This window comes from Sturnus vulgaris, chromosome 2, assembly GCF_052056855.1.
Source record: "Sturnus vulgaris isolate bStuVul1 chromosome 2, bStuVul1.hap1, whole genome shotgun sequence".
In the NCBI taxonomy this organism is placed as follows: Eukaryota; Metazoa; Chordata; class Aves; order Passeriformes; family Sturnidae; genus Sturnus; species Sturnus vulgaris.
The window spans coordinates 51710757-51838518 of record NC_142244.1 but is presented as its reverse complement, the minus strand read 5'-3'; the positions used below and the strand labels follow the sequence as shown (position 1 = coordinate 51838518).

At 43.2% G+C, this 127762-nt stretch overlaps 3 protein-coding genes, 1 long non-coding RNA gene and 2 other non-coding genes across 8 annotated transcripts; 4 read left to right on the top strand and 2 right to left on the bottom strand.

Annotated features, from left to right (window-relative positions):
* Positions 1-19582: 19582 nt before the first annotated feature.
* On the bottom strand, positions 19583-27396 carry ALOX5AP (arachidonate 5-lipoxygenase activating protein). The gene is made up of 5 exons (XM_014892324.2): positions 27173-27396; positions 23547-23646; positions 22496-22566; positions 21079-21160; positions 19583-20446 (listed from the first exon to the last, which is right to left on the bottom strand). The coding sequence occupies exons 1-5, from the start codon at positions 27240-27242 to the stop codon at positions 20284-20286; spliced, it is 486 nt and encodes a 161-aa protein (XP_014747810.1). The 5' UTR covers positions 27243-27396; the 3' UTR covers positions 19583-20283.
* Positions 27397-33589: 6193 nt separating this feature from the next.
* Positions 33590-33663, top strand: TRNAN-GUU (transfer RNA asparagine (anticodon GUU)). Its single transcript has one exon. It is a non-coding gene; the product is annotated as a tRNA-Asn (tRNA).
* Positions 33664-33905: 242 nt separating this feature from the next.
* TRNAV-AAC (transfer RNA valine (anticodon AAC)) lies at positions 33906-33978 on the top strand. Its single transcript has one exon. It is a non-coding gene; the product is annotated as a tRNA-Val (tRNA).
* A 2788-nt stretch (positions 33979-36766) lies between these two features.
* On the bottom strand, positions 36767-53488 carry USPL1 (ubiquitin specific peptidase like 1). The gene is made up of 8 exons (XM_014892325.2): positions 49295-53488; positions 48611-48739; positions 46704-47361; positions 44475-44561; positions 43931-44060; positions 42597-42722; positions 41777-41937; positions 36767-40240 (listed from the first exon to the last, which is right to left on the bottom strand). The coding sequence occupies exons 1-8, from the start codon at positions 49391-49393 to the stop codon at positions 38340-38342; spliced, it is 3291 nt and encodes a 1096-aa protein (XP_014747811.2). The 5' UTR covers positions 49394-53488; the 3' UTR covers positions 36767-38339.
* Positions 53489-53874: 386 nt separating this feature from the next.
* Positions 53875-88625, top strand: LOC106863019 (uncharacterized). 3 transcript variants are annotated; one of them, XR_015801402.1, is made up of 9 exons: positions 53901-53925; positions 64485-64632; positions 65143-65317; positions 67079-67174; positions 72816-72958; positions 77018-77230; positions 79889-80333; positions 81756-81923; positions 85974-88625. It is a non-coding gene; the product is annotated as an uncharacterized LOC106863019 (long non-coding RNA). The 3 variants fall into 3 exon arrangements; XR_015801404.1 differs by lacking the exon at positions 64485-64632 and having other exon boundaries at positions 53875-53925; positions 77182-77230; positions 80227-80333; XR_015801403.1 differs by lacking the exon at positions 64485-64632 and having other exon boundaries at positions 53875-53925.
* A 7940-nt stretch (positions 88626-96565) lies between these two features.
* On the top strand, positions 96566-105185 carry HMGB1 (high mobility group box 1). Its single transcript, XM_014892329.2, has 5 exons — positions 96566-96770; positions 99596-99758; positions 100046-100191; positions 101048-101222; positions 103210-105185. The coding sequence occupies exons 2-5, from the start codon at positions 99609-99611 to the stop codon at positions 103384-103386; spliced, it is 648 nt and encodes a 215-aa protein (XP_014747815.1). The 5' UTR covers positions 96566-96770; positions 99596-99608; the 3' UTR covers positions 103387-105185.
* Positions 105186-127762: the final 22577 nt, after the last annotated feature.

The window sequence follows — 127762 nt, the reverse complement described above, 5'->3', positions numbered from 1 at the left end:
AAAATGAATGTAGCCACAGATAAAGTGGCTCAACAGGTACTGAGAAGTGGCCGTGTTCTGAGTGATGGTTTGCACCACACAGACCACTTTCAGCCAGGACTAGAGCCTAAAACCCTGATGATAATCAAACCAAATGCTCAGCATAGCTGTCAAAGGAAAAACACAAGGTACCATTAGGAGAAAGCAGTGAAACTGTTCATCAGTGTGGGGAAGAGCTTCTCCCCGTGGCTTATTTTCATACCATGATCAGACTTTTAAAAAACCAGTGGAATTAAACCGGCACTTGAAGCTGCCCTCTTGAGACTTTCTTTGAATGTAATATATTTCAATTATTGTGTATTTGAAGTTTCCATGCTAATACACAATCTGTAGAGACTTATAATGTGTGTTGGTTGAAATCTGAGCTAAATTAATATAATCTTTTCATTAAAAAAAAAATTAGAGAGATAATCTACTTGGCTGCAAGTGCCTCAAGGAATATTGAGCAGAAAAGAGACAGAATAACTGGGGAGTGATTTGAAAGCAGCCCTTACGGCCAATTGCTCAGAGCTAGTGCCAGGAAATAAGGGAAACCTTCTTTTATTAAACATGATTGCTGTGACCTTCTCTGGTTAACCTACAGTGGGGAAAATGAGCCATGCACTGTGCATGATTTGTTGTTCTTACAGCTGGGCTGCATTTCAGTGACCCTGTAGAAGCTGGAAAGTTTATTTTGATTTATTTTTGCTTCATTTTTGCTCAGAAGAGTGAAACATCTAGGGCTGCACGTTTGTCTTTTAGTACTGTGACTGTGTACTCATTTCTCTTTGAGTACCATGACTGTGACTGTGAGCCCTGCTGTCACCTTCCCTGTGAACATCATAGCCGTGCATATCCCTGGCTCCTTCCTTCCAGGTATGGACAGACAGGCTCTGTGATGGGCATTGAGCACTGCCCTCCTCTCAGTGCAGAGCTGGGAGTTGTACCTGGCCCTTGAGGCAGGGCTGGCAAGGTAAGCTTTCTCTTATCCTTCTTCTTCTGAGGCAAACACCACGAGTGCTCCCCCAGGGATTGCATAAATGAGATGGAGAGCAGCAGTCTGACGTACTCATGTGCAGCAGAGTCAGGAGGGCCCCACTGTGCCTGGGATACTCATGAGCAGAGCTCCAGAAAGGTCCCTCGGTGGGGCACCAGAGGAACAAAACACAGGCCAGCAGTAAGAGCAGAAGGACAAGGACAGTGCAGTCGTGGGTGTGCTTGTGCATTCTTGTCAGCCTCAGAGGTTTTTTGCAGAGGTAGGATAATGTATGCAGCAAAATCAAGAGTGTAAGAAAATTCCCACAGAATCCAGACTCGGTGAGCTAATTATGGATTAGGTCATTTTCTACGTGCCTTCCAAGATGACTGCACATACCTAATTAAGTTGCCTAGTGTATTTTGTTTAGCACAAATGGTGATGGGGGAGGAAGGTTATTGGTCTGGTGTCCGGGGTATTGGCAGGGTTGACTTTTATGTGGACTGGAATTCAGCAGGCTTTCAGTTTCCAAGGAATAAAGTTAAGATCAAGGCTCAGTCACACAATTACTTTAAGGAAAAGAAAAAAATCACAGAAAACACTTTCTGAAATCATAAGATTCCACTGATTCATCTTTCTGTGTCATTCCTTGGCTTCGGCTCTCACTTCAGGAAAAATATGCATTTGACTTAATTTTAAAACAAGGTTATTTAAAGAATACAACAATGTTGGAGGATAAAAGGCACCTGGAGATTATCTAGCTTGAGCCCTTGCCTTGCTCAGGCAAGGCCACCTAGAGATGGCTGCCCAGGACCACGCCCAGGTGGGTTTTGAATACCTCCACAAACTGTGACTACTTAACCTCTCAGAGCAACCTGTTCTAGTATTGGATCACCTGTAGAGCAAACAAATATATTTTCTGTATTTCCAGTTATTCCCATCACCTCCCAACCATTCATTTAGCACCAACAAGAAAAGTCTGGCTCTGTCTTCCAACCTTGGGTGTGCATTTATAAGGTCCCCCTGAGACTTCCCTTCTCTAGGCTGAACATTCCCAGGTCCCTCAGGATTTCCTCATACGTCAGGTACTCCAATCCCTTAATTGTCTTCATGTCCTTCAAGGGACTCTGTTCAGTATGTCCTTATATCGCTTGTACTGAGGATCCCAGACTGGGGCACAGCACCCCAGATGTCTCACCAGGGATAAGCAGATGGGAATGTTCACCTCCATAGACCTACAAGTGACACTCTTCCTAATGCAGCCCAGGAGGTGGCTGGCTGCATTTGCCACAAGGGTACACTGCTGGTTTATGGTCAGCCACTGTCCCCAGGACCCTCAAGTCCTTCTCTGCAAAGGTCCTTCCAGCTGGCTGCTTCCCAGTGTGGACTGATCCATGCCATTATTCCTCCCAAGGGGCAAAGCTTAGCACTCCTCTTTGCTGAACTTGGTGAGATCTCTGCCATCCCATTTCTTCACCTCTTGAGGTCTCCCTGAATGGCAGCATAACCAGATGGTGCATCAAACCCTCATCCCCATTTTGTATCCTCTGCAAACTTGCTGAGGGTGCACTCTGTCTCATCACCAAGCTCATTGATGAAATTGTTAAACAGTATTGGACCCAGTAGGGACCCTGGGGTACTGCACCCGGGCCTGGCCTCTGGCAGGACTTCATGTCACCAATAAGAGTCCTCTGCACTCAGCAGCTCAGCTGGTTTTCAGTCCAGCTTAGCACTCACATACCTAGCTTGAACTTCATCAGTTTGTCTATGGAGAAAGACTTGACTAAAATCAGGGTAAACAAAGGCCACTGCTCTCTTCTCATCCACCAGTCACCTCATCTTAAAATGCTCTTGGGCTGGCCAAACATGATTTCACTCTCATAACCCTTACAAATCATGCTGACTTCTTCCAGTCATGGTTTTCTTCATCATATATTTAGAAGTGGTTTCCAGGATTATTTACTACTTTATCTTCCCAGGTGTTAAGGTGAGGGTCACCAGTCTGTGGTTCCCTAGATTTTTCTTCCTCTTCTTGAAGGAAGGAGTCATATTTGCTTTCTCCCAATCCTTAGCTAATTCCTCTGGTCACCACAACCTTTTAAGCATATTTGAGAGTGGCCTTGTAGCTACATTAGCTAGCTCCCTCAGCACTCATGGGTTCCTTCCATCAGGTCCCATGACTTCTATATGTCTATTTGATTTAAATGTTCCCTAAACTGGGCCTCCTCCAGTGACAGTAACTCTTTTTTGCTCCAGACATTCCCATGAATCTCAGGAGCCTGGGATTGCTGAAGAAAATCTATATTGGAATGACCAAGACAAGGGTGGCATCGGGTACATCAGCATCTTGCCTGTTGTCACTAGGTCCCCTTCCCCCTTCAGCAGCAGGCCCACAGTTTCCCCTTTGCTGCCACTTCCCAGTGGCATTTTTCCTGTCCATCCCCATGCTTACCCTTTCACCATGAGATGTGCAGTGACCAGTGCCCAGGAGAGACATGTGACTATCACAATGCCATCGGGAAAAAGAGAGAGAATTCATCCAGGCACAGTCAGCCCTGCAGTAACCAACTTCTCAGATCCACTGGATCCCTTCTCCCGTGTAGTGTAGCAGGCCAAGGAAATATTTTGGTAAACTGTCTCTAGCCCTGGGGTTGTATGTTGCACATACAGCAAAATGTGTGCAACATGGGTGGAGACTGTCGGATGACCACAAAAAAAAAAAAAAAGGATGTTATATCACTGATGTGCATGGACAATCTAACTATACATGTAAAATAAAGAGGGGGTGTAAAAGGTAAGTGCTCTCAGAGAAAGAAAAACTTCCATGTGAGGAGATTGAGTTTCAAGTGGTTTTTCAGAGGGAAAAGCCTGTGGCAGTCTGTGAATGGCCAAATGCTTTTACATGACAAGTGGCAAGGAGCCAGTGGAAGTGAGAAGTGCCTGTGGTGTCTGACCAAAAGGACCACCCACACAAGCTTTGTGCCAAGTGCTGCTTTGCAAACACGGTGGAGACAGTGCCTAAATAAATACTACATGAACCGTGCAGAGTTCATGTATGAAAAAACAGTGATGCTGAATGTCAGCTGCTATGCAGCTTGTGGGGCTGAGGTGTTTAATGTCTCTGACAGAGCTCAGCTATGCTTTCTCAGGCATCTGTAGCCCCATTTAAGCCATCCTGTCCCTGAGAAAGCAGTGGAGACTGCAGCCAGTCAAGACTCTTTGTGTTTCATAGCCACTTGCCCCGTTACAGGGACATTTCTTACGCCCTTCTGACCACCAGGCTCATCAGTGAGATCTGGAGCATCCCAGGGAACCTGGCGACCATGTGCCTGGATGAGAACAAAAACTGCAGTAGTATTGCCATTATGAATAGGGCTGCTGCCATCTGTTGGTTGAAATCTCATGGGGAGCTGGAATAATCCTTGAATTGATGATGCAGTATCTAAGATGTGGATATACTGAGAAAGAATATTTTCGTTTTAATCATAAGTGTGATAAGCTCATGTTTTGGAAATCATAGGGAAGGGAGGGACAAGATTCTTGGTCTGCATCACTTTACCTATTTGCTGACCTGCATATCAGTTTGAGCCCTTTGCTGAAGCACTAGGCAAAGTTTTAACTTTTCAAGTTGTGTGTGTACAAACATTTCTCACTGCAGCACTGCCAGCTTCAGCAACTTGTGCTGCTAATTGCTCATGGAAGTTCCACACCTGAATATTTATTGACTGCCATCTCTGAGTCAGCAAACTGATATGAACCAGGAGTAATACTTCACCTCTTTTTTTCTTAAATTTATTAGTAAGCTGGATAAGTTTCCGGGACAGATGTCTACATCCTCCCACAAACAGCCCAGCTGAGGGAGGAGGCCACCCATTGAGGCTGCTGAAAGATGCCCTGCTGCTGTGAGAAATTCCTGCCTGTGTCATCCGGGCTCTCAGCAGAACAGAAGCCTGTTGATGCTGCCCAGATTTGTAAAAGTTTGGGACCAGCCTATGAAATGGCTGTCTCTCCAAAGGCTGCAACTATCCAGATTTCTGCCTCTCTTTCTCCCAAGCCCAGAGCAGCACAGTATTAACATTCACTTCACGAAGCTCTGCTCTATTCTCTGCCCAAAAGTCACAGCTACAAAATAACTGTTAAAAGGAAATCCTATAGATTGAGCAGCCCTGAGAGATGATAAATGTTCACTTCTCAGCTTTCTCCAAAAGTTTGTTAAACAAATCTACATGCAACAAACATTTCCAGAGTGAAGGGTTTCTGCAGTGAGTTAATTTGAACCTGCAGTCTCCTGTGTCCCCAGTGATGTGGGTATTAGAGGTTAATGCTCACATTAAACATCTCGAGCTGTACAGCAATTTCTCCTCTGCATTCTGCCAGGCTCCATTTGCAGCTCCATGCAACTTGCCTGGACAAACAACAAATTTCTTACAGTGTTCAGGGATAGCTACTGAGCATATTGAAAAGGCAGGATACTTACCCCAGGATGTTTCTTGGCCTTTCACTGGAAATACACATAGGTAGAAGCACCAACATTTCTAACAAACACGTTTCCTTTAGGCTTGACTAAGTTTTTGTTTGACTTAGAGTCGGGGATGGTTTGGCAGTTTCCAGATTTCTTTCCATGTAGGTTGAATGGAAAGTGGAGTTCCCAAACCACTCTGGTGGCTGCCACTAACTTGGGTGGATGAGGAATTCTTCCTCATATATGATCTAGCAATTGTTTCTTCTCACACTGCTCAGGTCACACTGCAGATAGAGGTCCAGTTTTTTTGCAGTCAGCTGTGCTGGTAGATTATTGTATTAGTGTTTCCCATTAACTTCCAATGGCTACAGCATGTTTTCGAAATTTTAGGAAGTTCATTTCAATTTTTTGTGTGATCTGGTGGAAACCAGACAGAGAAGAACCAATTTCCCTCAGTAATTTAGAACTCCAGCTGAACTCTTGTTCAAATTATAGGAAATACTGAAGAAAGGCTCAGTTTCTGGAAGTCTGCCTGTGCCTTTCAGCAGAGATTTAAAGAAGAATTAGCTGGCTAGGTTAAACACTGCCTTACTCACTCTTGTAAATCACAGCTTTTAATTCTCATTTTGCTTTTTTAGCAAGAATTACAGGCTGAGGATGTGTTCTTGTAATAAGGCAAATACGAGTACCTACAAAGCTTGTATAAAAATTATTGATGAATATACACTAGAGACACACACATGGTTATGATTAATAGAAGAGGAGATAATGGACCCTGACCTTCTTTGACCAAGGCACTGCTCAGTTTCTGGCTCATTCTTTTGTTCAGTTTTGCACGTGGTACATCTAGTTCTTTCCATAAGAAAGCTCAGACAGGGCTATGAGGAGGGCTCTCTACCTTAAATGCAAAGAAACACTTCTATCTATCTTAGACTAATCTACCACTAGTTTGATCATGCTTCCCCTAGTTCTAGGGATGAATAACCATTCTGCAGTCACCTCATCTGCTGCCTTCATGATTTTGCAAATGTCAGTCATAACCCCAAGTCTCCTTCTCTCCAGAGCCTTCCTTAGAAGTTGCTTCATTACCTTGATCATTTTACTTGTCCTCTCTGCCCTTTCTCTAACTTCACTGGAGCGGGCATGGCTTAGCATCAGTAGGAATGCCTTCCTTTCAGGTTATGAAGTGCAATTCCATAACTTCAGACACAGTAGCCCTCTATGAAATGTCTTCCAGCCTTTCTGGAGGACAGAATGTCCCACAGGCCACCTCATCAAGGAACAGTTTGGTTGTTCCCACCACGTTGTCCTGATCACATCTTACTGCACAGGTCTGCATGGGCAGCATGAACTCTAGATAGAAAGTCCTTTAAATTGTGTGAAAGTTTATGATAAACATAGGTGAGTTCATCCCCCTTTTTCCCCTTCTACATACAACGTGAAGTGACCCACAAAAACATCCAATGGTGCAAAGAATAGATTGACTTTCTTACCATGCCTCTGCCCTTCTGTGAGCGCAGGGCAGTGGCAGCAGTGTCTGTCTGGTGCTGTCTGAGGGATGCTCCTCTGAGAGCTGTGCAGCAGCAGAGCTGTTCTGCAGCTACAGGGCCGTGGGGACAGCTGCCTGCTTAGTGAGGCAGAACAGGTTTGGCTGCTAAAGGCAGAGGTTCTCTGGGGTGTTTCACAGAATCAGTTATTTTCACAAGGTAATATCAAAACCAAAACTCAACAGGTCAAAGAAATGGAAAAAAAACCAAACAAACAAGCAACCAAACAAACTCTCATAGGACCAGGAAAGCACTTGGTGGTTACTGAAGATTTTTCTAGTAAATTGAATGACTAATGTCTTTCCTGAAACTCCTGGCACCTTTCCAGCAGCCAGCCAACTACCATGACCACCTGACAACCCTGCCTTGGCTCTGGGGGAGCAGCTGCTCCCCAGTTCCCTTCCACAAAAGCCAGGGCATGTGAACCTCCTTCCAGCCAGCAATATGAAAAAGTTCAATTTTGCAGAGAACACAGAAGCCTGGTGTGTGGTTGGGGTGGTGGCGAGAGGAAGATGTGTGGCCAAGCCTGGCTTGCTGGCTCCACAGCCCTTCCACCTTCTGTGGAATTCCAGCAGAATCATATCCATTTGTATGCATGCATCCATCCGTGCATTTATAGAAGTGTCTCTATTACCCTTGCTGCAAGGCTTGGGCCCAATGGAGAAAAGAAAAATGTGGTTAGGAGGAAATAGTAATGAGTTCTTACAGACTGCTTTTGTCTGACTCAGTCCATTAGAGTCCGTTTTACAATTGTATGATGCAAAATATGCCCATCGTTAGATTAAACAGGAAAAGCAGTGCCTGACTGTGGGAACTTGCTGGTGTTCTGCTAAAGGTCTTCAGATGGATAAAAAGAAATTAGTGTCATTAGGGAATATATCTTGCACATCATCCGTCTCACCCTTGCCCAGGGTCAGAGCTGAGGCATGAGATGTTGGGCCAGAAGCCAGTGTCTTTATTTGATCTTTTGCCCCAACACAACCATGAAATCAAGTTTATTGACACAGAAGTGAGTTCAGTTTTCATGAGAGAGGTCAGGTGGACTCAGGTCCGTGCTGGCTATACCCAGTCTTCTCTGTAGGATTCAGTAACGATCACGTTTTCCCCATCCCTCTTGGTGCAGCTCCATTTCTTTTAGCTCACAGCAGCACCCAACTGGCATGAAATAGAAGGAGAATCGAGTGTGGAGAAAACACAGTCTTTGGGGTCTTTTGGATCTTCTTAGTTCATCTTTCTGTTTGAGTAAGAGTCATCCTGCTCCCAGACAACACTTGCCATGCTTGCTCCCCTCCACACATCTCCCGGGCAGAGGCTAATTACTGTGGGCTGCAAACAGCCCAAAGAGATTTTGGCTAACCTGGGAGAGGAGTGAAGACACGGAGAGAGGATAAAGCTGCACCAGGGATTGACAGTGGTGGAAATTAAAATGGGGGCGATATGGCTGCAGCACTGGTGAGGTGCTGTGCATGTGCCATGTGAGGCAGCAGAACAGGGTGGGGGAACAGCCACAGCCCTGGTGGCCTCCCACATCCTCCTCCCCATATATCTGCCTCAAGCTGATGCAAGGTGACGTGCTCATCTACTTCCAGTGCTGAGGGTGCCTGTCCTCTCATAAATCTAATCTGATATCCTTGTCCTGTCCTGAATGTAAGTAGCTGTGCAACTTCTGGGCATGCCAAGAATGAAAATGGGAGTGGTGCAAAACTCTGAGAAGTGAATATATTGCTCATGCTGCTCGTTGTGTTTCGTTATCCCTCACTTTCTTAGATGCTTAATACATGTCTTCTGACGCCAGGTCCTGTTAGAGTGCAGTGCTGCACTAGCTCTCTCTGTCTTCCTATAAGTACCTTCTAAACATTAACCAACAGTTCCTCTGCAAGGTTTTAGTTTGTTCTTGGGAATCACTGGTCTTCCTTTAAAATGCTCCTTCAGTGGGACAACACGGTCTGCCATAGCTCTGCCATATCTCAGCATTCACTAGGGGCAATCAGACGCAGTTTAGAACGACTCCATCATTTCATGATGAGTTTCTGCCTTGTGCTGACCCACTTCTCTGTTACTCTTTTCGTATGTGCGTTTGTGTCTTGTTTTTTTCTGATGTTCTTTTTCTTGTTTTCTGATGTGATGTTTAGGCTAAGTAGTTCTCACCCTATGTCAAGGACTTTTCAGTTTCTCATGCTCTGCCAGTGAGGAGCTGCACAAAAAGCTGTGAGGGAGCATGGCCAGGACAGCTGATCGAAACTGGCCAAAGGGATATTCCATACTGTAGAGCATCATGACCAGTATATAAACTGGAGGCTGTTGACCAGGGGACAGACTGATTGCTGTTCAAGGATGGGCTAGACATTGGTCAGCAGGTGGTGAGCAATTGCATTGTACATAATTCAAGATTTTTTTTCAATCGAGTTTTATTATTTTTCTTCATTGTTATTTTTATTTTTAACATTATAATTATATTTTATTTTGTTTCAATTATCAACTGTCCTTATCTCTACTCACAGGTTTTTTTTTCCCTTTCCTAATTTTCCTCCCCACCCCATGGGGGTAGAGAGGAGTGAGCAAGCAGCTGCATGGTGCTTGGTTTCTGGCTGGGGTTAAACCACAGCAGTTTGTGTATGTGAATCATCTCCAACATAGTGATATACATCTATACAGATGGAATACGTGTATTTCTGATGAAAGACAGGTCCGATAATTGCATAAATAAAGTACAGATAATGGAAATGAAATCAATGTACCCAGGCAGGAAATAAGCAAGTGTGATATGAAATGCACATTTCACCACCGACAGATATTTTAATATAGCTTGTGAATAAGGGATTTATTTATAAGGAAAATGCTAAGACAAAACCTCAGAGTCTAATTATTTATCCAGCTATGCAATTATTAGTTATAAATCTCTAGAATGGCTGAGAAAGTGTTTGGGGAAATGCCAAGTCTGGCTCAGTGTGAAATGCTATTGCTAGGAACTGTGTTATTCCTAGCAATATATTATGGCCAAAGACACCAGAGACTTTCTATTTTCTGGGAGCTCTGCCTTTTTGCAGCAAAAAATGTGCTTTCAGTGATGGCTTTAATATCATATTGCAGCCTTCATCCACACAGGGGAGGAGAAACGCAGGCAGTTCCATCTAATCCAGACCTTTCTGGATTAAATGTCTGTTATGTGGTTGCAGGGGACAACAGGGGACCGGGTTTAATGGCCCAGGTGGTCCCTTCCTATTTTGTACTCATATCCTCTGCTATTCAAATGGTTCCTTGGGGATCTCTGCCTGATCAAATATGAACGGCACTAAATCCTGAGACCTGTTGGAAAAGCACTGACCTGGATGATATAATATGTGCTGAGGCAGAAGAGGAGCATGCGAGTTAGCCCAGCTCAGTTTGTCTGTCTTACCCCAACCCCAAAACTGCAATACTTGTGGCACAGACAGTGACAGGTCCTCAGGAGCAGGGGACACAGCTCTGCTTCCCTCACAGCTACTGCACAGAGAGGTCCTTTGTTAGAAGCTGATACTGGCTGTGTTTCAGTGCTCTTTGCACCTTCCATCCAAGGCACACCTAATCCTGTACCTAAAATCTCAATGTCACTAGACTTTTGCCAATGGTAAAACAACAAACTCCATCATGTAATCAGTAGGGTTTCCTGGCATACTGAGCACAGTACTTTGCCTCCAGAACTTTGGATATATGTCATAATTTCATCTTTACCCACATATGTGATGAGTATAAAGAATGAGTTATGTACCCTCATATAGTTCTGTCAGAGCTATACCACGACTGTGCATTTATGGTAGGGATGGACACTGTAAGCAAGTCTCCCACACATTTCTGTTGTGTTTTATAAGGAAAGACCAAGAAACGGGACCAATAATTAATGCTAGATCTCTTGTTAGTGTAAACCTACCACACTGTTACATATATTACACTAGCCAAACGTGGGAAAAAGCCAATTGGAATTTGCCATCTGGGTTAGAAAACCCCACAAAGCAACAGTAAAAAACATTGACATGTTTGGAATTAAACTTTTAGGAAACATTTCCCAACTGACACTTGCCAAAACCCAGCACAGACTGGTTTGAACTAGGGTTATGAAGCCATCCATATACAAAGACTTCCTGGGATGTGCTGCCTTCTCAGCAGTTCCACTGTAACAAAGAGCTACAACACAGGCTGTGCTGAAGAAATGATTGCTGCATCACCCTCTGTGTTCTGTCAGCCCAGAAGGGTAGGGAGGAAGCATTAAGGATCCTGCCAAATGTTGTCCCAAGCAACACTTCCACAGCTGCTGGCCCTGGATTTGTTCAGGCTGTGTCTGACCTGGGTCTGCCCCAAGCCTGCCTGCATTTGGTGGCATTTTTGCTGAAGGAGGCTGAGCACAGGATGCAGGGGCTGTGACTCTGAAGGTTTGTGTGAGCTTCCCCAAGTGGACTGAGGGTGACAATGGGATGCTCTGTGACTGCTGCTCCCATCACCACAAGTTCCAGGATATGTCTCCTCACCCAAGCTCGAGGAGAGTGTTCACACCCACCTCGAGCTGTTGCTGCCCTTGGGGCTGTGGCTGTGTGGAGCTCCTGCACAAGAACTGTGCCATGCCCCAGGCCAGCAGAGAAGTGTCCTCCCCTGGGAAATGTTAGGAGATGGCTTCTTCTCCATTGCAAGCTCTGGAGCAGATTGGTACCATCCAGGCTTGGCCATCAGATGGTGGAAGGAGAGAACAAGCCCTAGCAAGCTATGGTCCTGGGGGCCTGTGGACTAACCTTTCTCTCATTTACAGTGCTGAATTTTTCATGCTACACTAATAAAAGCCATTTGTACCATCCTGTAGTCATTTACTGAATCATTTGACAAAGAAACAAAGTTGGCAGGGTGTCTCTTAATTGATTTGCAGCATGCATCACCACTCTTCCCCATGCCTTGCTGGACAGCTATGGTGTCCTTTGCAAAATTGGCCGGGAGCAGAAATTCGTCATAAGATCAGCTGCACAGAGTCAACCCAAAAAATGCTGTCAATATCATCCTACCTTTGATGGAGGCTGACAGCAAGATCACAGTGACTAAGTGTAAGCACAAGGCAAACAGAATGATACTCCCCAGGCTTCCTATTAATTCTGGTTGTATTTAAAAGCAGCATTTGAGCCTGCACAGGATAAGCCTGTGCTGATCCCAAGTTCAACATCAGCTATTCAGGCATCTTCAAGTACAATCTCAGCTACACTGCTACACTGAGCAGCACACACTGCACAGACAGAGATGAACACAACTTCCCACCTTGTAGAAGATCTAGCCTCTCAGGCTCTTTCTGCAGACAGGTGTCGCCCACAGAAACGAGATGTCTTCTGCCACTTGAAGGGATGGAGTGGTTCAGGGAAAGATTTGCAGATGCTGGTGCTGAAACAGAGGTGAGGATGAGATCCTGAGACCAGAACTGGGAAAACAAGGGTTGGGATAAGCACATAAAGTTGTGAACCATCTCCTTCCAGTGCCTGCAAGATACCAAATGTGCTCAGTGGTGTGTGAAGCCATAGTGTTTTCATGTGATGTGCAACTCATAACTCAACCTTACTTACCCTCCTAATTTGCAGGGTGGCAGCACATGGGAGACCCATCCAGATCCCCTCACACCCACTCAGCAGTGCAAAAGGTTTCCCTGGGGCAGCTCTGTGCATCGCACAGCTGTCGGTGGGTCTGGAATGCCCATGGCCGCAGAGGAGCATCTCTGCATCCCACAGGAAGCAAACACCCAGCTCGTTGTGCCCAGTGCCTGATGAGTGCTGGGAACGCAGCCCTGGTGGGATCCTGCTGTTTCAAATTATCACGTTGAGTGTGCTGTCATCTGAAAGCTCCTCAGACCACACAGGGCAGGGGAAAACCAGAATGTGTCACAGGGGATCTGGGAGAGAAGAGGGAAGAGAGGCAAGGAGTGATTTAGCATTGCCAAATCTGCCCACCACAGAGTGAGTGATGATGCAGGACACTCAACACCTTGGAAACCAGGTCAGCCTCTTCCAAACACATTTTACAGTGCAATACTGGAGGTAGCTATTACTGAGGTGCAAATGTGATGAGTCGTGAGCTCTGGGCTTGCAGCATCTGAGAAATGTCAGGCTTGGGGAAGCGCATGCAATCCCACAGAGAATGGTGGCTCCAGTGGGATGGGGACTTGTCACCTCATGGGAACAAACAGCCTGCTGGCTCAGGCACGTCGCTGGGATGGCTGGGCTGTGAACAGGTAGGAGTGTATCACTGTTTGTTCCCCTTCCTGATTTTCATTTCTGCTATACAAGACTGTTTCCAAGGCCGTGTGAATTGTGTGTGAACAGGAAAAGTTTGGCTGACTTTTGCCAAGGAAGTGGAGCTAATATGTTATAAGCAACCTCTAAATTTGAGCCAAGTCTGTGCTGCTGCCAGCCCTGTCAGAAGGGCTATATCCTTCTATTTCATCCAGAAAAGCCGTCAAAAACTTTCAAGCCAGAGACCCTGTTTGGGAAATGAAAGTGCACTTCTGAAATATAGCAGCCCAGGAACAAAGCCAGCCGTGGGTGGGATGAGCAATGGCCAGCAGGGTTTTTGGTACCCATAACAAGCTTGGGCAGAGTTTCCTGCTGCTGTTTCACATCTGTGAGCAGTGTCACTGGTATGTCATCAGTACGGTCTGTGCTGTCAGAGATCTGCAGCAGAGGTTGCAAGCTGGACCAGAACCCCAGGCCAGTCGTGTTTTCTGTGCTCTGTGGGATGCTGTGCCAATGCTATGGACAGTATGAGGGGAGAGAAGGGGGTCTGGCCTCTGGGTGACTCTCTGGTAGCTGGGTGGGAAGTAGGGGAAGGAGACCTAAGCCCCACAGGAGCATCTCAAGAGTGATCCATCAGCACAGCATGTACACCACTCAGAAGGGACACACTCTGAGCCTCACCAGGACCTCTGTTAAAGTCCCCACCTGCAGCAATGGGGATCAGGCAGTTGAGGTAGGTTAAAAACAAACCAGTAAACGGGGAAAAAAGGTTGTTTTCAGCCAGATCAGGTCCTTCTATGGCTTATCAGGTGGCTCTGCCAGTAGGTGCATTTATTAGGAGGGACATGGAGGGGAAAACAAACACAAAGAGGGATGAATGAGTGAAGCAGGCACTGAAAGGAATGCTTGGGAAGCAGCCTGAAGGGAGCAGGGAGAGTGGGCACATGGGATTTGGAGAATGAGGTCGGAGCTGAACCAAGCAGTGGGGTCATGCCATGAAAACTATTATTTTCTGCTCTTCAGCAATGCCTCTGCTGAAGGCAAGAGGAGAGAGATACACTCCAAGAAACCTCAGTATTGTTAAACACAGCTCAGGACTGAGCTGCAGCTTGAACTGTGATAAATTACTGCCTGCTTTGGCTTATGTCTGAAGCTGCTGGGCTGACAGAAGGAGGTAAATTTGTCCATCAGCAGAGGTGTGTGGTCCCCACAGTGGTGGTAGAGCACAGGGACAGATGACTGCAGCCTCACAGCTGCTGGCAGGGACTTCCACCACCCCTTCCCATCTGATGAGGGCAGTGGGAAGGCTGGCACTGCCTTTTGAAAAGAAATTCCTTTGCTGCAGCAAAGCGAAGAGCAAGAAGCAGCTGGCCAGGAGATACCATGCTGTTCTGTTTAATCCCAGAGGACCAAGGGGGCTCTTGCTGGATCAGACTGACACCCTCTGAAGTGCTGTGCCAAAAGCACAGAAAACATTGTTTGGGGATGGAGGCAGCAGTGGCACTCTCTTGGGGAAACACAGGAACAATAAATCAGTCGTATGCTTGTACGAGTGGTGGCAAATAGCAGCACAGCAGGCAGCAGCCTGCTGCTCCAAAGCCTCCCAAAGCATCCCTTGGCCCTGCAAGAGGACACGGCACACAGGCAAGTCCCTGCCAGTTCCCAAATGGTAGAAACAGCACTGCCATAACTGCGAGTTTAACTCCACTGCAACATCATCACACCTTTATTTCTTGAGGTGGAGAACACAACCCATTTCCTCTCTGCACCCATGTCACAGCTGCCCCTTTGGTGTCTGGTTCCCTTCCCCTGAGGATGAGCGGGAATCTCCCAGAGGACAGCATCTGAGCAGCTCAGTAGGCAGCCAGCACCAAGCCCCAGGACCTCCTCTGTCTGATGAAATCATCTCACAGTGTGAAGATCCTCACAGCAGAAATTGAAGTTATTTTTCCTCTAAAGGGAAAAACATCTCATTGTGGAGGCTGTTTGTCCTTTGGGGCAGGAATCTCACTTTTGCCAGCTTCTGTTTCTATGTGCTAGCTGGGAGCAGTGAGATGTTCTGGCAGGCAGGATGCTCTCCTGCCCACAGCCTCCCTCTGCCAGGGCAGGTACAATGAGGGGCAGAGTTCACCACTCTTCTCTCCATGGGACATGGGGATCACAATAGTGCTGCTAAGAGCAGCCTTTGCTCCACTGCAGCCAGTCAGCAATGCAACGGCTGATTCTCCACCCTCACCCCTTGAGGAGCTGAACTGCCTTGATAGGAACCACAGCTGAGGTGTCCTGCATGCTCCCTGGCAGCTCCAGGGATAGCAGTCTTCTTTACCCAAAGGAATTATGAAGCTTGTGCCTGTTTCCCACATGCTCCAAAGGTATATCAATTGCATACAACATTCTTCCTTCTCCCAGGAGTCAGCATGTTCTCTGCAAAGGTGCTGGTTGGCTCTGCTGGGCTCTGCAGAACCCCTCAAAAAGGGGCTTTTTCATGGGAATGCTCATCCTGCTCACTCCAGTGGGAACATGAGACCAACTTAAAATCACAAATGAATGGTTTTACCACTATTCTCAGTTTTTATTGCCCTTTCACTTACCATGGGTGGACTATTTCCAAGCATGACCTAGTCTTGCTCCCAGTGCCATCTGCAAGTGGCACACCACTACCTTGGGCCAGTGTTCAGTGCCTTGCAGTATCCCATCCCAACAGGGCATTGGAAAGGTTTCTGTGAATATTAAATATTAATGAATTAATGAATATTAAACCTGCTACTCTGCTAGAAGAAAGTAACCTCAGAGCAGGTGAAAGTTGAAGAAGGTGTCCAGGGCCAGTCTTTTCTCCATGCCAGCAGAATCGCTTTCCCAGTCCTCACAGACACATTTGGAAACCTGACCTGGCAGAGGTGTGACTTAGACCAAGCTGATACTGCACAGAAGGATTTTTCAAGCTCTGAGAAACTGGGAATCTAGGAAATACTGCAAGAAACCCTTGTGGTTGGTGCACACAAATTTCATATTTCACTCAGATTTTACCTGCTTGCTCAAATCCTGTGCTAAGCAGGACTGCTTGCTTTGGCACGGGTAGTCCTGCTTCAGGACTGGGCCTCCTATTTAAAAGAATAATAAAAAACAGGATTCAGTAATAACAATAGACCTGTTCAGAAATGTGGATGCTTTTGCATTGCTGTCAGGCTTCGAACCTTGAGGGAAAGATTCGTGCCACAGCCAGCAGCACCGGTGTGCCGATGGGGCCGAGTTTCCACTAGAGGGTTGTAGTGCTGTAAGGAAGCAGAGGCGGTTTCTGTGGCAGAAATATTGCATGTATTCCAGGCCTTTGTCAGCAGATCAAAAGCAACCTGCGCTATCCCGGCTTCCAGCAGTCTCTGCAGTCTCTGATGTGCACAGTCTGCAAGCTGTGAGAGGGCTGATGCCTGAGCAGCCTGCTTCCCTGCCTTCCCTGATCAGCCTCCAGCATTCACGTGGCTCAGCATCTACAGCATGGCTAGAGACAGATAGATAGACTGATAGACTGATAGACTGGTAGATAGATAGATAGATAGATAGATAGATAGATAGATAGATAGATAGATAAGAGAGAGATAGAGATGGTAAGTAAACTCACTGTGCCTATGTATCAGTGCCTGTGCACTGATGACAGAATGTTTGTTTGTGCAAACTGGGATTTTGATGCAGGAACAGCCATGAGGCGTGGCATTGGCACACCGTGGCAATGAGCCAGGGCACCTCAGGTGAAGCAAAGCCCACAGACTGGCAACACGGTGAGTGGGACAATTAGCAGCATCAGCACAATGATAAAATCACAGTGTCATTCAGGTTGGAGAAGACTTATGAGGACATTGAGTTCAACTGATATCCCAGGACTGTCAACTCCACCACTAAACCATGTCCCTCAGTGCCACATCTACACAGCTTTTAAATACCTCCAAGGGTGATGACTCCACCACTTCCCTGGGCAGCCTATTCCAAAGCCTGACCACCCTCTCAGTGAAGAAATTTTACCTAACATCCAATCGAAACTTCCTCTAGTGCAACTTGAGGCTAATTCCTCTTGTCCTATTGTTTGGGAGAAGAGACTTTTTATGTAGTTGTAGAGAGCAATAAGATCTCCAGTGCCTCATCATTGCTGAGTACAGGGGGATGATCACTTCCCTGGTCCTGCTGGCCACACTGTTGCTGATCAGCAGAACTGGGAAGTGTTAGCTCTTCATAGGACAGGAGCTGCCATGCTGGGCAGTGCACCACACATGTGTGCTGGCCCCTGGACTTTTCAAGCCAGCCTTAAGCAGGAGCCATCAGAGGAGACTGCCACTTCTTCCACTTGTGCCACCAACCACATCCCCAAGTCCAGCACAGCTCAGTAGGTCCTCATAGGTTCTTGTGTATGTGACCTCAGGATGCATTTCTACAGTGGTGTTTGTATTTTTGCATGTTTCTGCAGAATCTTAAAATCATGGACTGGTTTGGGGTGGAAAGGACCTTCAAAGGTCATCTAGTCCAACCCCCTTGCAAAGAGCCTGTGCATGCAGCTTTCTGAGTAGACGGTGTGCTAAGTGCTAACAACAGTACCAGCAAGATCAGGGGAGTTTTGCTGCTGAAAACAAAAACTTGAGTTGTGTAAGACTGTGGGGAAAGCCCAAATATCACTGATGTTGCCTTCTTTTCACAGAAGGAGTGGGAAGGCAAATGCAACCACAAGACCTGCCTGTAATATGGAAAATACAGCATGACATTCACCAGGAATTTACATAGCAATCAATTTATGTTGCACTTGTTTGTCTGATACTATCACTATTTCCATTGACAGATAGATGGAAAGTAGATTTTGCCTACATTTTAATCTCTTTCGTTATCACAAAGGTTTTGAGGAAGCAAGAAGGAGATATTCTTGCAAAAATAAAACACTACAGCAAAAGATGGGCTTTGGTTCCTCTGAAAGATGACCTGATCCTACCAAAGTGCAGCTATGTAAAAACCAACCATCCAGTTAAGAGCGAATCTCAGAATATCTGGAGTTGGAAGGGACCCACAAGGACCATCACGTCTAATGGAGAGGCCATAGAGTGCAATGATAGGCTATCTGACCCAAAAGAGACACTTGAATCTTCTTCCCTTTATAGCTGGCTGGTGGTAAGCTGCTTCTCATGCTAACAAGGGAAACTAGGAGTTCAAGTGAGCTGTTTCTTGATATAGAGGACAAAAAAGCCCCAGGGGAGACTCAGCCATCTGAGGAGACCTGCAAGGTGGACACACAGAGCTGGGAGAATCACCTCCCACAAGTGATGGTTTCCATTAACAAGTCCCAGACCTCAGGGAGACCAAGCAGGCTGGAGAGCAGGGTCTGGTGCAGGTGAAGCTTTCCCTGCTCTGAACTGGCTAAAGGTGGTGGCAGCATGAGCCTTTGCTGATCCCAACAATGCAGAAGAGCTTCAGACCACTGGGGTTACCCCTCTCCTCCTGGGGTGCTGCCATCCCTTGATGGGTTGACACCATGGGGCAGAAGGGTAGTGGGTCTCCATCAAGGATAGGCAGCTAGCATGAGCTGTGAAGAGAGCTATGGCAGAAAAGCATGGTGTGAGGAGTATTTGGAATGTGTTATGAGAAGGATGGGAGGGAAAGAACATGAGTGCCCTACCTGGGAAGGTGTCTCAGTAACTATAGGTTGGAAGGCTAGATTAATTTTTTTTAATTACCTATTGTAACCAGTGAGAACATTTATAATCATCATGCAATATGTGTGTCTATTACTAATCTTTCACGTCTAAGATTCCTGCAGAACACAGGCACAAAAAAAGAAAAATATGCATGTGAATTACCAGCTGCAGAGGACAGCAGCTATTCCCCAATGAGACAGCACCAAAACCCTCCAGCCTTGGTATAGTACAAAGGCAGATGGCTTTCTGCACCTGCTTTTGTAAACAGCTCTGCAAACCCTCTTCTCACACAGCGAGGAGTCTCATTCCCTCCCGGAGGAGTCATAAAATACAGCTTTATCCATCCTGCATGCAGCAATCAGACAGGCTTAAGAGCTTAAGCACTCATAGGGTAGCAATGTTTAAGAAGATTGCACCGACCTGTTTGCCTGCCTGTGTCTGCACCGCTAATCAAAGCTCTCCTCAGAGCGGGCTTGCAGGGCACATTGTCGGAGCTGGCAGCAGAGCACTGACCGTGCTCATAGAGGGGGAGTTGATAGCCAAGCTGGGTCCTTCGGGGCTGGGCACTGGGCAATCAGCAGCTGGCACCAAGAGCCCGGTGCTCCTGCCCTCGCTCGGCTCTCGGGCCAGCTGAGCTGGGATCACGCACGGGGCCAAGGAGATGGCAGCAGACACGTTGCATCGCTCTAGACTGTTTAATTAAACAAAGCCAATCAAAACAAACCCAACCCCACCGGCGATACACCAGCTCCTCATTTACACACCACTCCTCTTCCCAGCTCTGGGAGAACAAAGAGGCTGAAGTGTAAATGAGATCAGTGCGCTGAGTGCTGCGCACATGAGTATTTATCAAGGAAGACGAGAGAGGGGCCAATTTGCCACCCTCCTGCAATAGCAAGAGCTTGGCCATCAGCAAGTCGGAGGGAAAGGGCAGGTGGAGAGGCTGGTCCATGCCTCTGTGTGGGCGTGTGGGATGCTGGTGAAAGGCTCTTCTTGCATCTGAGGGTGACTGGGGGACCCATCAGTCAGGAATGACACTGGGAGGATCCTGGGTTTTGGGACAAAAGCTAAGTACAACACAGTTATGAAGCAACCATACAATGTCCCTTCCAGTCATGCAATCAGCTTGCAAGAGGCACTTTAGGGAAAAAATTCTAAAGAATTAACTGAAAGTTGTTACCATTCCCTGGGCGTGCCAAGTGCTCACGATAAATCTTTTTCATGAAGAAAAAAGCAAGGCTAAATCATACTACAGAGCCTGTCTAGCATGAGATTTACAGAAATCTCACTGGGTTATGGGTTCATTTCTTAAACAGTTGAATTATAGCAGCTTCTGGGCATGGATACACGAAGCATGCTGACCCCTCAGTGCTGCGGGGAGTTAGGGTATGAGCAGCAATGGAGAGATGGCGCTGGTTATCGTCTTGATGTGTATTTCAAAGTCGCTTCCGAAAAAGAAGACGAGATAGTAGTTGAGTATTCCGGCCACAGACATGAGGAACAGGAACAAAATGATGCGCTTCCCAAACAAGTAACCAGGAATGCTGAGGAGATAGAAATGGGGGAAAGCAATTTGTTAATGTGCATCATCTCACACAAGAACCCTTAGACTTCAGACTCTGCTGTTGAGACCAACTGGAAGACCTCAGGGCCTGTGAGAAATTTCTTTTCTGTCTTGCATTGCCGGGCAGTTGAGAGGACTTAAATTAATTTTCAGGATCCATTTGGGTCTGGATTTGGCCTTCTGTTCTCAGCGTAGCTTGCTGTTTACAAAAGTATCTTTTCAGAGGGACTTGAATGTGTTCTCACCCATTACAGGCTTGTGAGACAGCTCTGTTTCACACGCGTGGAATTTGCTTTATTAATATGAAAAAATATAAAGATTCATATAAAAGGACAATCTTGTGCACATAGTGGCACAAACATGCAAACCTGTGTTTGCACAGAGTCCTGTCAGCAGGAGCTGCAGAGCCCCTGACCCCAGTGCTGCTGCACATCTGAGATCTCCCACAGCTACCCCCATTCTTCCAGACGAGAGGGGCTTTCCCCCACTACCCAATGCCAGCAGCTCTTGCAGGCAGCACCACAAGCCAGTGGCTCTGCCTGTGGAAGTGCAGCATCCAGCTGTGCTGCTACCACATTCTGGATTTTGTTAAGAGGCACTGCAAGTCCTTACCTCTGAGTCCTCTCCCCGAGGTAGCCCACAAAGTACTTCTGCCTCACAAACAAGTACATCAGGCCAGCAAAGGCAGCAGGAGCTGGGAAAAGGACAAAATGAGGCATTAAAAATGCCAGCCCAGGTCTCACTGTAAGCACTGTCCCCATCTGCTGCCTGGGCTGGAATAGAGAACAGGAATCTGCAGTCTTGGGTTATGGGACAAACACTGGAACTGGGATGGAGACCTCTGCATGGGAAACAACACTTGCCTTGCCCTCACCCCAGTTTCTGAAGACTTTGTGGGTGTAATTCTGCACACAACTGTGCACACTGCAGAGCACACACTCACTATCATCCTTCCAGCACCTAAAGGGAGCCTCCAAGAAAGCTGGAGAGGGACTTTTTACAAGGATATAAACTCATAGGACAAGGGGAAATGGCTTTAACCTGAATGAGAGCAGGTTTAGATTATATATAAGGAAGAAGTTCTTCACTGTGAGAGGGATGCACTGTCACAGGTTTCACAGAGATGTTGTGGATGTCCCATCCCTGGAAGTGTTCAAGGCCAGGCTGGATGGGGCTTCATGCTACTTGGTCTGGTGGAAGGTGTCCTGGCCCTGGCAGGGGCGCTATAACAAGATGATCTTTGAGATCTTTTCCCACCCAAACCATTCTATGATTTTGTGCAACCCAGTGTGGGCCATACCGGGTTCAGGAAAGACATGTGCCAACTCAAGCCCTGTCCTCACCAGAAAGAGAAGGCAATTGGTAGATGTCCTTCACTAGGAGCAGGTGAAAGATACACTATGGTCCAACACTACCTTCTGAGCATAAAAAAAGGGGCTTTCCCCCATAATTCTAGCATTTCCCACAACTGCAGACAAAACCCCTTCTTCTCTTGGTCAGGAAATTCCTTTTTTTTTTCCAGAAAGAATAGGCACGTACCCCAGGTAAGCACTCATCTTAATGCTAGATAAATTCACGTTGCATTGAAGAAGACCACAATTAGAAATGCAGGTCAATAGTCCTGGGTGGCCCTCAGCACAGGAGAGAGCTGGCAGTTCTGGCAATTTCATAAATTGAGCCCATTTCCTCCCCCAAGACTGAATAATGTGGCAATAATCCAGCAACCAAGTACTAAACCCTTCACCCAAAACAAAGGGAACTCATCCATAATACCAGTGTGGGAAATGCCCCTGGCCTGGACTTCCTTGAATCAAGTCTGGGGTCACATCTGTTGACATAAGCCAAGCCATGCCATGGGTGTGCTGCTACCCAAGCAGCAGGCTTAGCTCCAGGACAGGAGGGTAAGAGAGGTTCCCCTGCTGCAGGAGGGTTGGTCCCTGAAAGTGTAACTTCCAAAGTGCTCGCCATCCTTTGCTGAGTGTGGTGCCAGGTTGAAGGGGGAACATAAAACCAAACAAAAGAGTGTTACCTTGGCTGCAGAGAAGGCCAGCACACCAAAGCACAGCGAGAAATGTAGGGTACGCGTGTCCACAGTTCTGGCTGGAATGGAATTTATAGGAGAGAAATCAGAGTACAGGCAAATAGAAAAAAATATCAGTATGTTTCACCAGCAGACAACGGTGGCAGGTGAATTTGGGCTGCACTAGTGCCCTTGATAGTAGACTTTTACCCCAGAGAGGTGGGAGGGCCCTGATCTGCCAAGGGCTGGGCTCCTCACTCAGGTCTGCTTCCCTGTTTTCTCACTCAGATAATGGATGCCTTTGTGCTGCCTGATGAGGAAAACAAACCATCCTGTGCCCATCTGGCACACGTGAATGCCACTTTCTCCCTCACCTGCTTGATCATGATAGATGCTGTGAGCTTCATGGGCTTAAAGTCCTTGTAATTGAGTCATATTAATAAAGCTATTGGATGAAACCAACAAACATAGAATTGCATCACAAATAAAAGTGTCTCACAGAGTTAACATGTGTCTTTGCAGGGGAATAGGAATGGTTTCCAGCTGTGAATGTTTTCAGAGGGGGAGAAGTGAAGAAGTTGAGAGTGATTGTATGTGGCAAATGAGTGGAGAAGTGGAGAGCTGTGTGCCAAGGGAGGTGCCAGAGACCAAGGGATTTGTACAAAGCTCTGCCACCTACCTGCTCCTCGGCAGGTTGAGGTCTCTGCTGGCTCTTTCCTTCTGAGCCCTTGGGACTCTGGCTGTGCCTGTGCCAGACTTCCAGCAGGGAAGAGTGAACTGGCTCCCAAATGAAGGGACACAGTACTTGTGATGGCTGCAAGACCTATATAGATGTAGCACATGGTGGCAAGAAGTGTTGCCACCCTGGATTCAGCCAGCAAATATATCTGAAAACCTCATGTCTGAACACTGAGCACAGCCAGGGATTATATACAAAGCCTTCATCTGAGGGAATTTGGAATCCACCCCTGGCCCCCAAAAGGGTTTGGATTTAATTTTAATGCAGAGCATGATGAACCCCACTCTGCCCTCACCGATTCCTCAGTTCTTGTCTACTCACTTGGCAGTGTAGACACGGTCGAAGTAGGAGGATCCCTGCCGCTGCAACCCCTTTCCATTGCAGTGTCTGCTTTCATGCTCCACTTTGTTAGCAAAAAAAGCTGTTAAAAAAACACAGAGTATTCAGTCTGAGATGCCATCTGAAGATATTGCAGAAGCTGGGCTTTGTGGGCTCAGCCCAGTTCCCATGAGCATCCATGCTGGACAGATGGCAGGAGAAGACACAGGTGTGTGAGGGTGCAGGATGTGGCCAGTGTGCTCACTGTCACCCAGGTTTAACCAAACCCTCCGTGCATCCCCACATGTCTGTATGTGACTGGTAACAGGCTCTCACCTCCGATCCCTGCTTCATCCCAACATTGCACTTTGGGCAGTCTCTGCATCTCTGCTGCAGAAGCACTGCCCTGACCCAGTCCTTTGAGCTCCCAGTGGGAAAAGATCTTTCCAGCCAGAGCTGCCAACCCCGAATCTTGCTCTCCAACAGAGCAGGGAGACAAGAGAATCTATTCCCTTTCAGTGAAACCCATTTGCCAAACCAAGGACATCCTGCAGGGCTGGTTCTTTTCCCAGAAAGGTCTAAAGGAAGCCTGGTCTTAATGGCTGATCTGTGTGTATCCTCCTTTTAAGCAACAAAGTTATGTCAGAGTGTTAGCTGCTGCAAAAATGCAGCACCTCAAGATAATGTATCATGCTCTTGACAAACACATTTATCTGATGATACTAAACCAGAAACCATCAATCATACGTCTAAATACACCAGAGAGAGCTCAGGCTCAGGCTACAAGCTGAGGTTTTCTGTTGTCATGCACCTCATCTCAAGTGCGTCCATATCACTCTATGGCTTGGAATCGTAACCTAATATATACACATAAAAGATAACCCATCAGGAAATAAATTATTATAACAATAAAATTTTAACTAGATAACTTGCAGGATTTCATCCCTGCAATCTGAAGAGTTGCCTCCTTTTTCCCCCCTTCACTGATGCTGTAAATAGGTCTTTTGTACTTCCATTGTCTTCAGTAAAAATGATGGAGTTTTTTGGTTCCCAGTATTGTGGGATCCCCTGGGTACATACAGCCCTTCTGCACGGTGCTTTAAGCCAGCTCCCCTGCTCTGAGCCAGGCTGCAGACCCTTCCACTGCCAGCAGCACAGTGCACTGGCCGGCTCCTGGGGCACCCAGACCAGACACCATCGGGTGGCACAGAGTTCTCAGCATCTCCATCTGCACACCAGCCTAGCCTTTGGCAAGAGGTCACCCTCCCTACAGGGACTAAGAGGACCTTAATGAAGAGGACAGAGTTGATCAGCACTTTTTTGTCCAGTGCTGAACTGCAGCAATGGGAAACCACATCCTGCAGGTCTGGGACCACATGGACTCAGTGGTAGCATACCTTTTCCTTTTCCTTTATCATGTATGTAAAATCTCTAGAAAATACCACAGCTTCTGAGAAAGTCAAATAAACTGTTCATCTCCCTCTCCACTGCTGCAGGTGCTGCCACTTCCCAAATATCAGTTTGCTGCTGCACAGAGGCTCCAGGATGCCAGGGGGCAAGAGAGTGCTTTCACAAGCCATCATGAGAGGAGTGAGCAGAGCAAGGCTGGAGTGGAGAGGTTTAATTTACCTCAGTTGTTCCAGGAGATAATGCCCTGAGGCTTCAAGGCAGCACAGACTGCCCAGAGCCTGAACAGTGGCAGTCCCACTCTGATCAAGGTAATGTGCAAGAGTTCAGTGTAAGCCTGGTTGTTTCACAAGTCCATGCCAACAGAAACTGGGAGCTGATGATCCTACATAGCCAGTGCTTGCATACGTGTCCCTTATTTCTCTCCACTTTGCTTCCTCTGTCCTGATCTGTTCAGCAATGACCACTGATTTTCCCTGAAAGCACTGGATTGCAACATCTCTCTGATAAAAGAACAGAACGTCAGGCTGCATGCATCACTCAGTGGTATGTGGCCACATGAGTCATTCCGTAGGATGTGGAGATTCCATCATGAACAAGGTGACAGTAAATGACACCAGACTGGGGCAGCACCATAGCCCACCTCCATCTTTAGGAATAACAGCATTCAAGCTGTGTTCTAGTCCCTGTGCAGAGACGCATTTAATCACAAATTTACGTGGTACTGACTTCATGCACTCAGAGACAGTCAAGCAGAAGCCCAAGTGTTTTGCTGAACGAGAGCCACAGCAAGAGTTCAGTACACCTGATACCCCTCAACAAACACATCTACTGCCTTCATAATTGCATTCACTGCAAGACTGTATATCAGGTCTGGTCTTTCTAGACAGAAATCTTTGGAAGAGGAAATCAGATGATACAAAGCTTGAAATCATGGTTTAGGGCTCTCTGCCTCACGTGCTTGGCAGACTGTGCCAAGCATCCTACTTCCCTTTTGTAGCAGTTGGGTCAATAATTTCACAGACAGATAAAAGCACATGGACGTAAGTCTGACATATCCAAGTGAGAGGAAAAAAACCTGCATATAAAGTCATAGGATTACATAGCAAGAAATAGATATTGGGCACATTTTCTTAATTATGGTGCCTGCTCTGGTCTTTATGTGTTGTATTCTGGTGAGAATAGCACTGGGTTAAATGATGTGGCATTTAGTGCCTATGTTGAAACTAAACCAGTCTGCACTGCATCTCTTTTTTTTTTTTTTGCTCCTTGGCAGCTAGGCTCCCACCACTTCCCCCTCTCTGCAGCAGCCCAAGAATAGCCCATTTCCTAGGACTTTGTGTTCAGTGGGAGTCTCCCATTTGTAATAAAAAACCTTCACTACAGATTTCTGGAATTTTCACCAGCCCTCCATCCCACTGCTGAATCTCTTTGAACCTGGGCAAACTTAGTGCAGCTGAGGCAAAACTCAATCCTTTCTTTGTATTCTCGGCAGAATGACCTGCTAAAATAAGTATTTGTAAAAGAGGATGAAGAAGTTAAAACCAAATTTGCACAGGAGAGATACTTGTTTTATTTTAAAAATCTTGAAGACGACACAAGGGACTACACAAGGCCTGAATAAGAGCTAAAGAAGGAAACTTCACCACCTCAGGAAATGCATCGTGTTCTTCAGACCACAGTTAATTGAGATTAGTTATACTGCAGGACTTGGAGATGCAGGAAAGTAGGAGAGCTGCCTGCCCACACATAGCCCACACAGACTCCTCCAATTCTGTCCCCTTCATCGAGCTCCATGCAAAGGTCTGACCCATTGCAGCCCCCCAGGGACTCCATCCCTGCCCATGGCAGCAGGGCTCCAGCTTGAGAACAGCCCTGGCTGACATAGCAGGGACCTAGGTCAGAAAAGGAGGTCTTAGTCATCAAATCAAATTGCATATTGCCACAGGGTGTCCCAGCATGTTAGTCCTTACATTAGCTGAAATTTATAACAAACTCATTCTAGAATGTCAGAGAGTAAGACCATGTGACTTTCAGGATACTGCCACAATGTCACACAAAATTCCATGTTTAGAAGGCCATTTCTAAAGCCAAAGCCATGCCTAAGCATGCATGCACCTACAACCAAAGACTATCTATCCAAAGATCAGCTCAGCATATGTCATCCTGAACTTCCCTCAGCTCCCTTCTATCCCTTAAATAAATGTTAACTTTTGTCTTACCATTCTGGACAACACTGATCAGGGTGACGATGGCAAGCAGGACAATGCTTCCCAGAGTCTCCTGGTCCATTCTGAGAGTGGGCTCACAGTCAGGGTGGAGGGTGCAGCCTCGGTGGCAGCTCAGCACAGAACGAGGAAGTGAAGGTCTTATCTTGAATCGTGAAACACTTCCTATGGCTTCACAGGAGAGGGGCAGCACCCTCTGCTCTGGTGCTGTCAGACCAATAACTGCAGACTTGCTCACTCATCGTGTACAGATGAAGCCCAGGGAAAATGAGATTACATGGCTGTGATCTAAGAGGATACATGATGTGGAAAGATACCTATTGCCCTTCCTACACACAAGCAAAACCTGGATATCTAAAGCATGTCTGAGCATTTGGCCAGCTGTTTGGAACAGCAGAGGGCTGGAAGAAACCAGTCAGGCTACCACAGCAATTGTCAGCAAGTGCCTGACGATTCCACAAGTATCTGAGAGGAAAAATAATGTTGAAAAGTCTCAGCAATGGTGTTGCTCCCATGCAGATGCTCTCCCTGATCACATTTCCATCAGTCTCACCAGTGAGGAGACCCCAGGCCTGCATATCACAAGCAGAGCTCCTGAATCCCTGGCATACTGGAATGGGCAGTACACCAGTGCTGTGAGCATTGCTGCTGAGCACAGAAATGTCTTTTGTTACCAGGCATGGATCCTGCAGTAACTCCTTGGAAGACAGTGACAGCTACAAGGATTCAGCACTTTACACTCTCAGACTTCAGTTGTGCCTCAATTTTGGTGCTTGAAGCCCAATGTAGCTGAGCACAATGGCTGCAGCACGCTCACAGCTTGGATCCAACCCCTTGATGAAGCTGGCAAAGGAGCACAGGCTGCAGTGTTGGACAGAGTGCTGGGCTGACCTTGGCTGAATATCAGGTGCCCACCCTGGCCACTCTATCTCTCCTCTCCTCAGCTGGACAGGGAAGAGAAAATACAACAAAAGGCTAAGGGGTTGAGATAAGGGCAGGGAGAGATCACTCAGCAGTTACTGTCACAGGCAAATCAGCCCTCACTCTGGGTGGTCTGATCACTCACAGCCAGGTAGGAGTTCCCAGCAGGAGCCAGCCTGCAAAACCCATCTTTTTCAATGGGGACACATTGACTTACAATGGTGTTTTTACCCAATCTCTCTAACATGCAAATTTTTATAATCCATAGTCTTACATATGGAAAACTCTCATATACTTTGGGTATAAACAAATACACAGAAATGAACTGGCTGAGAGGTAGGTGATTAACACTGTGATCTGTAACATAGTTACCAGAATAGGAAAAGGCTGTCTTTCTGGGATGCCTTCCCTACAGTCCATACAGATAAGACTGTGTAAGAAACAAGGCTGTAAAGAATATCAAGGTTTAGATTTGGCTTGTGATTTTTTCTTCAGATTTTTAACTTTTGCCAGATTTGCTTAAGGAAACAACCCGAATCGAAGAACAAAAAGAGAAGCACAACAGCTCTTTGAGAATGCTTTTATTCAGCCCAAAGCTCTCTTTTTCCCTAGAATATGATATTTTCCTAGTTGAACATCAATGTTTATATTTAGTGGTCTATTGAGCCCAGGATTGTAGCTGGTATTTAGGGACGGTATTTAATGCTAAGCATCTACTAATCTTCTGAGAAGAAAAACCCATCACCTAAAAGCCGTTATGGAGTTAAGTCAAAAGAAGAATATTGTCCAAGCAGAGATCAGTGTTATGACTGTAAAGAGAGGAGCTATGCACGGGCAAGCAGGAGGGAGCTGCTGACACAAGAGGGCAAAGGGGACAGCACAGGTCCTCAGGGCATCTATGGTAGGAGGATTCCCAGTCATCCTCCTGCAGCAGGCATTGAGCCTTCTCCCTCTGCTACCTGTTTTCTGCCGGTGCAAACCTACCAGGCAGCCTGCAGCTTGCTTTTGATTTACAAGTGGCAGTACAAGCACATGAGCCTGCTCCAACTTGCCAAGAAAACACACACACTTCCCCACTATCAAAGACTTCCCAGAGGTGACTTCTGTTCAGCAGAACTCCCGTGTAAAAGAGAGTAGGAATCAGGCTGCTGAGGTTTGAAGGTGCCATAATGCAGAAAACCCCACAACACACCAGGAGTTTATGCCAGCAGGCTTTCCAGCTGGCTGACCCCAAGCTCCCATCCCTTGCCCTGTGCGCTGGCCACACCATGAGAGATGAGCTGTTGCTGCCTTTGCTTTCTCCTTGTCCTGCTCTTTGTTTTCCAGCTCTTTGCTGCTGCTCAGTGCCTCTCACCCCACTCATCCCCACTTCGCTCTTCTGCTCTGCCCTCTCTGATTTCCCCCTGTCCCCTGGCACTGCTTTGGTATTTTGGCACTTGACATCCCCAGTGCTTTTCTGGAAGCCCAGCCTGCTCCCTCCTCTTACCCAGGTTTGCTCCAAAGTCATCCCACATGTATGCGTGGAGGAAAGCAGAGTTTCACACTCCTCCCTGCAGTAAAAAAAAACATGACATAAACTCCAGGGGTTGTTAAAATGATTTCTTGGTGTGCAGGGAGAAAAAAGCTTTGCCAGCAAGAACCTCTTTGGTATGGCTGCATTAAGAAAGGAAGTGAAGGGTTTTGTTTGGTTGGTTTTTTATTGTTTGTTTGTTTTTCAAGTGCAGCATCACTCTGAGGGCTGTGCTTGAGGAAAAACAAGGAAATCAAGACGGTATGTGAGACACGGAAGAAGAAGTCCCTTTGCCATGGCAAGGCAACACTGTTGTATAGCCAGACAAAGCAGCAACCCCTTGTGGGGAGGAATATCACCTTTTCATACCCCTTGGCACTGGAATAGCTGCAGGGTAGAAGGGGATTCTGGCAATATTTTTGCAATTTGGGGAATTGCCTTGGCAAAGGAGGGCTAAAGTGACTCTGCTAACAGTTTTTTCCGTATCTACGTACTAAATTGTTCCCTCTCCCTGACACATAAAAACACATAGGATCACTGTCTGGATAAGACAAAGTTGGCACCACTGGAAAACCCCATCCACCTGGGAGAAAGACCAATGCAAAACACCTCCATCATAGCTCACTTGGTCATTTGAAATAAGGGATTTTCCTGAGTAGACAAAAAAAAAAAAAAAAAAAGAAAAGAGGGTGTGGGGGAGGGATACACACTTTGGAGAACAGTGCCTGCACCTTCTGTAACCCCCAGCTGTGGTCAGACCTCTTCAGGCACAGGCAATTCTGTGCTTCTGCAGCTGCTGTCAGACCCCAGCCCTTTTGCTTGATGCATGGCTGTTTGACATCCACATCGTCCTGTCTGAGGAAGATAACCTTGACACAGTGAGCCATGAAGCTCGTGAAAATGTGCAAAGCCAGAGCTTTTCCAGTTGTGCTGCAAGGCTTCCTGCACATTAATCTCCTCCTCTGGTATCTTGAACAGCCAGTCAAAATAATCCCTTTGTAGATTTGCTTTCATGGTGAAGAGGAAAGGACTGGGAACACGGATCTATAAATATCTTTTGGGATGTTCATCTCTCCTCTCATACACTCTGATTAGAGCTCAGCAGAAAGGACTCCAATGAAAGTGTGTCTCTTGATAAAATAAAGGCTGCCTGTGTGAAGCTCCCACATATGAATGCCAGGTGACACCCAGCTGTCATGTTTTGTCATAAATGCAAGGGGACACAAGTCCCTTGGACTGGCTGGTTAATATTAGGGCTGTGCTTTGCAAACCTAAAGCGCCACCACCCCATCAAATGTGGTGCACACACACACGTGTGGGTGATACCTGCCACACCTCAGCTTGCTTCAGCATTGCATCCTTGCTGAACCCTGACAAAACTCAGCAGAGCTGGAAATGTGAAGTGCAGCACGAAGAAAAGGGCAGTGCTGCAGTTTTTAAAATGCTGCCTTCATTCTGCACAGCCGAGAGAATGAGCTGACAGAGCACCGCCTCAAAAACCCCTCCTTCTCCACACTGCACAGGCTTCTTCCTTTCACTTACTGTCTTCATATTACATTGGTACAAATTCAGCTCGAAACAGAGCTGGAAAGACAGAAGCTGTAGTCCCTCCAGGTTCTCTGGCACAGCCTCCTCACCCTCTGTGTCCCATTGTTACGGTTCAACCCCAGGTGGCAACTCAGCCCCACACAACCACTTGCTCACTCCCCACCAGTGAGATGGGGGAGAGAATCAGGAGGATAAAAGTGAGAAAAGGGTTAGGAAAATCCACACATGCAAGCAAATATAAACAATAAATGCATTCACCACTTCCCACAGGCAGGCAGGTGTTCAGCCATTTCCAGGAAAGCCAGGCTCCATCACACATAATGGTTACTGAGGAAGACAACGCTATCACTCCAAATGTTCTCTCCTTTCTCCTTTCCCCCCAGCTTTATATGCTGAGCATGATGCCATATGGTATGGGGTAATCCTTGGATCTGCTGAGGTTTGTCCCCTCTCAACTTTTGTGCACCCCAAGTCCATTTGCTGGTGGGGTGATGCGAGAGGCAGAAAAGGCCTAGACTTTACAACAGTCCTGCTCAGCAGTGACTAAAACATCCCTTTGTGATCATCAGCGTTTTCAGCACCAATCCAAATCAGAGCCACATGCCAGCTACTAGGAGGAAAATTAACTCTACACACAGTATTTCAGGTGTGGCCTCACCAGAGCAGAGCAGAGGAGCAGAATCACTTCTCTTGCTTGACCTGCTGGCAATGCTTTGTCTAATGTGACCCAGGGTACCATTCACCTTCTTGCCACAAAGGGCCATTGCTGGCTCGTGTTCAACTTGCTGTCCACCAGGACACCCAAATTCCTTTCGGCCAGGTTGAATTCTAGATGGATGCTCCCAGTATGTTCTGGTGCATTATGGGGTTTATTTGTGTGCAGCTACAGACTTTGTACTTCTTGTTGAACTTCATGAGGTACCCATCAGCCCATTTCTCCAACTTGTTAGGTCCCTCTGGATAGCAGCATCACCCTCTGCTCTGTCTGCCACTCCTGTGAGTCTGGGGCTGTCTGCAAACCTTCTGAGGTAAATTCTGGCCCATCATCCACATCATTAATGGAGTGTTGTGCAATATTGATCCCTGGGGTACACTGTTAGTTACTGGCATCCAACGGCATCCTGCCACTGATCACCACACTCTGGGCACAATGGTTTGGCCACTTTTAAATTCACCTCACTGTCTGCTTATCCATCCCACACATCAACAGCTTCTCTGCAAGGATCTCACAGGAGACAGTGTCAAAGACCTGACTGAAGTCCAGGTAGACAATACCCACTGCCCTCCTCTCTTCTACCAGGCCAGTCCCTTCACCATGAGAGTCTACCAAATTGTCAAACATGACTTCCCTTTGTTCAAGCCCTACTGACCAACTGCTGGTGATTTCACTGTCTTTGAAGTGACTGAAGATGGTTTCCAGGATTAGCTCATCCACCACCTTCCCAGGTATTGAGGTGAAGCTGACCAGCCTATAGTTCCCCCAGTCATCCTTCTTGCCCTTCTGGAAGATTTATCCCCATCCTTGGGCACTTCCTCTCATTGCCATGACTGATGGAGATTGCAATGGATCTGCCATCTCTCAGCACCTGTGGGTATATCCCACCAGGGCCAATGGACTTATGTACATTCAGATTGCTTAAGTATTCCCAGACTTGACCTCATCCATCTAGGGTATATCTTCCTTGCTGATTTGGTAACTCAAGTTTGCTGCCATTATCACCGTATTACCTTTTAGGTGGCTGCAATTTGATTAATAATTCATTTTATAGACTGTTTAGAGCTGAGGTGAGGCTGCCTGGGCAGCAGATTCACAGGTCTTTCTCTCTTTTGCCCTGTCTCATTTCTGTCAGTGTTCTCACTTTCACTAGCTCTTGCAAATAATTATCAAAAGTCACTGTGGGGTAAATTTTGTCTTCTGTTCTTCAAGTCTCTGGTCACAACTACTCCTTTTGGTACTGTAATTATCAGAAGGAAAGATGTGTTGGATCCCTTGACCACCTTAATAACAGGGCAATGCTAATTTTTGCCTTCCTCATCTTTGGCACATACTGTCAGAGCTTCCTCTTGCCAGCTGCACTGTCTCGGAGAGCAGCTTTCAGGCTCCATTTGCAACTGTCCCACCAACTGGCAGAACTTCAACCACTGCATTTTCATGCTTGTCCACTCTTTCCCTATCCCTCAGGAAAACAAACAGAAAAGGCCACAGAGAAAACAAAACAAGAGGGAAAACAAAACAGAAAGCAAAGGAAGGTCCGTTTTTTCAGATTAAAAAAGCAAACAGGCCCCAAGGCCGGTGATTAAAAACCCCAACGCAGGCAGCCCCCAGAATGAGCGAGGAGCAGCAAAGACACAAAGGAACATAAAGGAATTGCGAAAGCTGCCCCATCCGCCGCGGGACTCAGCCATGCCTCGCTGGGACACGTTCGCAGCTCGTCTCTGTGGCGCAATCGGTTAGCGCGTTCGGCTGTTAACCGAAAGGTTGGTGGTTCGAGCCCACCCAGGGACGCAGAGCGACTCTTTTGTGGCGCGCCGTGTGTTTTTTCCTCCGCTCCTGCAAGAGGCGGCGGCTGTGACCGGCCCGCGCCGCCTTTTACCGGTGGGAGCTCTCAGGACCCGCTTTTGGCTCCGGGAGCTCGCTCCCCCTGCCCAGCCGAGGAGCTTCACCCAGAGAATGCGCTCACAGCGGGGCCCCGGGTGCGCGGTCGGACTGGTCAAGGGGGACAGCAGGAAGAGGCTGCCGCAACGGGAGTTTCCGTAGTGTAGTGGTTATCACGTTCGCCTAACACGCGAAAGGTCCCCGGTTCGAAACCGGGCGGAAACACCACATTTTTTTCCCCTTCCCGTGTCACCGCGGCCGCGCTTCCTGGTTCCTTCTTTACAACGCGGGAGCGGCCGCGTGGGGCACGTTCCCCGTCCGGGAGGGGGAGAGGGCGAGCGGCCTCCTTGGGCTGCAGCGGGGCCGGGAGCAAGGAGCAGGGACAGGGCTGGGGGCTGCGCTGAAGCTCTGCTTCGTTCCCACGCACCGACCCGTGGGAAAACGCATTTTTCCCTGAAAGATCGCCCAGAGGAGGGGAAACGAGCCTCAGCTAAAACGGTCTGAACGTCATCAAAAAACGCGGGACAAAAACTATAACCACTTGCTGTGGGCATTACAGAAGCCCCTTTAGACAGTAACTTACATGAAAAGAGTAATATAGACCCAGGTCGGGGGAGAAGCATCTCCTGAAGGTTTCTTCAGCCTCTCCCTCGAAAACACACGCTGGAGACACCGGGCCCCTACTTCCTTACACTCCTTTCCCAGTATTTCCTCTCCTCGGTGAGCCCTGTGGCTCCACCGTGTTGTCCTGGGCTGTGCAGCTTCAGCATCTCCCTCCGTATTTGTGCATGGCAGTGTGAAACTAAAAAACGCCATCAGCCTTATTATCCCACTAAGCTTCTCTTCTCTATTGCTCTGCCTGCATGCTGTCTTAGATCCATACTTAGACTGGAAGTTCTTCCACTCAGAGACCGAATCCTGGTGGACTTCGAAGCACAGCACACGCTTTTGGGCATAAGCTGCTCAAAAGGTAATGCGCTTTGCTCTGAGCACGAAGGGGCTCACATCAAGAGCAGCTGTTTAGCTTTGCAAAAGGAACACAGACAAGACACAATGGCTCTTGCTGATATATTGTCAGGAAGAGAATAATTATTTAAAGCAAAAAGCAGCAATGGAAGAATAAATGGCAATAGCCAGCAATGAAAAACATCAAGACCAAAATCAGATTTGTAATCAGCACTTCAATGGGTTTCTTGAACAGTGCTCTAGCAGGTATACAGCTAGAAATCCATCCAGGCAGCTCCTCTGCAGATGTGTTGCTTTACTGTAGGCAGGATGTGAGAAGGCAGCCCCGTTTTTCACCCTTTACTGTGTTATAACAAGTGTTTGAATGTATCATCATTGAAGTACTAAGATCTGAATCACAGAATCATCTCTGCAGACCTGATTCCAAACTCTTGAATGCCACAATTATGCCTTTCCCAAACCAGAAGACACAGACTAACAAGACTCGGCAGAGAAATCTGGACAGGCTGGATTGAAGGGCTGAGGCCAGTTTTGTGAGGTTCTACAAGGCAGAGTGCTGGATCCTGCCCTTGGGTCACAACAACCCCAGGCAGTGCTACAGGCTGGGGGCAGTGGCTGGAAAGCTGCCCAGTGGAAAAGGACCAGGAAGTGCTGGCAAACACCAGCTGGACATGATCTAGAACATGCCCAAGTGGCCAAGAGCATCCTAGCCTGGATCAGGTGTAATGTGGCCAGCAGTGATTGTCCCCCTGTACTCAGCACTGGTGAGACCACACCTCGAATCCTGTGTTCAGTTCTGGGCCCCTCGCTACATGAAGGACATTGAAGGGCTGGAGCGTGTCCAGAGAAGGGCAACAGAGCTGGAGAAGGGTCTGGAGTGCAAGAGTGATGAGGAGCAGCTGGGGGTGTTTAGCCTGGAGAAAAGGAGGCTCAGGGGGGACCTTACTGCTCTCCACAACTACTTGAAAAGAGAGTGTAGCCAGGTGGGGGCAGGCCTTTTCTCCTAGGTAATAAGAGACAGGATGAGAGGAAATGGTTTCAAGTTGTGCCATGGGAGGTTAGACTGGATGTTAGGAAAAATCTCCTCTCTTGAAAGGATGGTTAGGAATTGGAAGAGACTGCCCAGGGAAGTGGTGGAGTTAGCATTCCTGGAAATGTTCAAAAAATGTAGATGTGGCATTTGGGGACATGGTGTAGTGGTGAAGATGGCAGTGCTCAAAGCCATTAGACTTTGGGAAATCTACCCTAGAACACTGACAAAACCTCCATAATACAGTGGCCAGCTTCTGATTGCTACCTATACTTGCTATATGCCCATCTGGTGTATTTCCAATTGACAGAAAACTACTACAATACTTTGTATTCTATTAATGGCAAATTAAGAGCTGCATTTGAAAACTACTCTTAATATAAAACACCCAGTAACATTTTAAAATCCAACCAGTTTATTTGGTCATGGGATTTTCATTCAACCTCAACTGAATTCTCACTTGCACAGGATTGGAGGCAGTAAAACATTTATGGAAACAAACAAATCTGTACTCCATCATCTTTAGTATTCTGTTTCAGAATAAAAGGCAGCCAGGAACATGCAGCACCAACAGATTTATTTTCACACCTGCTTTAATCTCAAGAGTTATCTGTTTGCTCTTAGAGCTTCTATATATACCTGTACCCACGCTGAATCCCACACAGCTGCAGACCAAACACTCCCAACCTCAGTTTGTGGAGGGGGTGCCAGTGGTGACCAGAGGTTCTTGCTTCTGTCTAGGTGTATCTGCACAGCAGGTGTGTCCCCACACCCTCCCTCCTCTGCCATGAACCTCATTATAAACCTCTCCACCAGGGTCCACCAGGACCTCCTCAACTTTTAGCAGGGTCCCTTCCTCCTGTTGCCCTGTGCATTCTGCACCACCAACCCTGGGCTCGCTGCTTTACTCACCCCGGGTCTGTGTTGTGTCCCAAGCCAGTGGTGAAGGAGCTCCCATGTCACAGCTGCAGGTCATTGCAACCCATTCATGGATAAATCAAACTCATTTTGGTCAGCTTTTTTTTGTTTGTTTGTTTTAATTAGGGAATTCACAAACGGGCAAACATTTCACAAGCAGTACACCAGCCCTTAACATTCAGAATCCATTCTGAATTGTACTTTGTGTTTTGCATTGTAAGATTACCAATTGCAGTATTTAAAACAAAGAAGCTCAAGTTCTTCTTCACAATAACTTAAATTTCAAAAATGAAACATTCACTGCCTGAAGTACCAGTTTGATAACAATGTACCCAATTACAGCAGAAATAAGTTGACACGGTGCATTCAGGGCCAATGATAGTTTTTCCAACACTTTTTAAACCTAGTTCAAACAATCCTAAAACCATTAGATCTGTAGCCATGCCTTACAAAAACATTATGTTCAACTGCATTTATTGGAAAATTAAGAATGAGCATTTAATGTTTTGAACTTGGGATCTAAAACAATGAAAAAATGGAGGACACCTCTAAACATGCCTGATATAAAGACTTGCTAATAAAATCCTTATTTCCAAGAACAAGAAAAATGTACAGCTAATCTAACTTGGCATATAATACCCTCATCTTTGTGTCTACGCATTTAAAAAAGACTCCAATCTAGCAAAATGAAACCTATACAAATCCAGAAACACCAAGGTGTGAATCCCCCTGCTTACTCACTGCTGTCTTGCCAAGTTTTTCCATTACTTTCTTCCTACTGACCTTTGCCTCTCCTTGGCATCTCACATACGGTCAGGGGTGCACTGCCTGAGTCATGAAAAACTCCAAGTGACAACAGTAATAGGCATTAACTTCCAGTTAAATTAATTCTAAAAACCTTTCTTTTATTAATTGTTTTTGCAGCTATGAAAAACTAACGAGTACATCTGATATTCCTTCTTAGTGATGCAAACTCTGGACTGAATCTTACTAATTCTACTTTAAAAAAAACCTGGCTCAGAAGATATTCTATCAAGTTACATTTGCAGTTGCCCAGGATGAAAACTCAGTAGGTGCTGTAACTTTAAATAGGAAAATTTCTACCATATATCCATCTTTTCTTGGATCCAAGGGGTGTATACATCAGCATAAGCTTGTAGAACAGTGATTCTGTAAGGAATTGAATACCAGCCTAAAGTTTATAATGTACAAATGATCTTCATATAAGAGGATGCAAAATTCCCAAATTACAGAAGGTACTTAAATTTTTTAAATGTTGGACAAAATAACTTCAGGAGTTGAGTGGAAAATCACTACTACAAAAAAAGTATTTCTTACACCATTACATCATCAAGAGTACAGAACTCAAACTCACTAGAGTATGGAAGTTTTTCATATTAAAAGCAGCAAAAATTAAGACTCATAGGAGCTTTTAATTAAAAATCATCATCATATCTGACAGCTAAAATAATGCTTCTCAAAAAAAAATAAAATTCATTAAACCCTGATTTGCTTGTTACAATAAAATATTAAGGAAAAAAAACCCTCAAATGTACATTGTTCAAGTACAACCAGTGTGCAATTAAACTAGTTATAAAATATAATTTAGTAGTGCTTTCTTTCAAAATATACATAATACTGAAAAAATATTTAAACCCAAGAAACTGACTATTTACCAAGTTTCAAACAGAGTTTCATCAAAATGAGGTAAATCTATGTCACCTGCCATTGAGCTTGGTGCCGAAATGGAGAACAGGTCTTCGAGGATATCATCTCTTGTAGGACTTTCAAAAGAAAGTTTTTTCACACTGCGTTTGTTTATTGCATCAAGCTCTGAATTAGTGTCCTTGACAGGACTGTAGTAATTGTGGTCCTCACTTGTCACTGCTGTCTGTGGCACACTGGTGTTCTCACTGGGCACGGCTGTTGTCACGCTGCTGTGCACCATCTCCATGTACATACACTCATCTTCGCTCTTTGCAGCCTCCAAGGAAGTGACAGTCGAAGTAGGGGACAGTAATTCCGCCAGTATTTCATCAGTATTGTCATGGCCAGTGCAGCCTGGCACAGTGTCTGCATTAAATCCAGATTCATTACCTGTGACATCAATCTGATACTGCAGCTCCCTTAAAAAGCTCTGCAATAATTCACTGTCATTTTTAGATTCAGTCTGTGATGGGGTGCTTACGTCTCCACTCACAAGCTTTTCCTGTTTCATCTGCTCCACTGCTAATCTATCCAGTGAAGCCAACTTCTTCTTTTTAGCATTAAGCTTTTTTAACAATTTCAGGCGAAGTTTTTTTGTTTTGTCACTGTCTGACTCTTCTGCCTTACCCGAGTTATAGCCAGGTGAAGGTAAGTGAGTCACTTTACCTGAGGTACCCAACGTACTTGCTGACTCATTCCAAGTTGGACCTACAACAGTGGTATGATTTGCTGTTGGAAGACAAGTGCTTTGAGACGATCCTTTGAAATTTGATGAAGGATGAGCATTATTACTCTGAGGAGCCAGTAACTTTGGGGTCTTAGTTGTTTTGTTTGTACCTCTGCATTGAAATCCACCAAAGTTACTTGCGCCCTTACTTGGCAGCCGAACTTCACTTATCTTTTGCACTGAGGGAGTTTTGCAACTTCTCTCATTCTCGAGAGCTGAGGCACTTGAAGGCATAAAAGTATTCTTGCTTAATAATTTCTTTACCCAGCTTCCTATAAATCCTCCTTTTTGGTATTTGTGTGAGGGCTGAACTGAATTACTGGCACCAGAAGAACTAGCAGCTTGAGAATTAACTACAGTTTTGCTTGCATTTTTCAAGTCAGGTAGTATTTGTGTAGTATTTTCTACTGCTAACAACTTCTTGTTTAGCAGTAGTTCTGAATTTAATCCACGTTCTCTGTTAGCTAAATTAGTTCTGTCATTTAATTGAGAAGACAATGAGTCAGATGAATCAGGGACATGTTTTTTGGGCACAGGAGGAGTAATATTTACTGGGTTCAACTCTTCTAGAGGTAAGCAAATACCAGAATTTTCATATAACATGGATTTATTGTTCATAGCTAGACTAGTTCCAGCAAACTCTCCTGTATATGGAGTGCCAAGTGAAAAAGCTGGTTCCTGCTGTTGTGGTGCTCCCCATCCATCAAGAAGGTTATTTCCCTCCATCCGTCCATTAGGCAGCAATTTATCTTCCAAGTCAACTGGAACTTCTTCAAGCATCAGTGTTACAAGATCACCATCTGCCAGATTTTCTAAACCATGTTGAACAATACTTTTGTCCTCAGCTACTTGCTGCTGTTTCTTCTCTGAAGTCCTCACAGAATCCTCTTTGTGGTGTTCTCCAGGTGTTTTGCAGACAGTGTTATCAAAACCACAGTGCAACGCTGTGGAATCTGAATGTACATTTTTAAGAGCAAACTCTTCACTATTTTTACTTTGGAACTGTGAATTCAGTTCTTCTGGCACATGAGATGCTTTCTTTTCCCAGATAACAATATGAATCTCTGAAGGAGGAACTTCAAATCTTTTACGTCTCTTGCAATACGGACCCTTTAAATCATCACATTCAAGCCAAGTTCCTGAGAAATAGAAACCAGTGACTCAGAGACTTTTAAAATTTGTCACTATCCTCATACTTGTCAAGTATTTTTATTAACCAATTCCCCTGACAAGCAGAAAATAGAGGTTTTTTTTTTTCCTACAGAGAAAACTGGGAGACTTCCACTGTAAAAAGATCAAATACAAGAAGAACTTGCAGCAATATTATTACAGGTCAGAGTAGGTCAACCATAAAACAAAGCTAGCTAAGGCTTTTTTTGGCTGAAACATCTTGTCTGAAAATACCCTCACAAGTCTGAGGTAAGAACCACCTCTGAAATTAAGTTTCTCTGTAGACCTTTTCATTGCCTGGGTAGGAAGCACAGCGGCTAAAAAGAAACTTCTCATTTTAATACTCTTGTCTCATTACCTGCAAACTGTTCGCAGATCATGGAAGAATATTTTACAGCTTCAAGAATTTTAAAACAGATATATATGACATATAGGAGGGTCTTAACTAGGCATTTCCCAGCTGCTTCCTCTTTCTATTTTGTTTTTATTTCTGGCAGTATGACTTAGACAATATTCATGTTGTCACAAAACTTCATGAGACTGCACCCCATGCTCTCTACAGAGGCATGATTATCAAAACATCACCTTTTCACCTTCTCTGATTATGGATCTTCCATCAGTGGTACAATCATCTTACCATTAGTAGTGTTTCTAACATGGATTTGTGCTTCCCACCCCTGAGGTGCCATAAAGTTCACATATAAAAAATAACTTCATTAATTTCTCATAGGTTACATTGCTTCCAGCCAAGAATGGATGAATCACTTGTTTAAAAATAAACAATACTATTTGTTCCACAGTCATGGTCAGACTGCATTTTTTAACTTTTACGAATTTATGAAGGGAACTCTATAGCCAAATTACTTTTTCCAGTAAAAGCACTGTAAGACAGCACAGTGCAGTTAAACCAACCCAAAACCTTCACTCTGAGAAACAAGTCCCCCCAGTTATTTGCAACATTTTAATATGAAACTTAGAATGCAGACAAAAGAAATCTTTGTTATTATACACCAACAGTTGAGACTACTGAAGTAACCCATAAAACATTTCATGTAGACTCATGCAATACTATGGTAGATAAGAACCATAAACTCTATCTTATCTCTCTCTTTTATGAGGAAAGACTGAGGGAGCTGGGCCTGTTCAGCCTTGAGAAAAGACAACTGAGAGGGGATCTCATCAGTGTCTCTAAGTATCCAGAGGGAGGTGTCAGAGGATAGACCCAGGCTCTGCTCAGCAGTGCTGAGCTATAGGACAAGAGGACATGGGCACAGACTGATGCACAGGAAGTTCCACCTGAACATGAAGAAGAACTTCTTTAGTGTGCACTGACCACACACTGGAACAGGCTGCCCAGAGAGGTTGCAGAATTTCCTCACAGGAAATATTCAAGAACCATCTGGATGCCATCCAGTGCCATGTACTCTAGGATGACCCTGCTTGAGCAGGGAAGTTGGATGACCCCCTGTAGTCCCTTCCAACCCGACCTATTCTGTGATTCTTACCATCAGGATTCAAAGACCAGCTTATGAAGTGCTTCTTATCTGTTTGGTACTGAACAACAGATGTTACTTGGTAGGTGTCATCCTCAAATTGAAATGAATATTTCTCCAGGTTGTTATGTGGCAAGCCTTCCACAAAATGTAACACTAATATTGAGGATACTCTGACAAAGAAACAATAAGGAACCAGTTTATTACAATAAAACAGTGGCAAAAGTTCCTAATGAAAAAGTAAGACATCTCTAATAGTATGTGTTTCTGTCCTTACTATTCTACTTCCTCACAGACTCTTCAGATTGCACATGAAGCGCAAAGGGAAAAGAATATCCCAACTGGATATTCCATTTAATTATAGATTAGGGGAAAAAAACCAACACCAAATAAAGAATTCGGGGAGTGGAGAAAAGTTAAAAAAAACCACTGCTGTGCCATAAACACAGTAGCAAGAGACATTGTTCTCAAGTCAAGTAAGTAATCAAATGATCAAACAACTTTTATCCATAGTAGGGGCTGTGAAAAAGCTGACACTGGATATCAGTTGCCTGTATTTACTACTTGATAGTTAAGTATTTATGACCTAGCTCAAACATATGTGCTGGTCAGCATGTTAAACACTGCTCTGTTTCATGTTTAGTTAACACTATTTGCTATTTCAGCTTTTAAGAATGATCTAAAATCTTTAAAAGTGAGTACTGATCAGAGTTTAATGTTTAGAATCTCTGCAAACCCACAGTAATAGACTGGTTCTAGAAGTCATAGGTTCAATAAATGAAGTCTCAGAACTTTATGTATGTTACTTTCAAGTTCACATATTCAAACTTACTTTTCCAGGATCATCTGTCTTCTTTGAGATGTATCACCACAGTTACTACATGATCCAATATGAACAGCGTTAAGTGGATGCCAATCAGGGATTACATTTGTAAATGTTGTTAGGGTTCTTTTCAATCTGGACACACACATACACACATTAAAAGAGTAAACTGAGTTGGTGATCAGAAAACAATACATATACATACTTTACCAGGAAACAAGTCATAAAACCATTACACCAAACCAAAATTCTATTCACGTTCATGCCATTTGTGTGGAATTCACTGTGACAGCATCATATCCACGTGAGCCCTTAATTCAGTTCTGCCAAACAGCATCAATCACAATTTGTTTTCAGCAGCCCTGTGCCTTCAGCTTCATATTATTTGCTTTTTCTCCTTTTTAATGTTATCTCTGTTTCCTTTCCGACATAAGACAGAGTTTGTACCAGAATCTGCATAATTTACTAGCTAATACAGAATCTCAAGAAGAGAAGAAAGGAGCAACAACCTGAGAATCCATGTTATACAAGGTCTTGTTTCTAAAAACCAGTACATTCATAGCAGAGATTACACAGAGGTAACATTGTACAACGTACAGGATATTAAAGTGAAGTAAAATAGTTTATTCATTCATTAGCCACGGAAAGGACTTCCTCTATTCAACCAAAACTACAGATTTCAACTTTTGAAAAGCATAGAATGTAACAAAGGATCTTGAAGACATCCTATTAATCAGGGCTTTCCAGAGTAACAGATAGAATTAATCTCATTTCACTTGGGGATCTGGAGTTTTATTATATAAACCTAAGATGGTGGAAACAGATGTTTTTCAAATAAAATGAGCTGTCTTCTGAAGGTGTCTCTCTTTTCCTGATGACTCTAAAAGGAATCTAAATTACAAGCTTGTACCTGCAGCTACACAGAACTAAATCAATTCTCAAGAAATTACTCCCCTATAGTACTATTTTAAAATAGATAAACTATGTTAGATAATCTCTGATTCTTTGTAACCCAGGTGAATATTCCAGGTATTTTGCAATAGCAGAAGTGTACTAGGCATCCATTCTTTAAAACCACAACAATTTGTATACTCTCAGCAAAACATCAGTAAGGATGTCCAGAGATTCACACAGTTACCTATTGTTTCTTTCTTCATTAATTGATAACATGGTTGCTTAAGATATGGAATAGCAATAAACTATTTGCAAATGAAAAAGCAGATCATGTAAAACTTCAACAACAAGCTTAAACCTGGAAACCTGAAGAAAACCAACTATTATATACAGATTTAAAAAGGTAAGGTAGAACAGCTATATAGAAGCTAGTTATATAAAAATCTCACCGGTCCTGGTATTTGTGGCCACAATGTATACATTCAAACTTCCATGAAAAGGAATGTAAGAATAGTTTCTCAGCTTGTTGATCCACTTGTAAGAGTTGCTGAAGTGCAAACACCGGATTCTTCATACCACCTTCAAAGATGGGGCAGAAAAAAATGGTCACTAAATATCTGAAATCACCTTTTAATACCTCAAAAAGGAAGAAGATAAGCTTATTACTGTGATTTTAATCTCAGTTATTGTTTCAAGGCTCTATTTGCAATTCTCACAGCAAAGGGAGTGATCCATGTTATTAGGTTGTTATCGGTGACAATGTCATGACTACAGCATAATTACAGAGATTTTCTGCTCTCTAAAAAGTCAAAGTGAGCAAAGGACAAACTGGCTGATCATACTGTAAAGTATGTGCAAATCAGCAACAGAAACAAATGTATTTCCAAACTTTCCTGTATGCATACTACACATATACTTCTATGTGTGACATAAAAGGCTTTACATCTAGGGTTTCCTGAAAGTAATTACTAAGACACTGCACTAATTACTTACCCAATTCACACCTCAGCTGAGGCTGAAGTTCTGTAAATATAACGTTTCTGATTTCATTGAGCTGAGATTCTGCTTTTGGAAGAACATCTAAAGAAAAAAATACATGTGTCTTCATGTAGTCATGTGTAACACGCCCCACACCTTTTCACACACACATGTACCCCTAGCACGCACTTCCTCTCTGCAAACCAATGCCTTTCATAGTGTCCCATGCTTGCCTAAGACTTGTTGGTAGAACAGCCAAATCTTGGTATTAATCGAGTTGAAAATTAGAGAAGAATTTACACAAGTTACTCACAGTTTGCTGCAGTCTGCTGGCTAAAAGCTACTTGCTCTGACTTAAATTATGACTAAGAGCCTGCACCAACAGCTTTGCAGCAAAAATTTTTAAGGACAGTGTGACCACACATTACAAATTCTGAAGATTCAGGGATTAAAAGAACATTTTAAAACTTCAGCATTAAGACCAAAAGCACAAAAATTTGTTCGCTTACATGCTTTCTAAGGTTATACAGTTCAAATAATAAAAGATTTAAATGTATTATTTCAGATTAAATACCATTTCCTAATTGAACCTTTAAAGCAATAAAAACAATTTTAAATTTAAAGATAACTTCTTACTTTATGCATCTTAGTATTTTAATTTTGCAAGTTGTTTAAACACAAATACATTCTTTAAGCACAAGCAAGAACATAACTTCTACTACACAACCATGATCATAATATGCAGAAATTAAAGGAAGCACACAGAATAGCTGTTGAAACTGCTTATTACATATAAACTGTGTATAGAAAAAAAGAAATAAAGTTTCTTGCAGCTGTATTGCTTTTGATTGCTTTTAAAAGCAGCTATATGCAAAAGATATTGTAAAATTACACAGAAGAGCAGAATGAATTCTACACCTATTCTCCACAAAAATACTCTTCATCCAATCCCCTCTCCACTGTTACCCAAATGAACTAATTTGTTTTGCAGCAGTTGAAATGAAAAAGGTTCAAGTTCTTTCAAAACAACACTGTATTCCAACACTTAACATTCCCATTTAAGGGTTACTGCACACCAGAGCTCCTTTGCAAACACAGCCCAACAAAGAAAAACATCTCAGACAGGTTCTAGGATGGCAGAGGGATTCCCAGTAACAGCTGAGCACCTAAACTCAAGCAGCCTGACTTCCTGGCAAGCACAGTACATGAACTAGTTCAGAATATTTTGGGGTTTTCTCCCTGCTTTGTAACATGGATTAAACCACTTCTGATACACATTATTTTTTCCAGGAAAGATAGGACCTTATTCAAGTTACCTAGAGCTGTTCTGTGACTGTGGTTTACATATTCAAACTACGTAGTCCAAGAGAATGTCCACTGAAATTCAGGAGAGGTACTGGCTAACCAGAGAGCTTTATTACTTCTGTAACAGATCATATCTTAGAAGTTTAGCCTTATAACACCAAAGGTCCAGTTCAAGAAAAATAAAAAAGCCATGATCTTAGTTTAGGAGTCTTAAACAGAATCCATAGAACAGAAAATGACTAAAGGCCACATGAGTAGAATACAGTGACACATCCTCCTCAGTTACAGTCCTCCAACACGTTAATCTAAGCTGACCTGGTAACTCCTTGTTAAAGGTTACTGAGTACTCACTAACCCTTTCCAGACCATATGATCCAGGTTAATGTGTTTGACTGCTTCTGACTGAAGCAGGTTAGGAAACACTGTCATCTACAGCAGCTTGCAGACCTCAGGGGAAGCATTCCTTCAATGAGCACAGCTGGAGCCAGAAAAGAACTGAGGTTCCCAGTTTTACTATTTTTGGTGTGACAAGGCAACTGCCCATTTACACAAGGATATAAACCACAACAGAAATTGTTTTGAAGATCAAGATTAGAACAGTATCCTTATATGTTAACCAACAGAGGGGAAGGAAATAAAGGAAGCGTGAATTACATAAATAATTAATAATATCTTTATGTTGTTTATGACAAAAAAAATTTAAGAGATGCTTGCTGCTTGATGCCTTCAAAGAGTGCATGTTTGCCCCAAGAAAAACCATTTCAGATATTTCCAGGATTTTGCTAGATAAAGCAAAATATTCTGCAAATTCATTGTAATAGTTGTATTTTCTGTGATCTTGAAATAGAATGGAGACATCGATAAGTGTGCTGTAGTAAATTCCACATATTTGTAGCAAATCAGTCTGACTATGAGAAAACAGCAGATAAATTAACTCACCTTTTACTTTACTCCTTTTACAGGTATTCAGAAGAATAGATGCTTGATTATACTTTGTTAAGAGTTTCTGGAATAAACATTTTCCATTGTTATCTTCTTCTGCTAGAGCAGATTTTAATGTTTCTAAGTGTACCAGTGCTGACAAAATACAGTCTAACCAACAAAGATTATGTATGTTTCTCCACTGAAGACACAAATCTCTGTTATTAGTGGAACCTTTATCCTCTTTGAGTGAAATTTCAGATGCTGTTGATAAAACCTCTGAATTTGGCAACAGCTGTGTTTTGAGACTAGAAGTCTTTGGTGGACTTTTTTGGTCGTTGTTGGTCTTGGTGGTTGTTTCAAAATCCACCTTCTGCATGCAGGATTCCACCTGGCTGCCAGGGTTTTGCTGGTCATTTTGTAATACATGATGTAGGCTTGCCTTGGGAATACACAAACTATTCTGGTAGCCTTTCACAACGGAGTGTGCATTAATGGTGTGCTCAACGTTGAGCACACTGTTAGTTCTTGCTTTTTTTGGATCTGATTCAACAGCAGAAAAGTCACTGGTATCACCCAATTTCCTTTTCTTGTGAGTAGATGGAACTTGATGATTTTCTGAACCAGCAGAAGTAATTATGCTGTTTAATGGTTTATAACCAAGTGGGTAGATACACTAAAGGGAAGAAAGAAGGTTACAGTGAAATCTACAAAGCAATTTCAGGTGAACAAGAGCTAAAGAAAGTACAAAACACACTTTTTAAATGGAGTTGAATCACAGAATCATTTCCATTGGTTTGGAAAGAACCTTATAGACCCTCCAGTTCCAAACCCCTGCCATGGGCAGGGACACCTTCTAGTGCACCAAGTTTCTTAGACCTCCATCCAACCCAGCCATAGGGACTTCTGTAAAGTGGTATCTTAATTAAATCAGTACATATATTGAACATAGGTATGAGAGGAAGGGTGTGTTATCCCACCACTGTCTTATAAGCAACTATGAACACTTCACACTTCACCTTCAACACTAGTTTTCCAGCAAATTCTTCCAACCTCTACAAACAACCTAATTTTGCTAATAAGAGGCCTCTTGTCTTATCCTGCTAAATCCATTCCTTTAGGGTAGAGATTTGACATCATCCTCTCACGGCTGACAGACTACTGGTGCCCAACCTGGCAGGGTATCTTTCAGGCTAGCTCAATGATCAGGAAGCAATCAGCATACAGAAAATTCTGTTACCAATCTCCAGAAGTATACTATAATTAGTTAAAAACAGGAAAGAATGGGAAAAACAACTCTGATACCCATATCTAGTCTAGTTTCTACTAATTTAAGGGCACCAGTCTGTTTGGAATTGCTATACTCTCCCCACATATAAGGAGCAGTGAAGAAAGAGGTACCAAAATCTCAACTCAGATATTAAGCAACACAGAAATCCACCTAAGGTTGACATTAAATAGGAAAAAAAAAAAAAAGGAAGGAAAAACATTGTATTTACAATTATAAACCTATTTGTATTACCCACATTTAGCGGAGGGAAAATGGGAGACTCAGATCCGCTAGAGTTATGTACTAGTTACATGGATCACCAAATACTCACCTTCTACTCTGACTTGTACAAAAATTTACTTAGTACCACTTGCAATCCCTTGTTACATGAGAAGAACTCTCCTTTATTTAATTTTAATCTACTCTTTTTAATCCTTTAGGGTAGTTACCTATGCCTAAGCACTGCATATATACACACAGGTTAGTTCTGTTTTTTCCTGTTTGCAAGCAAATATCCTGCAGCATACAGACATAAGAGGGGTCCTTCCCACAGCAGTCTGCTTACCACCAACAAAATCATGGACTTAGAGAGGTGTAACTGCTGAAGGTAAAGGTCTCTGCAGGGCCAAATAAATCTCTTTTATTAGTGTAATACCTGAGGATTTTCACAAAGGAAAATGGACTCTTGAAAATTAAGGCGGTAACTCCGTAAACCTTGGATCCAACCCTTCTCTTTGCAGACCGGACAATACTCATGTGCAGCTGTTTCCACAGGATTACAGTTCTAAAATAAAAATAAACCATGAAAGATAAAGCAGCATAAATTTATGTATTTCATACATTATCCCAAGGTAAGACATACTTATCAAGGTACAAAATTATTGTTCAACTTCTAGACATAATACAATACAATATAAAAAAGCAAACTACATTGGTTTCTTTTTTATTATTTTCAATATATTTGTATGGTAGCATGTTTTAAATAAATTTATACTTTTATTTAAGTATTTAAGTAAGGTGTCTTTAACAACACAATTATGCACATTTTATTCTACTTGAACTAAACCACAGGACCCTTATTGCCAGGGAACACAAGCTCAGATCTTTGAAAGATGAATCAATTTTCAAAGGAATGCAAACAGTTATAAAAATAGTGCCAGTAAAAAAACATAGGCACATATTTACTTAGAATAATCTTTCGCCATTGTTATAGATTTCCGTGGAAAATAATTGGAAAATAATTTTCAGATTTCTTTTGTACAATTAAGACCAATTAAAAATCTCTCAAAATAGAGAAAAATATGAACTTTGCACATATGTAAAACAAGTTTAAACTGACTTTTCCCAAATACCCCACCATGTGGAGTGTCGATTTCCCTATACCAGTCCCTTCTCCAATCACTTGCAAACCATTTGTAGTCTTCTGGGTATCCATCATTCTGAGCCACTGGCTAATTTATGTCACTTGTAACAATGTCATGACCACTAAGGATTTTTCAAAGACTCCTGAAAAATAAGAAGTGAATAAAACAATTAAAGAATAATTAGACTGAAGTCTGGGAAAAAAATACCAACAACAATGCAGCTTCCATAATTTGTGGAAATTAATTCAGAAGAGTATTTCCTAAACTGAAAATACTTTTTTCTTTTGTTCTAGTGCAGACTGTGAACTCAAAACTTTAAATTAAGAACTACAGGGACCCAATCCTGCTCCTGCTGACTTGAAACTAAATAGGGACCCAATCCTGCTCCTGCTGACTTGAAACTAGATAGAATAAATATGTATCTCTTCAAGATGAATGAGGAAGTTATTGAATTACAGTCACCAATGCAGTACCTTTCCTTCACCCACAACTGCTCCCTTTTTATTACTTCACTGAAAAACATTCTCTCCCACACCTCAATGTCCTTTCAACCCTATTATACAGTATAGCAACAACTCCTTACAAAAAAGAATTTCTCCAGGCATTCCTGAGACCAGTGTAAATACTAGTTCAACCTAAACCTACTTACAGTATTTGGCAAGAAGAGACCCCACAGAACTGCACGGAATGCAAAAATCCAACAGAGCATGAATTAAAAATGCACAACAGAAAAACACAGCCACTCAGATTTCAAATCAGAGCCCCATGGCAACTTAAGAGTGGGTCAAAATGAGATGATATCCTATCGATACTTTCAGTGTGTCCAGCAGCACTTTTCAGAATTATCTGGCTGCAGCATGTAGAGACAGTATTCCCTGACTGATGAAACTAACGGCTGTAATAGAAGGCAAGAACATAAAAATATCAATCCATGTGCCTCAGAGCACGTTTAGCTTTTTAAGTAATGTTGTAGGGTGCACAAGAAACAGCACGGTCCAGGCCTATGCAAGGTGAAAATTAATGAATTGGCTCATGGCATACAAGCTTGCTGGAGTATAAAGGAAAGACAAGCACTCCGACTTTTCACACAGCAGCAACAGCACTATCACACTGCAACTCAACTCTTTTATCATATATTTAGTCTAGCCAGAAAGTTGACTCGTTTTATACAATTACAAGTTGTACAGATAACAACCTTTATCATAGAATATATCATACTAAAAGACATAACTTTATTTTTCAAGGGACTTTTAGTCAATTCCTTGGCATGAAGCAGCCTCAGCACTCCAGAGTAAATAAAAAACAGATCACATGACATAAACTCTTAAGAAATTTCTCACCACAAAATTCAACACACACTCAAAAGGTTAGTAACACTAAGGACCTGGAGGTTATTCCGTTTTAAGCATGCCCCTTGGCTTTATGAAACATATTTACTTCTTTGCAAGGCCCTGTTTACCCTATCAGCTCTCTCAGAAAGAAAGCCATTTTTTTTCCAATTGTGCTCCGTTTCTGTTACTTCTGCTTTTCTTTTTAAAGCTTAAATATTGAGATGCATAAGATATTCTCAGATGTACAATACTTCCCCCAGTTAATAATCACCCAGCCAATAGTACCACAATACTGAAATAAAGACTTTTATTTCTCTTATTAATACAATAACATTTTTAAAAAATTAATGATCCTTTTAGTTCAAAGACAAACTACAAAGAACAAATTAAATGGGTCTGCCAGTACTAGATATGCAGAGTGGTACCAAGAGGCCTGCCTGTACTCATCAAAGTTTCTAACATTACAGGAAGGTATTGGTGATCTTTGCACAGTGTACAAACACTGGGCATTAGATCAATACTGCCAACAAAAACAGCCAAGTAAAAGACTGCTGCATCAAGTACTGCAACAGCTCATTGTAGCCACGTGCAATAACTGCATTACAGATGGGAAAGTACACAGGAATGCATGATCAACCTTACTAGGTCATGTTCCAAACAATTAATGCTACTTTCCTTCTTTAAGTTGCAGTACTGAAAAATGTAATGCAAAATATGCTGTGGATGTGGCTTAATTATCACTGATCTGTGGCTACACTTCCTTGAGTATATGAGTTGATCTAACAGCTTGCTGCTGCAGAATAGGAGCATCACTTTTCTTTTATTTCCCTTCCCCCCACTTTCCCTGACAGCTCATGCCTTCATCAGACTTTCTATGAACTAAATGAACTCACAGAACAGCAAAAAACTTAGTAAAGCACAAGTTTTTCTGCTATTCCAGGGAATTAAATTGGCCTATGAAAACTCCAATGACTAGGGAGGGCAGAAGATAGAAAATAAGGAAAAGATGAAGGATTAGAGACATAAGGGCTTAAAACAGAACTGTTAAATGCGTAAGGAACTGGCTGGATGGCCACATCCAAACAGCTGCAGCTCAATGCACCAAGCACAAACTAGGACCTGGTTTCCCTCAAGGGCCCATATTGGAGACAATACTGTTTATTATCTTCAGCAAAGAGACACAGACTGTGGGATCTGGATTCTGCCCCTCCAGTCTACTCTGGTGAGACCCCACCTGAAGTGCTGGAAACTGAGTAATGATGTGGACCTGCTGGAGCGAGTCCAGAGCTCCTCTCCTACAAAGAAAGGCTCTGAGAGCTGGGATTATTCAGCCTGGAGAACAGCAGGCTCTGGAGAGACCTCACTGCAGCCTTTCAGTGCTTAAAGAAGGCTTATAAGGAAGAGATAGAGACCTTTTACTGGGATCTGTAGTGACAGTACAATGTGCAGTGGTTTTAAATTTAAAGCGGGCAGATTTAGATTGCATTAAAGGAATATATTCTCTACAATCAGGATGGTGAGACACCTGGAGAGTTTGTTCAAGGAAGCTGTGGATATTTCATCACTGGAAATGTCCAAGGTCGGGTGGGACAGAGCTCAGAAGAACCTAGTCTAGTGGAAGGTGGCCCTTCCCACAGCAGGGGGATTGGAATTAAATGATCTTTAAAGGGCCCTTCCAGCCCAGACCATCGCATCAAACTATTCTATGTAAAAGGGACCTGGGCCTCTGTGATAACAACTGTACCTTGTAAAACGGTACCTTATGAATTACAATCAGTTACAAACTGCAAAAAGCAGGCAACAACAGTGATTACGCTACAGCGAAGAGAACATCTTGTTTAAGGGTTAAAAGGATATTTTAAAATAACCTTTTTGTATACCACCTTATAAGCCTTGTTTCCTTCCTCAAGGGGATATTGAAAAGAGTAAAAGAAACAAATGTGAAGAAAAAAGTGTTATTAGTTAACTTTCCATTCTTTACACAACAAGAAAACAAGAGTATTAAGGTTTTTCTTTATTTGAGGTCGTAACTACAAATATCCAAATCTCAGTCCCTCCTTCAAAAACCGACAGTTTTGGCCACAAAACGTATTTTGTTACATCTAACAGTAACATCATTCCTGTGAGATAGCAACTCCCTCTCCAGCACAGCCTGTAAGTACTGGGCACTACTGCAAGGCTCCGTGGTGTGGGAGCAAACATGAATTCCTTTCCTGAGAATAGCCTAACACAGACTAAGAAAATAAAGTTAAAGCTGAGGACACTTCAAAACAAACCGGTGTGCAACATCATTACTCTACTGTTCTAAGAGTTTCTTCTACAGGCAGACTTCTCTAAGACCTCCGTATATTAAATGTTTTTATGGGTGTATGACAAGGGATGGGGACTACATTTTGCTGGCAAATCATTCAGTCCCTCTGAAACAAAAACGCGACTGTAGGAAAAACACAGTTTAAACTAGTGCAGTTTATTATAGCTGCAGGTAAGAGGCAAGACTTCAGGAAGGCAGGCGATCTGTGTCCCAAGGCAGTGGCAGTGGGAGGCACGGGGGGTGGATGCCACCTAACCAGCCGTGAGGGCAGGGCAGGCCCGGCCCAGTGCGGGGCCGCTGCCCTCCCTCCGTCCCTCCCACACCGAAACGTGCCCGGCTTTTTCAGATAAACCCATGGGCAAACTGCCTCCTGAGTTCTTACTCCACATCCAGAGTGATCCACACGCTACGGAAAGACTGCAGAAGAAAAAAAAGCGTTCACAGAGTTAATCTCTGAATACCAGAAATCCGTCCCAGGGGCGGATGCGTGCGGACACACACACGCGGTTCCTCCCCGGGCGCGTCTCTGCCGAGCGAGCCGCGGGAGGCCCGCACCCTTTCCCCCGCTGCTACTGACATGAAATACTCAGTCGGCATTTCGGGACCCGCGAGACGCCCGCGCTCTCCGCCCCGGCCGCACCGGAGGGACCGGGACAGGCCGGGCCCGCCGCTCCCGGCGCCGGCCGAACCCCGGCCCGCTGCGCTCGGCGGCCCCGCTCTCTCTCACCTGCGGCCGCCGCTCCTGGCTCCCGCCGCTGCCCCGGACCCCACCGCGCGTGGCCCCCGCCGCCCGCTCGGCGGCCGCTGCGCAGCTTCCGGCGCACGCCCGCCGCCATGCGGCCCCGCTCCGCCCCCCTCCGCTCCGCCCCGCTCCCCGCTCCGCTCCCCTCCCGGCAGCCAGCGGAGGCGGAGCCACCGCCGGGCGGGCCCTGGGCTGCGCCGAGCGCGGCCAGCGGCGCCCGAGGTATTTCCCGCTCCCTCCCTTGCTCCTCCGCGCCCTTCCGCCCCGCTCCGTCACTCGCGTGGCGTGGTGGGAGGGGACGGCGGCGGGGGCCGGTCCGCGGCGGCTCCCCGGGCCGCCCGGGCAGGGAGGGCCTGCACCTGCTCCCTCCGCTCCTGAGGAGGGCCGGGAGGCGGCGGCCCCGCAGCCCTCGCCCCTGTCGCAGGTGGGGCCGCGCCGCCGCTCGGCGCTGTGCCCGGGGCAGGGAGTTGATGATTAACCTGCGGGCCATCGAGTACCTGGCTAAAGTCGCGCCCAGGGTGGGGTTTAACCTTGTCCCAGGCTCGGTGCTTGCCGTGTGACTCTGCCCGACACCCTGGGGCGGCCAGTTCTGCTGCCGCCGCCGAAGCGCTGCGGGGATGCGCAGCTCCCTATTGAAAATCTCTGCTCTAAATCTCAGCCTAGATCTCGCCTCGCAGTCGTTTCTGGAGGTTTCAAGAGGTTGAGGTGATGTGGGGGTCTCGGCGAGCGTCTCTGCGCCAGCAGCCTCGGGCTGCAGTAGCTCGAGTGTTTGTGGCTGGCACTTGAATCCATGCTGGCCTCTTTTCCTCGAGCTGAGCTGCGAGGAGCTCAGCAGCTGCGGCATTTAGGTCAGTGCTCCGCTTGTCTTGCGTCAGGAAAGCTGTCAGTGCGGCCCCAGCCTCCTGCTGCCCGGGGCTGCAGGAGGGAGTGAGTCAGGAGATTGTTCCAGAGATAACACAAAAAATACCTTCTCTCCTACTGCCTGCCTCTGCTTTCCTGACACGCTACTCCTGCTTGCGTTTTTACAAAGCGCTTAGCACTGTTATGATTTGCATTGTGAAATGATGGGTTGCTGTAACGGGTCCGCCGTAATATCCGTAATCTGATTTTTTGCTGTAGTTATTCCTTTAATTCGTGCAGCAGTGTTGTGAAGGTTGAATTAATGTTTGAGAGTATTTTGTTCTATTGGAGGAAATTTTATGCCTGACTGGAGAAGTACTTCAATGAAATGTGTGAAGAATTGTGCCACGAGTACTTATTTTTAGATTGATGGAGTTTATTTCATTAATGCTTTGATTGTGGAGAATGTTTTTTTTCTCTGTACATTCATCAGGAGTGTAAAGCACGTTGGGTATGTTGAGTAGAAGGAACTCAGTTGCTCTACAGTAATTCTCAGGATATTCCTACATATGCACAGTGCATTTGATATGTATTTAGTCTTTTTTCCAGTGGCTCTGTTTAAGTGCTAAAACTGGCCTAATAATGCAATCTACTGAATAATATAACGTAGTAGTTTCCTTAGGTAGTTGTATGTATACAGTGATTTTTCTCTTGGCATTTTGGGACTCTCAGAATGTTGTGGTTTTTAGCCCTAGTAATACTTACTTATGGTTAAAATACAGTGGATGTACGAAAATTAATATAAGTTTTGTTCATTAGTATGAGAGTTAATGTAAGTTCTGTTTATTAATTTCAATAGCAAATTTTTAGCTTCTCATTGTAGTGTAAGTTTTTACTTTTCCCAGGGATGACTAGAGTCTGCCGTTTTGTTTTGGCCTTCCACAAATTTTTGTTTCAAGTGTGTATAGCCTAAGAGAGAATGTGGTAAAAGGTGTTTACTTGTATGTGTTTGTGCGCTGGAGGGATAAATAGATGTTTTTCCTACTTCTTAGCATGGGCTGATTTTGAAAAAAAGATCTAGTACTATATCCCAGTTCTCTGGTAAGTTAAAATTCATGACTCAATATTGTTTAGATTTTTAAAGTTACCTAATGCCTCCATTCTCTGCTTTGTCTCCTCCGTCTCTCTCACCCCCAACTTTTTTTGTAAATTAACTTATATTTGGGGACAGACATTTTAGCAGGGTCTAGGAAAAAATACTTTACAATGAGAGTGGTGAAAAATGGTCCGGTTGCCAGAGAGCTGGTAGATGCCTCGTCCATGGGAAACGTTCAAGGTCATTTTGGTCAGGGCTCTGAGCAACCTGTTCTTGTAGATGTCCATGCTCGTTGCATGAGCTTGGACTAGATGAGCTTTAAAGGTCCCTTCCAACCCAAAGTATTCTGTGATTTCAGGTATTTTTTATATATTCCTGAGTACCACAGTAGGATTTACTGTGTCCTTTCTTTTTTCCTCCCTGATATTCAAGTTGATTAAAATAAAGTTTGTGCCAAAGACAGAATCCAGAACCTGAGTTTTTCCGTATGCTTGAGGAATAAACTGTGTGTTGGCAAAGAAAAGAAATGGACGCTTTTCATCGCATTTTGCCATAGAACTTCGTTTGTCCTGAACAAAACAGTCCTATAGTAATAATTACTACATGATGCCAAGTCCACAGTCACTAGGAATTGATTTGAGTGTTCCAGATCTAGACTGCTAATGACTTCGGGATCAACTGTTTACTCAAATGGAGTTTTGTCTTACATGTTGTGTGGATTTGGCTCGATTTGGTTTCAATTCAACTAACAGTGCATGAGCACATGGCTTATTTCTTGTTTTATAAATTTCTGTCTACCTTTTGAAACTTTTTTCACAACATAAAAAGAATTAGGAAGCTTTTAAGATGCCTGAAGCAACGGAGCTTTAAAAATTGTAAGTGAATGAACATCTGTGTCTGACTCGACTTCCTGAATCAAGGGATCATCCTCGTGTTGCACTCTTGTTCAAGCATAATTTGCCAACTTTGTGATTACATGGACACAGTGAAGACTGAGTCTCTCCCAAAACCCCAAGATGAACTCATGAAATGGGTGTTGCTTAAGGCTATGTATATATATATATATATATAGTGCTTTCAAAGAGTAACAAATCTGTACAAGAAATCATTATACTCAGGCTGAGAGCATATGCTATTCATGTGTGTCTTCTAAAAATATTTTCACATGCAAATTAAACACCCACTGGCTGCTCAGTTCTAACCATGTTGTTGCTGCATGATGGTCCCTGAGAAACTGAGAATGGAGTGGGAGGTACCAGCTGAAAACTTTTGCTCTGAAGGTTTTGTTTCTTGGATTTTGCTTGAACTTTCCTTCTTTTTCCAAAACCTAGAATAAGAACGTTTCCAAAATGGCACTTTGCAAGCTTAAATTTTAGTGTAAGAATAATAAAGTAACTAATTATATACATACCTTTTTTATGTGTTCAATGCTTAAATATATTAATTATGTTCTGTTTTTCAAGGACAGACCATAAGAAAGCCATTGTCTCACTTAGATAATTTCTTTTGTATATGAAGTCAAGGTGAAGTGTTTGTAAACTTTCTTGCATTACTCAACTATTTTTAAGCCCAAAAATCAGTGACATTACTGATTTTGCTATGTATGCATAATATCCTTCGGCTATTGTATTGCAGTATTTTAACCAAAGGGATGGATATCTTTTCTAAGAGAGACATTCTAATATCAGTAGCTAAAATAAGAGGCCAGGTTTTTTTGACAACTGCTGGCTGTTTAAACCCTTTATTTTTCCGGAGTAAAAACCTCTTGTGTTTTTATGACTCATTTTCAAAAGTACAGGGGAAAAAAAAAAGAAGTGCTGCATTTTTTCCCTGCTATGGTGCCTGTGGCCTTGACAGAACAGGAGAAATCTATATATTGCTCTGAGGTAAAGGTAGACTTCTTTTTTCTTCTTGGATTTTATAAGAGTGCCTCTTATTTTGTCATCCTTAACAGGAGTGCGTTTTTTGCTGTGTAGAAAGAAGCTGAACACTTGACACCTGATGCAGTACTCTCAGAAATCACTGCAAAGATTTCCATTTGGGAATCGCAGCTGGCCTTCAGAATACATTTTTAATTTTCATAGTATTCTTAAGGTTATTTTATCTCCATTTCCCACAGCCCGTAGGCTTCTGACCCCATTATAATAGGGAAAAATAGCCAAGAGTTAACTTAGTATCTCTTATGATTTCAGAAATGAATTATTTTCAGGAATATTTCTAGTAGGAAATGTTGTTTCTGAAACCTGTGGAAAGCTGGGTGGTATCTGATAAGGATCATGGTGGTTTTGTTGTGCGTTTGTGTCCTTAGGAATCTTCCAGTAGTTAAGTTATGTTTCTGTGGTGTTGTGATGTTGCATTACTACTCTTGTGAAAGTTAGCAAAAATAGAAAATACAGCTTAATGCTGATGGAAGAATTTGGATGGGGCTCAGCATGAGCTAATACAGCAGCAGTCAAAGAAAATTCATGTCTCTGTAGTGGCAGACAAAGATATTGGCTAGTTTGATGTTAAGGACTTGGAAAAACTGATGTGAACATTTGAAGTTGCATTGGTTAAAAGACCTGCAAAGTAAGAAGGATTACAGCAAGTCAAGTGTTTTGTAATTAAATGAACAAATAGTTAATGCTTCCCCAGATGTGATATACTGGTTTCTAGTTTCATATATTAATTGCTCTTTTAAGGCATGTTATATTTGACTCTCCTTTTTGTTTGGCCTTTACACTGATTTCTTCTTCCTCTGTGCGAAAGTCTGAAATTTCTGAGGTGGTTTTAGGTTTAATTGATTGACTTACAGCAGAATTCCAAGATGTATTATCAGTAAGGTTTCATTCATTTTGAGAATAGTGATTTTAAGCAATAGCTGCTAAAGACAGTGTTGTACAGGAATTTAGAAAAGCTGGGATGGTGTTCACGGTGCTATCACTCTTTTGTGTGTGTTTATAAAAGGGAAATGAATACCAAATTATATCTATGAAAGTAAACAATAATTGATATAATGACACTTCTAAAAGAATCTTAGTTGTTTCATTCTGTTTTCAAAGTAACTTTAAAGGCTGTTTTATTTTCTTGAGAAAAGAATTGGTAATCAAACATATTAGTTAAAGTTGAACCCTTGTGAATCTTGGGGGAAAAAAAAATCTAATTACCTTGGATGCAGAACTGGGTTCCTATGTTAGCAGAGCAAAGAATATTAAGTGACACACTTGCTGTCCAAGAAATTGGCCAGCTCTTTTCACAACCCATAATGTGCTTCAAGATATTTTTCATGTATTTCAGTACTTTCAGAAGGAAGGAGTCTTGTCAAGTAGACTGATTGTAAGTTTGTAAGATGTCAGCTGGCACTGACAAAGGAAAAAAGAGCAATGATCCGTTTTTGTGAAGTTTAAAAGTGGCAGATTATCCATTCTTACTTATCTATTTAAACTTACACTGACGTAGCATTCCCTGTCCATTAGAGACTTCCCCCTCTGGTACTTGAAGCACTTGAACTACATTTTATCACAATTATCTTGTGGTTCTTTTCTTATTTAGTCTTGGAGGTTTTTGGTTTCTGCAATCCCATTTGGTTAAACCTCTTGTGTAAGGATGCTGCTATTGTTACAGCCACTTTACACTGTTTGTGAACAGAGGCTCCAGCTTCTGGCATCTCTTTCGAGTAAGTGCTGTGTAAACACAGAGAAAAATGGATGCTTATTCTGAAGAGATTAAAATGCCTGTCCTGTCTCCTCTTTCTGGAATTCCCAGCATATTGTATACTTCCCTGATTTTTCACAGAGTTGCACGAGTCTAAAGAGTTTGTTAAAGTTGCTAGGACTAATTCTGTGTGAGCTTAAAGCCCTTGCAGAATCTTTCCTATGTTTCTGAATTATCCTATGGTATTTTTGGATTTTTTGGATGTCTGAAAAATTTATTTGTATATGAAGTCATTCCTTATGTGGAGCTAATGAAAAGAAAATAATTTGTCTTTATTAAGGTGTAGGACACAGATATTTTTATATGACAGATTTTATTTGCTTGTGAAGCTGAATCACTACATTGTGATTTTGTTATACCGGTTACTGTAAGAATGCATGTGGTTCTTCACCCTCAAAGAGGAGACATTTTGGGCCTGGAGACCACTATCCTTTTCTAAATAAATTATTTTTAAATGTTTAAAATGTTTTTACAGCATTTTTTCTGTAATTCTTGGACCTTGTGTTGGCAAGGGTGTGGGGAGTGGATGAGTGGGATCACAGTGGTGACAAAAAACATTACCTTTTTTCTCTCTCGCCTAAAATATCAGTAGTTCAAAGCTGAAACAAAATATTGCTGAGTTCTGGTTTGCTGATGTAAATTTGGCACCCCTCTCAAGTGTTGCAACCCATTGGCCTGTAAAGTGCATCTAATTGTACGTCCTCTTCCCTGTCAATTTCTCAACTTTTCTTTGTTCTTAAAAGTTAGAGAGATGTTCCAAAGCTATGGTAGTGTTCAGTACTTGTTCTATATAAAGCATCATTTCTACCTTTGCCTTTAGAACAGGAGGGAGTGGCTGTAATTGTCTTTTTCAGCCTCATAGTGCTTTTTCCTTATATCAGAAATGTTATTAACTAGCCACACTGGTAATTTTCATATAACCTGTGGTGTGCTAATGCAGAAGTTTTGAGGTGTGCTGATGTAATTCTCTATACACCATACAATATAATTGACAGAACTCCTTCTATCTCCTTTTTTTAGTTGTTTTATTCCTAGGTAAGTTTTCCATAATTTGCACCTGGCCAAAACTCAGAACCAATCATTTGCTTTTTATATGGCAGGAGCACCTAGCAAGGTGTGAGCCTACCTCTGTTGGAAACATACCATGGAGCATCACCTTGCAGTTTGTTCTCTCTTCCATCAGACAGGGTGCCAGGACAGGGACTTGTTGCTTGGTAGTCAGGTATTGACCTTCCATTTTCAACTAGAATGTCAAACACTACACTCTTATAAAAGGTTGCAAACGTGGAAGTGCAGTTAGTTTTATTGCAAACAACTGTTCTAAAGTAATTTTTTTCTTTATAAACACAAAAGCCATATAGTTTATTGTTAAAAGGGGACTTAAATATCTAGTAGAATCAATTACCTTTATTAATCAGAAAAAAATATTGAAGTTTCTTGATGCAATTATAAAATAAAGATATGTAAGGTAGAAATTGGCTGGTGAAGATACTCTGTCACTTTGAGACTTTGACCGACCTCTTGTTTTTGGCTTTAGAATTGCTGGCTTGATTGTTGTCTCTTGCTCCTTCCTACCTGCATCTTTGAACCATGTCCCTGTCTTTCATGACTTTGTGGTTGATGTGGGTGCACTGTCCTGTGACCTAACTTCTGCCACTTATACACTGGTGGGAAATTTAACTCTTTTTGTGGGTATGTAAGAGAAAATTGTTGGAGTATCCTGTTGTTTAAATGAATAAGGTCAAATAGGGACAGGCCCTCTCAATTCAGTCTAGCAAACAGTAGTGGCTACTAATGACTGCTTGGGGAAGGCATGTAAATAATGTCTAGAACTGTAGAATTTAAAAGGTTTTCAGTGTATTTAAAAATACCCCAGAACCCAGTGTTTTAAAATGCCTTTTGAATGATCCTAAGACCAAGGTTAACAAAGCTGCTACAGTAAATTTCTTCTTTTCTACATATTCTGCTATTTATTTCTTGTTGCTGTTGTTACCACTTAAATGGTGCCTATATTCTTTACAGTAGTGTCCACAGTATTAATATTTGAAGTTACTTACAATAGCAGCTATTGAATGTTCAAATTAAATCACTGTTTAGAAGATTAGCTTTTTGATATTTAATTTGTTTGACAGAGTTCATGTATTGTCACACAGCATAGATAAACTGTCACTGTATTTCATACTTCAGAACAGAAGATGTGAAGAAGTGAACTAATGTAAGGCAAATTTCTATTGTGATTCAGCTTGTGTCATTGGGTAACCAGTTTTATAAAACATTTCAATTTTTTTATTACTACTTCTGGATTGTTTCAGTGAGGGTTTCTTAATTTTTTTTTGTAATTAGCAATGCTGTACCATATTTCATGCATGAAATAAAGGTGTAAACTTAAGCAGAAATCCGAAATGGAGCAGAGGTTCCCAAACTTACTCCGCTGAAGTTTGGCACTGCCCTGTGTTTCTACCTTGCTTAGGTGTTCATCACCCCCTACTTCTCTCCATTCTTTTGTCATCTATCAAAATCTACCCCTGTACAGCAGGTCCCCTTGGAAAACTGCTCTCCTAACAGTAATTGATTAGAAGACATTTGAAGTGAAATGCAAGTGTGGTTCTGAGTACAGCTGGAAGTGCTAAAATGTTCCATGCTTAGGAATAATGTGTGGCAAGTGTGTGACTGGTCCCACAAACCCTTCTGCAGATAAGTAATCCTATCAAAGGCAGTTGAGTGCATTTGATTAAGGATTACATGCGATTAATGGTCTGCAAGGTTAAGAGTACAACTTGTATCATTAATGAGTATTCACATATTAATGCTGCTTTGAGCAGAGATTGAACTAGATGACCTCTGAGGCCTATTCCAACTAGAATGATTTTTTGATTATCACACTTGTATTATGCAAATAGATACTTCCTTTAATAAAAAATCCATTAGTTGGGTAAGTTAAACTCTAGTAAGTCACTGCTGTTATTTTGCCTAATTGCATGATGTTGTAGCATGGAGTTGCAAATCTGACCCAAGTTTAAGATTTAAAACAGTAAGAGGAATACACTGATGCCTTTTTTGTGTGTTGCTTCACATTCTTTGTATGCAGTTTTATGTCAGATTGAATTCCTTGTGTAGGAATTCTTTCCTAGCATACACCTGACTTGTTCTAGAATTAGTCCAGAGTACAGTGCCTGAAAATTTGATGTTTTATGTGCAATTGAGGTGCGTGACTGGATTGAAACTTACTCTGTCTAATTCAGATACCACTAGTACTGAGACTACAGTAACAAAGGCATCAGTGCAGGTTAGCAGCCTAAGAAAGGCTTGAGGCCCTAAAAACTTTCCAAAGCTAGGACTCAGAATGTGAGAGGGCATTCTTATATTAAAAAAAAAATTCCAAACCCACTATCACCCCAACAAACTCCGGTAGAATATACTATGCAGAATCTGAATATACGTAGATGTTGAGACACAGCTGGTTGAGTTTAATAAACAATAATCCTTCTCATGTGCAGGGAATCATATGGATTTTCTTCCTATGTCTGGATAAAATTTGTACCCGTTTATACTTCTATAACTGTTCTCGTTTAGTATTGTTACTTACTTAATTTTAAGCAAGAAGTTGGTGATAAGAGAGGAAATCTCTAAACTGCTGCCTGTAAAAGGCCAATCACTTTCACTTGCATGCAATTATAAATGTTTTTATGTAACATTTTAAGTCTCCCAATATTTGAATTAATCTCAGTAACAGGCTATAGTTGTCATGTCTTATTGGTAGCAGTGTATTTCAGGAAAACACTTGGTTGTATACTTTTATTTAAAAGTACAAGGACGATGGTAACCTCACAAGTAATGTGCTAAGGACCTGGCTGGTCTCTTGGGCTTTTAGGGAGTATAGAAAGCAATTAAAAGGAATAAGAGGTGCTAGGAAGGAGTGGAGTTATTTCTTCATACTGCCCTTCATCACAAGGATGTTGTGAGCATTTTATTCTTTTCAAATAATGTTGATTGGATGTTATCTGATTATGGGATTAGAGAAGCAGAAGACTGAATGCTAGAATAAAGTGCTAAAGACTACTAAGTCACAAGGACTCGATGCTATTCATTCATTTAGTGGTTCTAAAGGATGAAGTGGCTGATCTGCTAAGAAGCATGCATCTCGTTAGGATGAGATGCTGTGCCAGAAGACCGGAAGCTGTCAAGTGCTGTACATACTGTACTTTTAAACTGAACACAAGGAGAGCAGAGCTGGAATTTGCAGACCAAGGACTCTTATTTTAATGCCACTTAAGTAGATTTGAATTCTGCATGGATAGTCAAGTAGTTCTGTGAGCACAAGACAACAGCTTTCTATGCAGTTGTATCTTAGAAGTAATGAAGAATATCAGCTGCAACTGGAGTATTTGTAATGTGTCTCTTGCTTGTGTGTTTGCTCCCCAAGGCATAGGCTGCAGTCTCTACTTGAGTTTGGTCTGTTTGTGGGTTGGTCTTCTATAGCTACTTGCCCAGTACTTGGATTTCTGAAATTCTTATTTAACTGTAAATGGCTTTTCAATTTTCCTTTTTGATAAAATTTGAAATCAGGTAGTGGATTTGAAAGTTAGAAGAGGCCAGGCCTAACCTAAGCAGACATGTTAAACTGGGTTAATCTCTTCTGTGTTTAGCAGTCTAAACAATGACTAAGTTGCTTCTGTTCTTAGTAGACAAGAGAGGGATGGACTCGCATGCTGATAGACTCACACACCCTTTAGTTTTGTTCATCCCACCTTAAACTTGCAGTGTATGGCCTTTGGCAGGAAATTATGCCCCATGCACTTTTGGTGAGGCTCTGCAACTCATCATTTTTGATGCCATTGTGGGGATGATGACCAGTGATGCAGAGGTGGAACTGAAAGTTAAAGCAGTCCAGCAGTACACTATGCTGCTTTCAGCGGCAGAGCTGTGATTTACCTTGTAATTTACACTCAGATGACAACACCAGTTTCTTAAGTGCTGACATTTGTAGCAATTGGGTGTGTGGTCTTGTTCCCTCACTTTCCTTCCTATTGTATTAGCACAGTGATTTGTGCCATCGTGCAGCGACTTGAATCAGAAAATTGATCCTGACGTTGAGAGGGGTCTGTGGCAAGCAGCAATTTCTAACCCAAGCTACTTCCTCACTCTGATTTAGTGGGTGGCTCCACCAGGAGATGGGATCATGACCCAAGGATCAGAACAAGCAGCAGGAGAACCTCTCTCTTTGAACTGACATTTTACCAGAATTGATCATCAGATTATGCCTCTAGAATCTGTGACTCGTCCTCAACTAAGCATCCCAAGTAAAATACTGCATACATTCTGTAAAATCAGAGAAAGTTGTGAGAAACTTGAAGGCAGTCTTCTAAAGCCATCTGCATTAGCATGATGGTGATAGATGTCATTTGATGTTTTTAGCTACAGAATAATTCATGCTGGAAAGAGTAACTTGAACCACTTGGAGATAATTCTATATTACAAGCAAATGTTCTGCAAAAATATATATATCATTCTAGATACTTAGGTGAAAGCTTATTTGAAGAGAAGAAATATAAAATGTATAAGAAACATCCCTAAATTGTATTGAAATGGTGCTCAGCAGTAGCATTAAATGGAAGTTCCTTATCTGGGCATCTCTGCTTAGATGAACTCTTCATCTAGTTTAATGAATTCATTTATACTTTATCAATCACTGCATTTACATATCCTTTATGTGTTTTAAATGCTATTGTTAAGTAACAAGTTCTTGAAAACTAAGTAAAGTATTTTAAGTAACTTTACACAAAAAAAGTTGCTGTATTTCTTGCTTTCAGTTCAATTACTTCAGATGATCTGTAAATTTTCAATGATGGCAATACATTCATTCTGCCATTTGGAGGAGCCTGTGCCACAGAATAATGATCTGAAGAAAGCTCACTTATTTGCAAGGAAGAGTCTTCATTTGGGAATTAGCACTGATGCAGCTCAAGGGTGCTTTTTCAAGTCCAGGTAAGTTTTCTTAAATGCACACTTATTTGGGTTTGGTATGCTGGCATTTAATTTACATTAGCATATATGCTGTGTCCTGTCAGGGCCTTTGTGTTGGTCATTTGACACATGAAGTATGTTGATATTAAAGGGCACATGTAGAAGCACACATACTTATGAGTGGAGGGGAGTAGTCTGGAAAATAATTCTAGCATCATGTATTATCTCTGGAGTAGCTGGTAATGGAGGCTATGATCTTAATGACACAATTCCCTTTTGCTGTGTGCTTTTTCAGACTTTTCATATGTGTTTATTATATAAATACAATATTTTGCTAAGCCTGAATTGTTGTTTTGGATCAAAATGTTAGTTATTAGGTCTCAAGTCATTCAGAGGCAGTAAAAAGGAAGTCATAGTTAGGGTTTTACAACTTGGAAAATTTTCTACTTTAAAAAAATCAGCTTTGGAATTAAAAAAAAAAATTAATTATATTTTTTCTAAAATGTGTCCTTAAATCTTGGCATTGTAACACCTGACCACGATTTAATTTTAGAATAATGGTTTTTAATGTCTGTAGTATTTATTTTTTTCAAGACATCCAGTTATTTTTATAACTGTATAATGACTTCACCACACAAGTTGCTTTCTAGCCATATTCTGTATGGGAGCTGTATGCAATGCACATTCAATAAGAACTATTAGCAGTAAATTAATAAAATAATTGTGAATATTTAAACAGGCACTTGAATTTCTTGTGTTTTCATTGCAAACTGCCATTCTCTAACTGACAATGGGTTTGACAGCAGCCAAATAAATGATAATTTGGGGAAAAAACCCAACAGCCGGGTGCTTATCAGGTAGAGTACAGCTTGTCAGCCTTTTCAGTGGTACACAAATCAAGATTCTTTTAATGATATCTCTCTATTTTGTCAACTAATTATTGGTTAAATTACTGGATCGCTTGCATCTTTCTAGATGCATATATGATCTGAGAAGCCTTAACAATATCATTTGTCTTGCTAAAAATCCTGCGGAATTAAATGGATTTCAAATTTCTCAAATACATTACTGTGGTATCTTTTGGGTCTGGAAACAGAAGCTCCTGTTCTGTGTGTTTTTATTCACATTTGACTTCCTATCAGTGCCTTCCTTGTAGAGGGACTGATGCTGAGAGCTTCAAAGATAGAAAGAGCATCACTTTTTTAAAGTGTAAGCCTTTAGTTTAGTCCCCTCATACTTGTAGGAAACCCAAAGATACTGTTTTAAATAAATGCTTTATAACTGTAATGGATAATTAGAAGTCAGAAACTAGTTTACAAAAGCTTTTGAACTGTTAGTGTACTCCAAAGAGGAACGGCAGTAGTGAAAAGGAGGCTGTTGCTTCAGTGTACTTCTAAAAATTGAAATGCATCACAAACCAGAACTAATTCTGGAGATAGTGCTTATATTTTCTGAATATGAGTATGAATACTATGAATAGTGTTCACCAGATACAATTTTTATTTTTCTTAATAATACAGTATTATAAAAACTGAGGGCTTTGGTGTATCCAAATGTTTTTTTGATGTAGTTGGAGAACAATACTTATTCTTAAGCTTATTAGGTCCTGTTGGTGAGAATCTATTCTGGCTGCACATGAAGTCAGACTTTAATGGAACACAGTTCCATTGAACCCAAAGTAGGACGAGAGTAAACAGAAGCCAAGTTTAGTATTACTCATAATAATGCTTATGGTGTCTATAATATGGATATTGAGAGCAGCAAGTGTATTTTTTTTTTCAGACTCTTTCAGCAGAGCTGTTATTTTCCTAACACAACCTCTGGTATAAGGATAAAATTGGATAAAATAACAGAGTCCTGTATCTGAAGAGTAAGAAGGTAAGGTATTTGAGATTATATCATTTCAGCAAGCAGTTAACAGTAATTTCAGTTACTTGTTACTTTGCATACAAATATACTTGATTCATCATGCATCAAGAAATCTCAAACATTTTATATCCCTTTTTGCTGCTTGGGCTTTTTTCCCCCTTTTTATCTCATGGGTGGAATTTCTGAAAGCATTCAGCTCTGCTTTCTAAATGTGTTTTCTGTGAAATCAATGAGCTGACCTGAGTGGGAATGAAGGTTGGTTTATCTTTGGTGAGACAAAGTTAAGTTGTCAATAACTGTTGTTGAAATACCATCCTTCAAATGCGATGTCCTTGACGTTCAGTGGGATGAGAATCTCAGAACTGACTACTGGGGACTCCCAAGCTACAGATCAGGTAAATAACTTCTTTAGAGGAGGAAATTAAAGGTGTCTTCTTTTTAAAATTATGATAATTAAGTAGCAAAGTGTGCAATTTAAACTATAAATATTTCCCATTTAACATTTAATTTAAAATAGACATGTCTATATTTGTGAGAGGATTTGTTAGCTGCAGTTTGAGCCTTATATAATTATCTAACATTTCAGCAGGACTGTTTCAAAAGGACTTCTATACACAGAACATGAATATCTAGTTCTAATTCCATTTTCCGACATGAGCCTGTGTGTAATTGGTCCAGCTACTATGATTTCCATTTTGCAAAGACAGAGATGTCTTTTGGTACTGAATGTATAATTTAGAACTAACAGCTTCCGTATTAGAGTAAGTGATAGAAGCTCTGTTCAGATCATGGGATTAACTTTGTTTCCTGCTTCAGCTAGTCCCCACTTTCTCTAAGAAGAGGGTAACTCCGTTGGTGTTGTGACAGCTCAGTATAGTTTGTAACAGAGAGCCTTAAAGTCACCCATAACTGGTGCTGCTGTACGTTATTTCTGCTCTTGGAAAGTACAGTGGTGTAGCGGATGCTGCTGTACTGGAGGCAGGAAACTTGGAGAGGAGCAGTGTGCATTGGCAGCAGGAGCTTTTATGGCCATTGCTGGTAGCTTGTCCTGGTTCATCATCCAGGGTCCTCTTTTGCTCTGCTTTTTGGGGAGGATGTGGAGAAAAAAGTAGAAAACAGTTCTGTAATTGTTAGAAAAAAAACAGTAAGTTTTCCTTGTTAAAAATCAAAACATTCCTCTATCATCGTGTTTCAAAGAGAAAACTTTACAGATTTGAGGGATTTTTTTAAGACTTATCCAATTACTATAGACTTATTTCCTTCAAAACCAGAAAGATAATATAAAAGGATCAGTACTTTGAGATCAAGATCAAGAATAAAAATTGAGAATATTTTAAGATAAAAGATTACAACAAATCAAAGAAATACATGTATTTCCTTTTAAGATATTTAACTTCAATGGACTGTTAACATCAATGAGATATATTTAGGGTTTTCTATGTTCAGTTCTATAGGCAACATAGAATGTGAGAGAAACAGCTGCATCTGAAATAGATCATCTGCTTAATGAAAGTAAGCAACGATTCCTGCCAGGCAATTGGTTAAAAATACCTATTAAAATACAAGTGGTTTTATAGTAGCTTCCTAATTCATTTAAGTAAGTAGGAATATCACATGCTTGTAATAAGTTGCATGTTCATAAGTGGTGAAGAATACAAGGTTTGGGGTTTTTTCTCTCTATAGAAATGAGTAAACCCTGTAATTCTTGCCACAGGATATACTAAACAATCAGGGGCAAATTTCTGTATCTCTTGAATTTGCGAAGTTATAGATAATCTGAGCAACAGTTACTAAAGATGTTTTATAATTTAAAAAAAATTGTGTAGCACCCAGAACATTCAATTTTAGACAAGTGATGTATTTTAAGAGACAGTACATACCTCTGTAGGTAAGTTTGTGCCACTAGCACTTTAAAATAGAAGTATCTGTGCAATACATAATCTGTGCATGTACCTCTCTCTGTGGGTAAACCATTGATATATTAGTTTTATGGAATATCTTTGTTCCACTGTTCTTTGGAACACAGTTACCTTCCTGCCCACTCAGAAAGACGTATCTTAACTTCTTCCTGGGACTTGTGTTCCAAGAATGTCTAAGAGAGAGCTCGTGTGGGTACTGATGTGTAGCTTATTTTAGGGCTTAACAACCATGGCAGGATTGGATACCACCAAATGTGCTACACTGATTATGGGTCCCAACATCATGACTTTTTTTTGAGAGCAGGCCCAGGAATTTCTTATCCTAGTCATGAGCATCCAGCTTAAATGCTCTCCTCTTAGATCTCACTTTTTTATTGTTGTCATATTGAACTATTGTTGTCGGATTTTTGAAGGAGGAGAGACTGTTGCCTTATCTGCAATACAGCTATGGGAGTTTCAGGGTCTTCCAAGAGAGGATATCTCATTCCTGACATGTTCACCAAGAAGAGGTGATGAAGGCTATGTAGTGCTTTGAAGATTAACTTCATTGTCATGCTGTGGAATGGTAATTGTGTATGTTATGGAATACCATCAAAATGAACAGTGAAGTTGATTTTTAAAGAGTAGATTGAAGTATTGCATCCTTCAAGATGATTTCTATAAGTTAAAAGTATTTTAGATTAATTTTTACAGAATTTCAGAGTATTGAGAAATTATATTTTCTGTATATAATAGACCACATTTGCTGGCAGGTCTTTAAAATGCTCTGTTAACTATTTGCAATGAGAATTTTTCTAAATAGAGATATCATGTTTGTTTAACAAGATTTTCTATGTGAGTATGCTCTTCTCATTAATTTATGATAGCATGCTATGCAAGAATTGTAGTGTTGAGTTTTATTTTCAGGTTTTTTCCTCGTATTGAGGTTCATCAACTAGCAAACAAAACCCCCCTACTTTTAAGCACCTCACTTTTCAACACAGATCAGTCCCTGAAATGAGACCATTTATGCTATTAAAAGTAAATATTTTACTATTTTGTAAATAACTAATAAACCTCTCAGTACTTGTGCTAGATTGTGGTCACTGCAATTCTTATTCTTGTTGAGGCACATACAGTTCACCTTTGATAAATAAGTTACAATTGTAGATATTTCCCTTTATCCAAAGATTCCTGAGGGCAGACATCTTATTTTAGGGGGAGGCAGAGATAGGGAGACAAAAACAATGCATTTCTCTTGAGTCTGTTTTGAAAGTTGTTGTAAAGAAGTCACAAGTAAAGAGGAAAATGCATTCTTGTTCTATCAGGTGATTCTGGTGTCTCAACTAATTTGTCTGGGAGTTACCATTCATAGTGTCCCAGAGACAACACAGTGGTTAAAACTTTTTTTTTCATTTGCTTTCCCCTTTAAAGAACACTTGGATAAATAACTAAATTTTGTTCCTTTAGAAGCAAAAAGTTGGTGGGTTTTTTTGTTTTGTTTTTTTTGTTGTTGTTGGTTTTTTGTTTTGTTTTTTTTTTTAATGGCACAGCTGGAATAGGCAGATGCAGTTTCAAATAACCAAGTAAAGTGCAGGTAGTGTGGAAGTACTATTGTGCAGCTGAACTAAAGGAATTTTGCTGGATAACTGCTTGCCTGTTATTGTCATTGGCAAGTTGCAGGTAATTTCCAAAGCTCTAGTCTGGCAGAGGTGTAATAATTGCTTTTATATGTATTTTTCAAGCCAAGACACACACTTTACCAGTGTTTTTACAAAGATTCAAAATTACCACAACATTGTTGCTAAAAAAAAAAGTTCATTTTTAAAGAAAATGAGGTATGAAAGAATAGTGACACCTGAGTGGCACAGAGAAAACTTCTGTCAGATGAACTCTTGACAGAATCTGGCAGAAATTCAAAGTCTGGTTTGTCTCTAGTAATTCTATTAGCATTTCAAAGGTTGGTGATGTTCTGGGAATGACACAGGAGGATTATTTTTAAAGTTAAAGATTAGTACTCTAAAGTGTTGCCTGTGCTAGGAATATTGTTGCTATCTTGCAATAGGTAAATGGACTGTATCTGAGACAGTTCTATCAGACGTTTCTCTATCTGTACTGGCCAAATTAAAGTATCAGTCACCTTTCCCTGGTGTGAATAGAGCTGTATCATTATAAAACTGTATCTATTGGTAGCTTATTTCCTCGTAGAAGGAAACAACCTAGGAACACTGGCCCAATTCCAGAAATTGTTTTTGCTTATATTGCTGTTGCTATGCTTGTATAAACAATTCCTATTGGAGATCTTGCACCAGATGAAAGTGACTTCAATCTAGTTTGTTTGCCCTTATCCATACAGCCCCATAAAAAATTACACCACTTCAGTTTCACAGGTTTGATTTGCCTTTGTAGGCAGACTTGCTCTTTACACTGACTTATCTCCATTTATGCTGAAGGATATAAACAATGAGTGTTATGACGATGAAAATGTGTCTTCTGTTCTGATATAAGCCTAATCTATTCAGTTAACAATAGAACAAGTACAGTTTGCTGTGAAGGTTAGAATATTTCCATCTGGATGTGTGCACCAGAGCCTACAGAGCAGCTGTCCCCATCTGGAATCCTAACAACTCTGTTATTCAGCATGGAGTACAATGTTTTACGTACTCTTAGCAACTTTTCAACTACTGTTTGATAGATCAGTGCCTTTCCTCACTTTTCTGCTATCCAGTATGTGTTACCTAAGAAAGAATTAGGAAGGCTGAAGTCAGAATATCAGAACTTGGATCACTTGCAAATAGGGCTGATCTGCATGTGCTTGTTCTATACAGATATTGTTGAGTAGATTCAGATCATCTCTGTTTTAAAGCTACAGGTGAGGGAGATATCTTTGATCCCATCTTAAAATGTAGGGAGGGGATTGTGATGGGGAAAAGAACTGAAAATAAATATAAAATAAGTCTAAGTTTACTGCTCTAAGCCTGGGAGCAGTGAAGAAAGGACCTCACCAGAGACTAACTCACAGGAACAGAAAGAGCCAAAAGCTGGGGACCTTTGACCATTCAGAGAACGTTCACTAACTTTAATTAGCTGTTTTCTGTCCTGTGCTTACTGACTGTTTCTTTCACCTCTTGCTGTCCATTCTACCTCTTCACTTCTGCTTTGTTCGTGCATACGACATATGCTTCCACCCACCCAATGTGCCCTCCTTACCCTGTACCTCCTTCTATGTTGTTTGCGAGCAAAAGCCACCTGCAAAGTAGAGCTACTGTTACATTTACTGCAGTCCTGCTGTTTGTGCTGTGTGTGGACTTTTCCCCTGTGCTGTCTTACCTGTTTAGACTTGTTTTTCCTTTGTGGTCAGGGACCTTTTACTGTTCTGTGTATTTGCTCTGTCCAGCATAAATGGAACTTCAATTTTCGGAAGTCCTTAGAATACCTTAAGTATAGTTTAGAATTGTGTTGCTTCATCCTGTTCTTTTATAAAAACCATTCATAGGCAAATGCCCACCCTTAATGAGATGAAATAGGAGATTCCATGGGATAAAAATGAATTTTGCCTTTGCGGTTTTTCTATAGGTGAACCAGTAATTTACAAGTATAATGTTACAGCTGTGGTTATATTAGTGTCCAGCATAATAGGATGAACGTTTCAGAATGAATTTTCTATTTGCTCTGTTTGCATTGCACTTGCAGTGGTTTGCAAATTGCTGGTTGGTTTTCCATGTCTTACAGCTATATAATTTGCTTTCTAGAAACCATTTTGGTAGGTGTGGGTTGCTTGTCAGAAATCCGTTCTGAAGCTTGAGTGCAAAGGAAGCAAGGTACTAATGATGAATAAGAATGGATATCTTGAGGATAACAATGGATATGGCATCTTCAAAAGCGTGGCATTCTGGTAAGAATTTGCATGTAATTTATTAAACACTGCGTGATAATTCTCAGTAAAATGTGTTTGTGTCTCTCTGAGGATTTGCCTGATGAAATTTTCTTCTAAAATGTGGAAAGTAGGAGGATTGCTCTATATCATGGAGTATTTTAAATTCTGAAGCATTTTACAACAACTTTACTTAGTGTTGACTTCTTGCATATAAAAATAGTGAAAGCATCTTTTTAGAAGAGTAAGTTATTTTAGAGAGGGAGTTAGTGGCCATTTATGGCTCACTGTGAGCCTGTTTCTCTGAATATTTGGAACTGAATATTTTTGAACTGTCATTTTAAAAAAAGTCTTTTTTTACTCAGTATAATCTCTCATGGCATATTTCACCACTACACATGAGAATAGTGTATTCTAATAGGCATTGCATCCAGCTTTGCAGGAGATACAAAACATGTAATTATTGACGACCTAATTATAGCTGGAAACTTTTAATCCTCGTATTGGTTAAAAAAATATGGCAGCTTGCTAAGTTATGACACTGGAACTACTTTGTTGGAAGTTTCACACCATTTAAATAATGTACGCAATTAGAAAGTGCAAGTAAAAACACCAATGAAAGTTTTACTGTTACTGCAGTGTAGTAGAAGTGATTACTTTAAATTTAGTATTTGAAATAACTTAAGCCAACAATTCCCTAAGCAAAAATTCTTGTTTTCACCAAAGCCAAGTATATTCTTATCTGTGTATATACTGACTTCTTGAAATAAACAAAGAATTTGTGCCTCTTTTTCTTGAAATCCCACTGGTGGTTTATATTGAAGTGGAACTGTTCTGCTGGCAGTTCTTAAAGCTTCTTGGTTAAGGGTATTTTGAGGTGCTGGATGTGCATAAGCTCTATAGGAAAGAGCAGCACAGACCCTGCGCATTCTTCTGATGAACCGGTTTCATAGCTGAGATGGCTGTTCCAGAGCATGCTACTTCCAGTGAAATTGGGGTTTAGGCACACCTCGGGAACTCTTAATTTTGTCATGCCCTGCAGGAAGCAGGGTGGCTCAGGAGCCAATTCACAAGCAGATTAGGTGTTAATCGGATAGACTGTGCTGGTCAGAGGGGTGGTGGTTAGTGTCTGAGTGGTAACAGCAGGCCTGTCAGAGGCCTTAGCCCTGCTGAGAAGCAAGGATAAGGAGCTCAGACACATCCGTGTGCTAACACAGATACTTCCCATGGACACACAGTGAGAGCAGGAAAACGGGTGTATTCTCATGGGGGTGAGCACCAGCCAAGCTGAGAGAACCCAGCTGCTCTGGACTTCATTGTACAGTGTAGCTGTACATCATAATAGGTGCCTAGGGCTGCATTAATTGAAACAGAGCATCCTCACTAAGATACTGTGAGAGGAAGGACAGAGAATGCCTGGTAGGTGAGCTCTGAGAGGTCTGTGGCTACACTCCAAAGGTCTGATATAAGTGCGTAAGTTAGTCTTAAAAATATTAATGTAAGCAGCCTCCTTATTTGAAATTAGATTGGCAAGGAAGGTGACTAAGAATGACTATTTAATATTTCTTTCTGTAACACTCAGTTTTTTTATTTTTCCTTTTGAGGTGGGAGGGAGATAAAATCTGGCCCTTAAAGTACTATGTACTCATTCCAGTACCAAAATACAAAACACAAAGGAGTGTCTTAAATTTAGGGGCATACTGGGTTCCCTTTTAACTGCACTTGGACAAATATGCATGTTAGATATATAAATGTAAACTTATAAATAAGTACATCAAAGCAGGTATCTTTTCACTGCTGTGATTCTGTGGGCTATTGTAGCAAGAAGCTAAAGGAGAGGAAGCTAGTCTGCTTACAACTTTTTTCTTTTTTCTTGCCAGGCAAATCTTTCACTCAGGTTCATTGCACGTCAAGTGTTTGGTTAATTATTTTATCTCGTTTATATTTTAAACCAGCTTTTTTTGAGGGGAGGGGTGGGGGGAGAGGAGGCTAAGGGAGTGGTGATGAGTTCTCAGTTTTAAATTCTCTCTGATTCTGAAGGAGGATATCAGTGAAGAAAAACCTAGTTTGCAATTTTTATGTTGTAGAGGTATATTATCTGTAGTTACAGAAGTTATAAAAGTCAGGTATGGAGTATCTTTTTTTGTTGATCTTTTCTAAGATGACGGTACTGACTGGTATGGTTTCTAATAAAAACGATTAAGTTATTGACTCGTAAAAGAGTTGACTGTCATTTACTGCCTAATTCCTCTTTTGCTGAATCATTTCTGTGATATTAACTTTATTTGTGACACTTTAGTAGGTGCAGGCCTGAGGGGGAAAATGTTATAGTTCTTTCACAATTCATTGGTTTGTGGATATTTCTGTTACGTTGTTTCCACACCGAATGACTCATATGTTAAATGAACATGCCAGCCTCAAGGCATGCCCTCGCTATTGGAGCCCACAGTGAAACTTGATGCCATTGCACATGAGAATGTGGAAGATGCTCATATCCGTTTGAATCTTTGGGAAGTTTTGTGCACTTCGGATGCGTGTGCTAGCAATTGCTCAACGTGTGTTCTTTCAAAAAGCTGTGTTTTATTTTGTCTGATTGCTCTTTTTCACACTTGATTTGCTGAGTTTGTAAGCTACATCTGTCTTGTGAGCCCAAGTTGGAACTGAGAAACAGTAATTTTTAGTTGTTTCTTTTCTTTTAACGAGGTGGTATAGTTTCATTGTATTAATTTCTGGACTATTTGATGAGAGGCTACAGAAGTATCTGATTTGCATTGCCACCTGTGCATTTTTTAAAGTATTTCAACAGATTCAGAAATTGCTTTATTTTGGAAGTTGATAGCAGAGATCCAGTGCTCTCCATATTGTGAAAATACTCATTAGTGTTAGATTGAACCAGTTGGACCTGATTACCTTAGCTCTCCTTGAATTTTGGCTTTCTTACCCATTTGATTTTCTGTTGTTTAATAAGAATGTGAAAGATTAAACAGATTTACCTATTGATGAAGTCACACAAATTATCACTTACATTATAGAAGCTTCACATCAGAATATTGCTGGGAGCAACCTAGGAAGCAGGGTCTTTACTATCTGTAATAGGGAGAGAGATGTGCACTCAGAGCTGTGAGAGGCAAGGCTTTGAAAAGTATACAAAGTGAAACTTTATTGATATTATTTTGAGTCTTTAGGACGTTTTGGCTTTTTTCATGTGCCATGCAAACATGTGATGTTAACTCTAAGCCTGCACTGGTTCATATAGTGGAAGTATGAAGTATGTGTATGGCTCTAGATATTTTTGTTCTGTGGTTTTGTTTTGTGGTTTTCATAGGAGTAAGACAGATTGCTGTGACAGGATAGATAAAGCATATCACAAGTCAGGTATTTTGGCTTTTAAGTAATGGTCCTGTTCTGTCATGCATAGTTTGTAGTGGAGGAGTTTATGCCAAAGCAAACAGATATATTTATGGGAAGACCACTCTTCAATATAAGTTTTTCACTCCACATTTCTCATGGCTGTACATTGGGTGCAACTTTTTCTGTCTGTGTCCCTGCTTGTTTTCGTGAGGAGGTTGTCACTGCTTACCTAACTCTGCTTTCACTGTTGGGGAGCTTATCTGTCCTTCTTACAGACTTCTCTCTTCACCCTTCTCGGCTTTGGCAGCAGCACTAGGCGCATTAATGAAATGTGTGTGTGTAACTGCTAGCAAAATCGATTGCAATTCCACAGGAAACATTGGAAGGCAATAAAAGCAACTGTTTCAATCCTGCTTGCAGTTCTAGCACGCCCAGACCAAGTCACCTCAGGTCACTTAAGGATATCTCAATAAAATGGTATTCAAACATATAAAGTTATAACAATTCTGCTGTTTAATCTTCAAGTGATGTTAATGTATAGGCAAGAAGAAGGAGGTAGCAAAGTGAAAATACATCAGAAATTACTTCTGTGGCCAGGCTGATGTGTTTGAAAGAATGGTGTGAAGGTGCAGAGGGTGGTAATCTTGTACAGCTGCGTTTGCTTTTAATAGACCATAGTAACAGCAGCAAACCAGAGAGTGGATGTGCTGGTGTATTCCACATCTACAGGTGTAAAAGCTGCCTCGCTGGACTTCTTGCAGTCTCCTCTCTTCCTAATCTTTGCTTGTCAAGAGCCTTCCTTTGTTTGCCAGGAGAGCTCCTGGAATCGTGCTCGTGTCTGCTGCAGCATGTACAGTTTTAGTCCTGCTCTCTCACTTTCCCACCTGTTCCAGAGCGTTTCTTCTGTTCCTGTACTGCGTGACCAAGATGAGCAGCTCTCAGGTAAAGTTCGGGGGCTGAGTTTTGACGAACAAATCAGGGTTTCTTACAAGTATAGAAGGAGCATCGATGTCAGGGGCTGCTGGTACCGTCCTCTTCTTTTTCCCGTGGAATCCTTGGGTGTTTTTCTCTGGAGGGTGAGGAGAGGGAGGTGGTTTCGCCGGTGGCAGTGCTCATCTCTGCCAGTTCCCGGCGAAGGGACCGTGTTGCACATGAGCACATCCAAGTGGCCTCAGGGTGTTCCCCGTGAGATGTGTCCTCGAGCTAGCGCGGCCAGAAATTTCTCCATTGGGATGGTCCGGGCATCGCGGCGGTGCCTTCAGCCGGCCGGGGCGGGAGGCGAGAGGTCTCTGCCCGGGCTCGGCGGCATTAGGACCCGGCGGGTCGTGCCTCCCCCCGTCCCCCGACCCTCCCCGGGGAGCGGCAGCCGCCCGCAGCCGGCCGGGGCCGGGGCTGGGGCTGTGCCTGGAGGGACCTTTGCCCGCCGGACCAGCCGCTGCCCGCGGCCGGCTTCATGTCAGGTTTCTTTTGTTCATTTATAGCAGAAACTTAGCTCTTCCTTCCGCGCCTACGCAGGGGATTGTGGCACTTGTTCGCGTTCAAAGATGTGCTTTGGCTAATGTTAAAATATGTCGAATTGAATGCCTACACGGTATTCGCGCTACAAGACTTTTACAGCAACTTCTGTGTATCCTGCTGAACTCTTTGTAGTATAATACTTGAAACAAGACCGTAAGAATAAGAGCTCTAACCATTAAATTAGAATTGGAGTGGAGCAGAAGTTGATACATTATCTGACACTTGGCTTCTGTAGTGCCTGTCACAAAGTAATGGCTCTCTTAAACTGTACATTAATCATCAACAACAAGTTCAGAAATGTCTGTTTCAGTCCAGAAACTCTTATTACCAAATAAATAGCTTTGGTACTGTTGCAATGAGCAAAGAAGTGGCCTTAACAAGAAATTCTTTTCCATCTAAATGAAATAAGTTACACCTTTTCTCCCATGAGTTTAGTTTACTGCTCTTGCCCACCTGCTACTTAAAAGGAAAAAAGCGTGGGGTAACTTTCCAGGTAAATGTCCAATGAGGTATATTTCAAGTTATGTACATTCAGAACATACTGTCAAGCATATAAAAGCTTTAGAAAAGCAAAATGTCCCTTTTATTTAAGGAAGTGATGATATTTTTTAATGGGATGTGTTATTAAAATGATTACAGGTAGAAACTGCACAACTGAAAGGTAAATCTGCCAAGTGACAGTTCTTACACTCAAATACACGGCCCGCTGAAACAGCAAAACAGAGTTAGTTACCTAAGGAGAATAATTTTTATGTTCTTTGTATCCTGGTGGTGAATGGTCTGCTGCTTTCAGAACACAGATGATGTTGCCATTTGGGTTTCAGAAATTTTACACAGCCTTTCTGCAGCCTGTTGCGTTGCTTTTATTCCAGACAGCTTTCCTGTCATTGCTTGCAGTAAGGTCTTCTCAGACCCACAGCTGCCCATGGACTAAAATTCCCTTCTCTACCAGAGCCTACACTCAAGTATCACCACATGAAGTTCATGTAACTCTCTAAATCTCTCAGTTCCATGTGTCCTAGTACAAGCTGTCTTCTCTCTATCCGAGAACAAGTTCCCAGACAATCTTTCTTGTTCTTTGTGCTCTCTGTATTATTGACATGAGAGTCTTCACATTTAATGTCTGGTGTACTGTATGATGCTTCAGCCTTTTACTTCTGCCCTGTTTACCTGACCCAGCCTCTGACTAAGCCCAACCTTGCACTGACAGTGCTGGCAGCCTCTCCTGCTCCCTCACCTCCAGACAATATAATATTCTCTTTACCTTCCCAGATATGTTGGAAAAAAAATCAACCCAAATATATGAAGCCACATCCTTATGCTCTCTTTCATTTTTATCATGCCTATCCTAATACAACTAAGACTCTGCTCTCTGATAAAAAATTTAAATGTTATATGTTCTATATAGGTTATAATGTTTTACATATTTTTGTAATTGCTAATACAACAGGGCAGTGTGGGTCTTAGTTTGTGCAGTGATAATGTGTGTTTCAAACTACACCAGGATGATCTAATCAAGATAACCAAGCAGTATAGTTGTGGCTTACTCAGGATTCAGTGCTTAAGCTAATTCTAGCTCGCTTGTCTGTGGGTGAATGGTAAGTAGCGAGTTTTTGGGTGCTTGTTAGCAAGATTTGTGATGAGAATCATTGTTCAAATAATTCTCTAAAAAAGTGATAAAGGGAACACTGTTCAATATCAGGTCTTTGAAAAATAGACAAGCTTCTAAGAAACTGGCTGTGATTGGAAATGAGAGAAAAATATATTTTAGATAGAACCTGCAGTGATGGGGTAAACAAGTTCATCATCATGCTGGTTTTTATTTTTCATGTATTTACCCTTACTGCTCACGTAAAAATTTTATGTGTCCAAACTTTAGTTGTTTCAAAACCTTCTAAAGGCAACTACTGTTGTTAATGAGCTATTAATAGTATTTAATGCAAACTGTAGGAAGAATTACTGTGAGACTGTGAGTAAAATTTCAATATCAAAATCAAGTTGCTATTCCTTTTTGTAATTTGTATTTTTGTGTAGGGTTTATTGCATTTGCTTAAACTATAATACGGTTTCCCTTTTGACTAGTAAATACCTCCTAATGCTTCAGCTGATGTTAACTACAGGTAAGTTGCTTCCTGATTTCTCTATGTTGTAAGGTTTAATTTATACTGTCATTGAAAGGGACACTGTATTTAGATTAATAACTGAATTTCCATGATAATATGAATGGATTATATAGGATGTGAAAAAACATTTCTTCTGCTCAGTTTTGAATTTTCCACACTTTTAGTGTTTCTTTGTATTTTTTCTTGTGTTGTAAGATAGCAAGCATACAAATGTCTGATCTGACCTCTCTAGAGTAATCACTTTACATGTCCATGCATAATATTCTCGATTTGAAACTTTCTAATTTCTCTTCATAGGACATTTATTACGTTTATTACTGTTCACATTTGAACCCTGCCCGTATCTTTAGTATCTTTTTGGAGGAAGAGTGACCTGTACCTCATATGGGATTTTTTTTTTTCTGGTAAGGTCCCAGCACTGATTTTTTTTATAATCCTATTACACTGGTTTTCTTATAATTGTCTTGCATTGTTTAAGCTGCCTGTTTCATTATTTTTATTTTGATTGTAGTGGTGTGTTGAGCAGAGATTTTTCACTAAACTGCTGAAGTGGGCCCTGGTTCCTTCCTGGGGCCAAGCAACTGATGTGTCATCCCATTAGGGGATAACTGGTCTAATGATTGACTTCCATTGAACAGGTGCAATCCTACCACCCCCCTACACCTGACACTGGCATGTAGTATAGGACAAGGGTTAATAGCTTCAAACTGAAAGGAAATAGAGTTAAATTAAATGTTAGAAAGTAATTCTTTACTGTGAGTATATTGAGGTACTGGAACAAGTTTCCTAGGGAAGTTGTGGATGCCCTATCCCTGGAGGTGTTCAGGGCCAGATTGGATTGGTCTTTGAGCACCTGGTCCAGTGAAAGGTGTTCTTAGCCATGGCAGGACGGGTTGGAAGTAGATGATCTTTAAGGTCCCCTCAAAGCCAAACTATTTTATGATTCTATCACTTGTCTAATTGATATTGATGATTAAAACAACTCCTGAAATGGGGCGAGGACTTCATAGCTGATGGCCCTTGTCTTTTGTTTATCATGTAAGCTATCTTGTAAACAGATAAGTGTCAGTGCTTGTGAGTAAGAGAACAAAGTAAATTAAATCTATGGGAGACTAAATGTTAGTGACTAACATCAATTTATCTGGAAATTTTGTAGGTAACTATTACTCTCCCTTTGCTTAAGTTCCTTATAGTTGTGTCTTTAATTTGAAACCTCATAAAACACAGACTGGTTTATGGGTTTATTTTAATATGTGTCTGTTATCTCTCTATCATAATTTAAACTTGATTGAGTTTTTCTGGGATCCACTTACTAATTTTGGCTAGATTAATAATTTTCCTTGATTCTGAGTAACTGAAATAACTGCAGATTTTATGCCATGATACTTGCCCCAGTTACTGAATTATTAATGACTGCACCATAATACAGGACCAAATAAATCCTTTTCAGCATTTTGCGGTTAACTCTTTGCTATTAATGATGTTTATTATAATGAAATCAAATAATTTCATTCAATTGGTTAGATTTTGATCAGATTTTGTTCTATGACTGACTGTGTCCTCATTTTTTTGTTTATTGGCTTCAGGAGAAATTTTTCTCTTACTTTTGGCTTTGAAAGGACTTACTTTCTGTTACCTGGAGCCAGAACAAGATCATCACCAGTAGTAGTTGTATTCTATTTTCTTTTTTGCATGGTGCCTGATATGACTTTTTATTATTGTTTACGCAGCCCATTCCAATGTCTAATCACCCTTTATGTGAATACATTCTATTTGATATCCTAATTATTCCTAATATTCCTATTCTCCTTTCTCTGCTTTTTTAGCTATGTTGATTTTTTCTTGAAGATTTGCCCATGATTCACAGTGGGGAGAAAAAAAAAGCTGGTGCCTGCCATGAACACATTCCAAGTCTTTATTACAGGATTGAGGAATTTAGTAAATACCAGAGTTGAAGTTAGTGCACAGAGCTGTGCATCATCCACCAGGCGTATGTGCGTAATGCTATGATAATTGCATGATCAGGATCTGTTTAATGAAATACTGTATAGCATTGTAAGACTGGTTTTGTATAATTGTAAAATAACTAGTTCCTATGGTGCTTTGCATCACGCAGGCGTGCTGGAAAGAATATCTGCAATTTTAAATCTTAGCAGTGTAAATATGATACAGTTGAAAGCAGAAAATATACACAGAGGAGAAGGGAAATGCTAGTAGTCAGGGGGAACATTCATACTTTAGGGATCCAACTCATGTAACTAAATCAAGACTGCTTTCCTTAGGCCATTTCCACAGCGTAAGCAGAGGCTCCGTCACAGGACATTTTGCAGTGTTTCAGGAGTTCCTTCAACCAAATCTCTCTCAAGGAGCCTCTCTCTATTTACTGTAGGGTAGGATCTGTCTCCTACATCCCACTCTTGCTTACTTTAGACATTTGAAAACAGGTGATGTGTATATAACTACTTATCACACATTTTGCTCATAGGGGCTGTAGGGGCATGTTAGTAAGCTGAATTTCAGAGAAAGCTTTGAACAACAGTAATGCAGTATGTTTTCAGATATTTAAGGGAGTTTCCATAAAGTGTAAGGCGTAAGACAGAAAAAGGCACAAGAGGTTTGTTTGAAAATACACCATGTGGGTGTGAGAGGAGCTGGAAACTGGACTCCTGACACTGAATGGCAAGTGGGAGATAGATAGGAAGGAAAGAGATACAAGAAGCATCCCTCAATTTTTTTTTTTATCAGTAGAAAGTGGAGGGGTTTTAAAGTGTTTCAACCAAACACAACATAATAATCAAATTAGACAGTATGATCTAATGGTTTTTTCAGCTTCATGTTTTATGAAAATTGGCCTGGTTTCAAACATGAACAAACTACAGCTATCTTCCTGACAAAGATTAAGGAGCAATAGGTGTGGTGGTGATAAGCAAAGATGGACCTTGAAAGTGAAGACAAGTGGTAGATGCTGCAGAAGTAGCCAGGGAGATAATGATGTGTTCTCCAAGTGCTTGACTAGGACAAGAGTCTTTGCAGCACTTCTCTCAGTGAATGTGTGTGATATTAGGGTGTGTTTGTCAAAAGCAGAGAAAAAAAAAAGTTGCTGAATGAAAAAGCAGGGAGCAAAATCTTGCTGAATCAAAACATGATGATGATGATTAACCTGATTGAATACTTGAGCTGATTGGGAGAATTAAGAAAAATACTGTCTTGGAAATGTTGCATTGAAAGTATCTGCAAATGATGAATATAAATCTTGGGATTTGGAGTATCTTTGGGATGCAAGGTGATGCTAGAGTTACATGCCTGAGCAATAGGCAGGATGATGGTGTAGCTGTGCAGCTCTGTGTGTGTCACCAACAGTTAAATCCATTCATAGGAGAAACCGTGAAGATCTGTCCTCAAATATAATTGTATTACTTATTATTTGACATTCTTCACTCCTACAACTTCTTCCCACATAATATTGCTTAGAATATTTCCCCACCTGCCACAAAGGACTGGACAGTTAATTGTTGAGTTTGGTTTGTAATGTCACAGTGGGATGCCTAGCATGAAGAGATGTATTTTGCTGGGTAGTCACTGATCTTTTAAATTGGTTTATTGTATTGGTGAACACAGATACAGTAATTTCCTTACAATTAAATTATGAAGTCAAGTCTTTTAATAACAATATTCCATAGTATTTCAGTAATAATTAATTGATTCTGTTCCTTATTCTGATTCTGCTTGATGATATAGTAATTCCCCCCAGGAGGAGGAAGCTTTCAGTTTTCTTGAGAATTTTATAGCCAGGTCCCACACCAGCCACAGTCCTCTTTTTCTTCCCCCTTCAGCATGTACCAGAACTCACGGGTTGAGAAAGGACAGAGGAAATATATCTGCTCTTGGCTAACTTTCCAGTGATGGGTAGTTGTATGGACATGGTAGTGAACAGGTGTGAATTAGAACTGTTCATAGGCTTTTCTGACTGAAACCAGAGATAAGGCAGCTTTAGTATCAAGGAGGCATAACCTGAAGAAAAAATCCAAACAGCTTTTTTTTGTTGTTTTTCAATAAATTTCTGACAGGTGTGGAAATCGAAATTGTTAATGTATGTTTGCAAGAGCGAGAAGAAAGGTTGTCTTAGGTGTTGAGTAGTAGTTCGGTGTCCAGATTAAAAAGATAAAGCTTCAGGAAAAGGAATTTAAACCTGTCTTTCTTTGGAAATGTAACTCTGGCAAGGAATTTTGTATTAATGACCCATCAATAGTTTCGGGTTGTTCAAAGAAAGAGTAGTGATAAGGCAGTAAATTACTCTCTGCTTGGTAAAAATCTGTGACATCATAAATTCATTCAGCAAACATACCCCATGAGCACACTGGGACCTCTGCCTGCACAAGGCTGAGCCCTGCCGGCTGCATCTTCCCCCCAGGTCCTTGTGTGCCTGCAGAGTGACCCCAGGTTAGAGGCTGTAACTCTCTGGAGATAAAATAACCAAAATCTGACACTATATTTGAAGTCCAGTGTTGTAGATTCTTTACCATGTGCCACTTTCAGACATGTATGTGGGATATAACTGGGAATTCAGTATCAGAATGGGAGAGAAGATTTTGGTATCTGTCCTGAGCTAACACCAATTCTAAAAAAACAAACACATTTCCTTTTTTCACAAATTTTGGAAATCTCATCTGCCTTGCATATCTTTGAGTTTCCTTATATATAAGTGGTCTAAGTCAGTGTGTTGTCTTGGCAAAAAAGGTTTCTTAAAGTCCATGAGCTTGGAGAACTTTGTATATAATATTTTTTTTTTCTGTCTAGAAATAATAGCAGTTTGAGTCCTTATCTCTCCATGAGTGCTATGGGCAAATCAGTGTCTCAGTGAATTTAAGATGTTCATGTCCTCCTGTATCTTGAGTTAATTTTTAAACTCTTTTTTATGTAAAGGATTGTGCTGCATCTTAAGCCATCCTGTAGGAGATACAAAAGTAATCAGAGACTACTTTTTGGTTGTCTTGAATATTTTTTTGGGTAGAAGGTTTATTTATATTGATTGTCTGGTTACATGCTGATCTCTGAAGGTGTAACTCTGCCCTTGTAATAGGAAGAATGGTATCATACTCCTGGACAATTAATTCTGTCTTTGGTCTGGCTGTCTCAAAGATGTCATACTAGTGAAGGTACAAGGTGCAGTGATGACATTTACAGGCATGGTGAATTTGCCATTACAGCCTCCCAAGCTGAGAGATAGCCTTAGGTAGAGAGGAAGCATGGACCCCTTCCTGGGGTGGATGATAAATGCTGGCATGGAGGTTTGGATAACACAGCACTCCACGGTATAGCCTGTGATTCCATGTGCTTGTGCCACCATAAATCTGATATTCCTGTAGAGTCTTCACTGCTTCTGTTGTGTCAAAGTCTATATTTCAGTGGGCAAACCTCATTATGAGGTAGGCATTTTTTTGCTCCAGTCTATTTTCTCATTAGCAGTTGTATGATACTAGGGGCATGCTACCATGGGGTTTCACTGAAACCTTAGGGAGGCACACTGCCGAGCTAGAACTTCTCACAACCTTCTGATAGGCGTAACAATGCCACTTCTTCTAGAAAGATTATTTACTTTCTGTCATTTTTGCAATGTTTTAAAATGCGGGAAGATTATCTCATGTTAGTTCTGGCCATTGTGTTACTAAGAAGCTGAAAATCTACATGAAGAGCTGATGAAGATGAATACATCACCTTTATTGATTTTACACCACTCCCTTTTATTAAGAATAATAAAACAAATAACAACGAAAAAGCAGCAGCATACAGGAGGTGAGCAAACACACTGAAGTAGTTGTGTTTGCCTGAAGGGGAATGTGCTGTGATCAATTAATGCTCTATAAATCTCTCGGTGTAAGATACCACTGCCTTTGCTGTAGCTGAAGCATTTTAGGGTAAAAACAGAGATCTTGTAATGGTCTAGGCACTCAAATTATTTTTCTGTAATTAGTTTGGTATCTCTTTAACTAGGGCTGTGTGCTGTGTTACCTGATTTCATTTTTTTTTCTCTTTACATTATTTAGGTCCTAGTCCTGCAACTGGATTTGTTCAAATGGATCTCAATAGTCTGGGGGCCTGACGAAGTTCATAGGACTCTGGTGACTGCAAGTTCTCACTCTGAAGATTTGATTGTAGGCCTGAACCTAAATTTCTGTTTCGTTCTCCTGTCTATTTGCTTCTTTAATGATGAAAATTATCCTTTAAAATGGTGTTGTCTTTAAGTCTCATGCACATCCACTTTTGTAGTGTTCAGACACTGTGTGCTTGGGATGTTGTTGGACATTGTTAAAATATTTCTGTTCTGTTGTACGCCTAAACCTTATGATTGCTCTGATCACTGTGTTAGATTTTTACATTTAGTGGCTTTCTACCTAAAATGGAGATCATCACCTGTGTTTTCGATTGGGATATTTCTCTTAACTCAGATTTTTAAATCAGAGTAAGTGTTGAAACTGTTCAGGTTATTTTTAAAGATGTAGGTAGATTTGTTTATTTCTTGCTGGACACAAAGTATAATATTTTATTTTGCAAAAACGTGGTAACCTAGTGTTACTGAAAGCTTTCAATATGATGATACTCCATTGTAATAAAATAAGTAGGAAAATATATTACCTTTTACTAGCTATCCTGTTGCTTTTCTATTCCTGTGGCTCTGGTTACACAACATAGAACAGAGTGAAGATATTTTTATTTTTTGTGAGCCAGTGAATACCTTTTGTTGACAATGAGTCATGTTCCGTGTCCTATTCCGTGTTGCAGCTTCACTGAATGCTAAAGTTATAGCCCTGATAGAAGCTATAGAAAGGACTTTGAAAAATCACATATAGAGTGTGAGAGGAGAAATAGATGTGTTCTATCTTCATACATGTTGGTATTTATATTGTATATATTTTTAAAGCATGTATGTAGCAGTATACATTAATTAGGAGATTAAAAGATCCAAAACTTCCTTTCTATATAGAGCATCAGAAAAGCTTTTTTTGTTGTTTTTGTAGGCTTATTGCAATGATATTAAGGAGTTTCACAGTATTTGGTCAACTTTTGCATATTCCCAGAACAGAAAAGTACCATTGTTCTGTTAGACCAAGGAGAAAACTGAGCCACTTGTTTAGTCAGTAGTAAAGTCAGTGATACTAAATGGATTTTCCTGCAATTTAACCTTGTGCCTCTGGCTCCATTTTTCCCTCGAGACCCAAACCTTCCCTTATCATCCTCTGCTTTGCATTTCTACATGAAAGGCCCAAGGTGTTTCTGTTTGGACTCCCAGAAAATGAGGAAGATGAGGCTGATTGGCCATCTGCCAAGGTGTGAGGTCTGACTCTCTCCTTGCTCCTGGGGGCTGCTGGTGAAGGCAGAGGCAGAACTGAGTGTTCTGTGTGGCATTCAACTGCCTTAACCACATGCCCATCGCTCTCTTCCTGCAGTTGTCTATCTTGTTTTCAGCATAACTCCTAAAGAAAATACTTACACCAACCAATAAATAATCTAATTTGATGCACAGCCCTGATTCACTTCCTGAGCTGTGTCCTGCACACATGGAGTGGCCGCAGTCCCGTGGAAAAATTCAGCACGGTGCATGAGGCCAAAGAGTAAGGCTGTTAAGTGTTTAAGCTTTGCAATGAAGCGGTGTTCTTTTAATGTCACTTATTACAGCTATAGCTCAAAGTATTTTTAACAAGGAGCAAGAGAAAAATGAAAGCTTTTAGAACTGGTTGTAACCAATTCCCTGTCTAGCATGTGAACATGAATATCCACTCAGTGAAACTCAGAACGTCAGCCAATGGCAGGAGGCTGGCCACCTCCAGGGAGGAAGGGAAGGAAGAGTGCTTAACACCATGGGTATATCCAGTTTGCATCCAAGTCTCTGGGACTATTTGTAGAGTGTTGACCCCAGCTCTTTAGCTTTTGTTTTCTCTTCAGCATTCCCACCCCTAAAAATTAGCTCCCCCAGAGCTTCTCAGTGCAATAGACTTCAGGCCTGTTGCTTTAGTCTGCTAATAATTTAAGTGAAGAAACAGAAATCAAAGGTGGGCTTTTCTCCTATGTTTTCCTATTGAAAAATAAGAGGAGATGCTCCCAGTTCTTTCCACAATGATTTTCAAGGGCTATCCTTCTGATCCTTGATCTCACAAATAGATGGAGATCCTTGATCTCACAAAAAACTTTAATAATATAAAATACTGCTCTTGGCTTACTCCTTTGTCTTCTTCCCAGTCAAATTTTAGTGGCCTACTGTCTTTGTGAACTACCAAGGATGGTGTGTGGGCTCCAGTGCTAGAGCAATTGTGTTGGGAACACAAGCTCATCTTAATATATTTTATGTTAGAATTTGGTAGCATATTAAGTTTTTTTCAGAGAAACCTTGTCCAGACCATGGTCTGAGTTTCAGTTTTTGTTAATGTCTGCTTTAATTATGGATGGTGCTTGAGATTTTGTCACCAAGCCTAGTGATTTGCTGTGAGGAAAACAAAACAATCTCATACTTCGCTTTTGCGTGTTTTCCCTGGGATATGCAGTCTTTTCTCACAAGTAATGCAGGAGGTGGTGAAAAAGAACTGGTGGGAGATACTGTTAGAGAAAATTTGGTCAACCCAATCCCTGAAATTCATAAAAATCAAAATACATGCAGAAGTATTCACTGGCATTTTGTTGCAAAATAAAAATGAAAACCCTGATTTTAGTACTGATTTATTATTTTTTTTAAAGTAAGGATCAGGCTTCAACATTTCATAGCTGTAGAGAAATAGTGGGAATGGGACAAAACAGTCTAGATACTCAGAGTCACCTCAAGCATGTATCTCAACTAAACACTTTGTATCGTGAAACTGTGGCCTGAAACTGCTGCCTGTCATACCAGATATTATTATCACTGATTTATTATGTTACTTCATCTTTCATGCTTTTTGTAACCTTTTGGCAGGGATCACGGTTTTTTTCTGTGTTTTGGGTGTCTTCTTTTGGTTTGAGGTTGGGTTTTTTTACCAGCACCTAACAGAGTCCTGATCTACAATTTGGCTTCCAGGTACTAGGATAATACAAGTAGTAATCATGCCTGCTGCTAAAAAATTTCTACCTTATTTCATTTGCATTTGTTTGCCTTCAGCTTCTAGTCATTGATTCTTGTTATGCCTTCTCTGATGGATTAAAGAGCTCTTTAGGACTCACTATTTTCTCCCCAGGAAGGTACTTTTACTCTGTAATCAAGTTACTTCTCAATATTTTTTTTGCTTGTTTGTTTTAAGAAAAAGTTAAACAGATTGAGCTTTTTAGGGTTTTTAGATTGAGCTTTTCACATTCATCGATGATTTTTGCTCTTTTCTATGCATAAAACTGTGTGTTACTAGTCACATACACTGTAGTAAAATTACTTCTCTAGTTCCTCTTGTGTTAGTATGGTTAGAAATTGATGTTATTGCAAGATCAGATAAAAAAAGCCTACCTAATGTGATTTCTACACATCTGAGTGTAGTTATTAGAGGACAGAAAAGGATGGGTGAATTTAAAAACATTTAAATATTTTTAACTGATCCACAAATCAGCAAGAGTGGGTGTGCAGGAGGGATGGCAAAAGTATTTATGTTGAGGTTTTTAAGGAGCTAGAAGTGAAAATAAAAATAATAATTTTAATTGTAAAGTAACAATAATGCATCAAAACTTAACTTCTGTGCTAAGCATAGTAATACATACTTGCAGAAATTTTGTAGGATTGAATGAAGAATGTTTGTTATTAACACACTGTTGTGGGTCTCTAGAAATAGAGACTGTAAGTGGATGTGAATATACATATCCCTTATATCCATTTAATCCTATAAGTAGGCACTTGCTTATATTTGGAAACCCAAGAACAGTTATGTGATCTGTTATGCTGAAATAGAAGAAATAACGTAGAAATAATTCCTTTTGTTATAAAAGTTGTCACTATTGAGTCATATAAAGGTTCAAACAATCAAAATCCAGAGCTTCAAAAAGGCTCTTGAAAGTTTTACTGCTTCGATGTTTCTTTCCAAAGTGGTGGCTATTTATTTTGATTTGCATCCATACTTAGGACAAAGTTAAGTCAAATTTACATGAAGGAGACTAATCAGATGCCTGTCTAGTCAAAACATCTCAGCCTACCCAATGACTTTCACACATATCATGCATATAAGCATCTGAATTGAATCTGTGCTCCCAGCCCCACACTTATCCCTCCTGGAAGCCATCAGATTTTCATTAAATTCAACTTCAGACTGTTTAAACTCTCAGTGCTGTGCATTAGTTTAATGCAAGTTTGTCTAATGTTGTGTCTGACAAAATTTTGAGGTCACCACATTGACTGTCTGTCCAAACTGACTTGAGTTTTGACTTTGAAAAGAATATGTCTTTCCATTGTGACAGCATTCCTCTGTGAAATTCAGGGCATATTCCACAAGGGTCTTCATTTGTTTCAGCAAAGCGAAAGTTCATGGAAACATGGAAAATGAGAAAGAAATGAGATTTAAAGTAATGCAAAAGACTTAGAATCCTCTAAAATTCTTGGAAAAGAAGTAAAGGTAAACAAGAACTGAATAGAAAACCAAATGGCCTCTAGTTAAGAAAGTACTAAGATAAATAGATTTAGACTATAAGTTTGTGTGTGTTAATGAAAAAGTTATTACTAAGATTTCGGTAACACTGGGTGACTTGGGGTAGCAGTTGTCCCCCTGCAATGATGAGCTCACAGAGCCCTTTTCAAAACAACCATCTGCTGTTGGAAAAGGCAAGAGAAGTGGGCATTCCCTTGAATGCTTTTTGGTATCACAGGCTTAGTCAGTGTAAAGTATGTGATTTCTTACATACATTTCATTATATACATTTCTTTCTTCTCCTGTGTCTCAGAAATCTTGGAATAGAACCATTAATTAAAAGGAAATGACATCACTAGGAAAGAAGATGGTAGAAAAACCAGGACGATTATGATAGAAGCTGGAGACAGTCTCTGTGAGAATGCTAGCATGACTTCTTTTCTCTCAGCCAGTTAAGAGGTGATCCTCCTTTCTGAACCAGTAATAAATTGCTATGGCTGCATGTAATGGTAGATGTATGACCCATGTAGCACCCAGTGTAGTGCCGTACATACTGGAAAAACGTTTTGGAAGTGGGGGGAGGGTAAGTCTGGCTGGAAAATTACTCTCCCATTAAATAATGCTACTGATGATTATTTGGTGAGCACGTAGAGCTTCCAAGATGCATTTTTCAGCTTATCTTTGCACAGGAATGTGGACAAAAGAAGAGAAGAAAAAGGGGACAGAAAGGAGAGAGATGGAGATGGATAAGAGTTTTTGAGGCTGCTTCTGCTGTTCCAGGATGTTCTTTGCTCTCCCTAGTGAGTGGTGTATGCTGATAACTTGTAGTACTTGTAATCTTCCTTGAGCAGCGTATCTCCATGGGAAGTTAGCAGGTTTATGAAATTCCTGAGTATGTGGACAAGTCCTCAGGAAGGAATGAGAAACACTCCATTGCATTGTAAGGGATGAGACAGACACTACTCAGTGACACCCATGTACACTTGGCTGTATTCAGCAAAAGGGTAAGACTGTCCTGTCAAACTATGCAAGTTCCCCTTTTGAAGCTGTGAGCAAATGGTTGTTTCCTCCAGCAGTTCCTGTAACTGCTTGCATGCAGTCTACATTCACAGTAGGTCCTGGGTAGTTACTAGATAGAATTATATGTGCTGCACCCTGTTTCTTTGAATATCAGCATCCCATAAATTCACATTATTTTCTTGTTCTGTGAAAATAAGTCTGTGCTAGGATTTCTAATATCAAGGACTGTGTTGACATTAAGGTTATCTTCATATCCAGAAGCAGATGGTTTCGTCTGTGTTGCAGTCCCATATAAAGAATCAGAGTACAGGTCAGGTGATGTTTCTATATTGTGTATTTTCAGAAAGCATGTAGATAAGGGAACAGTAGCTCTGTCCTAGTACTATACCTAGCTCTAGGAATCTTTCCAGTTTGATATGGAGCATTGAGGTCTGTCTAAAGGAGTCCTGACTGTGAGAGAGCATATCCTGTTGAATCTTCTGGGCTGGATAAAATAGGAAGGAAGGGCATCTCTGGTACTTTTCATCACCTTGGATTCTGCCTGTTCAGGTGTAGAAGTTTAGCAGCGGTGTCAGCATCAGAAGCTTACCTGCCTCTAGACTGGAGTGAGGGAGACAGAGTACCAACACCTTTAGAGCAGTGTCTGTGAAGATGGACAGCAGTATTTTGGGTTTATTAGAAGCAGATGATAACTCTTATCTCAGTAGTAGGCTTGTGTGTACAATACATAAGTGATCCGGAGATTTTGGAGGGAACTGAATATTTGATGCCAGAAAGTTGAAGAGATAAGTGGATGTTGCACTGCATGTTGTGTTCTCTGCAAAGCAAGCATCTCAGCAGGTCAGCGATTTCAGAAATAGTGCAGTCCTGAAAGAACATTCTTTGAACTCCTTTTTGCTGTTGAAGCTGAACACAGTTCCATCTGTCTGAAACTGCACATTGAGAGCTTCACAGAGGCACTTAAAGAAGTTATGTACTTATGCATAAGGAATAAGATGCTGAAGGAATCATATTTCATAAGAGTAAATCTATTAATCTTACCATAATATGATTACACATATTAACTTTAAAAAAATGTTCATGGTGTACTAATCATCAGAAGAAAAGTCCATATTGATGTTTCTTCACCATCTTTCTGAGCTGAACAGTATGGGTATATGTTTTTGCTGTGAAAATCTGTTTACTTGGATATTTTGCCATACATCTGCTAATTCCACAAAAAGCGTGCAAATGTTCATATTACCCATTTTGTGGATAAAACGACTGTGTAACTACTGACCCTGATTTAAGAATGCATCAGCTCTAGAAACGACAGAATTGACTTCAGGGCTCACATGTCAACAAAAATCAGCTGGTTCACACGTGAAGCTTGGCGAGGAAAGCGCTGCAGTGACACCGGTGCCATCCCTACTCCCTCCCGTCCTTGCTCCCTTCCTGCCTCTCCCAGACCGCTGCCTTTAGTCAGCTGGGGATACCTTGCCTGTCTGCCACTGCTCCACAGTTACCACTTACACACCTGGGTCAGCCAGCCACTCATCCATGGGGAGTGGACAAAAAGCCACTTGAAACCCTGCTCACTGACAGAAGAGGGACAGCAGCCTACCCAGATTACTTGACACAATGTGAGCAAATCCAGAGAGAAAGGTAAAGCAAACCAGGTTCTGTGCATTGGTACTGTTTGTAGACATGCTGATTCTCATTCCTTTGAACAGTCTTTCTCTTCCAGAAATGATTTTAAGAAAATATTTAAAGTGTATCTCCTGAAGATTTCAAATAAGACACCAGAAGAAAAGATTGGCTGCAAGTCTGTATCTAATAACTAAGAAGATGGTGTTCATCTGGGCTGTGCACAGGCTGGCACTGCAGCCTCAGGAAAAGGGCAAACATGGCCAGGGCTTTTTTTTCAAATACGCTGCAAAAACCCTGCCTGCTGTAGGGATGGATGTGTTCAAAAGCAACAGTGACAATCTACATTACCAGCAGCTCCATCAGAAGTACATGTGCCCAGGTGCCCTGTCTCCACAGATGTTTTGCTCTTGTTTTGAGCTGAAAATGTAACTTTTTTGTTGAAAAAGGCTTTCAGATCTTGTTAAAAATAGCCTAATAGTAGCTTTGGATTTGACTGATAAACTAGTTGTTACTATGCCTTTTTCACTGTAACAATCTGGTAATTTTGACCCAAAGAAACAATGATCTCATTCCTTGGGAGGGAGGACAGAGTGACAAAATCTGGAAGTCCCGTGACGACACTGAATCTCTTTGTTGTCAAAGCAAGCTCTGAAATCATCTGCTTTCCTGCCAAATCCCACTGGGGAGTAAGCAGTGTCCTTCACAGAACACATATTTTTCAGGAGAAGATGGGGGCATGGAAGAACCATGTTCCTGCCCCACGGGAGGTGTGCTGCCCACACCCTGTGACTTCTGGAATTGATGCAAGTGTGTTTTCCCACCTCTGTCAGCAACCACAGTACTAAAGTGGGCAAAAGCTTTCTAAGGTTCTTTATACACTGTTACTTCATCAAAAATTCTGCTGGAGTAGTGTCACCAATGTGTTTAACAGTTATTTTGGGAATGGGGGAGAATGAGATCTCTGCATTTTCTCTCAATCAGGCTCCACTGCCAACCAGGTAGTCTGTACTTGTTGGAATTCTCCATTCCTGTTAGTGTTTGCTAAAAGTCTTTGGTTGTGAGCTACATGGGGGATGATAGGAAGTGAGAGGAAAATTTTAATACAACTTTTTTCGTCATTCAGTTGGAACTTTTCTGTTCCTGCTTAGCAATACATTAAGAAGAACAGTTCTGTCTTTGGAGAGGCCTTCCTCTGTTACCTCTAAAGAAAACTGGAAAACAAAAGGATGCTGTAAAAAAAGGTTGATAACGTACAGTTGATGTTTCCATTCAAATTCAGCTTGCCTTACATGGAAAAGAAGTTGAAACAAAAGACTCCTCACAAACATTTCTACTGGTTTCCAAGTAAGTAGCTACAACAGGTATCCTAAAAACTGAAGTATTTGAAGACACATATCTAGTAGAAATCCTAGTTTTACTCTTGCTTTGCAATAGGACAGCCAATCTGTGTATCTTTTCCCAAAGTATACCCTATCTTACAAAACAGCAAAATTACTAAACAGGAGTTTTGAAACTTCCTCTGCAGCTACATACTTTTTTTCCTGGAGCAGTCATATTGTGCTGTTGTCACCCAAATGTTCTGTGGGCAAAGCTTATGTGCAAGAAATCAAAGGTGTTTCGTGTTATCCAAGTGATCTCAGTGACTGCACCTATCTAGTGGAGTGTAATTTAAAACAGATTTGAACTTCAATGAGGTTTGCAGAAGAAGGCATGTTTGTGAAGTATCAGAAGGGATGTGGCACAGCATGAACAAGAGAAGAAATATAGATTGCTTCCGTAAAAAATGCTACTGTCTGCAAGAGATGAGTAAATTCTTTTGTATTTCTGTCATCAAGGGTTGCAGAAGAAACCCACTGGAATATGCAAACCTGTACAGGCCTGAGCATAAAACTAACAAAGATGAAGGAAAACCCTTACAAGAGTATGTCATGTAATCAAATTCTCCTCACTTGCCCTTTACTGAAGGTTCAGCTCTAGACAAGAGCAAGAAATAAAAGCATTATTTTGCTTTCCTTTCAGGTCTGGTTTTCACAGAAGAAACCTTAAGGTTCAGTATGTGCAAAGCTATCAGCTTCTGCACACACTAGACCACATCAATACTAGTGATTTTTACAGTTTTCTTCCGTTCCATTTAAAGGTTTAAACTTTAAATTCAAAATTTAAAAAAACCAAACTCAAACCACAAACACAAACTTTCCTTGAGACAGAAAAACTAGTCATGATTTCAGGTAGCAGAATCACTGTCTTCATTTGTCCACCAGCACTTCTTCACAAATGAGGAAGTTTTATAATTAGGGTTATTATTTAGAAGTATCTTTGCCTTCCATGAAGCACCATCCCTTGCCAAACAATTGCTATCCCTTGTGTGTCAGACCACAGATCCTTCCCAAATTCCATGGATATAGTTTGAGAGAGCATGATAATTAAGCAGTTATCGAAATCCGCTATTTGCTCTCGAGTATTTGTGACCAATGTACACCTCTCTTCACTCAAGCTTGTATTACTACAGCAAGTGCACTGACACGGCCTTGCGGGGCAGAGCAGTGGTTTTGGATTTTTCACAGCAGTGCTTCTCCCAGCGTTGTTTGGATCAATAAAGTGGTGTAAACAGCGAAGCTGATATTAAGAGGTATTTCTCGTGTTCGCTAGTCCTGTAGAGCAGGCTCGTGTGGTGCGAGTGACAGTAAAAAAGCAGGGAGAGGAGCAGCAGCGAAGGACAGGTGAGGTGTGGCTCAGCGCGCCCCTGCACCGGGGTGCCAGGGACGGCGGCAGGACATCGCTGCACCACTGCTGAGAACTTGGGGGGAGCTGCCTGAGCACTGCGGGCTGCTCCTTGTCACCCAGGAGGTTATGGAGAAAGCCAGTATCTTCCGACTGATGTTCATACAGGTGATCAAGCCATTTCCGGAAAAAGAAAGAAAAAACCAAAAAAAACCACGAAACAACAAAACAAAACAAACGTCCCTACAAACTCGGGGAGGGGGCAGAACCGCGCACGCCGCAGCGGTAGCGGAGGGGAGCCCCGTGCGCCGACTGGAACAGGGCAACAGGAGCCGAGAGACGCGGGCTCGGCAGGGCTCCCCGCTGAGCTCCGGCTTCCGCGCTTGAGCGGCGGGGCGGCGCGGCCACAGGGGCGGGGGGCGGCAGCACCCCTCTCCTCGCCGCGGGGCCACCGCGGCGGGGCCCCCGGGGCAGCGGCGGGGACGCCGGGGCCCGCGCCCCTCGCAGGCGGCGGCGCAGCGCCGGGCAGCCACCGCCGCTGTGCGGGCCCCGCCGCCGCCCGGCTCCCTGCGCTCACTTTTATATTTGCGCGCCCTTTCCCTGCTCGGTGACGTGTCCCGCGGCGCGCCCAACCCGCGGCGCGCTCTGGTCAGGACAATGGGAGCGCCTGGGCCAATCGGCGCGGCGCTCGGCTTGGCGGCGGCCAATGGGCGCGGGGCTGTGCAGAGAGTAATGTTACCAGCGCCGCGAGTGTGAGGAGGCTGCGTATCGATCCCGCGCTCAGCCATTGCGGTGCACCGGGCTGCACAGCGACCCAGCCAGCGCTGGGGCCGGGCGGGCGGCCGCGGGAGCGTCTCTGGGGCTCGGGGCCGAGCGAGGGCTGCGTGCCGACTCTGTCTGACACGGGTGAGTACGCGCCGGGGGCCGCTGGGCCGGCCGGGCGCGCTCGCCCGCCTGCCCGCCCGCTCGCAGCCCGGCGGTGAGCCGGTGGTGGCCGTCGTGCCGCCGCCGCTGCATGACCGCGGAGCGCGGGGCAGCGCCGGCTCCGACGCCCGTACACAAAGGCGAACGGGGCTGTGCCCGGGAGACCCTTTCCCGGGCGGCGAGCCCCCGAGCCCCCCGGCCGGGGCGGGGCGGGGGCGGCGGGCGACTTCGTGAGAGCGGGGCGCCGGGAGGCAAGGAGCGAGGTGGGGAGAGAGAGACGGGCAAAGGGAGCCGGGCGAGCGGCCGGGGGTCGCCCGCCGCGGGGGGCGAGGGCCGCGCCGTGCCCCGTCGTAAGCCGCTTACATGGTACCTCGCCGGAGCCATCGCCGCCGCGGCGGGGCAGGCGGAGGGGCGGCGGGGGCTCCGGGCGGCTCGCGCCGCGCGGCCGGGGCGGTGGGGAGCGCGGGGAAGCGGGGCGCGGGCCCGGGCGCCGCTGGCCCCGCGGCCGCCCGGCTGTAACATGGCTGACGGCAGCCGCGAGCGAGAAAACAAGGCGAGCGGCGCGGAGCAGCAGAGGAGGCGCTCGGGCGGGCGGGGGCGCAGTTCGGGGGAACTTTTTTTCTCCAGCAGCCGCCGCTCGCCCGGGCGCGGGGCCGGCAGCCTCGGGGCCGCACGGCTCGGCGGGACGAGGGAGCGAGCAGGGGTCTCTGCAGGGTCTCCTACCGCACCGCCGGGGCTTGGGCAGGCGCTGAAAGCGCGCTGGTCCCCCCCATTTTCTTCCCCCCCGCTCCCACCCACCTCCCCCCGTCTCCCGCCCGCCCTCCCCCGGCTGCAATGGCTGAGCGTGTGCGCCAGGGTAGCGGCGCGCTCACACAAAGGGAAGGGAAGGGAGGAAGGAGCCATGTTCTGTGCGCGGCGGCGGCAGCGGGCGACGCCACAGCGGCCATTCCGCGCCGCCCGGGCTGCGCTGCTACCGCCGCCCCCGCGGGCGGGGGTCGCCGCCCGGCCCCGCCGCGGCCCCTCTCCTTGGGGGTCCCGCCGCCCGGGCTCTCCGCCCCGCCCGGCCGCGGGGGGTGTGGTGGCGGCGGGGGGGTGGGGAGCGGCCGGCTCTGCTCCTCGGCGCACAAAATGGAAGGAGGCTCGGCGGCGGGTGACCTCCTCCGCCAGGAGCCTGCGCCATGGCGGCCGCTCCCGCCGACACCGCCGCTGCGGCGGCGCGGCCGGCAGGGAGGGAGGGAGCGCAGGCCGGGACTGCCTCGCCTCATGGCGGCCGGAGCGGGCAGGGCTGGGCATGGGCATGGGGGCGGCCCCCCCGCCGCAGGGGGACGGGGGCGGCGGCGGGAGACCGCTTTGTCCCGCCGGGGCCGGGGGTCGCTGCCTGCGGGCAGCCGCACCCCGGTGGGTGTCCGGCTCCTGGGCATGTGCTCGCCGCTGCGAGCCCTCGCCTGAACGCGGAATAAAACTTACACATGTTCTCCCTAATAACGGGACTAGTTTTTTTCTTTCTTTTTTTTTTTTCCTTTTTTTTTTTCTTTCCCTTTTCTTTCTTCCCTCCCACCCCCAGCAGGTCTCTTGAGGGACTTTTGAAGTTTCCTCTGCCCCCCTCGTAGGGGAAGCGTCCAAAATGGCGGGAAGGAGGAGGCTTTTAAACGCCAGCGCCGGGGTCGCGGTGCCGAGGCCGAGCCCTGCCCGCGGCCACCCCGTGTCCCCGGCCAGAGCCGCCCGCCCCGCGGCCCCGGACACTGCCCCGGCCCGGCCGAGCCCCGCGCCCGCCCGCCTGCGCTGGGAGCGTCTCCATGGCACGCAGGAGCTGCTCCTGCCTCTTCAGCCCTCTTGTTTACTTGATAGAAACTTCAAACCGGACGTGTTTAGTCACAGAGCAGAAATCTGTTTCTGTCTATCCGCCAAACCGATAGGAAATGCAGCTTCTGTGGCAATACAGGCAGGCACCGCCTGCCCTTTTTATTTTTTTTGTCCTTTCACGCTTTTTTTCCCCCCTTTCTTTTAATTCGTGCTGAAAAGCAGAGCTTGTCAGAGTGCGACTGACTTTTTCCAGGGAGCTATGAAGAAATACTCCAAATGTCTAACTTGGGTGTGAAAGTTCCAGGAAGGTATTTTTCAGTCCCTGAAAGTGTCAGATAGTGCCCTTGCTGAACACAGCTCTGCTGGTTGTATGTAAATGTTGTGCTTCTCCCTGGGTACGTTATAACGTATTTGGCCAAGTGAGCTGTTTCGTTCCTGTGTTTTAAGGTATACCCGCAAAGACAAGGCTTTTGTGGTACACATAAAGATGGGTCATAACATATGGCATAGAAAACAATAAAAAATATATTTTGTAAATAAGCACCCAGGGCCTACAGGGAAGAGGTAGAAACATGGGCTGTAAAAAGAAAAAAATCAGTAATCCAGAAATCCACTGAGACAGGATGCTTGGGTACTTTTTTCCTCCTTTCAACAGTTTATTCTTCCCAAGCATGTGAATAATACACCAGTAGTAATCGTGGTGTGCAGTCCCTACTGCAGTACTTGCCTTCAGATTGCTTGGAAGGATAGCTCTTGTTGGCCAGAGACCATAACTGCACATTTTGAAGGCCCTTTGGATTTCGGGTTGCTTGCTTCCAGGTCACCTCAGACAAGGATGGCAGAAATCTTCAGTAAATTTTCCAGAAGGGAATTTTTCCCATTGTATGATTCCAGAATACTGCTCCAACAGGTCTTGTTTGGCATGATCCTTGGTTGTGACTTACTTCCTGCCTTGGTTTGTTGAAAGTACAAGTTTTAAAGGTGTCTCATTTGCTTCATTACAGAAAATCAGCAAAAATGGGCAAAGGTGATCCTAAGAAGCCGAGAGGTAAAATGTCTTCATACGCCTTCTTTGTGCAAACCTGTCGGGAGGAGCACAAGAAGAAACATCCAGATGCATCAGTGAACTTCTCAGAGTTCTCAAAAAAATGCTCAGAACGATGGAAGGTAGGAATAAGTGCTTAAGAAAAAACCCACAAAACCTTAAATGACTGCTTTTTGTGAAATACCATTCCAGATTGTAAATTATTTAGAAGCTCAGGTTTTGGGTAAGTATGAAGTGCAGTTGTAAGACCAGTGGTAACTCTCCATTGTCCATGTCTTACCTTCAGCTCCTCCAGCTGAAATTTTGGAATGGTTTGGAATGGTATTTGGTGTGTTTATTAATCTTAAAATACTGTTTTGATCCTTATTTGTCCCTTCTGAGGTATTCTGTGATTCTAATTGCCTTCCAGACTATGTCTTCTAAGGAGAAAGGGAAGTTTGAAGATATGGCAAAGGCTGACAAGCTTCGTTATGAAAAAGAAATGAAAAACTATGTACCACCTAAGGGGGAAACAAAAAAGAAGTTCAAGGATCCAAATGCACCTAAGAGGCCTCCGTAAGTAGATTCATAGCTGTAGATTGTCTTGTTCGGGTTAGTTATGAATGCTAAACCTTTTCAGGTTGACTGTCCCACTGTCAAAGTTGGAGTAATGGCAGCCTTTAAAAATAGGTGCAAAAATAGACTATGTGTGATTCTGACTGGTTTTTCTAATTTCTGTTAAGAGGGTAATTCCAGTGTAATATGGCAGTAAAGTACTGCAGGCCCTGCTCTCATCACCTGTTTTCTTGAGCAGAATTTTTGATTGGCAGTCAGTTTAAAATTGAAGGCTTTTGCACAGAACAGGTTTGAGGGGTGATCTTCCTCAAAACCAGCTTGGAAAATTAAATCTTTAGCCACAACATAACTACAACTAGCTTCAAATTCATCTCCTACTAGACACCAGTACTTTATTGTGTGTGTATGTGTGTGTTCTTAACCAAGCTGATGCTGGAAGGGGCATTAAGGTTCCTTTACAATGTTCTTTCTTGGGCTGGTGCTGTGGTCTGGAAATCCTACTTTCCTAACAAATATTGCAGCCTCCCACCTCCAGCAGTTCTGACATAACAGTTGCTGCTCTAGCATCATTCACTTAAACTAATTTCTAAAGCTTTTCTCAGTGTCTGGTATATAAAATCTGTCTGGGGATCCTGCCAAAAGTGGGACCAGATGTGCAGCATTACTTAAGAGAAAAGGGTACATTGAGTTTGCAAAGTGGCTTATTCAGTTCTGATACCTTCCATTGTAATCAACATCTGTCTCACTTTTAGGTGCTTTTTCCAAAATGCTCTTAAAGAACAGTAGCAAAGGTCCCAAAAGCTGCTGCTGTAGCAAAGTCTAAAATTTCAATAATCTCTTTATTTTTCCTCTGTAGTTCGGCTTTTTTCTTGTTTTGCTCTGAGTTTCGTCCAAAAATCAAAGGAGAACATCCCGGTCTGTCCATTGGAGATGTTGCAAAGAAACTGGGAGAGATGTGGAACAACACTGCTGCAGATGATAAACAGCCTTATGAAAAGAAGGCTGCTAAGCTGAAGGAGAAGTATGAAAAGGTAACACTGACATTTAGGGACCATGCTTTGGGGAGGTCAAGCCTCAGTTCCGACAGTTTTTCCCTTATTGTGTACCCTGATACCTGATGTTGCAAATGCTAATGACAGAATTCATTAGATTTGTTGAAAAAGGTTGTATACAGGGGCAAATGGTTCATTTGAGTAATACTAATTTGGAGTCCTTTACCTTGAACTATTTGCATTTGTCTGTAATTCTGAGCTGTCACTGGTGCTTTAATAAACACTGTGGGTTCTGTATTGTTATTAAATCCCTAGGACACAGCAGAATTTGAGTTGAGTTGGTAGCAGTAAGTAATGCTGGTAAGGAATAATTGGTTGTCCCTAATTTTGCTCATACTGGTAAACATCTTTAAATGTTAGGATAATTGATACCCAGAGATGATTTTTAAAACTTATTCCTGGGGAAATGGCAAAACACAAAGGAGATGTTCGTTTTAGGCATGTGTTTTTCCTGGACCTACTTTGTGTCCATGTCCTTTCTAGTAATGAATTTGGTTAATTATGCATATGAAGCAGCTTGTCATACAGTTTTTTTAATTATTAAGGCTAAACCCTGCCATCATAATTGGAGTTGTAGAATTCTGTTGTGCACAGAGGACTGTGCTACACGTGGTTTTATTTCTAGAGGCAGATTGCCATCCCAATATGTGGAAGCCAAGGGAAGAGGAGAGATGCACATTGGCATCCCTTGACCATGCTTCACAAGGGGTCAGCGACCACGTATAGCTTGCACACAGCACCTGTGTCCATTGTGTGCTGTCACCTTCCTCTGGGTATTTCTCCTGCTGGCAAGCAAATCCAGGTTCAGAATTCTTGCACTGTAGTGTGCAAGGTGAAACCTTGAAGCCCTGTTGATGTGCCAGAGAGGAGTTGCAGGTCTAGGAGCTTTCTCACATGGTGCTTTCTGTACTGCTTCATGGTAATTGCTTGTACACACAGCCAAGGCAACTCAGACATTTTTAAATTATAGAATTATTAATCTTTATTCACAGGTATTTGAATTTTCAGTAGTAATGTCTTTATTTCTTGCACTTACATGTGGGGTTTTAAGGTGTAGTAATCTTCGCTGTTTCAGTGCTTGGCCTTGGACTTAGTGGGTATCATACCTTCTCAAAATTTCCTGCTAAGCTTTAAGGGAGTCCAAGAGAACAGTAAGATCAGTGGTGTTGTGTTTATTAGGTGGGGAATATTTGAAGATTTGGACCCTCTGTGTAAATGTATTGATGTTTCTCTGCAGCTAGTGTGTATAAGCTTTGTAGATCAGTTCTTCACCTAATTGTTTTACAGTTTTGGCACAAAGTTGGGAAGTCTTAACTGCTTTTATGACTTTGCCTTCCAGATATAGTTTTGACTTCCCTGTAACAGGAACTGAATTTTGTGCGTTTCAAACGACTAGAATAAATTTATTGCATGCAGAAGGTGGCACTGTCTACCCTTTAATCATGTTCTTATACCTTTTATTTTGTAAACTTCTGTTAGGCAGATTTCAGTCTAACTGCTTTTTGCTGAGGCATAGCATTGCAGCTGTTAGGCTGGGTCATTCTGATGTGTTCTGGGTGGCTAATCTGAGTTTTGTGCCTCAAACAAGGATTTTCCTGTGCATTTCTTTAGGCATTGTGGAAGGTAGGGCTAGAAAGGGACCTTAAGAGGTCTCCCTACTTCATTTCCTTATGGGATAGTGGGCTCAGTTGTGCCTTCACCATCAGAGGCAGCAGCTTTTCCAGCCTGTTCCCAGAAGCCCAGCAATGGAGATTCCTTAGCAGCCATAAGCAGTGTGCAGTAGCATGCCAGTGTGATTTCTGTGTAGAGGGTTCCCGTTTCTTTGGCTTCAGTTCACCTCGGCCCTTGGGATGTGCAGAAAGGGCAGGTAGCTGGGTGAGTGCTTCCACAAGTGCTCTGTGGAGGTTGCTCAGACCTCTTGGCTGGTTACATCTTTGAGAGATTGTTCCTGCTTTTCTCCTTCAAGGATATTGCTGCATACCGGGCCAAAGGGAAGGTTGATGGAGGCAAGAAAGTAGTTGCCAAGGCTGAGAAGAGCAAGAAGAAGAAGGAAGAGGAGGAGGATGAGGATGAAGATGAAGAGGATGAAGATGATGAGGAGGAGGAAGAAGAGGAGGATGAAGATGATGATGATGATGAATAAGTCTCTTTTAGAGCAATTTCTTTCTTGTCTATAAAGCATTTAACCCCCCTGTACACAACTCACTCCTTTTAAAGAAAAAAAAAATTGAAATGTAAGGCTGTGTAAGATTTGTTTTTAAACTGTACAGTGTCTCTTTTTTTGTATAGTTAACACACTACCGAATGTGTCTTTAGATAGCCCTGTCCTTAGTGGTATTTCAATGGCCACTAACCTTGCCTGGTACAGTGTGGGGGTTGTAAATTGGCATGGGAGTTATAAAGCAGGTTCTTGTTGGTGCACAGCACAAATTTAGTTATATTTGGGGATGTAGTTAATTTCTCATCTTCAGTTGTCTCTGATGCATCATAAAAACAATTGTTGTTCTGTTAACTGAATACCACTCTGTAATTGCAAAAAGGAAGAAAAAAAGTTGCAGCTGTTTTGTTGACATTCTGAATGCTTCTAAGTAAATACAATTTTTTTTTATTAGTATTGTTGTCCTTTTAATAGGTGCCCTTGAGAATCATACTTTTTCTTTTCTCTTTTTTTTTTTCTTTTTTTTTTTTTTTTTTTTTTTTCTTTTGAGGGGAACTCATCTTTTGCTTTATTGAATGCCCGTATGGGATCACGGGAATATTACAGTTTTCATCTTTCATATAACCAGCTGATAAACAAAGCTTTGATCTGCATACCCTGCATTATCATGATAGGGTAAGAAAAGAAATATATAGGCATATGATGAAAATATTCTTCCATAACTGGAAACAACAAAAATTCAATCTCAGCAAACGGATACTTGTTCAGATTTTTGTGAAATGTAATATTCTATTGCGTTGCATGAGTTTACCAGTCTTGGAGAGTTGAGAAGTATAGAGTTCAATTTTACAGAAACTAAATACTTTGGGGGGTGGGGAGGGAGGGAATGTTAAATTTTGTCCTAGAAGGACCCATAGGAAGAGTGTATGTCCATCCGGTGTAGAGAAATTTACACGTGTGACTCTGTTACCATGTAATGGAAGTTATATTTGTAAATCTCTGAACACCTGGGAGTGATGAGCGTACCTAAAATGTGTAAAGTTAAAAGCATGAAATGACCATATTATTTTTTGGTGACAGGTCTGGTGATGGCCATGGGCTTTATACCATGAGACTCCTGGTAGCAAAGGGCCCACAAGAAATGATTTTTCTTTCTAAGATTTCTATAAATGGTACCATTATTATTTGTTAAATCTATGTAAATTCATATTTGTATTCTTGAAATTCTAGTTTTAGCCCTTTAAACAAAGTTGTATATTGTCTCAAATTGAAAATGAGATAAGATGTATTTTTCCTGTTAGGTTTTATACCGCACTCTTGATGTTTGCCCATTTTTAAGTTAAATATAGTTGTATGGAAAAGTACATTTTATTAAATTTTGCATTAAAAAGTTAAATGTTTATGGTATTACCAACAATGTCTAATTTGGTCAAATACAGTTCTCTTCCAAAACCAAAGCTAAGGGGTTTTTGCATATTTAGTAAAACTTCAAGTGCTGGCAGCTGTAACTATTTTCACATATACCTGCTTACCAGTTTGGGGGACAATTCGGCAATTTTGTGGTTACAAAATTATGGTTCTCTTAAGTGCCAGTGTTTAAAAACAAACAAAAAAAAAGCATTCTTGTAATTTTACACGCTTTTGTGATGGAGTATTGTTTTGTTATACAATTTTGACTTTCAGATTCTTATTTCAATTTGCATTTATGTATAACTTCAGGAGAAATATTGAACATCTGAAATCCTGGATGATACTAATAAACTAATAATTGCAGAGGTTTTAAATACTTAGTTAAGTGGCTCACTTAATACTCTAAGGATTTGGGGGTTTTTGTGTGTTGGTGTTCTCAGATATGTACATCCCTGCTTTCTGTTTCAAGCAGAAGAATGATGCTGTTTGCAAGGTCTCCATATAGAAAGGGTAGGACAGACAGAGTTTTTTTTTGTCTCCTTAAACTGGATATTGCACATTCAAATGCTCGTAACTGATGACAAATAAATTTTTTGTGCTGAAGGGTTTTTTTGTTTCCCCAGGTCATCAGAGGAAAGTAGACACATTTCTTGTTCTTGGAATAAGCATACTTAATGAGATCCCCATAATCTTGTGCCTTTGTTCTCGGTGCTTGATGTTGACAGAAGTAACCGAGAGGATTCAGCTGAACTTAAAAGATGAGTAGCGAGCGCTTCCCCGGCAGCCAGGCACAGCCTTTGCCTTGCCTTGACTTTAGCACATTGGTAACAAACAGAGCACAGCGTGCTCGAGGCTGAAGAGGGTAGGTAATTAATGTAATCATCAATGCTGCTTACTGAGCAAAAGATGCCCCTGTGTCTCAGTGCAGAGGCCGGAGTTGGGTGGGAGATGCTCCAAAGCTTCCCCAGCTCTCCAGAGTGGCCGTGGTTTTCTCAGGAGCACTCAGTACCTGCCTGTAATTCAGCTGAGCTGGCACATGGATATCGGGACCGAAGCCTTTGCTTGTGTCTGCTATAAAACTTCTGAAACAGTGGAAGTGTTCTTTGGTGGAGTGCCATAGGTAGATTAATTCCCCTTTTTAAGGAAGAGCTGCTGAAGTTTGTTGCTGGAAAGGACCTCCCTGTTCCGCGGCTGTGCTCCCCTGCAATCTCCAGTGGTTAAATAATCCTCGTGGTCAAAACTGTCTTAGAGTCTCTCACTGATAGGTCAGACTTGGCCACTCCAAGATTACTTGATCCAAGGTCAGTTAGTGCTGACACTTAAGCTTGAATCTGCCTTCCCTTGATCTTTAAAAGTGTGTGCTTGCTGTAGAAGAGGGATAATGAGCGGTGAAATTGTGACTGTTTAGGTAGTGGTTCCCTACAGAGGAACTGACAGCATTGATATCCCTATCAAAAAGCATCTCCTAGGGCTTTAACCTTCACATGAATTATTGTTGTAAAGAAAAGACTTTTCCTGTTCAAAACAACAAAAAATTGATTGGTCTGGAGAGAACTTGAATGTTAATATGTGGGAGTTAAGACACCTTGAATGCCAAATGAAGCCAGTCTGATTTTTATGGTTGTTTTTCTCGAGTTGGTCCTGAAAGGAGCTGCAGTTGCAGCTACCTACATGTGCTCTGTAATTTTAATCTGGTTTAACTAAATGTATGGACGGTGTTCATCCCTTCTGCCGAGTTTTCAGTCATCACACCAGCTCTAGCAAAAAGCTGAGCTTACTTAACAAAATGTTGCTGTCCAGGCAAACGGGTCCCTGGAAACCTGAACTAAGGGGTGTGAAGTGGCTGATTATGTAGCTTAATTAGGGCGATGCTGACACTGAGCCTCTTTACAGCTGCTTTTGTCAGTGTAACCAGCCCATCCTGAAGGAGAAAAGGCTGAGTAACAGCTGGTCCAAGCTTTCTAGAAAGCGGGAAGATGGATTTGAGTGAGTCCTTCAGAAGAGGAGCCAGGCATACTGCAGCCACAGCATTAGGTTCTCTGGATGCGGGAAGAGCCGAGCTCGGAAAAAACCTCTCCTAATTCTTGCTAGCCTAAGGGTTAGATCTGCTAGTTAGAATAAACATTCCCATTCTGCCTTCCCAGCTATGCCTGACGGGAGATTAAAGGAATAAAGGCAATGTGCTGCGTTGGGTTATGAGTTATCCAATACAGAGTCTGTATCGGAGACATGGCAAAATACAAGGATAGTGTTTAATACAAGAGACTTAATTTTCACCCTTTCCGGGCTGTGCCAGTGGCAGCTGACCAGCTACAGGCTTTTAGACTCAAATGTACCAATCATTTTATTAATAACAGTAAAATGCCAAATATTTTCAAGCATTCCTCCATTATATTCTTTAACTTACGCGTCTGTACTTGACTGCAGATCGCATCTTTTTGGGGCGCTTCAGCAGAAAATAACTGTGTGACATTTTCCTTTGGCAGGCTGCAGCAGACATTATTTTAGCACCTGAAATACATTCAGGGATGTTCTACAAACCTGCTAAGTCCAATGGAGTGCTGAAATGTGGGTGTGTATTGATAAACTTTTCCCCGGACTTAGCTACTGGATTGCACTCTACATCTGAAAACTGCTTTGAGGTGGTCTTAATTTAGCCTAGTATAGATCCACTTTAAATTAACACCAGCCTTTATTCCAAAACAATGTACTTGCAGACAAGCTGTCAGACTCTATTCCAATGTTTGAGTAAGAAAAAGCAGGAAAAGTAAATCTCTGATTTTTTTATCATTTTGCTGAAGATGTCTTGTATTTTTATTTTGTGTATGTTGTGTGTGCCCTGGCTTTTCTTTTGACAGTACTTCAAGCTGAAAAACAAAGATGGATTTTTCTTTTCCCCAGTGAATTTATTATGAAGAATGAAGGTCAGATTCCTCTTATGGCTGCTTTGTGCTGTTGAAAAATACAGTGTGGCTTCTGCTTCAAGAGCACCTAATTTTGAAATCCATCTTGCTGAAGCAATTGCGATTAGAGGTGACCCACAAGAGAGACGAGCCTTCTCTTTTGCCACTCTATGATGGAATAAAAGACTTGAGCGATAAATTAGCTTAGTCTACCTGTTTGCCACATCAGAAACTCAAACTTTTCCTACAGCAGGAATGCTTGAGATCAAGCTAAGCAGCAAAAGGCAGACCAGCACAGAGCAAGGAGGACAGACAGGCAAATGTGGGGTTTTTTTCAACTACACCTTTTAAAATTTTGCCTGTATTGTTAAAAAGTGTTTGACTTACATGATGGTCATTTGGCACAGAGGAAGTTTATCCACGTGCTTCCAGCAGCCTTTTACCTATTAAGGCAGCAAAAGCTCAATTCATGTATTTCTGACCTCCCAAAAGTTCCTCAGTAAAAACAGGAAAGACCAAGCACTACAGCTTGAATGCCTGGAAAGGACCCATCTCCCTGCACATCTTACAGCAGCAAGAGGTCACCATGTAAATGCCTTTTCCAAGAAGCCATTCAAAAAATCAGGCTTATGGAGGGGAAACGGAGGACGTGTGCTGCTGTGTTTGGCAGGGGCATTTGTTACTAGGGATAAAAACAGTTTTGAAGAAATGTCTGGGAAGACATCCCTGACCCCTCTGCTCCTTCCCAAACTGAAATGCAAGGAAACAACGAAAATAATACCTTTATGGGGAAAAGTCTCCCTCGCCAAAATGCTGGGGTTGACCACACTCTTCCTCATCCCAGCCCAGGGGAAAAATGTGCATCCCCTAAACACTGGCCAGCAACACTACAGATGGTGTGGGGGACATTAATGTCAACTGGAAAAGTCAGTCCCAGCAGCCCCCTCCTTACTGCCAGGTCATTCCTGGTGTTGGGGAGACGCTGAGTGTGAAAACTGCGGGGAGGATCATCAGGTCATGCCGAGGCTGAGTGCCTCACCTGGCTTTGAAATGCAGATGCAGAGGGAGCACGGGCGGTGGGCTGCAAGTAGGGATAGCAGGAACCAGCCCTCTGAAAACAGCCACGCAGTTAAAAAGAAAATCAGGGTGCTCTTTAAAAAAGCTCTCAAATCTGTGTGGTGTTGATTCCTAGAAGAGAGAACTTTCTTGCAAGACGTGCGCTGGTAAATGATTGAATAACAGTGACTCATGTTTTATTATCAGACTTGACTGTAGCGGCGCTTAGGCTCGCTTCAGATTTGTTGACACACATTTCTCCTGACGCCTGCCAATAAGGAAGATGCTGTGAAGCAGCACTGTAATGTAAAAATGGAACTGGAAAATGCGGGTGAGGGCTGATCTCAGCCTGAGCCCCTCGGCACCAGAGCAGCTTTTGGGAACAGAGGGATTGGTTTTGCAACACGAGCCACCGATGGGAAGTGCTGGTGGGTTTCTGCTCCAGGGCGCTGAGAGGCTCGGCACCCACGTGGGCTGTCGGGGCGTTCCGCAGGACTAATCCCTTGGAGCCCGAGCCTGATGCCTGGTCCCAGAGTCACACCCCGGGACGTGCAAGTGGCTCCCGGTGGGAGGCTGCCAGTGAAACCCTCCTTGCACCAGCCCTGCTCTATCTGAAACTCTTTCCAACACTGTTTCCTTTGAGGTGGAAGAAGGAAGTGATCTATTTTGGGGGAGCATTCGCACCAGATGTTGGGAGATGGCAACACTGTCTCTATCACTGCACGCTCTGTTTCCGCACAGGAGCAGCCGGGCTCTGCCGCCCTGCCCCTTCCTCCTCCCTGCCTGACCTCTGCTCCAGGAGGAACAAGGCAGTTCATCTCCCCCAGCTGCTGGGGGCTGGATCTGTGTCCCCAGCTGGACAGGAGGCTTGTCCTGCTGCCCCGCCACCCCAGACAATCGATGCCAGTCCCGTGGGGCCAGGTCAGGACACCCCTAATGCCAGCGCTTGTCTTCCACAGACCCACGGCACACAGGGATAAACCACAGTGTTGCTGCTGTCACAGGGTGCAACATTCCCAGGATGTGCTGCTGCCTGGGATCGATGTCCCTGCTCTGCTGGCCTCAACACTCGTCTTTGAGTCCCCTGTTCCTTCTGACGTGGGTTTTTCTTTTCATCTGAATCATTCAGTATGACTTTGGAGCACAATGGAGCTGTGATTTTTTTCGAAGCCGCCAGCCTGCAGGAAACAGAAGGTCTCTGAATAAAAGGGAGGCTCTTGTTACAACTTCCCTCTTATTTACTGTTCCCAGTAGCAGAGAAGTAAGAAGACAATGAATGAAATGGAGGATTAATCACGCGTAGCACTGAAATATAAACAAGGAGACTGCGCGTCCCAGAGCGCTGCTCCCAGCAGTGGCTCGTGCCCGCAGTGCGCACAAATCCCTCACCACTGAGACCTCCTGGACTTCATGAGAAAGGCCAAAAGGCAGAGGAGGCTCCACAGGTGGTTTTTCAAAGGTGAACTTGCAAACCGAGTATTTTCCATGGACTTTTTCTCTGTTCGGTGCTCTCAAAACTTGAGTTCAAGTTGATATCCCCTGTGCTTAATCACTGGTCCATGACTTTTGCAGAGGAAACTCCCTATTTTCCTATTTTTCTGCATTAATTTTAAAACAATAAAAGTTCAGGACAACTCCTTTGTCCCACAGAAGACTTTTAAAAACGCTTCAGAGAGAACCTACTGTGCTGCACAGTGTGTAGCTCTGCTCCTAAAAGGGGGGTGTGGTCATTAGCCCTTTTTCACTTGCTTTTGGGTTGGTATCCAAACACCAAAAGATTACTAATCATGTTCCTTATTTATTTTTTTAATCAGAGATTTACATGTATTTGATTTCCAGTTATAGATTTTAAACATTTACACCAGCCTTTGCAGAGGTGTTGAGCTCCTCAAGTTAATTGGTAATAAATTAACCTTGGGAGGTTGTTTGTGTGAGGCAGATTACGTGCATGCAGCTTTGTGAAGGTTTTAGTGAAGCAAAACGTAGGAAAGAAGGGTGGAAACAGGGATGCATAGCACAATTCAAATTTCCTGAAATGCCTATAATAAATAGTTGCTTTATGTATCTGAATATCTGTGTCTGTCAGGTAAGTACTGTTGATTTTTTTTGCATTGGTAAGATGAATTTAATGTCAGGGTTGAGGCAAAGTGGAGTACATAATTGTAAAAGTGAAAGGGAAGCTGTTCCCCATCCTTATTCAAAAGCTCCAACAAACCTCCTAACTGTTCATTTTACAGTTCTCTTTAGAAAACATACATGAAAAACCTCAGGAAAGTTTATTTGGGCCACCTGCAATAATAAAATTGAAGTGACTCAAGTCTGAAAATAACACCATACGTCTCCAAGTGAGTATAAAAAGCTGGAGCATGGGATATATTTAAGCTAAAATCCAAACCCAACCCATGTGTGTTAACACAAGACTTGGAGGATTATGTGAATACAAGTCTAGGTGACCAAAGAGGTGGTGCTACTTGACTAATCCTTGCTGTAACCTTCTGCCCAGACTTTCCCTGGGCCTGGGAGCCTGGGCCAGGCACTGAGCAGGCAGGAGCTCTGCCAAAGGCTCCTCCTGGCCTTGTCTCCCTGCCCTCCCGGGGGCTTTCCAGCTTGCACTTTGTTTCACTTTCTCTTTCTGCTGTGCAGGGCTGTACTGGAAGGGTTGCAACATCCTCTATCAATTATTTACACTTTTACATGGAAATCATAACAAAATATATATTCTTTTAAATATTAGGTTTAATTTTTTTTTTAAATACTACTAAAGCCATGCTGGTGCTGCATTAAACTAGTTGGTGATGCTTTTTAAAATGCCCTTTCTAAATACTTTTTAAGAGGGGAATTGCATTAACCTCTGAGCTGCAGTTTCCCTGTTTACACACAGCAAAGGCACTGCCAGCCTGAGCCTGCCTGGTCAGGAGCAGGAGGGTGACCCCTGCAGCTCCCACCACCCTGATCCCCTGGCACCTGCAGCCTCCAGCTGACTTGATTTGCCAGTGGTTCCCTGGTGGGGAAGAGGAGGTGGGGAAGAACTGCCTGGCATCTTTGGTTATGGTATGCGTGCTTCCCAGACAGGCTCTTCTTTGCTTGCCTTTGGTTGTACCCATTTTAGGGTAATTCATAATAGAGAGCTCCTGAGCAACCCAAATTTAGACGGTCTTTGGAAATCCAGATAAAAAATTCTGGGAAGAGTTTGTATTTTTTTCTTCTACACTACAGCAGAGGTTGGAGGATCTCAAGTCAGGATGGGGCTTTGCCACTGTGCCCTGCTTAGTCCCTGTTCTGGTTGCATCCTCCAGGTTTGGCAGCTCTACCACTTCCCTGGGAAGCCTGTCCCAATGCTTGATAAAATGCTAATAAATGTTTTGCTGCGTTTTTTTTCTCTTTCCCCATAACTTTCAAGTTTCAGCACACTACTAGCAGAAACTTGATGAATCTTCATGATAAGAAGATTCCCAAAATTTACAGGGCTTTGCTCGCTTTTGTTCTTGGATATGACTACTTTTTGTTCTTGGATTTGACTACCTGGCAAGTCACCTGGAATTTTATAAAATTCTCATTCTACAGCAGATTGAAAGAAATAGATTATATATTGTTATGAGGTCTGAGGGTCTGTCCCTGCCAGGACTCTCACAGGCTTTAGTCTCTCTGCCAAGGCTTCTGGGTGTAGGACCCGTGGCCAGGAGCCTTAAACCTCAACCCTCAAAGTTAGGGAGAATTTCTAAAAGGGAAGGTGTGTTCTCCATGTCTCATCCAGCCAGAGTGAGGAGGAGCACAGGGAGAGGGGTGCAGGTCCTGCCCCCTGACCCAGAACCCTGTGCCTCACTCCATCTGTGTCCCCCGGGGTGCTGCAAGTAGTAGGAGCTGCACGAGGTGGTGACAAGTCCCCAGCATTCCGGGTATTTGATCCGAGGAAATCACTAGTCAGCCAGGAAATGTCAAGATTACGTCACATGCATAATCTTTTAAAGCCCTGAAAAAGAGCTTGTTAAAGTCTGTGTCTCTGCAGTGTGATCCCAGTTCCTTTCGGTTTTGCTCTGCTCTTCCACTTTATGGGAACAGGCAGGCGAATCCTCCTCCCAAATATCATTTTGCTTTTCCCTCCCTTTGACTTACAGCACTTTTGTTTGCCACGGGCTTGCCACTCACTGGGGCTGGAGGATCAAGTCCCCACTTTGCTGGGCTCCCAAAGGGAAGGTGTTGGGCTGCCCAGAGCCTGTGGGGATACGGCTACAGCCCAGCTTGTCTGCACTGGGAAAGAAGGGAGTGGGAGTGGAGCTGCCATCCCTTCCCCTTGTGTTTGCTCATGTTCCGGGTGGGCGCCCTGGGCAGCCCAAGAGCGCTCCAGGGAGGTGCCAAAACTTCACGGAGCAAAACTGCACCTCGTTATTCCACTCATTCTGCAAAACTATTAAGGAGCACCCAGCAGAGTATGTGATCCACACATGTTTAATTTCTTTTACAGTTTCTGATTTGATATATGCTGGATATGTTTCTGTAAAACAAAGATTTATTGGAACCTGGAATTTTATGACTTTAAGGTTTGCTTGAGTCCAGATTGTGAGTTTCTCTTTTTGGAAGAGGAGGAGAAGGTTCAAAAGAGCCCATCTGCCTGTGGCACTTATGAAACCCTAGGCCAAGGATGACACCTTTCCCCTTAAGTTCTACTATAATGTCAAATAAAAATTTACTGTCAAATATTATGCCTTCCATATGCAATGCCCTGCTGCAGATATAGATCACAGCAATCGTGTTGGCCTTCTCTCTTTCAAGTTTTTATCTGTGCCATAAGGAAGTCAGGACTCGGTGTAGGGTCCAAGGAGGAGCAGCAAGGCAGGAAAAACCCAAACCATACATAATTAATGACAATGTGCCTTCACTTGTGCTCTTGATTTTTCTTGTAAAAGCACAGCAATGCCCTTTCTGCCTGCAAGGCTGAGGAAAGCAGTGTATTTTTAAAACACAGTGCCACTGTCAGACAGCTCCAAGTGCTCTGGTAGGAAACGAGCAGCATCCAAGGAAGCAGAGCCTGAGCCCAGCTCTCCGGTTACCACGACATAAGTAAACAAACAAGTTTATCACAAGTAATGAGGGCATTGTGCCAGTTTCAGTTAAAATAATTAAATAAATAAAAAAGAAATCAACCCCAAACCAACAAATCATTACAGCATGAGGAAAGTACTGAATGAAATTGATTGTTCGTGCCAACACTAGAAATATATCTTGTCATAAACTCGGGCCTCCACATCTGCTTCAGCACCAGTGGATTCTTTATAAACAGCCTCTTTAATTTTATCTAACAGCCTGTTAGCAGACATGCAGTCCAAAAATACATCTCCTTTTCTTCCTCGCACTATCCTGAGCTTGGCAGGGCACCAAACATGAGGTTCAGCTCGTAATTCAAAAAGGCCCTTCTTTAAGCATTGACTGAGCTTGATTTAATAAAAATCCTGTCCAGCTTCCTCCGGGCAGCCCTAATGGGATGCAGAGCCTGGCACTTCTCAGGGGCTGCTCCAGACCTGCTGTGTGTTGGCCAGTGAGATTTTTTTGTGGTGAAACAATATTGTTCTGTGGTGGAGTTGGGGAACCAGCTGGTGTCTCCCAGAATGTCTCCCCGGAGGGGTGCACAGCTTCACTTTCAGCTGTGCCACCCTCTGAAGATGGAAGTGAGCAGGCAGCACCATAAAAACAAAGCAGAGCCACAGCACGGGATGTCCTGGTGCCCCTGGTAGCCCTGGGGATGCTCCAGTGCTGCTGGTACCCAGCCTCCCTCCCACTGGCCCTGCCTTCCCCAGGGGAAGGAGAGAAAAGCATCAAAGCCCCTAAAGTCACTTCCAGCCCTCGAGTTCTCCTCGGGGATGATCTATCCGTCGTGTCCCCGTTGTGTGGCACTGCCAAGCACTTGTAGGTGCTCCTGAAGGAACGACTGGGCATTCACTGAAATAAAGGAGTGTTGCACTGGGGCTGGTTCCCAGAGGGTAGCCCCAACACCAGAGGCAGGACAAACACCTGCACACTTCCTGATGCTGGTATTCTCAAGCACAACACTGATTTTCTGGCTGCTGACTGCCTGGGAAAGCTGGAAGGGACATTGGCTGACTTTTAATGCCAGGACAAGAGTGGCTGACGTCACCTTAGAAGATGAAATACACTCCTGCTGTGAGGACTGCACCAAATTACAGGCCCAGATTTCCCGAGAAATTAGTGTGAGAAACACCACACAACATCACATTCACTGCAACACAGGAACTCATTAGCTGGGCAGTTGAAAATGTTAATAATTATCCCATTTGACAAACCAAGATATGGATTTCAAGCCTCAAAGCTTGCTGTGCTAAAGAAATATTAATGGCCTGGCATGTCACGATGTCCAGGGGAAGAGGATGTTTAGTAGTTTCTCCTCGTGGCTCAGTTGTTTATTTAAATTACATGGAAACTAAACCAGCAGCAAACATAACCACTGCTGTTGTGAGGTGTGGTTAACAATAAGTAGATTTTATTTAGCATTACATCAAAGGATGAAATGGAGTGGAAATAAAGGAAAGGGAATTTTCTTGAGTGGTCAGCGAGCCACATCCCAGTGCCAAGACACGGAGGAGGATCAACAGAAATCCTGCAGAGCCCATCTCGTCACTTGGTCGTTCTGACAGAGGCAAATAAGCAGCGCAGGTGTCAATGAAAGGGAACTACTGCACTTGGCAAAGGATGCTGCAGATCTCTAGTGGGGAAGGGACTCTGTTGGCTGCTGTGGGGGATGCTGGTGGCACCCTGGGGTTTTTCATCACCTCCTGGGAGGGATTTTCTGACTGGTCCTTGTGGTTGTGTCAGGGAGGCTTGAGAGCCTTGTGCTGCTCAGCTGCCAGTTCTCAGCAGCACCTCACCCTAAAATAGGGAGGGATCTGGGGGACTTGTGGTCCCTCCAGTCAGGTGCCAAATTTCACTTTACAAAGAGCACAAGCATTCATCCAGTGGTACCTTACTGATCTGAACATGGCTGATGCCTTTCAATTGAATTTCAGCTGAATATTTAAGAGAAACAGATCAAAGGCAGACAATTGAACAGAAGTGGGTTTAGCTGCCCAGATGTGAGCTGCAGTGCCCTCATCCTTCCCCTTATGTGCTACAAGAGGTTGTAAGTCAATCCTAAATTACTGAAAATCTTGAAAATCACATATCAGAAGGTATTTTATTTATACAAACATCTACTCATTAGCAGTATCAAAATTCTGGCAATACCGTGCACACTCTGCAGGAGTTCTTGTCAGAGCTACATTTCACATCTCATTAGCATGGGCTCAGATAGTCCCAGCTGAGGGGTACACATAGGTGTTCCTGGCATCTCTTTTTTTGTCCAGTCCAGTGATAGATGGGGTCAAATGGAAAAGCCACTTCTGAGTGAAGAGGCCTAGAGGGATATGGTGGGCAGGGGAGCAGGATGTGGGCAAGCACAGGCACCTCTACTCAGGTGGTGGCTCTGCCATCCCTAGAGACTTCCCAAAGCTGGCTTGATGGAGCTCTGGAAAACCCAATCCTGCTCCAAAGTCCTTTCAGCCTTGCTTACTCTCCCTGCAGCTTGCAGGCAGTGACAGTCAGGCTCCAAGCATTCTATGCAGGTTGCTTTTAAAAGCACCTAAAATCTCCCAGTGAAGGCTGGAGGAGCTGAGAGAAGTAGGAGGCTTGAAAAGGTCACACTAAGGCTGCAATTTCCAAATGAGTGTGAAGGAACTGGATGCCTTAACACCCTCCAATTTAAACACTCAGTCTGGGCTGTTAATGGAGTGTGCTGTAAAACTGCATTTTCTTTACCTGTTCAAGGAGAATTAGAGGGAGAGACCTCTTAATGTCAAGCAGGAGAAAACTTTTTGGCTGTGAAGGCTCTTCTTCCACACAGGAAGGTTGCTGGCAGAAAATGACAGCTTGTGGACAAACTTGAGTCAGAGCGGCTGTGACAGCAAAAAAAGTGGAGGAAAGGAAATGCATCCTCAGATGAAAATGAGACAGTAAATAGAGAAATAACCAGTCTGAGGCATCCATACGTTTCCTGGACTTACTTCCCTCCTTTTCCAGCATTTTGCTGAGCACTATAGCAATATTCAAGCCATTATTACATTAAGAAGTCTTTCAGCTTTTCTGCCTGCAAAAATAGTCATCACTTGTAAATTGAAGGCATCACTCTCTTATCTGGTCTGCAGCCAGAAGGGCTGGAAGCAATAGAAGAAGTGTGAACTTTCTCCTTCATCTCAGAGAACATTAACTTCAAAGCCAAGCCATAAACTTTCAGATGTAATGACTATTTGTCCAAAAGAGAAACACATCAGGTTGATCAATGAGTGAAAGGTATAAAACACAGAGGTTACATTTGCTAAACACTTGGGGAAAATGTGTGGTAATGCCTGGGTGTGTGGAGGGGGGAGTTATTACTGAGTTATTTGGGCAGGCAGGCCCAAGGGGCAGTGTCAGGATTGTTGTGGGTGGTTGTAGGTCCAGCACAGAGTGGTTTCTGTCACAGAGGAGGCTGGGCTGCCATGTCAGAGTGTGGCCCAGCACACCCTTGGGTGCAGACCTTCATCACCAACTGGGGACCTTGTGGCTGTGTTGGCAGCCACACTATGCTTTTCCAATAAAATGTGGGAGGAAACATCTCTCCTTTCAGTTGCTCGAACTAAGCATTCAGCACCACCAGCACTTCCTCCTGTGTCCTTGCTCCAGCTGTGTGAATGCTGACTGGAGAAAAAACCCCCGTGGGTGCAGTGCCTTGTCCCCTGAGCATTGCTGAACTCCAGAGCACAGGGTCCAGCAGTGCTAGCACAGCCAGGCAGGTGTGCTCAGAAATTTCAGACACCTTTGGTAAGTGTCCTCATATCCTTCTTCCTATTTTTTAAACATGCTTTCAATTTTTCTGGTGAAAGTTCCATGGAAATGGAGAGTAACAATGTCTTTTTTGTTTCCATGGTTTGCATATGAAGAATATAGAGGAACAAAAAATTTATATTATGTGACTTTTTCGCTGAGGATAACCATTGCTCTTCTTGATAACATCCCCTCTTCCCTCACCCAGTAGGGCTGGAACACCACAGTGCTCAGAGAGGGGACTTTGTAGTGTTAATCAACTCTTTGGTGAAAGTGATTTTAGAAGAAGTAATTAGGAGGACTTGCTGCTGGGCTCCAGGGCTGGAGAATGAGGTCCAGACCTGTGTGATTCCTGTCTGAGGATGGAGAGGAGAAAGTGCCAGAGCATGAAGAGAGATTTTGAAAGGTCTGTAACATCTTCTGCCAACATCTTTTTTGGATCAGCCCTGTGTGAACAAGTGAGAGCCCGGAAGAGCCGTGTCATCCTTGAGGACAGCTGGGCTTGCTGGGGGGCAGCTCCATTTGAGATGGGAGGCAGAGGGTTGCTGCTACTGCTGGGGGGGAAAGGAGATGGCGGGGTTGCTGACTCCACAGGCTTCAACAGCATTCTGCTTTCCCCCTGTGCTGTGCTTGCCTGTCCCCTAACTCCTCTGTGAGTTGCCAAAACGTCTCTGTAGGGAACCAGAGAGCAAACCTGAGCCCTTCTTGCTCACCCACACTTCTGTGTCCCCAAATCCCTGTTGGATTAAATGGAGTTGGTGGGGTCCACTCAGGTTCCTCACCGTACAGGTGGTGTTGGGAGGAGATGGTGCCTCAGCTCTTGAAGTTTCTACCTGTCCCTGGATGTGCCCTGGCCTCCAGAAGGTGAGTTATCTTCTTCAGACTGCCCCCTCTGACCTCCTCAATTCCAAATGGAGCTCCTCCCAGCATCCTGGGGAACAAGCCGTGGGGATGGCCACGAAATGTTGGAGCTGGGGGGGTTGGTGGGGGTTGACATGATGTTCTGGAAATGGAAAGAACGACTGTGTGCTGAATCCATCTGGTCACCCTCCTCTTTGAGGCATGTCACCTGCCCCACCTTGGTCCCACTGGAGACTCCAGGGACAAGGGCAGATAATAGTGGGTAGAGGTGGAGCAAGAGGAGCAACAGGAGGGCAGTTAAGTCATTTCTTTCATGGGGCAGCTGGCTTTACCCAGGTAAAACCATTGCAATGCCAGCAGACTCCACGTTCAGCAGATCCCCAAAGGTATGGTGAAGCAGTGCTCAGCCTCCCCTGCAGCACCTCTGCTTGAGGGAGGCAGCTGGATGCTGGGCTCCTTTTCCACTGTGGAGCTGTACCTGCGCTTTGTAGGTGTGTTGTGTATTTAGGTCTGATATTTGCAAAGGGATCCACTGCAGCAATCCCTTTTATGTGCCTGGAGTCCCATTTTCTACCTCCACTGGATCATGTCCTGGGCTTCAAAGCACAAATGGGAGCAGTGCTGTTTTATTGCATGGTCATAAAGCAATGGCCCTTCTCTGCCCCTATATGAATAAGAAATAGTAGTTACATTGTTATCTTTTTACATGGAGGACTGCCAGAGGCTCTTTTTGTCTATGAGACTCGAGATTTACTCTGAGAAAAAGGAAGCAGAAAACAAGAGTCCTGACAGTTTTCGACCTGGCAGTGCAGCTGTGCAGAGAGAGGTGCCCTGCAGATCAAAGGGAAGCCGCTCCCGTTCTCCCCAGGTGCTGCGATGCTTCCCCTATTAGAGCAGATATTGGTTATCAGGCAGCACTGCTATGAACAGCACAAATGTGCACTTTGCTCTCCAGAGGTTATGGCAGCCAGAAGGATGCCAGATTAGATTTAGGAAAGCACATATGGGTGTATTGCCTTCTTCAGCCTCACACCATTCCGTAAAATCCTCCGTTGCTCTGCAGGAAGACGGAAAGCACGGCTGTGGACAATCACAGCTGTAGAAGCATAATTGCAATTGCTGTCTCAGAGCTGCTTAGTGCTTCTGATAATCCTTGAGACCTGCAGTGAGTCACTGCAAGATGGAGAGAGAGCATTTTGGGGCAGGGATACAGCACAGGAGCAACTCTGCAGAAGGACTGAAAAAAAATCACCTCTAGTTTACATTTCACTGAGGGGAAAGATGCTCTGAGGCAGCATCAGCACAAGTTCAGACTGAAACCCAGACTTCCTGCTCTGGGATTTCAGGTGTTTGGAGAGTGACACCAAGTCCTATACCATGTCTTCCCCTGAAGGCTGAGATGCCACTGTAGCTCATCTCTCAACCCAGTCACTCGCCAGAACTACAGCTCCAGTCCACTGACAGCGAATCCCACCAGTCCACTTCATGTGTTCACAGGGCTGTTTAGCTTCTGGGGAGGTAAATGGGAAGGTGACAGGAGTGAAGTCTCATTTCAGTGTCGGGATCAACTCTGCTTCAGCAAAACCTCCCTCTAAGCCCCACACACTGCATAACAGATGGCACATCTGTTTGTATTTCCAGAGTGATCTCACCAATCACTTTTTAAGAATCCAGCATCCAGGGTTAATCAACATGAGCTGAATTACAGCAAAGGTTCCTACAGCACTGGAAAAATCCGGTGCAACTCCCTTTCCTCAAGTTATCCTCTTGCATAGTGGGGTTTATCCTCTGCCTAAATTCTGCCCAAATCCTCATGATCCCTGCAAAGCAAGGCCTCTTTCCAAAGAACTTCTGCCTCTCGGGGCCTTTGTCTATTTAACAAGGCAGATCTTCCAATAGTTGATTTTCTGTTTGGCACTCAAACTAAAGGCTAAAAAAGCATGATACAGGGCAACCCCAAAACCCTCATGAGAATGGAAAGATTCCCAGGCAAACTTTGTCCTCAGCCACAAGGCCATTGAAGAGAAGCTATCACCCACTACAATCCACTGCCTACAGCACAGCCTCAGAGCACACAGGATGCAAGTTCAAACCCCTTCTGTTTCTCATATGGAAAATATGTTTTAAAAGCTTTCCTGGAAGCAATATCACACCCAGTGTGCCAGGCAGCACCCGAGGCATGTTGAGATGGAGCACAGAGAGGCAGGAGACTGCCTGTGCCTGGCTGTGCCTACACTGCTCAGCACAAAGGCCAGGGCAGGGTGGCACGCCTGTGTTGTATTGCACTGCAGTACAACACCCTTGGGCTCACGGGCACTGTGCATAGAGCTTGCTTCCCAAGGAGAACATTCACCTTGGAAACAGCTGCTTGGAGTGATCCAAACCAGAGCCTCAGAGTAAGCAGAGAGCCCAGCAGACAATGAGCACAAATCCAGGGCTGGAGTCCGTCTCTTCTTTGCTGGTGATGTAGCTGTGCCTATCAGATGTGCCTGCAATGTCAGAAACAGCTCCCCAGCTGCCTCTCGATCCTCATCCTCGATTTTTCCTGTGGTGTTGGTCAGCACACACCTATGCTGTCCTCTGGACTGGAACAAGCAGCTCCCTCTGGCCCTCAAGCAGTGATGCTCTGCTCATGGATCCTGGATAACTTGCAAGAGCCACATGTACAAGTTCTGTCTCATTTCCCTTGTGATGTTCCTCCAGCATGGTCCCACCAGCCCTTCCATCCTCCAGCTCTCCTGAACGCTCGAATGCCTCAGTCCAGGCCATGCTACACACCCTATGCAATTCCAGCACTGGTGAGCTATAGCATCATTTTCCTAGGCATTTTATGCTGGGATAAAAAACTACCAAACTTAGAAAAATACTGGTTTGCTTTTAGCCCATAGACACAACACACAGGGCCAAGCTAAGCTGGAGTCAAGTGCCATGCCATGCTACCAAATTCAGCCTCGTTTTTGTTCACTGGCCCTGAGCAGCCAATGTTGCTCTGAAACCACTGCTCTTGTCCACTACCTACCAGATGCCAGGCCTGTTCTTTGGGGCAGACCGTTTAGTCCTGCAGGTATTCCTGCTCTATCTGGTCCAATAAACAGTGTAAATAATTATACCCCGAGCAAGAGGATTAGGAGAGCCCCGTTGTAGGCTGTCCTGTGGTTTGGCCACTGTGAAGATACAGCCTGTCGGGTAAATCCTTGCTCCAGCTGAGGTTTCCTTTTGAGATCAGCTGACAAAAAAAAAGTAAAATAAACCCCAAAACCAACAAAGCAAGCCATTTTTATGTTTCTACTTTTTGGAGCTAATTCTAATCTAATGAATGATTGCACACTAATTGGCAGACAGCTTTGGTCACCCAGAAAGTGTGCTTTTCACTGAGTAAGCTGTTCTTCAGACGTCATTGGCTCTACTTGAATCCCCTTCCCACTGCCACAGGAGAGGGAAGGGACACTGCAGATACTGCTTCATGTATTCATGACCATTTCTGCCCTGGCTCTAATGAGACCAGATGGTCTCATCCTCTGCCTGCTCTTCTGCGTGGAGACACTAAGGACCTTCAGCAGTCACCATCTCTCACTCTGGGCAGCTTTTTCCTCAGCTGCACCTCTCCCACTGCTGTCAGAATGGCCATGGCAAGTCTGTCAAGGCTTGCTTACTTAATTTCCGTATTGAGGATTTTCAGCTACTATCACTGGTGTTTCTATGTCCTCCTTTCAGGACACAAATCTTTATGATCTCAACAGGTTATGCCATCTGCTGTCTGTTAGAATGTAAACACCTTCTTAGGGACAGGTACATGCACAACAATGGCAATGTTTGTTATCAGGACATGGCAGGTGGTGTGGCTGAGAATGACCACAAGTCACAGCGTCATAGAATGGCTTGAGTTGGAAGGGACCTTAAAAATCATCTGGTTCCAACCCCCCATCATGGGCATGAATACCACCCGTTCTTCTCATAGACCTGGGATGTCCTCTGAGGACAAACCACTTGGCCCTGATTTTTTGCCACCTCCATCACCATACACACATACATACATACCAGCATCTCCCAGAGCTCGCTGGAGCCATGTCAGGCTGGTTAAAGGGTGGCTGGGGCACTTGCAAGGTGAGCACAGCCAGTGAGGGTGACAGCCATGTGTTTGTGGGGGTGCTTCTTTTAAAGCTGATTTATTTTAGCAAGACTTTTACAGAGCACAGCTGGCAGTGGTGGCCAGCAGATGCAGCAGTGTCCAGGCTCTGCTTAGAGACAGACAAGGAAACTCTGAGGCTGGCAACAGGATCCTGGAAGTCTTTGAGGACCACCTGGTTAACCCTGCTTTGGCTGACCTTGCTCAAGTTGAGGACTTGGTCTAGGTGATCTCTAGAGGTGCCTTCCAACCTCAGTCTTTCCGTGAGACTTATTTAAACCTCTGGCACAAAGCACGGATTGGATATTCAGGTGTATATATTCAAGTATTCCATATATTCTCAACTCAATACAGGAAATTTGGCTTTCAAGTCCAACAGCACATTGAACCATTACCAGGCTGTAAGGCCAGGGCTTCATGAGAGTTTTAACAACCAAATAAACCAGGGAAGTACAAAACATGCCATGCAAGTCAGATGTTTCCACGCAGCAGCCATATGATCCAAAGTTTCTCAAACAAAACCATTTGCTGTTGGGACAGAGTGGAGCCAAATCAGTGTGATTCAAGTTTTTAGAGTAAATTTTGTAAAATGTCAGAAGGAGTTACTTAGTGCCACCCAGTGTTGGCAGCTAGAAAAAGGAAGGTTAAATATGGTTACAACTGGGTGTAGCCCAGTGAAACAGGAAAAAAAGCCCAGCTCTTGCTTTCTGTATCAGGGGTGAGTAATGTCACAGAAGCTGGGTAGCACCAGCATTCAGGGGTAGGTGTCCCAGAGCTGAAATAAAGTTTAGCCATCTTGATAAAAAAAAACCCCAAAACTTCTACTTTTTATATTCACTTTTTAAAGCAGGTAATCAGTTTGAGATGCAAATGGTCTCTTTTGTCACAAGACTCATTCCCCTGGTCTGACATCTGTCTAGTGAGAAAGTTGCACTGACTTTTTTGGTCAGATGTTCAGGAATTTAGATGAGACACAACTATATCAAATGTATCTCTTTCTTAGAATAAATCGAGTACAGTTAAACACTACTCTTCCCCCTTCCTGCCTTTGTCTCAGGTGCTGCATATGACTTGCCTTTTCCTTGAAGCCTTTAAAATTACACAGGACCTCATGTATATCGGGCACGGAAATACTCTCCCAGTTATGATCTTTGGATGGCTGAAGAATTGCATGTCTGCTTTTGCCCTTCAAAGGACTGTAGAAAATCATGGAATCACACAGTTTCAGCTCCCCTGCCATGAGCAGGGACACCTTCCACTTGACCAGATTGCTCAAAGACCCATCCATCCTGGTCTGGAACAGTTCCATATAAAGTTAGTTGAGTGTCACGGTCCCATTTAAGAGATGTGGAAAGTGAGATGTGAGCAGGCATTCCCACCCTCATCACAGCCCCATCCCAGGAGAGCTGGGGCCTGGCCAAGATGGGATGGAGGAGATCTGGAGCCAAGAACCTAACTGGGAAAGAGAGGAAGGGGAAAGCAAGGTCCAAAGATGCCTCAAACCCACCAGTTTCTGGCAGGATGAGGACATCTCTGGGTTGTGGCTTCACCTGTTGTGGCAGAGAAACCCTCCTTCTACTATTTTGGACTCCTTCACTCTGCTCTGAAGTATTCTCACTGCCCAGAGGGGAAAGAAAGACAACAGAGGTTTGAGGGTTCTCTGCTGGTTCTTTATTTCATCTCTAGAAGATGAGGGCCAAGGAAAGACTGACACAGGAGTTTATCTCAGATTGATAGAACAAAAAAGCAATGGTGAAATGTAGGGTGGCTGCACTCTGAAACAACCTCACTTCCATGAGCTGCCAGGCTGATGATCCAAGCTTCTGGCCGTGAGGACAGGCACTTTTACTTTTTTCTCCTATTCATGCAGCCATCTATCTTCCAGTCATACACCTATCCCTTAGATTTGTGCTTGCTGACAAGTCTCCTTTCTCACTTATCTTTCACTAACTGCTGGGAAACAGGTCAGGCAGTACGGCCACAGGTCACAAGCCAAAAACTCCTCTTCTGGGGCCAATACACTTGGGGTGGTCTTTTCTTTTCTCACCAGTCTCGTGAGGCTCCTGGAGGACCTGGGAGCTGGGCTAGCTCTGCTGGCTTTTGTTGGAAGACCTCCATGGTCACTCACTGCATCTGCATTTCTCACTAGGGCCCTACATGTCCTAAGTGCTCTCCATGCTCTCTGTAGCTATGAGAATCTCAGTCTTCCTCCCACAGAGCTCATAGTTTAAAACCTAAGGTGGGAAATCACTAATTCCTGTGATGGCTGCTCAGCCTTTGCCTCAGAAATTCATCTCTAAGAGGGCCACCGGACACAGCGTGCACAGAGAAAGTTGGTAGAGGAAGGAGACCAAATACAGCATTCTTGGGGGGGAAAAAGTATCTGTGTGTATCCCTTCAGTTGGGAAGGTTTACAAAGTAGCTTCACAATGAGAAACAGTGCCTGCTCCGGAGGTTTTACAGTCCCGGCAATCAGAATGAAATGGCAGGAAGGGGAAAGGCAGAAGCAGGAGATCTGTGCATCCCTGCCTTACAAGAAGCAACTGTGCTCAGTTTGCAGTTCCAAGGCATTTTTAAGGCCTATAAATAAACTGGGGACGTTAATGATGCCATTAATCTCGGCTGGCCGCCGTCGCAGCTATTTTCAGTGGCGAGGTTACCTTGCCTCGCCAGCAGAAGTAGGTCTCTACTAGCAGGGAGGGTCGGGCGAGCAGCGGACGGAGCCGTGTGCCCGGGGCCGGGGCCACCGCCCTGGGAGGCAGGATGCTGCCACCGGCCTTGGCAGCCCACCAGGAGGAGGTGTCCCTAGAGCCAGCCCTCCTGGCTCCCAGCCTGCAGGGAAACGCAGCAAAACAGACGTCAGATAATAAACAACGGGGAAAAGCAGAATGCTGCCGGCTGCAGAGGGAGGCTGGCGGCTGCTCCTGCCTGCAGCCCTTACGGCAGGGATGCATTCTTCAACTCCTACAAGGAGATATCCCCGATGGAGACCCTCTGCTCCTCCCCACCTCTGTCTTTCCAAGGACAGAAAGTGGCAGAGCTCGGAGCTGCAGAGTAGAGAGGGAGCCTGGGAGGGGCAGGCCAGGGCACCCCAGCATCCTGGTCCAGGGCAGGGAATGGTTGGGGCGCAGGTCCCTGTGGAGAACAAGCTCTGCCCTGAGACAGCCTCTTGCCCCTCACACCAATAGCCAGTGCTTTCTTCCCTCTCAGGCAGAGGGGGAGAAGGGCTCCCTTTCTTTTCCACCCAGGAGGAGCAGGAATGTCATGCACTTGGATGGTAAAAGCTGCTTTTTCTCCTTCCTCCTGTGAGGAGAGAATCCCCAGGACAGCATCTGCTTGGGAAAAGAGCAGCCCAGCATTTGCCCTCAGTGCTCACACGGCACCCAGAGCTGGTTTGCCTGTGGGCAGTGTAGCCCTGAGGTTCATCTTACAAAGGTACCTCTTACAAATGCTTGCCTCATCTTACAAAGTATACCATGCTTTTGTTTATTTTACTATTTCTGTTACAATATACCAGGAAAAGATTTATTCCTAACAGTAAATGAGGTTCACACTCACTGGAAATAGGTGCCTTTGAAAACCACGTATACACATTGCTTTCCTTTGACCTGCCTTCTCAGGTATCCAAGATGGTCAGATACCACCACACGGGTTAGAGAAATTAATATTCTTGTACCACCAGAAAACAACACTGACCAACTTTTTCTTATCTGTGCTGCAATGAGCTCAAGATGTTGAGATATTCGCCAAATAATATTACAAAAGAATTGTTCACACGCTGGTCCCAGGTGACATTTGTCTACTCTATCTATTAGGATTTATTCTCCCAAAGCATTCAGTGGCACAGGACTTTCCCCCAGTCTTCTCAGAAAATACACACTGTTTTCTCTTCTTTGTGTTACTTAGTAATGTTTCCTGAATTCTTAATATCTATAGTGGTCTGACTGCCAGTTGCTCATAATGTACCATCTAGAAAGAATTAAGAGTAATGTGGATGTTTTTCTTACCTCCTTGCAAGGATATTTTGGGGCCAGAGGCAGCAATTTCCCTGTGGAAGATCCACCCCACTTGATGTGGCTTGCAGCTCACAAACAACACAACCTGTTCACTCTCAGGAACTGCTAAGAAATGCATTTCATTTACTCGAGTTTTGCTATTGTGTCTCAACTATATCCAATAGGCAATCTGAAGGCACTACTCATTCTGCAGCTTCCCTGCTGCAGTTGCTGTCTGGCCTCTTTTAGGAATCATACAGGATATGAACATTTGAAGATCTCTGGAGGCCTGGGTGGCTTGTGCATGGCAAAGTTTGGTTCTGCCTACAGCCACTTTGGCAAGCAGAGACATACCTGGATGCTGCACTGTGCACTGGCTCTGTGAAGCGGGGCTATGGGCTCCCATGCCAGGGGTAATCTGAGACATCAACCCCAGTCACAACTGACTGGGAGTTTCTTTCCTACTTTAATGAGTCTATGCAGTGTTAAGCCATTTTTTGCAAAGCTGTCACAAAGGCTCCTGACTGATCCCTACTGCCTGTAACTGGTACTTTGGGAAGCCCATTGGCCTCATTGCTCTCTTGAGATGCTGCCCTTCCAAACCTGCTGATGAAGGGCAGCAGGGAGCAGGCACTGCAATGATTCTTTGACTCCACAGAAGTGTCCCAGCAGCTTTGGCAGACTTGGTGCAGTTGTTATTAAATCCTAATCTCTACTTGTGGACTTTTCTAGGTAGTTGCTAGGACGAGAATTTCCTTTATTAATGGAATTTCATCAGTTGGGTTTGCTTGCCATCCACTAGCTTGTCAAATTCAGAGATACAGCCATCTAAATCTTATTGGTATAAACTGCAACAACATCACTCTCTGGAGGGAAGGGGGGGAAAAAATATCCCCTCAAAGATATATTCTGTGTCTGGAGAAACTGCATGTTCAATAAGAAACCAGCTTACAACTGCAATCTTGCACAAGACACACAGAGATACTCCAGATAGACTTAACATTCACCTTGACAAAGTAATCAGCTTGTCAAGCAAATAAAGTCATTGTGGCCAGAGTGGATCGTGGAAGGTAACTAATACTCTCTGTCTGCAGCATCAGTCAAATAAGGATTTAAAATACTGTGGGAGAGGAGATCTAAAATGTTAGAGAATAAAACATATA

Excerpts from the sequence above, each read along its gene's own strand:
- ALOX5AP (XM_014892324.2), bottom strand. The coding sequence starts at position 27,242 with ATGGACCAGGAGACTCTGGGAAGCATTGTCCTGCTTGCCATCGTCACC. Across the intron at positions 22,567-23,546 it reads GACCGTGTCTACACTGCCAA|CCAGAACTGTGGACACGCGT; the intron begins GTGAGTAGACAA and ends ATTCCATTCCAG. Across the intron at positions 21,161-22,495 it reads TGGCCTTCTCTGCAGCCAAG|CTCCTGCTGCCTTTGCTGGC; the intron begins GTAACACTCTTT and ends TCCTTTTCCCAG.
- USPL1 (XM_014892325.2), bottom strand. The coding sequence starts at position 49,393 with ATGATGGATACCCAGAAGACTACAAATGGTTTGCAAGTGATTGGAGAA. Across the intron at positions 47,362-48,610 it reads TCCTTTGTGAAAATCCTCAG|TGTATCTACCCACTTGGTTA; the intron begins GTATTACACTAA and ends TCTTCCCTTTAG. Across the intron at positions 44,562-46,703 it reads TAAAAGGAGTAAAGTAAAAG|ATGTTCTTCCAAAAGCAGAA; the intron begins GTGAGTTAATTT and ends TTTTTTCTTTAG.
- HMGB1 (XM_014892329.2), top strand. The coding sequence starts at position 99,609 with ATGGGCAAAGGTGATCCTAAGAAGCCGAGAGGTAAAATGTCTTCATAC. Across the intron at positions 99,759-100,045 it reads AATGCTCAGAACGATGGAAG|ACTATGTCTTCTAAGGAGAA; the intron begins GTAGGAATAAGT and ends ATTGCCTTCCAG. Across the intron at positions 101,223-103,209 it reads TGAAGGAGAAGTATGAAAAG|GATATTGCTGCATACCGGGC; the intron begins GTAACACTGACA and ends TTCTCCTTCAAG.